Source organism: Myotis myotis, unplaced genomic scaffold (genome assembly GCF_014108235.1).
Source record: "Myotis myotis isolate mMyoMyo1 unplaced genomic scaffold, mMyoMyo1.p scaffold_m19_p_19, whole genome shotgun sequence".
In the NCBI taxonomy this organism is placed as follows: domain Eukaryota; kingdom Metazoa; phylum Chordata; class Mammalia; order Chiroptera; family Vespertilionidae; genus Myotis; species Myotis myotis.
This window is the reverse complement of record NW_023416323.1, coordinates 38,349,778-38,491,869: the sequence shown is the minus strand read 5'-3', so window position 1 is coordinate 38,491,869 and position 142,092 is coordinate 38,349,778. Positions and strand designations below refer to the sequence as shown.

General features: G+C 51.1%; 3 protein-coding genes across 5 annotated transcripts; all 3 read left to right on the top strand.

Moving 5' to 3' along the window:
* Positions 1 to 46,625: 46,625 nt before the first annotated feature.
* Positions 46,626 to 71,212, top strand: MMP2 (matrix metallopeptidase 2). The gene is made up of 13 exons (XM_036346385.1): positions 46,626 to 47,087; positions 50,393 to 50,619; positions 51,816 to 51,964; positions 52,812 to 52,940; positions 53,146 to 53,319; positions 56,348 to 56,521; positions 58,045 to 58,218; positions 60,180 to 60,335; positions 61,330 to 61,465; positions 63,187 to 63,323; positions 64,356 to 64,515; positions 68,747 to 68,856; positions 70,351 to 71,212. The coding sequence occupies exons 1-13, from the start codon at positions 46,944 to 46,946 to the stop codon at positions 70,452 to 70,454; spliced, it is 1,974 nt and encodes a 657-aa protein (XP_036202278.1). The 5' UTR covers positions 46,626 to 46,943; the 3' UTR covers positions 70,455 to 71,212.
* A 2,330-nt stretch (positions 71,213 to 73,542) lies between these two features.
* LPCAT2 (lysophosphatidylcholine acyltransferase 2) lies at positions 73,543 to 125,416 on the top strand. Of its 3 annotated transcripts, XM_036345347.1 has the most exons (14): positions 73,543 to 73,822; positions 78,166 to 78,305; positions 81,216 to 81,433; positions 82,939 to 83,051; positions 84,638 to 84,698; positions 85,612 to 85,670; positions 87,112 to 87,146; positions 90,681 to 90,735; positions 98,074 to 98,156; positions 98,537 to 98,662; positions 100,842 to 100,995; positions 118,033 to 118,131; positions 122,006 to 122,141; positions 124,988 to 125,416. In XM_036345347.1, exons 1-14 carry the CDS (start codon positions 73,652 to 73,654, stop codon positions 125,170 to 125,172), a joined length of 1,635 nt encoding a protein of 544 aa, XP_036201240.1. In that variant the 5' UTR covers positions 73,543 to 73,651; the 3' UTR covers positions 125,173 to 125,416. The 3 variants fall into 3 exon arrangements, with proteins under 3 accessions (XP_036201240.1, XP_036201241.1, XP_036201242.1); XM_036345348.1 differs by lacking the exons at positions 84,638 to 84,698; positions 85,612 to 85,670; XM_036345349.1 differs by lacking the exons at positions 84,638 to 84,698; positions 85,612 to 85,670; positions 87,112 to 87,146; positions 90,681 to 90,735.
* On the top strand, positions 112,047 to 113,098 carry CAPNS2 (calpain small subunit 2). The gene has a single exon (XM_036345350.1). It carries the CDS (start codon positions 112,162 to 112,164, stop codon positions 112,921 to 112,923), a length of 762 nt encoding a protein of 253 aa, XP_036201243.1. The 5' UTR covers positions 112,047 to 112,161; the 3' UTR covers positions 112,924 to 113,098.
* Positions 125,417 to 142,092: the final 16,676 nt, after the last annotated feature.

Sequence of the window (142,092 nt, the reverse complement as noted above, 5' to 3'; positions counted from 1 at the left end):
CATAGCCAGTCTTCTTATGGGGAGAGGCCGGTCTATGGGTATTATTATTTTTTGAGAGCTAGCTATAGTCGAGGAGACAGAGTCATTCAAAAGGGAACGGGCAGCTATTCACCGTTAAAGGGAGGGAGATAAATCATTGTTTTTTAATTCATTATTTATCGCCTGTTCAATTCCAACATCTTTCTGGTGGCGCTCAGACCTTCAGCCACATTTAAAGAGGCATGTAGGGAAAACTTCAGATTCTAGCAAAGGAATATACAGTGAGGAGGGAACCTCCCTCGCACCCTGTCCTGCAGGATCCCATGACAACCACCAGTACCAGCCTCCTGCCTCTTTCTATAGCTACAACAACATGCATATGCAAGCAGATTGCATCATCACCTTTCTAAAAAATAAAAAAACGCAAATGCACACAAATATTTTGCTGTTTTATATAACAACTAGAGGCCTGGCCTGTGGGGATCGGCCCCAAACCAGCTCTCCGACATCCCCCGAGGGGTCCCGGATTGCGAGAGGCTGCAGGCCAGGCCGAGAGACCCCACCAGTAGTGCACAATCGGGGCCAGTGAGGGCCGTGGGAGGGCTCCAGTCCCTATCGGCCGGACCCCGGCAGCAAGCTAACCTACCAGTGGGAGTGTGTGCCCCCTGGTGGTCAGAGCGCATCATAGCGACTGGTCAAAGTGTCAGACACTGAGCATATTAGGCTTTTATTATATAGGATATATTTTAAGCATCATACCTTATCCATACATATAGATCTGCCTCGTTCTTTACAAAGGCTACATAATGTTCCTTTGCATCGATGCACTATGATTTACATGACCAGTTCCCTATCGATAGACATTTAGGTTGTTCGCAGTCCTTTGCTCATCTAAGCATCTCTGTGCCGACCTATTTGTGCAAATATGCAAGTGCATTTGGAAGGAAGATCCTTAGAGGTGGAATTGGCAGATCCAAGACATAAATGTGACTTAACTATTATATTGTTAAATGATCCTGCCAGAAGGTGTGCCAGTTGACACTCCAAATCTAGGGCCCTGATTTCATTCAATCCACTTGACAGGTGAGGAAACTGAGTCCCAGAGAGAGGAAGCGATGAGGTTTTATAAGTAGCACAGCCCAGACTTGAACGGACCCAGAATCTCTGATGCTGTTGGCCACCCCTCCATCGGGCCCCAGCTGTTCTGCTGTCCCCTGCCCAGCCCCTCTTTGTAGGAAACTAAACCAAGGGGCCCTGGGGTTTGGCGTCTCCACCCAGGCCAGCTCTGGGGGAGCAGCTGTTCTGCTAACAAACACTTCCACGGTGACTGGCACAGGCTGTCATCTCGGAGGGCTGGCTCAGCAGCCGAGTCCAAAGAGTAAATGGACCGTGGAAGCTGAATGACCAGCCCAGCCCGTGGTGGTTTTTAAATGATAGATTTTTAAGTAGAGCTAACTATAGAGCAATTAAGAAATGGCTCCCCGTTCTACCCCAACGAACAAAGCAGCTGAACTGGAGCTAAGGCAGCCCGAGCACATGCATGTGAAATGGGGGGTGCCCAGAGGGAGTGGCTTGGGGTCCAACCCAAACTGCGGGGCCCCAGTTTCTCTGGCACAGCCCACACATTCCTGCCTCAGGGCCTTTGCACGTGCTGTTGCCAACTGCCATGTCATTCTTCTCTTGGCTGACGCTTTTTCTTTCTTTAAAGGACAGGCCTCCCTAGACTCCCATTTGCCCAGTTCCTAGCTCACTTTTTATCCTTTCTCATGGCTTTTATGACAACAGGCCTTTTTTTTTTTTCATGTATTTCCATTTGTTTAGTCTGATTCCCCACTAGAGCCCAAAGTCACCATTTCTTCATCTGCACCATTGTTATAATAATCACTCTAGTCTGCCTTTACTCTAAGGAGAATTGAGGAACTGAAGGCCAACCAGGGGCCTCTTTCTCCTTTATTCTTGGAACTTCTCCGTGATGGTCAGTTGTAAGTGTCAACTTGGCTGGGCCATAGTCCCTGGTCATCCGATCAAACTCCAATCTAGATGTTCCTGTGAAGGGACTCTGTAGGTGTGATTAAAGTCCCTAATCAGTTGACTTGAACTAAGAGAACCTATCTTACATCAGCTGGGCGGGCCTGGTCCAGTCAGGTGAAAGGCCTTCAGAGCACAGTGGGGGCTTTCCGGAAGAGAGGAATCCTGCCTACGGACAGCAGCTCCTGTCCATGCCTGAGACGGCCAGCCTGCCCTTGCTGACCTCCTGTCCTACGGAGTTAGGACTTGCCTAGCCAGCCCCGCCATCCTGTAAGCCAACTGACCTCCTTGCAGTAACTTTCTACTGGCTCGGTTTCTTTGCTTGAACCCTGGCTGATACACCTTCTAATAAACTTCTTTGGTGTGTGGGTGGTTTGTTTTTTCTCCTTAATTTAGTCAGTTTCTGTTACTTATTCACTAAGTCACAGGACCCCCACCTCACCTTCGCTCTTGAGGCTGTCCCCAGCACTCTTCCCGTAGAAAATGAGCAGGGAGAAGGTCAGCTGTGACCTCCACCCCCACCAGACATGGGGTCCTTGCTTACCAAGGCCTCCTCCTTCCAGAGTTGGGGGCCCCGCCAGGATTCGATGAATAACTAACTCGTTCTATCAGCAACAGGCTGCGAGGTCAGGCAGGTCTGGGCTCCCGGCTCTGTGCCCTGTGACCGGGCTCAGGATGTGTCAGGGGCCCTGAAATATTCATGAACAAATGCTTCAGTGATTGCAACAGCTGCACAAACAGAGAGGGGCCCACAGGGGAAGCGGGAAGGCCGGGGACCTGGAGCCGTCATGTCATCTTCTCACCTGTTCTCAATCGCTTTACGCACAGGAAGATTTTGGGAAATCCCAAGGAAGTCTGCTAGCCAGACAGTGAGACAGTGCTGGGCTTCAGGCGGGAAGCTGCAGAAACCCAGGGGCCAGGGTATCAGCATCCCCTGGGTGGTGGTGGGGGGGGGGCGTGTGGGGGTGGTGGTAAAATACAGCTCGCTCAGTAGGTCTGGGGTGGGGCCTGGGGCTGGCATTTTAGCAATGGGTGCTGATGCTATAGGTCGGGGGACCTTACTGCTCTACAGAATTAAAGCAACAGCTCAAAAAGAGGAAAGCAGAGACAGTGGATGATGTACCCGCCTAACAAAAGCCAGGGGCGGGGGCCAGAGCAGGGAGAAGCCCCTGCTAGAGACGCTGTGCCTGTGTAGGAAAGGAGCTGGGAAGAAGTACTCAGCCTTCCCTCTCCTCCCGCCTCTGCCTGCCTCCTGGGCTTCCCATTGGCTGAAGCCTGAGGACTGTGAAACTCCCAGAAGATGCCACGCACAGAAGCCCGCTTCCTTCCTGGAGCCCAGAGCAGGGCGAGATGGGCAGAGAGGGATGGGGCAGGACAGCGCCAAAGGCAACACAGGGCTCATAAATGTGCCCTTTCATGGTCGGGGGACGGTTGTCACTGGACATAGTACATCCCAGCTTCCTGGGACAGCGCCAGTTTAGACCCGTTGTACAGTTCAGGGCACTGATGCCAGGGATGGTCACATGGGTGGATTCAACCAGTGAGCACAGGCATACCTAACACACATGTAGACAGGTGCACCTGTGTGGTTTACAAACGGTTCTTTTCTGTGACACAGCAATAAATAACTTGATTGTTTTTAAGCAGCCAAGTCACACCACTCCCGGAAGCTATCAGCTTAGCTGAGACAAGAGCGAAGAGAATCGCTATTTCATGAAGCGCCCGAGGGTGTTCGGCAATACCCCCTAACCCAGGAAACAGGACAGGAAACAGGACAGCAGGGACACCCGGCCCGTGACCACGAAATCCCCCGAGGAGGCTGTGAGGAGCCAGACAGAATAAAACCTCCCCTACCTACTTGCCTTATCTGTTCAGCCAACTCCCCCCACATCTCGCCTGCTCTTTGCGCCCGACACCTAGCAGGATCTTTGAAATTTGTTTTCCCCTTTCAGCCTGCTGTATTCTTAACGTCTGAGTGAAAGAACAAAGGGAGGCGAACACCAGACAAGATGGCTTCATTCCTCCGACGAGCAGTGGTGCAGCCCAGCTCCGGCTCAGCCAACATAAATGTTTTAAAATTCCACCCTTGCACGAAACAAGTGCGGGTGCAGCCATCAAGTCCAAAGCCGGGCCCCCCCTTCTGTCTTTCATTGGGTGACATGAAAGGCCTCCGCATCAATCATTAACAACCTATTAACACCAGCAGCCCAGCGGAGCTTTCCTGGTCTGGTCAACCGCAGGGGAAGGAATTCCTGTGGTCCAGCTGGCCGGCAGGCCGCGTGACCGGCCAGGGCAGGCTGTTTGCAGCTCTGAAAGGGCCTGATGACTCCCCTTTCATCTCTCTCCGGGTAACGGATACCCGGTAAGCCTGCTTTCCTCCTCCCCCACTGCAAACCTATCCACCTGCCTCCACGCTTCTGGCGTGGGGAGATGCTTGCTCCAAACCTGGCGGTATTGATTGTGTGCGACTGGCACACAGGGCTGGGAGGTGTCCACTCGGCATGAGGACCACACACAGCTCAGGCCTGTTTCACCCACGTGCATCGGGGCGGGGAGGGTCTTGAGGGGCCTTGAGAAGGCAGTTGTCTGCCTGGCGTTTCTGAGTCTTGCGTTTGATTGCTTTTGATCGGAAGCAACACCGGTCAACAGGAAGAGCTTTTGCTAGTCAACGTGAACCTGGATTTTAATTTTTTTTTAATTAAAAAAAATTTTTAAATAGATTTTTATTATTGACTAGAGGCCCGGTGCACGAAATTCGTGCACTCGGGGAGGTCCCTCAGCCCAGCCTGCTGCCTCTCGCAGTCCGGGAGCCCTCAGGGGATGTCTGACTGACAACTGACTCCCGGGGAGCAGGCCTAAGCCATCAGTCAGACATCCTTAGCGCTCCTGCCACTGCCGCTGTGCTCGCCAGCCATGAGCCCGGCTTCTGGCTGAGCGGCGCTCCCCCTGTGGGAGTGCACTGACCACCAGGGGGCAGCTCCTGCATTGAGCGTCTGCCCCCGGTGGTCAGTGCATGTCACAGCGACCAGTCTTTCTGCTGTTTGATTTGCATATTAGCCTTTTATTATATAGGATAGTGTTACAGATATCTCCCATTTCCCGCCTTTCACCCCTTCCTCCCAGCCTCTACCCTATTGCCCATGTCCATGGGCTATGCATAGAAGTACATACGTTCTTTGGTTTATCTCTTCTTGTCCCCATAACCCGAGCCTGGTTTTTTAAATAGCTCGGGTGGCATGAACAAGACACATCCGGGAACCTCACAGACCTGGAGAGTCGGACCCTAGTCTTGATGTTGGCACTGATTCACCAGCTGACCTTGAGGAAGTCACGGGTCTACGCTGGCCTGGTTTCTTTGCGTAGAAATGACAGGCTTGACCTTCTAGACCTTTTGATCACAAAGCTCTGTGACAGCTCTGACACTGCCTTACACCTTCAGTGTGTCTATCTCCTTGTCTTGCAAATGGGGACATAAGACCATAAGACTGGCCTTTCCTTCTTCAAAGAGCCGCTGAGCGGGTCAGGGATGGAGAAGCAACTTAAAGGGCACTGGAGGGGTAAGAGATGAAAGCAGAAAGGACTTTAGAGCAAACTGCATGCAGGTGACTGGGTGGATTCCCGGCCAGCATCTCAGGCCCGACAGCACGTAGAGTGGGTCTTTCTCCCTATGCTACTGTGAGCTTCATAAGAGAAGAGATCGCCTTGCATCCACGTGGTACCTAGCTCAGGAGCTGGCATCCAGTAACTATTCACGATGGTGGGCTGAATGAATAGTTAAGCGCAATGGGCAGGAGATGAATGAGCACATTTACATGAAGTCATAAGATAGAGTGTTGACCTGCGGACTCACGGGTCCCAGGTTCGATTCTGGTCAAGGGTACATGACCAGGTTGCGGGCTCGATCCCCAGTAGGGGGCATGTAGAAGGCAGCTATCAGTGATTTTCTCTCATCATTGATGTTTTTCCCTCTCCTTTCCTCTCTGAAAACAATAAAAAATATATATATATTTTAAAGAAATGGGGAAGGAGGATATTATATATACCACCTGCTGATTCCTCTGCCTCATTTTATCTCATCATCCCAGTATCAATTATTTTTTTTCTGCCTTTTTAATTTTTTTGAACTACAAAAATCAATGTTCTCAGACCCAGATGATAACCTGTAAGCCTGCCAACGAGACAGGATTAACGAGCACCAGCATCCCAGTTTGGAAACTACACCTTCTATTTCTACACCCAACCTGTCTTTAGCACAATCTCTATTCCCACCCTCACCCCTTCCTACTCACAGGATAGCTGCCCCTTTAGAAGGAAAGGAGTCTGTCTTCATCCCTGTATTCCTGCGGCAAATAATTATCGAGGGGCCACAATATCTCAGGCATTATACTGGGTCCAGGAGCTCGAAGAATGAATCAGACACGAAAATTAGTCAGGGAAGGCTGGATCACGCTGCAAAAGCAATCTCGGATAAATAAAGCAGTGAGTTGACAGCTCGTTCATGCTGCACGTCCACCACCGGCCAGCAGGGGGCGCTGCTGTTTTGGAGTCTCTCAGAGACCTGGCAGGACAGGTGCCTCTGCGTTGGGCCATAGTGTCAACGAGATGTAGGCAAACATGTGCTTGTTCTTTAAGCTTCCCCAGCTCTCACATGTCATCCCCCACGCCTGACTTAAATGGGGTAAAAGTTCGGATGCGGGAACGCACACTTTGCCGGGTTCCATAACGAAGGCATCCAGTTTGGCCAAAAAAAAAGCTGACCGTCAACACACACCGCCCCCCGGGCCCTGGCTCCTCGTACGTCTCAAAAGGAAATCATCGTGGATTTGGGGCACAACCTTAAATCCAGTGACTGATGTCCTCTGGGGCGGACACAGAGAGACACACAGAGAAGAAGCCACGGGAAGACAGGGCCAGAGATGAGAGTGATGCGGCCACAAGCCGAGGAACGCCTGGTGGCCAGCAGAAGCTGAGAGAGGCAAGGGACGGTCCCCTGGAGCCTTCGGAGGGAGCACGACCCTGCTGACCCCTGGATGCGGACCGCCCAGCCCCCTGAAGAGTGAGAGGATGCATTTCTGGTGTGTTAGCCACACCGCCTGTGATTGTTAGAGCAGCGCTGGGAGGCTCATACAAGGGGGCTCTTGACCAACAGGTATTTCAGCCTTTAACAACTTGAACTGCACAACCACAGCCTATCCGCCCCGATCTGGTGCAGCCTCCTTCTGTCCAAGATGAGAAACTGGAAGCCGGGGTTAGCCATGGGTCTGAGGGGAAGGGACTGAGAACACAGGGGAAGACGTCCCTTCTCTCGGTCCCCTGCTTCTTTCCCCGCCCCCGTGCCCAGCCCCTTGGATCTTTGGGTCTGGCTTCCCCAGCCACCCTGGGCCACCCGGCCTTGTTTGGCTGCAGGAACCTTTGCCAAAACCCATATTTAGTTGTTGAAAGTTCCTTGCCCGGGCGCCTCTGAAGTTAATGATGGAATCTTTGAAAATGACATGAGAAGCCAAACATACGCAGAAGACATGAAACCACCTCGCGCCCATCTGTTGGCGCGCGCTCCACCTCAGAGCTCCCATTTCGCATGTAAAACAGAAGATGTGATTTATAATTCATATCTCACCGGTGCACCCCTGATGGAAGCGAACCGCTTTGATGAAATGCTGGTTTCATGCGAGTGGAACACCCTGCCCAAATCAGAGAGTCTTTAGAACCCTAACTCCTCTGCTGCCACTTTGAAGTAGAAACATTTGTACCTTATGTGCTTTCCTAAAAAGAAGAAGAAAAAGAAATACATGTACTCGCCAACATGCATGTGGTGGAAATATAAAAACATTGATGTGGGAATCGGCAGCGAGATGTAATTACTGCTGTAAGCATTGAAAATATTTATAGACGCGGATCTCATGCTGAAGACCTGGTTCCAGTAACTCTCCAAAGACTGCAAAATTCATACTTTGTTTTTTTGGGGACTAATTTAATTTATTTGCAACCTACAACACATGAAGAACCAGATCAAAGAGCGTCAACTTTCCATCGCCTCAGCTAATGATCTAATAAAGTTGTCCTGAGTAGAGGCTTGTGCATAGATGTGTATGCCTTTGATTGGCTGAAGAGGGGAGAGAGAGCCAGAGAGAGAGAGAGACAGAAAGGGAACGAGAAATAGAAATTTGGAAGACAATTCCTCCCATTCTCATGGGAACGACTAGAAAATATCTGTTATGATACAACGGAAATATCAGACAACCAAGTTAAATCCCTTGATTATTTCCCCCAGTGACAAAATCAGCCAGTTTGTCAACATCATAATCAATACCATTTATTGGCAGGTGTTCATAGAGTCCCCCAGTGCCGGGCACCATTCCAAAGGCTGAGGGTTTTGTGATAAGCAAGACAGATGGCTCCTATCCTTGTAGAACATAGAAGCCAGTGAAGAATCCAAGAACAAACTATCTATGTATATAAAAGCCTACGCAACTGGCTGACTGGCCGGTAGCTATGACACGCACTGACCACCAGGGGACAGACACTCAACGCAGGAGTGGAAACCACAGGCATGGAAACATGGAACAGACTGATGAATCTCAGAGGGAAGGGGGAGGGGTGAGGGCAGGAAGATATTAACCAAAGATCTTATATGTACACTAGAGACCCGGTGCATGGATCCCCGCAGGCCAGGCCAAGGTGGGGTCCCTCGGCCTGGCCTGCAGGATAGGGCCAAAACCGGCTCCCCAACATCCCCCGAGGGGTCCTGGATTGTGAGAGGGTGCTGGCCAGGCCAAGAGACCCCACCAGTACATGAATCATGTACCAGGCCTCTAGTTACATATATAACATGCCTTTATAGCATCTGTAATGAACCATTTACAAGCAGAGAACAATTTAAACATAGAGGGGATAAAGGCTATGCTATTTTTGACTGGGAAGACTTTCCTGGAGAGGTGACATTTGAGCGGTGACCTGAATTGAAGTGAGGGAGACGATCATGCCAAGACCTTGGGGAAGAGCAATTCCAGGCAGGAGACACAGCAAGTGCAAAGGGCCTGAGGTGGGAACAAGCTCATGTGGCTTGAGGAAGAGCAAGAAGGTTGCGGTGGCCCCGAACACATCCGTGTCCTGTGTGCAGAAGAGCAAGGGAGCAGAGTCCCGCTGGCCCACTGGATTCGTAGCACGAGTCAGAAGTCACCTTCTGTTCCCCTAAGCCTCTGAGATCAGGGGATTGTTCGTTACTGCAGCATAACCTAGCCCCGTGGTCGGCAAACTGCGGCTCGCGAGCCACATGCGGCTCTTTGGCCCCTTGGGTGTGGCTCTTCCTAAGCCTTAGGGGTACCCTAATTAAGTTAATAACAATGTACCTACCCATATAGTTTAAGTTTAAAAAATTTGGCTCTCAAAAGAAATTTTAATTGCTGTGCTGTTGATATTTGGCTCTGTGGACTGATGAGTTTGCCGACCACTGACCTAGCCTATCCTGCCCCCCAGAAAAGAAATGAGAAGAAGGCGTGCCTGGGACCTACTGGAAGGAATTCGATGGAAATGACAATTCTCTGAGAGCCCAGCGCTCCGTCTCAGGCTGTTTGCAAGCACAACTCCGCACTCCCAGGGAGTCCTGGCTCCTGTCCCCTCCAAACTCACTCTGATGTGATTCCATGCGACATGAAGAAGAGTGGATCTGTGTTCGGCAAACGTGGCCTCTAATGGCAGCCAAGAGCTTTGAAGAAGAAAAGCCCCCCGTGAGTGCTCAGCATTATCATTCCGTATCAGATGTCAGTCTGCACTTAAACAAAGGCGCGAGTCAACGGCCTTGTCATTGCTTTATGATACGACCATCAGACACTCTCTCAAGGGTCAAGTCCTGACGGGAACATCTAGCTCCTCGGAGGGGCAGAGAGTCCTTGGCATGACCTGGAGGATGAGCCAGGAGCTGAGAGACGAGGTGCTAAGTTGGCAGCGGGCTCTGTGGGCAAGAGCGGCCACATCGAAGCCCATCCTGGCCTCAGTGTAGCAGTCGCTCGGGGAACCCAAAAATACAGAAGTAGGGGCACCGGTGGGAGGGAGCCGGGGCCCCAGCGTCCGTGCGTGGTCAGGTCAGACGGAGACACCCCGTCCTGGACATAAAGAAACGTGATGGATAAGACACTCCCGCCGTGGTCACTGCAGGGGTTGGCAAACGAAGGCTCACAGGCCAACACCAACCCGCCCGCCACGGGTTTTTGTGATCTAAGAGCTTTTAATACTTGGGGCAAACATGGGTATCAGAGACCCTATATGGCCCACAAAGCCTCAAATGTGCAGTAGAACCAATATGGCAAATTAAGACTTCCCTGGGCACCCCTCCCCACCCCCCGACGTGCACACCGGAAGGGTGAGGAAGAGGCATATCTAAGTGGCATCTATTGGGCGCCTTGTAGGTTCCAGGCGTCAGCGAAGCCCTTCCTGGCTATTATCTTATTGAGTCACCGCACAGCCTCCACCGTGGAGATGAGGAGGAAAAGGGGGCCTAGGGATGAAGGGATGTGGCCAAGGCCATATCGTTAGACACGGACCTGGGTGCCTGATGCTCACCCGTTCCAAGCTCCTTGTTTTGTGGATTCGAGACACAAAGCAGCTGAGTCTTGGGGAGGCTGGGAGCAGCCAGGGTTAATGATGCAGACCCTCTCCTACCCCTCCACGGAGGCTGACCCAACTCTGCTGGCCCTCCCCGCCCCCCACACTTCCAAATCCTGGGGGTCCACCAGCCCAGCCCAACCCCGCCCTGTTCCTCTCCCCTCCTGACCTTCCTCTTCACCCACCACTGTGCCTGTGAGTGAGGACGGCTCCAGCTGAAACCAAGGGAAGAGAAAACTGACTCGGTATGATCTGAGTGAGGGAAGCCCAAGGCCCCAGTTTCCCCTCCACGTTATCTGGGAAGCTCTGGGCCAAGTGGGGAGCCGGCGTGGGGCCTTTTGATGGTTGCCTTCCTGCAAGTAAGAAGCAGACGGAGGCCAAGAGGCGCCTCACCTCACAGCAGCGGGTCTCCCATCACGCTGGAAACAAATGCAGGGAGGACACAAGGAAGAAAGAAGGTGAAGAAGGAAGAGAGAGACCACCGCTGTTGAGAGAGCTTTAAGGACAACGAGACCCTTTAAAGGTCACGACGGGACATGGGAAAGAGCTTACAAACACCGGCAAGGCAGCCCTGGGCTGAGCGGCTGGGTCCGCAGGAAGTCAGCCTGAGCCAGGGCCCTCCCCCCACGCAGCTGAGCCCACTCAGGGTGGACATTCCAGGCCTTTCTCTACGCACCTGAGCTGGGCATTCTGAAAGCCGGGACCGGAGGCCGCCGCCCGCCAAGTTTAGACTCCAGCGTACCTGTCACTTTCACCAGCCGGGGCACCAGGTCTGTAAATACCCTTTGAGACCCTTATTTGTATTTATGGTTCAACTTGTGACATGTGCCCGAAGATCCAATTAATCTTAATATCTCTCTCTCTCTCAAACTTTTAATTGCACTGAGGTGGGAGGCTAATGTTTGCTCGCTGAGGGTTGTTTTTTTGTTTTATTTGTCAAAATCATCTTGGGTTTCTGCTGTAGCACCTGTAGTTCTGGAACATTCCAAGGTACCGACTGAAGATCAAAGCTCTCATCTCATTGCAACACCTTCCTGCCTTCACTCACCACATTGGCCACCAAAAATTATTCAGGAACCATGGAAGAAATAGCAGTGTGTGTGTGTGTGTGTGTGTGTGTGTGTGTGTGTATTTTTTTTTTCCCTTCCAGAGAGCTGGGGGTGGGGGTGGGGTTGAAGTAAGATATATTAATGTCTTCTCTTAGTTGAATCCTTTAATGCATGATTTTTCTTTTTAGAAATCTTAATATCCCAACAGCTCTATTGTCATTATTTCATAGGCGGTGGAAGTGAGGCTCAGAGGAGTTCATTGACTTGCCCAAGGATGACGTGTTAGTAAGGGACGGAGGCGGGATTCAGCATGGAGCTGTCTGATCTTAAACCTGAACCCTTTCAGATAGTATCCACTTGTACGCATTTTCGTTGGCCATATGGCCCCCTGCATGTTCCTTGAAAATGAGCTCCTTGAACTTGGCACCTCCCTGGACTTGGACTTGTCAGCATTGTCTGCTCTGCCAGCGAAGTCGGAAAGCGAAGGGCTCCTACTGTTGAAATACATACGTATGAGCGTGTTCTGCCCTCACACTTATCTCCCCATTCTTGACCTCCACCCTCAACTCCCTCTACAATCGATGCTTCCCCTCCAGATCTTCTCCCTGACCACCCTCAGGTCTTCCTCATCCCAATAACGGCACCATAGGACCTCATCACGCAGCGGGAGCGCATCTGACCCCAATAATGACACCATCGCTCCTCTAGTGGATCCAGCCAAATGCTTTGGAGGTGACTGTTTAACAAGTCCAGAAATTGTATCCCAGACCCTGCCCTAAGGGCCCGAGGTGTCTGAGTTCATGAGTGTACGGTGAGCAACTGGAAAGAACGTTTGGGTGAGATGGGCCTCCTGAAACCTATCGTACAGGGAAGGGTCTTCACAGGAGGATGGATGGGTCTCTGAGAAGAGCGAATGCTTCAGGAAGAGCATTCAAACTTGTAGGAGGAAAGAGAGCTTCCAAAGAGACACCTGGGCTGACATCTGGGCATCAGGGCAAAGCAGGGTCTTGGTGGGGGTTCCAGAGCTGAACACTAGCACAGCACTTTCTATGGGTCTGGTGGTGCTTATGTGTTCTAACCACTGTACATTGATTTCGCTCCCGCGTCAGATTTTCAGGTTGAGGACCAGGGTTTGGTTTGGCACTTCTCAGTGTCAGGGACCCTTGTGCCTTCTGTCTCCTTGCTCTGCATCCTTCCAGATGACTGCCGGGGCTCCAGGCTCGATGCACAGTCCCAGCCTGCAGGAACGTGGAAGATGTAAGAAAGTATCTCTGGGGGAAGGCACTCTCCAAAAGTGATATATACCACTAACACAGATGCCCACTAATGGGAACGTGGTCACATGATCATACCTAGCTGCAAGGGAAGCTGGACAGCATATTACTCTAGGCAGCCAGGTAGCTGTTTAAAAGCTAGTGGTCTCTTTTATGCAGAGAGAACTGGAAATACATATTAAGGGAACCTGGCCACACAGATTGAGTAAGCTGACCCAGAATACCCCAGAGAGCCTTGGGACTTGTTTACGTGGTATAATAATTATGTTATCTACCAAATAACAAGTTACTCCAAAAACTTAGCAGCTGAAAACAACAAATGTGTGATCTCACACGGTCTCTGAGAGTCTGGAATCTGAAAACATTTTAGCTGGGGAGTCCTGCATCTCTCACAGGCTGCAGTCGACCTGTCAGTTGGGGCTGCGATCATGTAGAGGGTCAGCCGGGGCTGGAGCATCCACTTCCAGACTTACGCACGTGGTTACTGGCAGGCCTCAGTTCTCCACCAGCTGTCGGTCAGAGGCTTCAGTTCTCTGCCACGTCGGCCTCTCCACAGGCTGCTGACAGCACAGTAGCCTTTCTCTAGAGCAGCGGTTCTCAACCTGTGGGTCGCGACGCCTTTGGAGGTCGAACAACCCTTTCACAGGGGTCGCCTAAGACCATCCTGCGTATCAGATATTTACATGACGATTCATCACAGTAGCAACATGACAGTGATGAAGTAGCAACGAAAAGAATTGTATGGTTGGGCCACACCATGAGGAACTGTATTTAAAGGGCCAGAAGGTTGAGAACCACTGCCCTAGAGCGTGAGATCCAAGAGAGAAGGGCAGAGAGAAGAAGGGAGAAAGAGAGAGAGCCCAAGGTGGAAGCCACAGTTCTTTATTATCCGTCATCAGAAGAGACACACCATCACTTCTGCCACTTTCTTTTGGTCACAGGAACCAGCCCTGGTGCAAAGTGGGAGAGGACCACACAAGAGTGGCCCACCTGGAGGCGGGATCCTTGCAGGCCACCTTGAAGGCTGGCCACCCACCCTAGGTTTGGGGTGATAAACACGAACAGAGCAGAGGTAGGTAAATAGAGTCAGGGGTTAGACACCAGCTAGAGAGAGGGAGATCCTTGAAGCCAGGAAGAGTTCACAGGTTCAGGAAGGTTGGCTGGCCCTAGACAGCAGAAGGTCAAAGGCTAAGGAACACAGTAGAGTGTTCCTTATGGTTGCCGGATCACCGTGAACTTTCCACCAGTTCCGGGAGAGAGGCGGCTTCCCCAGCCTGTAATACCCAGCACACTACCCACAGTGCTCACAGTTCCAGCCTCCCAGATGCAAGGCTAAGACCCCTGAGCAGATACCGGTAAGCACCCCGGTGCAGCATGGACCTGGGGACGTGAACACACACAGGGCCTTGCCAGCTTCCCAGAGGCCACTGCGCCCCTTCTGAAGTCACTGATATGGATAAGCCCGTCATTCTGAGACTGGCCATCTCCACTGGCCCGTTACCTGAACCTGGGGACCCCATACCACGTGGATGGTCCAAGTCATTATAGAGGCAATTAAGTGCTCACCTCCATGGCCAGATGCAGGCCTTTGTGCATGGCTAACCCGGCTCTTTCTGCAGGGGAAAGAAGTCTTTAGCCTTGTTTCCTCCTGAGCCTAGGGGTTACTGGAAGCGGGCTTTGGTAACTCATACACAGAGGCTAATTTGTATGGCCATTGCCCAAAAGTGGGGGGGCGGAGGGATGGGGCAGGGGGGGAGGGACAATGACACACAAAGCACATTGCTGGAGACAGTCAGCCATTGAATTCGATCCTAATATTCTAGTCCACGACCCAGCAATTGCACTAAGGCCTGTTTTTTTAAAAAAAAAAAAAAAACCAGGGGAGGCGGAGGGGTGAGGGGGGGCGCGGGGAGGGGGGAAAAAACCCACACACATTCTTTCAATTTCTAAAGGGAAATTTGACTCGCGCTGTAGAACAAAGGGCGAAGAAATAGAAGTAAAAGAAAATCAAAGCAAAAGTGATTCGGATTCAAGGGGATCAGATGTTTCATTTATTGCAGGTTGGGGACCTCCAATCAGTCAAATGAAAGGAACATTTGTATTAAAATGCCGAGGAGGCCGGGAGGAAGCCTTGATGGGCGCGGGAGAGTTGAGTTACAGCCGCCGCTGAGAGCTAGGAGCCCGCCTCCCAGGCTATCTGTTCCCAATATTGAAGGTGTGCTGTGTGGCCGCGAACCTGAGATGAAAGGTCGTTGTTTGGACGTCTGGGTCTGGAAGCCAGACGCTGAAATTAGCAGCGTCCTCGCAGCGTGTGCTCGGGGGAGCCGGGACGGGGCGAACACGTAGCTGCTTTATTAAAGGGAAAAGGGGTGCGTGGAACACGGTGGGTCCGAGGCCCCCCGTGCAGGCAGGGTGTGGACGGGAATGGTGACAACACCTTCCACCAGATGGGAAGGGAGGGACAGGGAAGGGGCACTAGACGGAGTCAGGGGACCCAGGGGTGGTCGCTGCGGGATGACTGGGACGTGGCTGTCCGGTGCCAGGCGAACGCGGAGAGATGGCCAGTGGAGGCCTGGGTGGATGCGTGAATGTGGCCTTTTCCGTGGGCGGACCCTCCCCTGAGGGCCTGCGTCTTGTAAAACGAGGGGGTTGGATGGCTGAGGATCCCCCCAGGGGGTTGAGTCCCCCGCAGATGGTTTGGGGTGATAAACGTGACGAGAGCATTAAATCACACCCGTGCACAGAGGGAGGATGGCACCGCTTTTGAACTCTCTTTCAAGCGTTCAGGTTCCCTCTAAGAAAAGGGGCAAAGCCAGGCCGTCTTTAACAACCTCCCCCATAAACCTCGCTTCCTCATAACGAGCGGAGAGAGCCCGGCTCCCAGGCCTCCGCGGGCAACGACATCCAGCCACGTTAACAGGGCGCTGTCTTTCCTTTGGACTCACTTTTACAATGGCCTCTGGACGGCCAGGGAGAGTCATTTTTTTCTTTTTTTTTTTTTACAGAACTGATAGTCTAAGGCAGTGGTTCTCAACCTTCCTCATGCCGCGACCCTTTAATACAGCTCCTCATGTTGTGGTGACCCCCAACCATAAAATTATTTTCGTTGCTGCTTCATAACTGTAATGTTGCTACTGTGATGAATCGTCATGTAAATATCTGATATGCGGGATATATTTTCATGGTGACAAATTGAACATAATTAAAGCATCGTGATTAATCACAAAAACAATATGTAATTATATATGTGTTTTCCAATGGTCTTAGGCGACCCCTGTGAAAGGGTCGTTGGGGGTCGCGACCCACAGGTTGAGAACCGCTGGTCTAAGGTTTCGTTGTTGGACAAATGTATGTAAGTAAACATGAGTTAATGTAAAAATAATAATAATAATAATAAAGTTAACGAGGGAGGTTGATAAAGAGGCTCTAGTGCCTTTGGTTTGGGGAAAACTGCCCAAGGTCCCCTCTAGAATCACTGACCACCTGAAGTTCAGGAGTGTGCACCCCTCGTCTGAGTGAGCAGACCGGATGCAGCCTCCAGCGAGGATGCCGCTAGGAGCAGGGGCCCATCCATCCACCCGCTATTTCTGTGCAGACTGACCAAGGGCAGACTACGTGCTCACTACCGTCCCAGGTCCTGGGGGACAGCAGCGGGGAAACAGGCTGAGGGAGCACGGCCCCTCCGATGCTGGGTACCCGATGAAGACATGAGAAGTCGTGGGCGAATAGGAGAATGTTGACTGCGGACCAAGTAGCCATTGCTTCTACAGGAGCCAGCAAACAAAGCAGCTCTTCAAAGTAGCCCCACAAAGCGGCCCCCGCCTGGCTGGTCCGTGGCAACTTATACACACGCACGAACAAAAGAGGCCTCGCGCCGATGGGTGATGCACACGCGTGCCACGTTAACATGAACAGGTTGCATCAGGGTGTGCTTGCGCAGCACGCGCATTGCCACTGCTGAGTTATTGCCTTGGCGCATGCGTAGGGCAAACTGGCCTTGATCAGCCGGCGTACTCTGATTAGGGTTCCCACAAAGACACCCCCCCTAAATAAAAAATAAAATCCCTGCTCTCCTGCGGGTTCTGTTCTAGTCCGAGGCGGGGCAGGGACGGGGTGAGGCACCAGGGTGCACAGCGCAAGGAGGTCCCCCCTGTCAGGGACCTGCAGGACGTGGCTCTGGCTTGAGGGCCGTTCCCCAGCCTGACCCTAACCTGACCCTAACCTGACCCCGCTGTCATCATGATGGCGCCCCGGACTCTGCCTCCACAGGTCCAGGTGTTATTGGCCTGGGGGGGGGGGGGGGGGACAGGGCCAGCGCTTTGCTAGAGTCGTCCAGATGATTGGTTGAGGAGGCATGATGCTGGCATGAGCAGCGTTCTCGAAGCATGTGCTGCTGGGAGGCCCAGGACGGGGTAGAAAGGTAGCTGCTCTATTAAAATGAAAAGGCGTCCGTGTAGCACTGAGGGCCCGCATGACCCAGGCGGGCAGGGTGTGGACGGGAGTGATGACAACACCTCCCACCCGATGGGAAGGGACACTAGACTGAGTGAAGACCCAGTGGTCTTATTTTATTTTATTTTTAAAAATATATTTTATTGATTTTTGACAGAGAGGAAGGGAGAGGGATAGAGAGTTAGAAACATGGATGAGAGAGAAACATCGATCAGCTGCCTCCTGCACACTCCCTACTGGGGATGTGCCCGCAACCAAGGTACATGCCCTTGACCGGAATCGAACCTGGGACCCTTGAGTCCGCAGGCCGATGCTCTATCCACTGAGCCAAACCGGTTAGGGCAGACCAAGTGGTTTTAGACCTTTAAAACCTATAGATGGGCATTTTTCAGTGACGTCTACCTTTTTAGTCAATAAATCAGAAAAGACTTGCTAAATAAATTAATTAGTGAATGAGTAATTCCCCACTCACCACAATGACAAAAACGGCTTCTTTGGTGATTACAAGAGAGCAGTTCTCAGGTGGCGCACCCCGGAATCGGGCTCCCTCCTCTCTGGTTCCGGTGCATCACCCTAGAACCACAGCTGCCAAGTCACCGCAGCTCAGCAGCTCCTGCATTGAGCATCTGCCCCCTGGTGGTCAGTGTGCATCATTGCTACCGGTCGAATGATCTGACGGTTGCTTAGGCTTTTATATATATAGATGTTTTTTTATTAGGTAAAAATGACAGCAGCGGCACAAAACTGCATAGCGACTGTCCTCCCTATAGTGCGAGGCGGACCTTGGGGAAAGGTGGGAGTGTGGAAAATTGGGAATATTGTCCAGTGTTTTTAGATCTCCTGACTAAGCCAAAGAAACAAGAATTCAGAATTCGTTGTGAAGCCTCCTGATTTCCACGGGGACTCTGACATAAATAACCGTGCAGCACAAACACGTGTTTTATGGAACATGAAATGAAGTCTCCCGGGAAAGGCAATGCTGGGAGAGGGTCCCCTGGGACCTGGTCTAAGATCGTTGTGCGATCTGGGACAAGCCCTCAGGTTTCTCTGGGCCATGGATCTAAAGCTGTAAGGAGGATATAAAAAATATGATGTATTTATTCTTCAACTTTTAGTGGCAGTTTCTATATATTAAACACTGTGCCAGATGGCGGATTTAAAGATTAAATCAATATGCTCATCACTGAGGTCGAGGCAGGAACGGCGAACTCTGAGGCCATGGGAAAAGGGCTGCTGTGAAGTAGACTTGGGGACGCGGGAGAAAATGTCACTCGTTCTGCCTGGAGGGGACGTCATGGGAGCCAGACCGGGAAGGCGAGGTGTGAGCCTCCTGGCAGCGAGGGCAAGAGAAGGGGGCTTTTCCTTGATCCCCAAGCGCTGCCCACTCAGCATGACTCTCTTATGAGTTCAAAATGCATGCGTGCAGCCCACCCGTAGGATGGAGAGTGTACAAAAGGATACTAAAAATCCCACAATGCATCGCTCGCTCTCTCTCTCTTGCATAGTCATTACTGATCTACCTGCAAAACCACACCCTGGCTCTTCTCCGAGCTGCTTCCCCTCCTCGTCCTCCTGAAGTGACCAATGTCCAGGAGCCCAGGTTAGGCCTTTGGGTGTCACCTCCAACTCTCCTTCTTCCCCATCCTCCACATTCGAACCGGAGCCAGTTCCCTCAAGTCACGTGGGTGTCCTGGCCCACCACTCGCAGTCACGCGGCCACCAGGCGGTTCAGCCACTGGTCCCCTTGGCGGACTCTTGCTCCTCCTGTCTGTCTTCCCGTAGATCCATCGCAGGTTCCAGAACCCAGATCTGACTGCCGGTAAACCCCAGTGGCTCCCGCTGGCCTCAGGGCACAGCCTAGCAGGGCCTGCGTGGCCCCTGGTTCTGGGCCCCGCCTGCCACTTCTTCTTCACTGTCCTTTGGGCAGAACTCCCTAAAACAGACGCTCACAGGCGCCTCCACGCACCCACCAGACACTTCCCAGAACCGGCCTGCCCTTTGGGACCTGGGTGGCCTCCACAGGCTCTTCTCTCTTCCCCCTGCACCTTTCCTGCCATGTTTAGCTGTAGACCCACAGCCAGGCTCCAGCACGCCCCCCTCTGGAAGCCTTCCCTGGCTACCACCGCCTGCTGTCTCCCAGCTGTCCGCCCCCTGGGGCCCAGCCAGCTAAGGATGTGAGCTAGAGAATTCAGAGCGTTGGGTAAAGCCGGATCCTGCAAGTCTGGGAGGGAAATGCCTTCTGAAAAGTCCTTCCTGCCAAAGCCTCCATCCGCAGAGCCCTTCCTCCACGGAGCCCTGCCCACAGAGAGCAGGAGAAAGCAATTTCTCACGTCGGAAAAAGGCCGAGGGCAGGAGAAATGAAAGGCCACCAGTTGGCAGTAGGTGCCGCGGGAGCTTGAGCAGGAAACCCGGATCACAGGGGAGGTGGGGACCGTTTCTGGGAAGCATCTGGGGCCCAGCCCTCCAGGCTCACACTCCATGCTGAGGGGCGGGGCAGCCAGTGCTCAGGGCCAGCCGGGGGAGGGGGCCTGGGCAAGGTCGCTGGGGGCTGAGGCAGGCAGCCTGGCTGGTTTAAGGCAGAATGGGCTGCCCGGCCTGTGTAGCTCAGAGGCTGAGCATCGACCTATGAACCAGGAGGTCACGGTTGATTCCTGGGTCAGGGCACACGCCGGGATTTCGGGCTCGATCCCCAGTGTGGGGCGTGCAGGAGGCAGCCGGTCAATGACTCGCTCTCATCATGGATGTTTCTATCTCTCTCCCGCTCCCTTCCTCTCTGAAATCAATAAAAATGTGTGTGTTTTTTTAAAAAGAGGCAGAGCAGGCTCACTCATGGCTGTGTCGGTGCCAGTCACCAGGGACAATGACACTCCAACAGGACAGGCCCCTTTCCGCCTTGCACATCCAGACCTCGCCTTGGAAAGCAAAGTCGCAAACTCCACCGCCCAGGCCGGGCAGGTGGCGCGAGAATAACGTCGCCCGGTAGGGACTGGGGCGGTCAGGCGACGGCTGTGATGGGCAGGCACCCTTGGCTCAACTCCAGCTGACTGTCACCAGCTCTGCTGGTTTTCCTAGCGACACCAGATATTGGCATTTTCATGGGAGCCCTTCTGTGTGGTGCAAAAAGAAAAGAAAGCACCAGCATCTAAATTGTGACGCAGCGGCTCAGATTACAACCATTCCTGGGAGCAAATGCATACGGCCTGTGAGTCCGCAGGACCGGCCTGTGAGTCCGCAGGACCGGTTCTTCAGCTGATAACGGAGATTCTCTCTCTAGGTTGAATTTTTTTGTTATTATTGGAACTGCCTTATGACAGCAAATCCACTTCCTTTTTTAAAAAAAAAATTTTTTTTTTATTGATTTCAGAGAGGAAGGGAGAGGGAGAGATAGAAACATCAATGATGAGAATCATGGGTCGCCTGCCTCCTGCACCCCCCCTACTGGGGATTGAGCCCACAACCCAAGCTCGTGCCCTTGACCAGGAATGGAACCCGGGACCCTTCAGTCCGCAGGCCGACGCTCTATCCCAGGGGTCCTCAAACTTTTTAAACAGGGGGCCAGTTCACTGTCCCTCAGACCGTTGGAGGGCCGGACTATAGTTTAAAAAAAAAAACTATGAACAAATTCCTATGCACCCTGCACATATCTTATTTTGAAGTAAAAAAAACAAAACGGGAACAAATACAATATTTGTATTTGCATGTGGCCCGCGGGCCGTGGTTTGAGGACCCCTGCTCTATCCACTGAGCCAAACCGGCCAGGGCTGAATTTTTTCTTAATACCTAGGAATTTGGGCCTGCAGACACCAGGCTTCAGTAGGCAGTAACGTCCAAGAGGATTTCTCTGTGCTTCCCTGTGTGTCTGTATTTTGATGTGAGAGCCATGCCCCGATCATTCTTCTTATTATTATTTATTTTAAGAACAAGACACATCCTTGGCTGCCAGCTAGACTTGTCTCTCCTCCAACGGTTCCCAGTTCAGGAGCCTGAGGCCCTGGGAGGACCAACTGAGTCCCCCCCCCCCCCCCCCCAAGAGCAAGGCAGCCCCTTGCTCCCAGGCTCTCGCCCTCCCCCTTCCCCCCATCTCTGCGCAGGTCTGGCGTATTCACGCAGCGCACACTCCCTGGTCCCTGTGTTTGTGTTTTCCCGGCCCCAAGGAAACAGCCCACCGGGTCGCCAGATGTGCTGCGCTCCGGGGAGCCCGAGGAAGTGGTCTGGCACAAGTGCAATCCGCCCTGCCCGCAGCCTCGCCTTTCCGCCCGCCGGAGATAAGGAGCTGGGGGTGGCGGAAACTGACGCACGGTCACGCGCTCCTGGACAGTCTCCTTGGCATCCTTGCATCTGGGGCTTGGGCCGGCCTCTCCTCCCCCCCTCGAGGCCTCCCCTCCCCTTTCTAGGCACCTGGGGTGTCCCAGGTACCCTCAGCCTACGTGTGAGGGAGAGGCATCCACTTGGGTAGGTCCTGTCCATTTCTCAGGGCCCCCCCTTTCCTGGGGTCCCTGTTGAAAGAAAGCCCCTGAGCCATGCTTTTTTTTTTAATCCTCACCTGAGGATATCTTTTCATTGATTTTAGCAAGAGTGGAAGAGAGAGGGAAAGACAGAGAGAAATATCGATGTGAGAGAGAGACACATCAGTTGGTTGCCTCCTGCACGGGCCCTGGTCAGGGTCCCGCCCGGGAAGGAGCCTGCAACCGAGGTACGTGTCCTTGACCGGAATCGAACCCGGGACCCTTCCATCCACAGGCCGACGCTCTATCCACTGAGCCAAACCGGCCAGGGCCTGCGCCATGCATCTTTGCTTTATGTGTCAGCTCTTGTGTCGCTTGGGGAACCTGCAGAGAGGGCCATGCCTGACGCACAGACTGAGGTTCCCACGGTGGAGTCCCAGCCCCGGGGCGGTGAGGGGCTTCCTGGGACAGGTCCGAGGGCGCCTATTGGGGACCCCATCCTCCAGCTCCTGCTAAGCTGGCCTGAAGCGCCGGGGCTCTCTCTGCCTCTCCTCCTTGTCCCACGGGTCCCATTTATGTCCGTGTCAGCGCAGACCGTGGCCACAAACTCTCTATTTTCACTGTAAATAATACATGTGTGTGTGTGTACGAGAGAGACTGGGAAGGAGACAAGAGGGGAGGAGAGGGAGTATGAAGCACCTACTGTGTGCTCAAACCCTCCCAACCCATCCTGTGAGGTCAGTTTTTTAATCCCCCTCTGCTCCTCCCTTCCTCTCCACCCCTCCCCTTCCCCTCCTGTCCATTCCCTCTTTCCTGCATCAATGCCGTCTTCACTGACTAAGTCTGATAGGTCCAGCGTCACGCGACGTGGGCTGCAGGCCTGGGGTGCGTCTCACCGTGGGGTTTCTCACAGGGGAGGGTGTGCCTGGGTGGGCAGCTGGCTCGGCAGCTCCTGGGCAGGCACAGATGCCGCCAAACATCCTTCTCCTGGCAGACGTGGCCCCAGAACAGAACCCCACTGTGGTCAGGCCGCCTGGAGGATGGGAGCTCCAGCTCTCAGGTCAGAAGAGAGCAGGGCAGCCCTGCTAGCTGTGCCTCCTCAGGCCAATGGAGCAGCCTCTCTGTGCCCATCAAATGGGGCGGTGTGTGTGTCGGGGGTGGGGCGTAACTAGTCCAAGTACTAACACGGCTAGTACTAAGGGCACCGGGTGGTTGGGAGGATGAGCTGAGGAAGCCACCGGTGTCTTGAGACTAACGGGGATCACAGGTGGTTTCAGATGATGCTCAGGCTGGCCGTGAAATGACCTTGACTCCCACGGCAAGGGCATAAACCCTCTTTCCGCTGAACCCTCTTTGGACCCTCCGCGTTGCATCAAGGAAGTCTCTGTTGGATGCCGGTGTGTCTCAAAGGGGATCAGAACAGCCCCCACCTCCCCCCCCCCCCGCCAAGATGTACTACTTTGCCGTGTGGATTATTCCGAGCCAAAGGCGATAGAGACCCCGTGGGCTCGTGGTAAGCTTTACCTCGCCCCTAAAGAATTTAAATGTGGGGCCTTGCCCAAATAAGAGTTATCACCAGAAATAACTTTTTATGACTTATCTGTAGAGCAGGGAAAGCGTCTAATTACTGAGCATCTGCTCTTCTTATCATCCTACGGGTTCCCCTCCTCCCCTCTGAAGCCCCAAGGCCGCTTACCTCATCCCTCACTCAGAATGCCCTGTGTACCTCATTTTTCTTTCTGCCTCCGAACCGCTCTCGGATGTGGGGTTCCTGTACATCCATATGCAATTAAATCTGGTTATTGTTCTCTTGTTCCTCTGTCTCGTGGAGATTTAATGTTTAGACCCTCCTAGAATTGGAATCATACAGCGTTTGTCCCTTTGGGGGGCGGGCTTTCATTTCATGTAGCACACTGTCTTCAAGGTTTGCTGCAGAGTAATCTATATATATAAAAGCCTCATGTGCAAATTGTCCCCTCGGGAGTTTGACCGGGAGACAGGGAGTTCGATCTCTCGCTATGACGTGCGCTAACCACCAGGGGGCGGCATGGAATGAAGGAAGGCCCGGCCAGCAGCCCGCAGCCAGCAGCCAGGGAAGGAAGGCCCCGGCCGGCAGTTGGAAGGCCCCAATCGTCTCTGATCGCCGGCCAGGCCTCGGGACCCTATCCGTGCACGAATTTCGTGCGCCAGGCCTCTAATGTATTTATAGGCATAAAGTGAAAAGAATGGGATTACAAAGAAAACAACTTCTATTAAATGACAGTTATCCACATAATTTTAAGAGTAACTCACAGGCTTTTTTTAACCTTTAAGTAGCAAGATTCATCGGTGGGTCTAAGAGTTATGATTTCAAGATAGTCATGAGACAGATATTTTAAGATATCCAATAGCAACTATAATGTGATATGAACTCTGTGATTTTTATTGATGACAGAGGCACAGAAGTCACATGTATGTAGTACTGATACAGTTGTGGTTTGTTGCCTACATTCGGAATTGAAGGAAATGCTACATTTCAGTGAGAAATTAGTATCAAAAATATGTGTGTATGCCATATATATATATATATCTCCAAACTCACAGACTTTCTGAATTCTTCCCAATGGATTTTTTAAAATATATTTTATTGATTTTTTACTGAGAGAAAGGGAGAGGGATAGAGAGTTAGAAACATGGATGAGAGCAAAACATCGATCAGCTGCCTCCTGCACATCTCCCACTGGGGATGTGCCCACAACCAAGGTACATGCCCTTGACCAGAATTGAACCTGGGACCTTTCAGTCCGCAGGCTGATGCTCTATCCACTGAGCCAAACCAGTCAGGGCCCCATGGATATTTTAGGGACTTCTGCTCCATGGACCCCAAGTTTTTAGTCTCCCGTAGCTTCAGTCTTGGCTCACAGGTGGGGCAAAGGCCAGATTCTCCCAGCTCCCACCTGGGCCCCCAAACTGACCCATTGGCATGGACAGTGGGTAGGTTTCTGGACCCCAAACAACCTCTATTAACCCCCCATCTCCACCCCAGGCACGGTGGTTGTGCGCGAGCCTATGGAAGGGAGTGAACAAAAGGGAAGACAAGTCCATTTTTGCTCTGAGAGCTGCACTCAAAAGAACTTCAACAAGAAAGCCAGACCCCGCTGCTCCATCATAGGCCAAACAAAGCTAAGTTTTTCTTCTGTTATCAGTCAAGGTTTTTTCAACTGGATGGATGGGAATGTTCTCACAGATCTACAAAGCATAGGTGGTCAAACAAAGCCCCAACATATCCTGGGGCAAAAATGTAGCCTGGACGGTGTGTGTCCCCATATAAAATCGATTGCTCCCCTGTGTTCATGTTAACTGTGGGCGTCCCCCGACCCTCGCGTTCGGGGTGTCTTATCAGCTGTCGGTTAATTCAGTCCACGTACGTGTCGTGCTGGAGACGGTGGAAGTTACAGACTACCAGGGGTGGGCAAACTTTTTGACTCGAGGCCCACAGTGGGTTCTTAAACTGGACCGGAGGGCCGGAACAAAAGCATGGATGGAGTGTTTGTGTGAACTAATATAAATTCAAAGTAAACATCATTACATAAAAGGGTACGGTCTTTTTTTTCAATAGTTTTATTCATTTCAAACGGGCAGGATCCGGCCCGCGGGCCATAGTTTGTCCACGGCTGGACTAGACAGATTTCTCCGAAAGAGAATAATTATAACCTTGAATAATATGATGGATTTAGTTTGGAAGATCAGAGTCTAAGGAAAGAAGGAAACTTCTAGGAAAAAGAAAAACAATAGGGTTAAAATTCTGGCATTTCCTTCCAATATCAATACTTGTCACTTTTTTAAAAATATATTTTATTGATTTTTTACAGAGAGGAAAGGAGAGGGATAGAGAGTTAGAAACATGGATGAGAGAGAAACATCGATCAGCTGCCTCCTGCACACTCCCCACTGGTGATATGCCCGCAACCAAGGTACATGCCCTTGACCGGAATCGAACCCGGGACCCTCCAGTCCGCAGGCCGAGGCTCTATCCACTGAGCCAAACCGGTCAGGGCGATATACTTGTCACTTATTAACGACCAGTGGACGATCACAATGCATCAGAGTCTCATTAGTTTCCTTGTCTTTTCTCCAAAATCGCATTGTATTCCACTCCACCCGCCGGATGCCTGTTTCAATTAATTGTTGCGCGGCATTCAAAGGTTGCGCTTCTGTGCCTCCCTGTTTGATTTAAATTCCTTTCTGCAAATAAATAAATAAATAAATATCAAAGCTAATGAGGCTCGGAAGAGTTGAGATGTAAATAGCGTATGCAGATTCTTGCTGGGGTCCCAGCTCAGCGGAAGACCAAAAATAACACTTGGAAGTTTGATTAAGAAATCTCGCGCTCCCCCTTCCTTGGCTCCCTCGAGACCCTCCTCCTGCCGGCAAGCTCCGTTATTTGACGAAAACAGCAGGCCCCGCACCCTCGCAGCCCCAGGAGCCAGTTCCTTTCAGCATCAGCCCAGATGCGCACGAGGACTGTGCTGAGCGGCTGCTTCAGATCCATCTCCAGGTGCCTGGGTCATGTCTGCCTTGGGAGGCGTCCTTCTATGTGTGCGCCTGGGCACATGCTCGCACACTCACCTTGCACACACACACTCTCTCCCAGGCACCCACATGCACACGCAAACGTGCACACACGAACTCCTATGGGCACACACACTCACACATCTATACACTAACCACACGCACACGCACAAAATCATACAGTCTCTCAGTCAGACTCATATATATATATATTAAATCCTCATTCAAGGATCTTTTTTCTTTCTTTTTTTTTTTTTAGAGTTCAATAGGTTTCAGAACTTCTTTTTTTTTTTTTATTGCTTAAAGTATTACAAAGGGTATTACATATGTGTCCATTTTATCCCCCCGCCCTAGACAGTCCCCTAGCCTCCCCTATCCCCCAGTGTCTTATGTCCATTGGTTATGCTTATATGCATGCATACAAGTCCTTTGGTTGATCTCTTACCCCCCTACCTCCTGCCCCCCAACCCTCCCCGGCCTTCCCGCTGCAGTTTGACAATCTGTTTGAGGCAGCTCTGCCTCTGTATCTATTATTGTTCAAAAGTTTATAATGGTCTCTATTAAGGGATCTTTTTTCATTGATTGTTTAGAGAGAATGGAAGAGAGAGGGAAAAGACAGAGAGAAATAGCTACGTGAGAGAGACACATCTCGACTGGTTGCCTCCTGCACTAGCCCCGACCAGGGCCTGGCTGGGGAGGAACATGCCTTTGACCGGAATCGAACCCGGGATCCTTTAGTCCTCAGGCTGAGCTTTGCTCTAACCACTGAGAACACTGGCCAGGGCAGCCTCCCCCATATTCATACACACACTCTCTCACACACACATTCTCTTACAAACTCACCACACACACTTACACGCACACATTCATACATGTGCACGCACACATACACGCACACATTCTCTCACACACCCAGCTTCTCATCTTAAACCTACACCAAGTATATTTGAACTACGTTTCCCAAAAGACATCCGGGGAGACATCTGGGACCCCCCCCCCACCACTATTCGGGCGTATCCTCGGGCTGCGGGGGGAGGGAGGAGGGGTATTAAACTCTGTCTGAAGACTCTAACATTTTGCAATCTGCTGTCACCCAGGAGAGTGTATCCTTTACTGAGAAAGTCCGCTTCATTTCCCAGAAACGTTCATCTGCTATTAATCTGGCGGGAGAGGGTGAGCGCCGTGGTATTTCGGATATTGTTTTCGGGGGGCAGGGAGGGCCGTCCCCCGGCGGCCCCTGAGATTACCCAGGGCCTCTAAGCCGCTCAGGACCGCGTGACAGCACTTCCATGCGCGGGACTTACAATCATGTTTCATTAATTCGACGTGAATGAGGCCTCATTTCTGGCCTTGAGGAGCTTAAGATTTATGTGAAATTAATAACAGAACAGATGTCTTCACAAGTTGGTTCCTCTGGAAAAGCAAAAGAAGAAGAAGAAAAAAAAAAGCAGGAGGCTGATTACTTTGAAAACTTCAATGCTTGAAAATGCAGGCCCGGGGAGCTGGGACTCCGGGGGTGCTGAGCTCTGCCTTGCTATCATCCCCGTCGCAGAACTAAGTGGAATTTAAATGTCAGATTTATATTAAACAGTCCTATTCCCCATTCGGACATGGATAAACAACAGCTTACCACTTTCATTAGTAAGATGTGTTGGACATTTAAGCTAAAGCTTCCGAGATAGAGCCGGCACCTCGCACGCAGGGGACACTGGGGAGGTGTGTGGGCCGTGAGGCAGCCTGGATTTTAGCTCGATTTCTGATAATTTAATCATCGATTCCTCCCAGGAAAAAAACGCATCTGTGCTCAACACAATGCTAAGAAATCAGAAGACCTAGGAACACCAGGGTGTCATCACTTTATAAAGAAGTTGAGCCCTGGCCGGTGTGGCTCAGTGGATAGAGCGTCGGCCTGCAGACTGAAGGGTCCCAGGTTCGAATCCTGGTCAGGGCACATACCCGGGGTGTGGGCTTGATCCCCAGTAGGGGGCGTGCAGGAAGCAACCGATCAATGGTTCTCTCTCATCTTTGATGTTTCTCTCTCTCTCTCTCTCCCTCTTCCTTCCTCTCTGGAAGCAATTAAAAAAAAAGTCATTTTTCTCGGGGGTCGGGAGGGCGGACATCTTGCCTCTTTATTTCATTTTTCCCTCTTGCACGCATGCATGTGTCCTCATAACCTTTCCCCACCTTGGGCCACTTCTGCACCAGGTCACCCAGGCTCCGCCCACACTCACTGGCCAGGTGCAGGGGCTGCCTTCACCTCACGCCTCCGCCCAGAGGTGCCCAGGTTCATGCTAACCATGTGACTCTCACTCAGGGGGCCCTTCCAGGAAATGTTGCACGTTCGCAGGGAACTAACTCCGGGGCCTCATGCGGAGGAGTATGTGGCGGGGCGGCGGGGGGGGGGGGGGGGGGGGGGCCGGGGGGGATGTTTTGTAGGTGGGGGTGGGGGGAGAAATTCCTCATCATTCTCCAAATCCCCTCTTTGAGGAAGCGGCCACTTCTCTCAAGCCCGTAGGGGGACCTCACCCATTCGGGGTGCGTCAGGCTTGGCCTTAGGTTGAGCTGCAGATCTACAGGGCAGCTTCCGTCTGTTCTTTATCAAAAAGCTCAGGATGGTCCCGCTAGACCAGGAATGCCTGCTCTCTCTCTCTCTCTCTCTCTCTCTCTCTCTCTCTCTGCCAATTTCTCTGAGTTCAAGGTTCCCACCTTCTTGGTCTGCTCATGTGTTCTTGCATCTTAGGTTGTGGGCCTGTATATGCCTCCTACACGTGTTCCCTGATTTGAGGACTTTTAGGGTCTGTTTGCATGCATGCATGTGTCCCCATAACCTTTCCCCACCTTGTGAGGGGCCTTTTCAGAATCCCTGGGCCTGCCTCTTCTCCAGCAAACAATTTGGCCATAATTTAACATTTAAGTTTTTTCAGCTCTTTCCAAACTTCTCCTTCCGCGGGGCTGGCTGCCCTTTTGAGAGGCCGGGTCGGGGAGAGAGGCACCCCGGTTTGTTCCGGCCTGTTGCTCAGAGTCGTCCATGTTTAGTTCATCTCATCTGTCTTCCCAGCTTCTGATCAACAGCAGAGCGTGTGTTTTCCTGTAAGGACTGGCCACACGTATTCGACAGATTATCCATCCCTTTTACCATTATGACTTCGTACAAACAGATAATCCGCAAAGAAATACACTCTGGCTTTCTTAAAGGCGAATTTAATTACAAGTTGTCATGTGCGCTGGAGAATCAGCCTTATGAAAAGTCATGTTCTTTAGTCTGAAATGACAGATTATATTTCCAGGGCTTATTGCTGAGGAATTAAAGGACCCAATTTATTCATCATCAATGTATGATTATTGCAGCTGTGCTTAAACACACACACACACACACACACACACACACACACACACCCTCGAAAGGACCGTATATTCCAGCTGGATTTAGTGCGTCTAATCCTTTCAACAAGAATCGCATTTTGCACCCGAAGCTTCCGTTCCATTAATTCGTCTGTGAGGCAGAGACGGGCAACCCATCTTCGTCTTCGGGTCCCCGGATGGCAATCATTTCGAGCACTTTGCCGGCGTGTCTGGTGACCCTCACTCCCATCCTTGCAAAATAACGAGGGCGCTGACATGGCTCAAAGAACACACACACAGCTGCTGAGAAATGGGGATGGAACCGTTTGCTGAGCACCTACTGTGCTCCAGGCACCGTACTAAGGACACACTAGGTGCCACCTCCACGCAGCCTCCCGGGACAACCCCTGAGCCTGGTGTAGCATGAATTTATTTTACAGACGGAGATGCTAGGGCTCAGGGAGATGGTCAGGCAACCTGCCCCGGCCCCGTGCCTTGCCCGTGTGGGACCCACAGGCTCCCTGGAGGACAAGAGTGATGGGCAGCTGCGTGCCCAAGCGAGTGCAGTGGGTGAGAGGCTGTGTGTACAGCCGTCTCGAAGGCAGAGGAAGGGAAGGACGAAGGAGGCTGGGGTGTTGGCCCCACAAGGGGACTTTGGAGCCCCCTGAAGTGCCCCCTGGCTGCCGGCTGTACGGTCTGCATGTCCCCCGGACGTCCCTCTGGGATTCTGGACGGGGCCCCTCTTCCCATGGGGCTGCCCCTAGTGGGGGGAGGGGGCGGGGCCTACCGTGCTGGCCCCCCAGGTGGGAAGGCAAGGACCAGCTGAGTGTGATGAGAGTGGGCACAGGACATGGAGACGTAATGGTGGGGGCGGGGGGGCACACATGGGCCCCAGGAAACTCCAGCCGTTCCTGGGAGTGTGTGGTCTCTGGGCTGTGGCTGGGCCGATTGTCCTGTGGAAAGGGAGGCTGGTCCTATGGGGGGCAGCACCGCTGGGAGGCAGGCAGTGTGCATCCAGAGCTGGGGGGGGGGGGGACGAGGGGGAAGATGGGGGGGGGGCGGGCAGCACTTACAGGAAGGGGGATTGACCAGATTCTTAGAAAAACAATAGCCAGAGCTTGTTGCTGCAGAAGGATTGGGGTCACCAGCTGGCTGGCTGAGCGTGTGACTGGTGGGCAGGGGGTGCTTTGAGGCGGGGGCTAAACCTCGGGCTCCCGGGCCCCCTCCAGGCCCCACAATATGCAGGATGTTCTGATTGTCCTTTTCTCCTTGCGTCTCTAGGATGTTTCTTGGAGTGTGTGGTGGGGTACAGCGTCAGAGGCGTTTATCTCAGCCACTGGAGGCCTCGTGGGGGCGCACGGGACACAGACAAATTCTCTCAAGCTCAAAGCCTCGGGCTCCCGCTCTCTGCCCAGACGCCTGCAGAGGGCAGGGCCCCGCTCACTCAGGGCAGGGCCTTGCAGGGGTCTGGCCTGGGGGCAGAGGAGGCGTGCTGGACAGGGGCTGGTAGGACGAAGATCATCCCTCTGGGCAAAAAGCTCCCCACACACGTTCATGGACTCTCAGCAGGGCCCCCAGGAGAATCCACGGGGGTCCCACGGTCCTCAGGACACAAACCAACTCCTTCGCTGGGCCAACCAGCATGACCCCCCCTCTTCCAGCCCCAACTTCATCTCTATTCCCAAAATACCCCTCCATCCCCCCCACCCCCACTGCAGGCCCCAGGAGAGCAAGGATGTAGTTGATTACTGCCCTGTATTCAGTGCCCAGCACAAGCGGCATAAACACTGACCAGATAAATAAACAAGTGGGGAAAGAGGCCCAGACGGGAGGCGGGCGTGGCCCGGGATGTCCGGAGAGGGGGCCTTGATGTCCTGAGGCTGCAGAAGCCAAAGCCTGCTGGCTCGGGGGCAGGGTGGACTCAGAGCAGACCGCCTGGGCCAACACTCACTCACTGTGCCTCAGTTTCCTCCTGTGTAAAGGGATGATCATCCAAACGGTACATTCTCAGGGGCTTGTTTGTAGGACAGAGGAAGTGATACAGATAAAGTGCCTGGAACAGGTCTGGCCATATCATAACGCATGTCCACCAATGCCCGTTGTTATTGCTCAGGCATCCACGTCTTTAGCGCGGGTTGGCGGAGCCCGCTGCGTGGTCACGGGCCTCAGTCTCCTCACCGCTGTATTGGAAATGAGTGTCTCAGATGTGAAGAGGGTGACGATTTTATTACTGAACAGATGTGGGGAGCAGGTACAATTACATGGACAGAAGTCCCTTTAAGGTCAGGCATCGCAAACTTAAACTCCCCCAGAGTTAAGCATCACCTGGGAATCTTGTCTAAAATCGAGGTTCTGAAAAATACACCCCCACATTCCCCAAATTCGGATTCAGTAGCCCTGAAATGGAGTCCAGGGATGCAAAGAACCTTCCCGGATGACTCTAAGGTTGAAACTGATGGGCTGCGATTGCACATTAATGCCGCTAGATGGAGGCATGAGCCCAGAGAATGGTCTGACCCGGGTGCCTCCGAGCCCCGAGGCTGCTGCGCCGAGAGTGGCCACCAGATGGCGCCGCTTATCCGCCGAGGGAGCCCCTATCCGCAGAGGGCTGGGGACCTGGATAACCCCGCCTTACAGAATCAGGGTGCACACACCCCTTCCTGCTGAGGTGGGGTCTAGCCCCCAGGAGGAGCCCCGAGGCCACGGGAGGCCCAGTTCTATTTCAGAGTGATGGACATCAAACCCCTGTCCCCATCGGAGGCCCATCTGCCAGTGGTCTTGGTACTTGATCCCAGTCAGTGTCCAGTAGGTGCTCAGCAAAGACTTTACAAAATGTGTTTTTATTGATTTTAGAGAGGAAGGGGGGGGGGGGAACAATGATGAGAGAGAATCATTGATCAGCTGCCTCCTGCACGACCCACACTGGGGATTGAGCCTGCAACCCAGGCCCTGTTTGGCTGCAGGGTGCGGGGAGGGAGTGGAAGAGAGTGGTGTTGGGGAGCTGGCTGGCAGAAGACCCCACCATTGAGAAGGTAGCAGGAGAAAGAATCAACTCGGGTTCCAGCACTGCAGTGCTGTGCTGTGTGTCCTTGGTCAAGCTACTTGACTTCTCTGGGCTCACGTTCCCGCACATCCATAGCCTCGTCACAGGTCCGTTGGGAGGACGGGGTAGAGGTGCCAGCCACAACTCCTAGTTCCAAGTGAGCCCCTGGGGGTTGCTGCTTTTCTTTCCTGGGCAAGTCCTTCTCGGTGTGCCTCAGTTTCCCCATTTCTCCAAGGTGGCCATGTCTGTGGGGTGTCTGTGTACAAGGGCTCTGGTGTCCAAGAGCCCCAAGGGCTATCCTGGGGCTAAAGCTGGGGGTGTGACCTTCAGCAAGTCCTCTTCTCTGGGCCTCAGTTTCCTCAACCATAAAACGGGGATGCCAACCACACCACCTGCTTCTGCGGGACACCTGGTGCTCCCCCTCCCTCCCGTCCTCCCTCCAATGGCATCGCCCAGCTCCAGAACCCTGGCTTTTTTTCTTTCTTTAAATATATTTTCATTAATTTCAGAGAGGGAGAGAGAGAAACATCAATGATGGGAGAGAATCATGGATCAGCTGCCTCCTGCACGCCCCACACTGGGGATGGAGCCCACAACCCAGGCATGTGCCCTGACCGGGAATCAAACCGTGATCTCCTGGTTCATAGGTCAACTCTCAACCATTGAGACACACTGAGGTGGGCAGGGGTTGGTGGGGGGGGGGCTTGCTTTGATCTTAGGGAGCCCAACAAAGGATCACAGGCAGGGAAACAAGATCAGGGCATTTATTCCTGGATACCCCCACTCCCCAACCCCCCTGAGGAGGTCTCTCGGGCTGGCTGTTTTGTGTGTAAGACAACTGCTCTGTGAAATTCTCCCTTCTTGGACTTGTATGCATGCATATAAGCATAACCAATGGACATAAGACACTGGGGGGTAGGGGAGGCCAGGGGATTGTCAAGGGCGGGGGGGGAAAAAAAGGAGACATATGTAATACTCTTTGTAATACTTTAATAAAAAAAAAAAAAATTCTCCCTTCTTTCAGGTTCCCACACCTGCCCTCTCCTGCCAACCCTCTGGGTCTGCGATGGTCACAGTCCTGCAGCTTCTGACCCAGGTTCCTGCACCCCTGGCTGGCTCCCCTTGCACCCCACCCACACGCTTTGGAGTTACTCCCTTTGTCATAAGCGCTCCTGGAATTACCCTCATCCAGCTGGGCCATCTGCCCCCTCCTGGGCTCCTGGCCGCTGTGGAGAAGCCAGGGCAGTGGTGGCGAAGGGTCCGCCGAGCATGACAAAGAAGCAGGGTTTATGTGAAGAGCGGGTTGATGTCAGAGAAATCCAAGCAGAGAGCAGCCAGGCCTGCTGAGCCTCTGAGCCTGGAGTGCACAAGCCTGCAGCTGGGGTCCCAGCAAGAAGCCCGAAGGTTGCTGGGACTCCCTGGCCCTGGAGAAGGTCCTGCCTCTGTCCTAGGGCTGTGTGTGCGGGCACCGATATGCCCCTGCGAGTGCCACAGGTGTCCCTGGGGCCAAGGGGCAGAGCCACAGTGTGGAAGGACCGTGACCTCAGGCAGCAGGTCTGACTGGTCCTGGTTTCTCAGCTAAGTCTTTCGCCACAGGAGTCAGGACCCTCCGGTTGCAAGCAACAGAGACTCAAGGCAAACAGGCTTAGGTAAAACAAAAAACAAAAATAAGGTGAAAGGGATTAAGAGACATAAATCTCCAGCTATAAAATTAGTCATGGAGGTAAAGCACAGCGTAGGGAATATAGTCAATAATGCTGTCATAACTGTTACGGTGTCGGATGGATACGAAACTCATTGGGGGAGCACGCTGTAAATTATATAAATGTCTGACTGCTGTTATGGACACCTGAAACGAATATAACATTGTGTGTCACCTGTCATTGAAAAAGGTGAAAAGAAGAAAAACACGAAATTAGGAGGAGGGGGTGTATTGGCTCAAGGAGTCGATAGCCCAGGATTATCTGGCTGCAGGTATGGCTGGATCCAGGAATTCGGCCAACAGGAGCTCAGGTCGCCAGTTCTGCTCTCGTTGGGGTTGCTCCCTCTCAGGAAGCCTCTGTCCTTAAGTTCACCTTTATCCCCTGCATCACACCATCTTCATCTGCAGCTGAGAGTGCAGTCTGCATCCCAGATACCTCCAGCAAAAGGCCTGGAATTCATTGATCAACTAATTAAATTTTTGTTTAATTCATTAATTGATCATTTAGGCCCCAATGTCTTACAAAGAGGTTAAGTTTCAGATGGGTTGTCAACGAAGGAACGCCCAGCCTCAGAAAAAGTCTTATAAGAGTTTATTTGAGCTAAACGAAGGACAATTGCCAGGAAGCAAAACCTCAACGGGTTGAGAAAGTGCTCCAGAGAATGGCAGTTTTTTGTTTGTTTGTTTGTTTGATTGATTGTTTTTATTAAATTGATTGGGGTGACATTGGTCAACATGAATGTATGGGTTTCCTGTGTGGACTTCTATGTTACAAGATCTGTATATTGTACCGTGTGCCCACCACCCAAAGTCAAATCTTCTCCTGTCACCTCATATTAGGACTCCCTTCTGAGAATGGCAGTTTTGCAGCTTATTTAAAATACTAGAGCCCCGGTGCCTGAGATTCATACACAAGGGAAGGGTTCCCTCAGCCCAGCCTGCACCCTCTTCAATCCAGGACCACGGGCTCCTAACCACTCACCTACCTGCCAGCCTGCTTGCCCCCAACTGCCCTCCCCTGCCAACCTGATCATCCCTAACTGTTCTCCCCGGCTGGCCTGATCGTCCCTAACCACCTCTGCCTCGGCCCCTGCCACTGTGGCTTTGTCCGGAAGGATGTCCGGAAGACGTCAGGTCTATCCAGTCTAATTAGCATATTACCCTTTTATGAGTATAGATTTTGTAGACTAGAATCAGAGGAGGGTAGCTGAGCAGGGTTACATGAAATCCAGTGGGGAAGATTAAGGAGGGGCAGGAGGAAGCAGAGCAGGAACACCTCCGGGATGGAATAAAAAGTAAAATGGCGAGACACATACCTTTGTTCATGGTGGGTACCGGAGGGTTACAATGAGCATCTACAGCACATGAGATGGGAACACGGTAACAATGGGTTCTGTGGTCTGTGCTCTGGTCCATGTGCCCTGAGGGGTCTGGAAAAGGATATTGCTCTAACATTTCACAGGTGTGTTATCTTAGATGGAAAAGAACAGTAGACAGACTCACTTAAGATAAAAACTGACCTCTGTCAAGGGAGCTACAGGCCTAGGACATGACTACCCACCCTGACCCACTCTTTTACCCACGTTCGCCGTCGTCATGTTCAGAGCATCCTATGTAGTTACTTGCATTTCTGAGTTTCTAAGGCCTTCCTTGAGCTTGTGAGGTTTAGTACATGACCCCCTTTTTTGTCCACAGTCTCTCCTTTTGGTCATACATCAGCCCAAAGGATGCGTTGATGGCCAACCTTTGGGGTGGGTACTATGGTCCTGTGGTGCTAGGAAGGCTCATTCCTAGGAAGTGTTAGTGTCAGCGTTTGTCTTGCTGAACAATGAACCACTGGGGATGGGACAAGACGGTAACTTTGGAGGAAAGTCAAGGCCAAATTTGTCCCAAAAGGGAAAGGCGGGTCAGTGGGCGCAGTCAGGTCTTATGGGCCTTCGCTAAGAAACAAGAACACTCTGGGTCATTTCTAACCTACACGCTACCATGATCCACGTCCTGTCTGTCTCCTGTTTCTGTATTTTGCACCTAGTACAGCATGTGTAGCTTGAGAGCCCATTATACACCTCTTCGGTTTCCACATCTGACCATGAGACGGGTTCCCAATTCCTGGTATTATTACTATTATTACTAGAGGCCCAATGCACGAAATTCGTGCAAGAGTAGGCCTTCCTTCCCCCGGCTGCTGGCACTGGCTTCACTCTGGCCCCCGGGACCCAGGCTTCCCTTGAAGCCCCGGCTTCGTCCAGAAGGTCATCTGGAAGGATGTCTGGAAGGACATCCGGTCTTATCATATTATGCTTTTATTATTATGGATTATTACTATTACTACTTTAATATGGCCCATCTACTTGCCATTGGAAACGCTCAAGTGTCATTCATTATTTATCTGATTCCTGCTGGTTGTGCAATTGGAAACTGTAACTTTCAGGTTCAATCAGGGCCAAGGCTGTAAGAACACAAGGGTGTAAGTCATAATTACACCATAATCTATAAATTTCCACAGGCCAGACGGACAGTAAGAGTTTCATAAGTACATTTCCTGTGCCTCACGGCTGTTATAGAGGGCCATGTTTCTGTGAATTTCCAGAGGCCAGACAGTAAGAATTTCATAAGTTTATTTCCTGTGCCTCTAGGCTGTTATAGAGGGCCATATTTCTATAGCCACAACAGCTTCTGTCTGAATTAACACAGTTGGTAGTCCTTATGGGTTAGGGGGTAAGTAGGTTTCCATAATTGGGTTCTAGCATTTCTACATAAAATTCCTTTGTCAATATTCCCCCCCCCCCCCCCCCCACTAATTTACAACTTCCCCATCTTCAGTTGGTCTCTTTTGACTCATTCGGAAATAACCAACTCATTAGGACAAACTACGTTCTTTTAAATTCTCTCAAATACACACACACACACATCCCTGTCCTTCCCTCTATAAGAACATTTCTTCTAAATTTCGAAAGAGAAACCATAAAAGGAGTATTATTCATAGTACAACAGTTATCTCACACCCCTTCAGCAATCATTAATGGCTGGGTTATTTAAGAGCAAGTTTTGAGAAAAGCCCAAGGAACTAGAATAACTATGATTATGGCTAGTATTATTAGCAGACAGGCAATCAAACACAGTTTTTTTAAAGTTCAACATCAAGGTGTGGGCATTCGGCCTTCCCGGTGTCTCGGGATAGCTGCCTATCTCTGACGTCAGCAGCTTCTCAATGTTGAGAGGTCTTTGATGTCTCTCTAGGCAGGGGCGAGGGTCAGAGATGGGCAGACGCCCACTTGCAGTTCTGCGCCTTTTTTGACTTTTAGATGAGAAATGGGAATCCTTGCGTCGACACCTCTAAGCACAAGGATTCGTTAGTGATACCTGATAAGGTCCCCTGCAAGGGGGTTGGAGAGTCTTTCATGGATGTCTTTCCCAATGAGCGCCACCTCCCGGTTGTAAGTCGTGGTCTTCGAAGCTACGTCTCCATCTCCCCGGGAGCACACTGTGAAATCAGCCACTCATTCCCCAGCTTCTTCAAGCTGGTGAGTGAGTCCTTGATAATAAGGCAGAATGTCTCCCTGGAGGAAGGCTGGTCCATATGTCCCTTCATCCAGATGCCTAGGGAGACTGGTGACTATTTCATAAGGAGAAAGGCCATATTTACCCAAAGAAGCAGATGGCAGGTTGAGGTGCGTGATAGGGTGAGTGTGGGGCCCAGGGAGATGAAAATCTCCAGAAATTGACCTCGTTGAGTTTGAATTGTGCCGTTCGCACAGTCCACCAAGCCGAAGGACTGGGGCAGTGAACAGAGTGAAACGCCAGAGACAGAAGAGGCCGAATGTTACAAAAGGATTGCAATATTGGCCCCGCGAAGGGAGGCCCGTGGTCACTGTAACTCAGAGGGGATTCCCCAATTGGATTCCCCCCAACAATAATGTTCCTACACGAAGGCTGTTGCCCTCCTGCAGGAAAATGCATCAACCCAGTGAGAAAACAGATAGACCATAACTAACACATATTTTTTTCAAAAATAGATTTTTATTTTATTTCAGAGATGAAGGGAGAGAGAGAGAGGGAGAGAGAAACATCAATGATGAGAGAGAATCATTCATCGGCTGCCTCCTGCACACACATCCAGCCCGCAACCTGGGCATGTGCCCTGACCGGGAATCAAACCGTGACCTCCTGGTTCATAGGTCGACGCTCAACCACTGAGCCACGCCGGCCGGGCACTAATACATACTCGTAGCCGTGAGATGGTGGCATTTGGATAAAATCCAATGGCCATGCCTCAAATGGACTAACGGAAGTGGGGACCCGGGCGGTGATTGCCCAGGTTACATTTGAACAGACAGAACGTCGGCTCTACACTTTACGAGCTACAGGAGAAGCTTCCAGGACCACTGATGGTCCAGTCCATGGAATCATCATCTTTTCAGGACCCCAGTGCGTTCGCTCATGTACATGTTGGAGTAGAGGGAGGGGGCGCTGTAGGTCAGACTGGTTTCCGGTTGGTTCCAATCCGCATCTGCCTGTCTGGGCCCAAGGTTCCCCCTTTTTGTTGCCACATCCTATTCTCTCCCTCTGTAGCTGCCTGTGGGGAATGTGAGAGTCTTTTTTTCTTTATGAGGAAGCAAGGGGCATTCCCAAGTCTGATAATGTGGCTGTTTCTTAACTTCTGCCTGTCTCGCTGTCTGATAATGTGGCTGTATGGCAGTGGTTCTCAACCTTCCTAAGCCGCGACCCTTTAATACAGTTCCTCATGCTGTGGTGACCCCCAATTTCCTTGTTACAAATTGAACATAATGAAAGCATAGTGATTCATCACAAAAACAATATGTAATTCTATATGTGTTTTCCGATGGTCTTAGGCGACCCCTGTGAAAGGGTCATTCAACCCCCAAAGGGGTCGCGACCCACAGGTTGAGAACCGCTGCTGTATAGCATCTAATAATTCTGCAACCTCTTCCCCATTCTTCATGGGCTGCCCTGAGGAAGTGAAGAGGCCTCACTGCCCCCACAACATTTTTTTTTTTAAATCCTCACCCGAGGATATTGTCCCATTGATTTTTAGGGAGAGTGGATGAGAGAGGGAAGGACAGAGAGAAACATCGATGTGAGAGAGACACATCCATTGGCTGCCTCCTGCATGCCCCGACCAGGGCCTGGGGCTGGGGAGGAGCTTACAACCAAGGTAAGTGCCCTTGGGACCGAAGGCCGACACCCTACCTACTGAACCACACCGGCCAGGACAGCCTCCACAACATTCTGAAGTCCTGAGTGACACACACCAGGGACAGGGCGACCATCAGTGCAAACACTGGCTGTCTGATCTCTGGCCGACGGATAAGCTCCCATGGGAGCAGTTCACTCCGTGCTGGGCCGGCCTTAGCTCTTGCAGGCGGTGCAGATAAGAGCTCTTGGTCGAGTCCACCGTCCACCGTGGAAGTTCTTGCAGATGCAGCTCGTACCGGGCCTGTTCCTCTTCCAGGTAAGATCCCTCCACGAACCAAACGGAGTCAGCACTACCGGGAAGACTTTCTGCAACCCAGTCAGCCCCAGGAACAGGGGCCAGGCAGCCACACCCCACCCCGCCTGACTTCAGCCTGCAGACGAGGCAGCCGCGCTGCTGCTGGGCTCACACAGTGGCATCCGGTTCAAGGGACACCGGTGCAGAGGGAGTCCCCTCGCCCCACGCGAGTGTGGAGTGGTGGGAATTCCGCGGGACGCCCCCGAAGGAGGCACGTCAGTCAGGAGCCCTGCAGGGCGTGTGCTGTGTGTGTGCACAGCGCTGCGTGGCAGAGCCGCCGCCAGCAGGGAGGGAGCCTGTGGCTGCGGGGTCTCATGGCTGACTGTCACACCCGGTAGGTCTCTGAGGAGCTCCAGGGGGTTCGGTTTTTGTTTGTGTGTGTGTTTGTTTTTTCTTGATTTCAGAGAGGAAGGGAAAGAGAGAGAGAGAGAGAGAGAGAGAGAGAAACATCAATGATGAGAATCTTTGATCGGCTGCCTCCTGCATGCCCCCTACTGGACATCGAGCCCACAACCTGGACATGTACCCTGACTGGGAATCAAACCATGGGCCTGTGTGGCCCAGTGGTTGAGCGCCAACCTGTGAACCATAGAGGTCACGGGTTCGATTCCAGGTTGGGGCACATGCCTGGGTTGTGGGCTCAATCCCCAGTAGGGAGTGTGCAGGAGGCAGCCGATCCATGATTCTCTCATCATTGATGTTTCTCTCTCCCTTCCTCTCTGAAATCAATATATATATATATATATTTTTTTTTTTTAAAGAAAGAACATGGCCTCCTGGTTCATAGGTGGATGTTCAATCACTGAGCCATACCGGCCAGGGTGGGAATAACTATTTTATTTATAGCTCTGAGTTCCCGTACAAATCTCCACCCTTGATCATTGGGTTTCTTTACTGGGGCGATAGGAGAATTGCAGGGGCTCATGCATAGAATTATGTAAGCCCCCCCCCGCCCCACCTTAATGTCATCTTGAATAATGGGCTTAACTCCAGTACTTCACCAGCTCTTCCAGGATACTGTGAATATGAGGGAGAGGCAGTTTTGCCAGTAGTTAATTTAATAAGTGGCTGCCTTGGTCGTATCAGTATCTGTCCTGGAAAAGAGCCAAAGCTACACTGGGGCATCTTCCAACAGTCAGTCTCAAGACTCATTTCCTCTTACGGAGGCCTCCTTTAAAATGGACTCAGTATCTCATTTAATGAGTTCTAAGCCCGTCTCCCCCTTCTGGGAGAAGAATAGGTGGACATCGTTGGTTTCAAGAGAGCCTCACCTTATCGGGTAGGTGAACTGAGGAGCTCTGAGGAGTAGACATATGAGTTGCCCTTTGACCTTAGCTGGAAGGGAACAGACTGGTTGTACTTAGATTTTGGCAGATTAGATATCCCTCCCATCCGTACACAAGCTTTTACCCCGAGGGAGAGGGCCGCTCGGCTGGGTAGGGGTAAGAACAGATAAAGTTGTTCCAATATCCCCAAGGGCTTTAGTCATGTTTCCTTTGGTGGCCATTTCAATGTCGCCTGAAGTATCATTAAGGAAGTGGGGGGGGGGGGGGTGCTCTCATAGTGGGAGCAGCCCTGTGCTTGCTTCTGTTGCTTTTCTTTTAAGTCCCATTCAGTTTTCTCCAGTCCTTCTTACGGTGACCGGCCTTTTACAACAGGCACACACTCCCCTCTCCCTTGTCTAAGAGAGATCTTGGGGGGGGGGGGGGGTGACTGCTTGATTATTGGAGCTGTAAATTCATGATTTTGCCAACTTTGTCTTTTTCTCCCTTTTGAATAGTTTTAGCTAGAGGATCAGCCTGAATCGCCAGTTCATCCGCATGTTGATCAGAGCTGTAAGCGCTTCATCTAGTGACTACCTGCGGGTGGCGACCATCGGAAAACACATACAGCATATCAGATATTTACATTGCGATTCACAACGGTAGCAGAATTACAGTTATGAAGTAGCAACGAAAATAATTTTATGGTTGGGGGTCACCACAACATGAGGATCTGTATTAAAGGGTCGCGGCATTAGGAAGGTTGAGAACCACTGACAGTCCTTCCCAAAACGCCAAATTTAGTAAGCGAGCATTTGGATGGTCCTTCAAGCGGCCCAGAGATAGACCCCAATATTGATTGAACTTTTTTTGTTTTTAAATCTTTAAAGAAATCAAGTGCTGGTTCATTGGGCTTTTCTATCTCGATTCAATCCATTTTCAGGGGGGCAGGGGGAACCTCAGGTCTGGCTTGGTCAAGCCGGTGGGATAATTCCGTGCATTTTTCTGGTCCGTCTCTGTTCCCAGAGAACCTTATGTGTCCATTCTATTGCTCTCCTCTCAGAGCCCTCCTCTCAGTAGTTGTGCTCATTGGTCCAGGTCAGACCAGCCAGGATCGTCTGTTCTAACAGTTAAATCAGATTCCTGTGCAAACCCGTCGGGCTCCCGGAGGGGTTGAGGGAAATCATCAGATTCCTTCATTCTGTTCTAGTCCAAGGGATACAGCCACTGGCTCCCCTCTGCCTGTGGAGGGCAGCTGCCAGAATTCCTGTTTGTTTTTACCTAGTTTATCCTGGTCTGGTTTTTTATTCTGAGTGTCCCCTGGGTCAGTAGGGGGCTCTGGCGGGGGGGGGGGGGGGGGGGGAGGGTTAGAGAAGGGGGAGAAGGTGGAGAAGGATAAGAGAGTAAATCCAGACAAGGAAGTCCAGGGCACAGCAGGGCAGCTGGAGAAGTGGGGGAAATGGAGTGTTGGCATTGAGCCACTTCAGAAACCTTCCTTGGCTCAGAGACAAGTTTCTTCCTAGCTTTCTGGAGAGAAGACAGTCAGGAGATAAGCATCTCATTCATCCAGTTTGACTTTAGAGTGGGGTCCCCATCTCACCCATTCCCCCATGGTGCATACCCCCCCCGCAAAAAAAAAAATATTAGGTGTCAAAAGAACTCCATTTAGGGAATCTTAAGTTACGGCTTCTAGTGAAATCTTCCCATTCCTAAAGTACAGTAAAAGCTCCCTAGGAATTGTGTATCTGTAGGAGTATGCTGGGGGCTGGGGGCCAGGGCTCCTTGGCCTTGGAGGCCTGACTTCCCGTGGTAATTTCACTTTTCTTTTGAAATCTGCAGAGTCTGAACCAATTTCTAGGGAGACTGTGCAGTGCGTTGAGGTGTGATGCTTATGGATTTAGCTTCAAGGGGCTCTCACCTCCTGAGTCACTCCAACCCTCTGATGGGTCTGTTATAGTGCGAGGACTCAGAATACTAGGTGACCAACCTTTATGTGCGTGTCCCAGGACGAGTCAATTAATTACAGTTGTGTTGACATTCCCTATGGGGCCCTGCTTGTCTTGAGGGATACCCTCAACCCCCTCCACATAGATTCTTGGTCATCTAAGAATGTCAACTGAAGGGAGTACATAGCCCTTATCTTTGGAGCCAAACAAGTTCAGATTTTTGTTTATCCAGCCAAAGGTTTTGTTCAGACTTATAGTATTTACCCGTTGAATAACCAAAATTAAAAACTTGCCACCTGTTCTTTTTCTCCCATCCCTGAGTTATCTCAGCCCTTAACCGTTAGTGCCACCTCGAGGACATTTTTTAAAAGAACAGCTCAAATAAAGTCAGGACCTCCTACCTTAGGAAGGTTGGGAAATCTGAGAAAAACTCATCCAAGTTCACCCAGTGCAAATCGGGGAGCAGGAGGGGCACAATGGGCTCGAGTGGGTACCTAGCACCATGTCCCAGTCCACAGGGGGCTCCTGGGGGGGCTTCTTTGGAAGCCTACCTACTACGCCAAGTAAATGTTGAGGTACAAACATCCAGCCCAGCCCAGCCAGGGCGGGACAGTGGTTGAGCCTCAACCTATGAACCAGGAGGTCACGGTTCGATTCCCAGTCAGGGCACATGCCCGGGTTGGGGGGTCAATCCCCAGTGTGGGGCGTGCAGGAGGCAGCCGATCCATGATTCTCTCTCATCATGGATGTTTCTTTCTCTCTCTCCCTCTCCCTTCCTCTCTGAAATCAATACAAATATCTCAATGGTTCAAGAAAATGCTCCAGAAAACGGCACTTTGCAGCTCATTCTAGATGCCAGAATCAAAGCTAGAGACGGAAGGGGGGTTACAGGAAGTCCGCTGGTGGGAGACTAAGGAGGCAGAGGAAGCCAAGCAGGGAATTTTCTGGGACTGAATAAAAAGTAAAACGGAGAGACACATACTTCTTTACATGGGTGGGTACAGGAGCGTTGACAATGAGCATTCACAGCACATAGAGATGGGAACAAGATAACAATGTGGTCTGTGGCCTGTGCTCTGGTCCTTGTGCCCTGAGGTGGGGGGTCTGAAAACGGATATTACTCGACCATTTCAAAGGTGTGTTATCTTAGATGCAACAGGACAGCAGACAGACTCACTCAAGATAAAAACTGACCTATGTCAAGGGAGTTACAGGCCTAGGATGTGACTACCCACCCTGACCCACTTTTAACCCAATTTAGCGATCATTTTATGTTCAGACCATTCTATGTGGTTTTGGTCTCCGAGTTTATAAGGCCCCTCACACAGGCCTCCCCTGAGCGGTCAGGTTTAGTGCATGGCTCCCTTTCATCCACAGGAGCACGTGATGTAAAATAAGCTAAACTGAGCTGAGCCCAGTCATATGCAAGACGATAGAGAATGGTGGGGACTGTGGCAAACCAAAGTACTTGCTTCATCTGAAGGGAGCAGCGTGATTTAGCTTTGCCTGATTGTTGCCATGTGGACACTGGCACCCGGGGTTGCCAGAGCTTTGGGAATTTCTGCAATGAAACCAGAACGCCCGAATTTTACTTGGAGCTTCCCCGGTTTCAAAATGCTGTTCAGGCTGGATTTAGCCCACAGGCCACGAGTTTGCAGGCCCTGCTTCAGTGAGACAACTTTTTCCATCTTCACTCCCAGCTCCAGCCTCTCCAACTTGGCTGACTCTGCAGAGGCCATGACAGGAGCCAAAAGGGGCCCAGCCAAGAGGCACCCCCCCTCCCCACTGACCTCGGACTCACCCTCCCCAAAAGCCAAGGTTTCAGCCTGGGCCAGGCTGATGGGCCCAGTGCCCTTCTGCCGGGCAACGTCCCTCCCATGGGCCTCCTTTCAGGCTGACTTCTGGCGGGCCAGCAGACCATGCCTGCCAGAGGAGCCTGGACCGACTGTAAACCCACTGAGATCCGAGCTGCAGAGGTGTTTTCGGTTCTTAAGATAAAGACCAGACTCAGGACGATGACACCCCCCCCCCCCCCCCCAGGCCCTCACAAGCAGACCGATGCTGAGCCTTTCAGCCCATAACTTTGCTCCTCAAACTGGTCCCCGCTGATGACCCCCAGGCCTGGCTCATCACTCTGCCCCCTCCCTTTCTCAGAGGCAGGGAACGTCCTCCTGCAGGCATCTTGCTGTCTTTCATCGCTGGACCTTCCCAGATGATGCCCTCGACCAGCGGTCGGCAAACTGCGGCCCCTTGAGTGTGGCTCTTCCACAAAATACCACGTGCGGGCGCGCACGTACAGTGCGATTGAAACTTCATGGCCGCACTCAAGGGGCCAAAAAGCCACATATGGCTCGCGAGCCGCAGTTTGCTGACCACTGGCCTAGACCCGTGGTTCTCAACCTTCCTAATGCCGCGACCCTTTCATACAGCTCCTCATGTTGTGGTGACCCCCAATTTCATTGTTACAAATTGAACATCATGAAAGCATAGTGATTCATCACAAAACAATATGTAATTATAGATGTGTTTTCCGATGGTCTTAGGCGACCCCTTGTGAAAGGGTCGTTCGACCCCCAAAGGGGTCGCGACCCACAGGTTGAGAACCGCTGCCCTAGACTGTGCCTGAGACAGCTGTGCCACCCACCCAGGCCCACCGAGGGAACACTCCTTTGTCCTGTACCTTCAGGCCGCAGCTCAGAAGTCACTTCCCGCAGGAAGTCTCCCTGGCCCATCTGAGCTGTTTCGAGGCCCTGGCCAGGTGTTCCACGGCCAGCTGGATGAAGTTCCCCATCACAGCCTTGCACCCAATTAATTCTCTTTACGGAGAGCTGGGGGGGTGGGGGTGGGGGGACACATTCCCAGGGACATTGATCAGCACTTGTGTGTTCCCAAGTGCATATCTAGCACCTAGCATTATACCTGAGGCCCAGGAAATGCTTAAATATTTGCAGAAGAAAAAAGGAAAAGAGGGAAGGAAGAAGGACCCTTCACTGTATCTGCATCTTTTCCCATTCTGACCATCTCTCTCTATTTCCACCTTAAGCATCGACAGCCTCTCTGATCCTCTGTAATGCAGCCGATCTGTTTCTGACCCTGTCTCCCCATCTCTGACCCTTGTCGCTGGGAGTGCAGTCCGGCCTGCGTCCCTCCAAGAACCGCTGCTCTCTGACCCCAGATCCTGGAGAGTCACACCAGATGTTTCTCCGCAGGGGGTCCCCGGGCTTTGTGCCCAGATTCGGGGGAAGGGGAAGCGAGGTCGCGAGCTGATGGTGCAAGCCGAAGCCTGGAGCAGCGGCAGGCGGCGGGGGAAACAGGCTCCGAGAGAAAAAGAGGAGAAAGACTGAGCGGGGCGAATAGGGCAGCGAGGGGCGGGCCTGCGCGCGCCGCCCCATCCCCCCAACCACCGCTACCTCCTTGCACTGCCAACGCCCTCCCAGCCCAGCCGGCCACATCTGGCGGTTGCCCTCCCTTGTTTCCGCTGCATCCAGACTTCCCCCAGGGGTGGCTGGAGGCTGTACATCTGGGGCTTTAAAAATACAAAGGGACTCCGGGACCGGCGGCACAGGCAGCGGCGCAGACGGAGGCGCAGGGACCGGGCCACGCGCAGCTGAGCCGGGCAGAGCGAGGCCACAGAGGCGAGCTGTCCCCTCGGAGCGCATTGCTGCGCGGCGGGCCAGGCCAGCCAGGCGGCGGCGCGGCCACACACCTCGAACCAGAATCAGCGACCTCCGGGGCGACGCACGGGGCCGGGAGCGCAATGATGGAGACGCCAGTGGCCCGGGGCGCGCTGCGGGCGCTCTGCGTCCTGGGCTGCCTGTTGGGCCCCATCGCCGCCGCGCCATCGCCCATCATCAAGTTCCCGGGTGATGTCGCCCCCAAATCGGACAAAGAGATGGCCGTGGTGAGTGGCTCCGCGGGCCTCCAGGAGCCAAGCTTCAGCAAACTTTGTTAGGCGAGGTTGGGGGGCCTCCCGGCTGCACCTCCTCCTCCCCCGAGGGGCACACAGCGTGGGGGAGGGGCGTCCTGGGCCAGCCGGAGGTGGGGTCTGTTTTGGAAACCGCAGGGGGGCTTTGGTGAGTGGCGAAAGCCTTTGATAAACAACTTGGAAACTTTGCGGACACGGCAGGGGGGCGTGGGACGCGGGGGAGGGCAGGGGGCGCTTGGCCAACTGCAGGAAAGGGCTGCTTTGTAAATAACCGGGACATTGTCTAGTAGCTGAAGGATTTGGCCAAGGGGCGGCTTTGTAAACAACTTTTGGACACATGGGGGAAGGGACCCTTTGGCAAGCATCTTGGTAGGCCTTTGGCAAAAGGCCTAAAGGGGTCCCGGTAGCAAACGGTGGAGGTTTCTTTTAAGCCCTGGGCACTTTGGAAAGGCGCTCCTGTGGCACGCGATTTGGGTAAACTCTTGCACACATTGGGAGCTCTGGGCCAAGCGGGGCTTGGCAAACGTGGGGGACCTTTGGCACACATCTGGAGAGGGGCCTTGGGCAGACCGCTCGAGGACCTTTGGGCAAATATTGGGGGCAGGAGTGACGCCGAGAGCGCATCTTTTTCGCCTGGCCCGGTGGACAAGGTGGCCAGAAGGATCTCCGGTTGGAAAGTCTCCTCGAATTTCTGCAACTTCTGCAAAGGGATGGGGGACAGGAGAGAGGTGGCCCGCGGGGTCGGAGGGAGGGGCGGGCGCTGGAGGCCTGGCGCGTGGGGCGGGGGCGGAGGCGCCCGGCGGGTGGGAAAGCAGCCAGCGAGCCCTCCCTCCTGGCGGGCTCCCAGCGGCGGCTCCCTGGATGTTGTTCTGTGAGCGCCCATGCCTGGCTGGGCACAGTGGAAGGGCAACACCTCTCAACCTGTTGGCGCCTCGAGCTGGGGGACCCCTCAAGATGTTCCTTCTAGCCCATGAGACATCTGAAATCTCACTGCTCCCTCACCCCGCCCCCCAGGAAACCCCCAATTCTCCTTCAGCCTGGTCCCCAGGCTACTCAAGACAGAACTGCTATGCCTGAGGGTCACCCTGGGAACCCCTTCTCAGCATGTAACATCCCTCCCTCCTTTCCAGCATCCAAGCCTCTGTCCCCTTTGGATAAATGGGTTGAGAGAGCTTACATTTTTAGGGACTGATATTCTCTTTTTTTAAAAAATGTATTTTTATTGATTTCAGAGAGGAAGGGAGAGGGAGAGAGAGATGGAAACATCATGCCCTGACTGGTTTGGCTCAGTGGATAGAGCATCAGCCTGCGGACTGAAGGGTCCCAGGTTCGATCCCGGTCAAGGGCATGTACCTTGGTTGTGGACACATCCCCAGTAGGGGGTGTGCAGGAGGCAGCTGATCGATGTTTCTCTCTCATGGATGTTTCTAACTCTCTATCCCTCTCCCATCCTCTCTGTACAAAAAAATCAATAAAATATATTAAAAAAAAAAAAAGAAACATCAATGATAAGAGAGAATCCTTCATCAGCTGCCCCCTGATGCCCAACACGGGATCGAGCCCCCTGGGCATGTCCCCTGACCCGGAATCGAGCCATGACCAGCTGGTTCATAGGTCGATGCTCAACTACTGAGCTACTCCAGCCGGGCATGGGTCTGGAGCCAGTTGGCATCATGATGTGGCTGTTGGTTAGGGGTGAGGTGGGGCTTTGGAACCTTGACAGAGCGACCCAGGTGTCCCCACCTTCCACGAAGCATAAGGGAGTCCATGTTGCCCAGAGGCAAGGCAGTGGGAGGCTTGACAAGCAGGCTCTGCGCTTGGGCTGCCTGGCTTCCCATCCCAGGTGCACGAACCAGTTGGTCTCGTAAGCATGGGCAAGTGACCTCACCTCTCAGTGCCAGCTTCTTCGGCAAACGTAAGAGCGATAACGGTGCCCGTTAAAGCTAATCTAACAGTCTCCGAAGTGCCACATGGTAAGCACTCGGTGTTAGTCATCATTGTTATTGTTATTACTAGAGGCCCAGTGCACGAATTCGTGCACTGATAGGGTCCCTAGGTCTGGCCAGCAATCAGGGCCAATTGGGGCCTTCTGGCTGCCGGCCAGGGACTTCCTTCATTCCGTGCTGCCCCCTGGTGGTCAGCGCACGTGATATTGAGCGACTGAACTCTCAGTCCCTGGTCAAACTCCCAAGGGGACATTTTGCATATTAGCCTTTTATATATATAGATTATATTCGTATTTTCCTTTCCTAACTACTACTCCAAACATGGTGAGGGCCTCTATCCTAAGGTCTCCTGGCTGCTTTCACCTTTCCAACACAGCACCCATCACATTTAATTTTGCATTTATTTCTGTTGCACCCTGGCCAGTGTGCTCAGTGGGTTGAGCATCACCCCATGCACCAAGAGGTCTCCGGTTTGATTTCCGTCTAGGCTCATGCCCGGGTTTGGGACTCGGTCCCCAGTAGGGGGCATGCAGGAGGCAGCCAATCGATGGTTCTCTCTCATAGATGTTTCTGTCTCTCTCTCCCTCCCTCCATAAAAAAATAAAAATAAAAAACATAGTTAGAAACCCCTGTCATGTTCACCAGTTTACCCCAGCACTAGTACAGGGCCTGGAACGTGGCAGGCGTCAAAAAGTACTTGGTGAAGAAATGAATGAGTTGGTTGGTCCCTGACCCTCTGCAGAGGCCTGAGTTGGATCAGAGTCCCTGAAGTCCATTTTGGGAATGACTGATCCAGGGTCTGGAGCCAGGTCTGTCTGCTGCTGCCACCCATGCACATAGCCCTCGAATCTCCATGTAAGAAATATGAGAAAAATAACATAATTCCATCGTTAGGTGGAGTAAAAGAGATGATGGAGGTAAAGAGGGGTAGTGAATTACAGTTCTGAGCGTGGCTCTGGAGCCAGATTGCTCAGGTCCGAATCCAGCTCTGCCATTTGTGAGCTGTGTGATGTTAGGCAAGTGTCTTGACCTCTCTGTGCTTTCGTTTCTTCCTCTGTATGATGGGGACAGCGATAATAACCACATTATAGAACTGCCGTGAGCATTAGGGTTACAGCCTGACGTCATACTCTCTACAGCTATTACGTCACTCAACTAGTTGGTTTGGGCGTCAAAGTTGGTTTGGGAACCCAGCACTCCCCCCAGTGCCCGTGGGCCCCCGGGGGATGTCCTGGCCTGGCCTGCGGGGCTGGGCTGGGGCTGGTGACCGCAGCCTGCGTTGGTCAGGACGATGCCGCCCTCACGGGGCTGCTTACCTCTGGCGCTTTCTCCCAGCAATACCTGAACACCTACTACGGCTGCCCCAAGGACAAGTGCAACCTGATTGGGCTGAAGGACGCGCTGAAGAAGATGCAGAAGTTCTTTGGGCTGCCCGAGACGGGGAACCTCGACAAGCGCACCATCACGACCATGAAGAAGCCGCGCTGTGGCAACCCCGACGTGGCCAACTACAACTTCTTCCCCCGCAAGCCCAAGTGGGAGAAGAACGCGATCACCTACAGGTGCCGAGGCAGGGCTGGGGGGGCTGGGGGGGCGGGCCCTCTGGGCGGTGGGACACAGGGTCTCCTCGGGCCTCGCCCCGCTCCAGGGACCCAGGAGGTGTCTGTCCTGTGAGGACGCAGAGTCTTAAGGCGTTTGCATACAGAGTTCTTAGGAGCTAGAGTCAGACAGACCTGAACTTGACTCTCACACTTAGTAGGCGTGAGGCAGCGGGCGACTTATTTCTCAATGCCCTGCGCCTTGGCTTTCCAATCTGCAAAATGGGGCTAAAACAGGACCTTCCTGGGAAGTTGGTTGGGAACTAAGCTGGGTCCCGATGTAAAGGGATTTCTTTCTTTCTTTCTTTTTTTTTTTTTAATATATTTTATTGATTTTTTCCAGAGAGGAAGGGAGAGAGATAGTTAGAAACATCGATGAGAGAGAAACATCGATCAGCTGCCTCCTGCACATCTTCTACTGAGGATGTGCCCGCAACCAAGGTACATGCCCTTGACCGGAATCGAACCTGGGGCCTTTCAGTCCACAGGCCGACGCTCTATCCACTGAGCCAAACCGGTTTTGGCGTAAAGGGATTTCTGTGTCCGGCCTGTAGCAACAGTGTCATATACCTGCCAGTCACTGTTACTCCTGGTTGGGGTCTCTGGGGCAGGTGGAGAGAATGGGGTATCGGTTGCTAATTGGTTATACGATGGAGTTGTCATCCGTTATCGATTGGGATGACCCTCTGCAGAGGCTGTTTGTCTTTGGCCTCTGTTGGGGCAGAGCTGTGGCAGAGCCGCGCCCCTCTGTTCCGTGCTGCTCGTGCTGGATTCCAGGATGAGAGCTCTGCCCCAGTTCCATGTGCACTGTTTATGCCCCGTGCGTCCCCCAGCGAGAAGGGACGGGTGAGAGTCCTGAGACAAGGCCTGAGGATGTTGGCTGGTCTCGGATGCAAGGCATTCTGGGCGGGCTGTTCTCCAGGGAGCTCTGCTCACCACGCACACACGTATACCTGCATACGTGTGCACACCTGTGCACACTTGTGTATGCAAACGCCTGCACCCCTCCCATGCTTCTGCACACACTCCCACACCCGAGCACACGCGCCACCCTTGCACACATCCGTGCACTCGCACGATTTCACATGCGCTCCTGCACACACGCACACACACTCGCGTGCGTGTGCCTGCTCACTCCTGTGCACTTCTCCCACCGCCAGGATCATTGGCTACACCCCTGACCTTGACTCCGAGACGGTGGATGATGCCTTCGCCCGTGCCTTCCAAGTCTGGAGCAACGTGACCCCCCTCCGGTTTTCTCGTATCCACGACGGAGACGCCGACATCATGATCAACTTCGGCCGCTGGGGTAGGGAGAATTGGGACCAGCAGGGGCTCGGTGTGGAGACGGAGGTGATCCAGACATTGGAGAAGCACCGGGGTGCTGGGAGCAGCTGAGATAGGAGAGGAGGAGGGGTAGACGCCGAGTGGCGTAGCGGGGACCGGGCGCTGGAGAGCCACGTGGATGTGAGGCAGATGGCGTGGCACTGGTCACTGCCTGGAGGCAGCGTCAACTGCAAGCACGGGGTCTTCCCGCACCGTCCCGCACAGCAGCTCCGATACACGGCGGGCTGGTTACATTTCCTTTAGTTTCAATGCAGTAAATCCAGGTGCCGTGTCTCGGTCACACGGGCCACACTTCAGGGGCTCCGTAGCCACAGGGGCCGGTTGGTGATGAACAGCACGAAGCGTGTCCCGTCATCGCAGGGAGTTCTGTTGGGTAGCACGGGTCCGCCCTGAGGAGCTCCAGGCCTGGGAGGAGGTCAGAGAGAATGGAGCGGTGTAGACAGGAGAGTGAGTGGACAAGAACCCGTGGCCACTGGCGCCGTGTGGTAGTGTAGACATAAAGGTAGGCGGTGTGGACATTGTGAGTAGAATGGTGATGCGGGGGCCAGGAAGGGGGGGGAGGTGTGTGGTATGGACCTGGGTGGCCATTAGGCCTGGGGCTTAGAGGTGTGACTATCGGTGATAGACTTGACCATGAAGACCTCAGGATGCTGACCATCAAGTCAGCAACTCTCTGTTGACTTGCTGTGTCCCAGTCTTGGATAACGCCAACAGGATAGGGAAGGGGACAAATGCCCAGTGGGTGGGGTGTGGCTGGGGGTCAGGGCCCAGGGGGGCAGCTAGAAGCTGAGACCCCCCATGTGTTCCAGAGCATGGAGATGGATACCCCTTTGATGGCAAGGACGGGCTCCTGGCTCACGCCTTCGCCCCGGGGCCTGGTGTTGGGGGGGACTCCCACTTTGACGATGATGAGCTGTGGACCCTGGGAGAAGGGCAAGGTAAGAAAGTGGCCGTCCCCATGCCCCAGCCTCCTCTCCAGTCCTCTGCCTGTCTCCCTGTAACCTAGCAATAAGGACCGTACCTCCCCCCACAACCCTGGGCACCTCCATTTACTCTGATGGGAGGGGGAGGGGAGCCCCACAGGATTCTGGTCTCTGGAGAAGGTGCCTAGAGAGGTTCGCCCCACCCTGTGTCGCCCCGCAGTGGTCCGAGTGAAGTACGGCACCGCCGATGGGGAGTACTGTAAGTTCCCCTTCATGTTCAACGGCAAGGAGTACACCAGCTGCACCAACGAGGGCCGCTCAGACGGCTTCCTCTGGTGCTCCACGACCTACAACTTCGACAAGGACAACAAATACGGCTTCTGCCCCCATGAATGTGAGTCCTCTGGCCCCAGGCTCCCTGCTGTCCCCCGGCATCTACGCTGCCCAGGCCTGGCACGGCCAGGCAGCCCTTGCCACCCTACTGTCCCTCTCACCTGTATGATTATTTACTTCATGCTTTCATGAAGTCAGTTCCTTTTTCTGTCTCGCCATAAGCAAGGACATATGCGAAGTCACAGGTGTGATGTGCTGATTGTTTTTTTCTTGCACACCTTAGGAGGACCTTAGAATATTCATGTGCCCAGTGGTTCTCTCTAGAAACCACTCGGTACCCTCCAGGCAGGATTGGGGGCTCCGGGGCACGAGGAGAGAGAGGCTCAGGGATGGATCAGAAGTCTAGCAATGGGGTTCGGGACCGAGACTCAGACACCAAGGCTGGTACCCAACCTGGCTGGGGGACACCGACCCCTGGAATTTCAGCCGTTACTCCTGGTTCTGATGCCAACTTTGCTAGTGTGTGTGTGTGTGTGTGTGTGTCTGTGTCTGGGGACTGTTCCATCTGCCTTTCTTGGTCTTTTGTCTGTTTTTGCTTGTGTCTACATCTCTGTGTCTTGACCCGGTATTTGTGTGTGTGTGTTTGTCAATGCTCAAAACATAACATTTTCAGATATTGTGAAGCCAAATCGAGGGGAACATTCTTAAAGGGGCCAGCACAATCCTTTTAAAAGAATATCCTTGACACACTTTTTAATCAGAAATCTGAGGATGACAGTACGTGTACCTTCGTACTCTGTCAAGTCATCCTATCTGATGAGTCTGGAGATTGAAAGCCAGAAAAGTGGGAGATTAAACCCAAGCGTTTTTGTAAATACTTCTTTCTCCCCCGCCCCGTAGACTCCTTGACCCGCACATGCCTTTGTCTTTTTGGCTGTCACGCGACATGTTTGTGAGTCCATCTGGCTCCATGGCAACGGAATACTGACCCCCAGCCATCTTGACAGAAGGGTTCTGTTTATGCTTTTGGTACCAAAGCCCATGTGATACTTTGTGTATTAAGTCAGAGTTCCAGCCATCAATACATCGGAAACTTTAAACAGAAATCTGTTATGCATGCTGCGTTTCCCAGGAGGGATTCAGGTGCCGTGCCCCCCTCCCATGCATCAACCCTTGTGATGAGAAAAGAATGCCTTGATGCTCGAAGCAAAAACAGCTGTAATTCATAAGTTTGGGTTCTCCCCGGCCTGGGACATTGGCCATTGACTTGGTATCTAGCCAGAGGCAAGTACGCACAGCACGCACGTGTTTGCATCTGGGGGCAGATGTTGTGTTACTCAGCCCCTCCTGACTGCTGAGTCAGTGTCTGTTTCTCTTCATCCTTGTTGGGGTCAGGATCTGAGAGGAGTTTGGGGCTTCCTGGGCGGTAGACACACAGCCGATGGGAAGCCAGCGGCGTGGCCGTTAACTCTGCCTGTCCCCACACGGAGGCCACCAGGGCATCTGGCCTCAGGGTTGCCACTTCTCTTACCCATTGTTGCTGGCGTTGCAAGAGAAGGCCCCCCCCCCTCTCTCTTTAAAAATATATGTTTTTATTGATTTCAGAGAGGAAGGGAGAGGGAGAGAGAGAGAAACATCAATGATGAGAAAGAATCATCCATTGGCTGCCTCCTGCATGCTCCCCACCAGGGATGGAGCCCAAAACCCAGGCATGTGTCCTGACCGGGAATTGAACCGAGACTTGAACCGGGACCTCCTGGTTTATCGGTCAATGCTCAACCACTGAGCCACACTGAGCCGGGCAGGAGAAGGTCTCTTGTTTTGGGAGAAGGAACCAGTGAGGATATGGGGGCCTGAGTCCCACGACTGGGCTCCATTCTGGTCACGGTGGAGTTAACGGGCGGTGAGGTCACCGCTGGCGCTGCTGTGCACAGCTGGTCCTCGTTACGCACTTGTGGTTTTGCTAGCTGGCAATCCCAGGGATGCACCATTGTGTAGCTCTGGGGTGGATGAGGCCATGGGCCACAGGGGAAGAACCCAGGACAGATAAGCCCAGACTCTGAACCCCATTCTCTCCCCCCAATTCTCCAGTCATGGCCCCTGTCTCGGGGAGGTCAGTGTGGATGGAGGTTACCAAAGACACTCCTCTCCCTCCCTCTTCCTCCTCTACTGCCTCCTCCAGGGACCACAGAAAATCGCCTGGGGTGAGAGGAGGTGAAGCCTCGTGTGTGTGTGTGTGTGTGTGTGTGTGTGTGTGTGTGCGCGCGCGCGCACACACGAGAGAGAGAGAGAGAGAGAGAGAGAGAGAGAGAGAGAGGGATTGACGTTCGTGTGTTTTGTGGCTTTCCGTGACACCCCTCACCCAGTTCTTCCGTTTATGTGACCATGAGACCATGAGCACTTCCGGAATCAGCTTTCCCGGGGCCTCGGTTTCCCTATCTATCAAATGGAGAGACTCTGGTGGTCCTGCCGACCATGAATGATGTATTTAGTGATCAGGTGGTATGGACATCGACCAGGCAGGTAGACAGTGACCTTGGGGCTGGAGCAGGGTTCCTGGGGGCTCCCTGCTGTGTGCCACCAGTTCACCATGAGGGTGAGGGTCCATCAGGCCCAGGGGATGGCTGGGGTTGACCAGGAAGCCAGGGGCGGTCCCCAGGAGCTCAGAGAAGCAGCAGCTTACCAACCAGTATCGGTGATTTTTAATTTTTCTTTTTTAATCCTCACCTGGGGATATTTTTCCATTGATTTTCAGAGAGTGGAAGAGAGAGGGAAAGAGAGAGAAACATCGATGTGAGAGAAACACATCAATTGGTTGCCTCCTGCATAGGCTTCCGGGCAGGGCCCGGGCCAGGGAGAAGCCTGCAACGGAGGTGCGTGCCCTTGACTGGAATCGAACCCGGGACCCTTAGGTCTACAGGCCGACGCTCTATCCACTGTGCCAGACCAGCTAGAGCCACTTTTAATATTTTAACAACGCTATCACCTCACTGGTGAACCGGCAGGCTGGTGGCCAGCCAGCTCTGTGCCCACGCAGGTGCCTGGTGGGTGGCCTCTCTCACATTTGCACCCTCTCCCCTCCACCCCAGCCCTGTTCACCATGGGTGGCAACGGTGATGGAAAGGCCTGCAAGTTCCCGTTCAGCTTCCAGGGCACCACTTACAACAGCTGCACCACCGAGGGCCGCAGCGACGGCTACCGCTGGTGCAGCACCACGGAGGACTACGACCGCGACAAGAAATACGGCTTCTGCCCCGAGACCGGTGGGTGCCCCCCTCTCCCCGCCTCTCCCCGTCTTCCCTAGAACTCACAGGAGCCCCGCCTCCTTTGCCCAGGACGGGGCTCTGCCAGAATACTTAGCAGCACAGACGTGGGGACCAATCGCCACTCCAGCCCGATTGGTGCTGCCTGGTGTCGGGCCCTCCAGGGACCCCCTCTGCATGGCCCACACTCCCTCAGCCTCCCTGACCAGTCCTCCTCTTTCTTCTTAAAAAACCTTATTGTTGAAAGTATGACCTAGGTCCCCGTTTCCCCCCATTAACCTCTTCCAGCCTCTCCCTCCCCCCCAGGCCCTCCCCACCCCATTGTCTGTGTCCACGGGTGATGCATCTCGCAGACACGTTCACTGGTTGCTCTCGTCCCCCCCGCCCGCCCCCGCCTTCCCTCTGAGGCTCCGCAGTCGGTCCCGTGCGTGTCTGTCCCTGGGTCTCTTTTTGATCATCCGTTTATTTAGTTCATTAGATTCCTCCTGTGAGTGAGATCACGGGGTGTGTACCTTTCTCCGAGGGCGTATTTCGCTCAGCATAATGCTCTCCAGGTCCTTTTCTGTCCCTCCATTGGGTTTTTTTTAAAAATATATATTTTACTGATTTTTTTACAGAGAGGAAGGGAGAGGGATAGAGAGTTAGAAACATTCATGAGAGAGACATCCATCAGCTGCCTCCTGCACACCCCCCACTGGGGATGTGCCGGCAACCAAGGTACATGCCCTTGACCGGACTCGAACCTGGGACCCTGAGCCAAACTGGTCAGGGCCTCCATTGGATCTTCAAGTCTCTCTTCCCCGCCTTTCTTGTCAGCACAAACTCTCGTCTGCCCTCTTCCTCCTCCTCGCCTCCCTCCCTCCCTTCGTCCAGTGGGTATGTGTGAGCACCTCCTGTCTGCAGGGAGCGGCACGCTTCCCCAGGGCCCTGTGCGGCGGGGCTGCGGGTCCAGCGAAGGGCGTTGCTCCTTTATCCCTGCCCAGCCCCTTCGCCTCTGGTCCCTCGGTCCCCGTCCATGGAGCCCGACCAAAGCTCTGGATTTGAAGCCTGAACCCTGCCTGGCAGTATCTGCTCAGGCAATTTAAAAAAAAATGTATTTTTATTGATTTCAGAGAGGAAGGGAGAGGGGGAGAGAGAGAAACATCAATGATTAGAGAGAATCATTGATTGGCTGCCTCCTGCACGCCCCCCACTGGGGATCAAGCCCGCAACCGGGGCATGTGCCCTTGACCGGAATCGAACCTGGGACCCTTCAGTCTGCAGGCCGACGCTCTATCCACGGAGCCACACCAGCCAGGGCTCAGGGAGTATTTCTTCAGCTCCCTGCATTCCGGTTTCCCCATCGGTGAAATGGGGTGGCGCGGTTCCGACCGCACAGGGTTGTCGGGTGGGTGGGTGAGCCGTGCATCCATCACTTGCTCGGCGAAGGCTCGGGGTGTGTGAATGTCCACGTCACGTCGCTGTCCCTGGTGGCGGAGGGCTCAGGCTGCTCACGGCCCTGACCGGCGTCCCTGACCCCACAGCCATGTCCACTATCGGCGGGAACGGCAACGGCGCCCCCTGCGTCTTCCCCTTCACCTTTCTGGGCAAGAAGTATGAGCGCTGCACCAGCGACGGCCGCAGCGACGGGAAGGCCTGGTGCTCCACCACCGCCAGCTTCGACGACGACCGCACCTGGGGCTTCTGTCCCGACCAAGGTACAGGCCCGGCCGGCCGTGGGGCCCGGACGCCCACACCCCACATCTGGGCGGGAAGCCGTCCCGAGTGCCCACCCACCTCAGGCACAGACAGAGCCCTGCACTCACCAGCGTAGAGACACCACCCTGCTCAGGTCCTGCCCATCCACGGTGGGGACAGGACCTGCTCTTGGTGGACGTGTGTCCCTGCTTAGACCACGCCCATCCAGGCAGAGGCATGGCTGCTGATGGAAGACCCCCATCCTCTTCAGTACCTGCTGCCCCCAAGACTGCCCACCATGTCCCCGTGCTGGGCTCGGTACTCCCCTTCCTACCAGGCATCCCCACTCCAGCAGACAGCTGCCTCCCAGGAGGGGGTGGGCGGGAGGAGAGGGGAGACCAAGAGGAGCTCATCTTTGCCCCCACCCCGCCTCCACGCAGCAGGGGAGAGCCGCAGAGCCCTCCGTGCCCCCCCACGCCCCCCGAGGCACCATCCTTCACCACGTTGTGCATGGGGGTGCAGAGACACAGCCGGCCCAAGCAGCTCTCTGCCCCTCCCAGACGCCCGGGCTGGGGTGAGGGCGTGACCAGGAGGTAGGCCGTGACCCTCCTGTGTGGTCAGTGCAGTGAGCAGGGTGCTGTGCCCACTTATATCTGTAGGGCTCAGGGTCACTGGACTCACTGATGGGTCAGGATGGCCAGGTGAGAAGGCTCGTCCTGGGCCGGCCAGAAATAGGTGCATCTCTCTGTTACTTTTCCACCTTTTGACTCACAACGACATGGAACTTGGAGAAGGCCAACTGACAGAGATGGCCAGAGGAGTTTGTCTTAGTCCCCCCGGGGCCAGGCTAGGACATACCCGATTTTACCTGTTCTGCTTCAGCTTCTCCCTAACGGTGGGATTCGCCATCTGCCAGATTCAGCCTGGCATGATGCACCCGGGCTCTCTGTTAGTTTCCCGTGTGCACCCCAAATGGGGTGGCTTCAAACGACAGACATGCGCTCTCTGGTACTCCTGGAGGCTGGAAGGCTAAAATCGGGGTGTCCGCCGGGCCCCGTTTCCTCAGGGAATCCCTCCACTCCTGCCTCTGTCATTCCGTGGCCATTCCCCTCCGTTTTGTCTCTGTATCTCTTCTGATAAGGACGCCAGTCCTATTGCATTAAGGGATCACCCTATCCCTGTATGACTTAACATTTTAAATATATATATATATTTTTTGATGTCAGAGAGGAAGGGAGAGGGAGAGAGAGGTAGAAACATCAATGATGGAAGAGAATCATGGAGTGGCTGCCTCCTGTACGCCCCACACTGAGGATGAAGCCCGAAACCCGGGCATGTGCCCTGACCAGGAATCGAACCGCGACCTCCTGGTTCATAGGTTGACGCTCAACCACTGAGCCACCCGGCCGGGCTTTCCGTTTTAATTGACCTGCAGAGACCTTGTTTCCAGGTCAGGTCACCTTCACGGGTCCTCTGGGTTAGGGCTGGAACCCACCTTCTGGAGGGACACACTTCATCTCACAGGTTTGCCCTTGGTCTGCGGCTGAGCCTGGGCAGCCCCTGGACGCGGGAACGGCGTTTCCTGCTGTCCCTGGGGCAGGAGTGGGGGACCCTCGGGCCAGCCTGTCCCCACCCTCCTACCTGTTTGGAGACCGCAGAGCCACTTTTTCCGTGGTCTCTATACAGAAACACAAGACGCCAGGAGGCACCATGTTTAACCCGTGGGACTTTACGTAGCGGATTCGCAGATGCCTCGTTTTTTCCCTTGTAGCACACGGGCAGCCTGCCCTGCGTGAGAGGAGTAGGCCTAGTCTATTCACCCCAGAATTCTCAGGAGCAGGAAACATCAATCTGTGCCCCTTCCAGGACCCTCTCCCCACCACAGGATGGCCTCCAATGTCTTCATCTCTGAAGCCAAGGCCTGACTCCTCTCTCGTCTCCCCGTTCTTCTCCTCTCCCCTCCCCTCCCTGCGGCCCTCAGGGTACAGCCTGTTCCTGGTGGCAGCTCACGAGTTCGGCCACGCGATGGGGCTGGAGCACTCCCAGGACCCCGGAGCCCTGATGGCCCCCATCTACACCTACACCAAGAACTTCCGCCTGTCCCACGACGACATCAAGGGCATCCAAGAGCTCTACGGTGAGCCTTGGCTCGGGGCTTTGGGGCGGGGGTCTGGGAGGCCGTGCAGCCCGGGATGGAGGGGCTGGGGGTGCACTGGGAAAGTCCCAGTTCTCCCAGATGGCAGGAGACAAGGGCTGGAGGCACCGATGTTGACTGGTCTGGAGGGGCCATCCCTCCAAGGGGACCGGGGACAGCTCCTTTCCTTTCCAAATCTCATCACTGCTCACGCCCCTCTTGGCTCTCCATCTTTTAGGAGTAAACTGAGACAGGTCACCTTCCTGGCCCCAGGGTCCCCAGGTTGCAGCCACCAAGTGAGGCTTAGGATCCAGGAGACTTAGCTAAACGCAGGGTAGCATTTCCCAGTGTTGCCATGGCCTTAATGATACAGGGATGCAGGTTTCTAGTTTTCCTGATGACTCTTTTATTTGCATGTATAATCGGAGCGATACAACTAGGACCTGAGACCAGGGCTTTCTTCATGACTAGTGCTTGCCACGGGGCTAGAGTCTAAAAAGTAAAGTCCATGTTTTGGAAAAAGTAGGTGCATAATGGTACTGGTGCTGTGTGGACCACGTCGGAAAGAGTGAAAGTGGTGCTTGAGCCGCGAGGCTGGGGGAGCAAGCAGTGGACTCGAACCCGCGATGGAGGGGGAGGCGCCGGGCTGTATGCTGCCTCTGCCCCTCATGTCTCTGGACTCAGTTTCCTCATCTGTGAAGTGGGAGTGATAATGATGCCTGCCCCCCAGGGATGAAGTGGGGTCTGACTCGGGGGGCGTCAGTGAGAAGCTATAAAGTGCAAAGGGCCACCCACCCCCCTCTCCCCACGTCCAGGCATCCTCCACCCCCCTCTCCCCACATCCAGGCATCGTCTCCCTCTCCTACCCGGCTCACACTAAGGCCAGAATAGTGTTTCTTCGGATCCCTAACAGGTTGGGTGGGAGACTTGGGGGCTCAGCCTGGTGCGGGGAACCCCTGGGACTGGGGAGAGTCTGAGGTCAGGTGTCCTCTCCCAGGGCCCAATCCTGACACTGACACCGGCCCCGGCCCCGCCCCCACGCTGGGACCCGTCACTCCCGAGATCTGCACACAAGACATCGTCTTTGACGGCATCGCTCAGATCCGCGGGGAGATCTTCTTCTTCAAGGACCGGTGAGTGTGTGTGTGTGGGGGGGCTTCTTGTCCTCCTCCCGGGCCCCGTTTGCTTGGACCCCCAGCCCTCGCACAGGGACCCCACGAGACACTTCCTAGAAGGGCCCTAGTTGAGCTGCATGTCGGGTGACCTCTGGAGCTCAGTGGCTCACCCCCACAGTCTGTGGGTCTACGAGGCGTGTTGGCTTCGGGCTGCAGTGTGGGTGGGCATGCGCTGCTGTCACTCATCCTCCTGGGATTTGTGGCCACAGATGGCAGATGGCAAAGCAGAGGAGGCCAAGTCAGGCCGCACAAGCACCGTTAACGCCTCACGTCACGTCTGAGGGTATCCCATTGGCTGAAGCGAGTCACAGGGCCAAGCCCAAGGCCTACCCTCAGGGGCGGCCCCGCACAGTCACATGGCAACAGACACGCTCTGTATTTCTAACAGAGGGATGAGGAAACATCGGAAAGAATCATGCAGGCTGTCACAGGCCTTCTCCCAGAATGGCTTTGACCTCCAATGGCCAAGCTGTCCATGTACAGGGAGCAAGGAACCACAGGGTAGAGAAAGGAGGTGTCCTATGTGCTATGAAGGCTCCCACTCAATTGACCAAGGGCTGAGACCCATCCAGCGGCCCTAGCCCTCCTGGATAATGGCAGATGGTATTAGAGCTGCATTAAAGGACCTATCCATCATCCATCCATGCAAAGGCACATATACCCATCCATCCATTCATCTATCTACCCATTCACCCAATGTCCACCCATTATCTACGCATCTATCATCCGTGATCAGTTCCTCCTCCTCCTCCATTCACCCATCCGTCTATCCATCCATCCATCCATCCATAGAGATACTAGTTGACAGTGGGCTCAGGGGCCAGACGGCCTGGGTTAGCATTCCAGACCTACTACTTACTGGTGGCCCAATCATAGGCCAGTTAATGATGTATCTTTATCTCAGTTTCCTCATTTATAAGATGGGACATATCTTCCCACCTGTCTCACAGGGCTGTTGTAAGGGTTTGGTGAGCTCCGTGCTTAGAACACCACCTGGCACAGTGTCCGTGTGTCCCATTGTGCTAGCTGGTATCGTCAACAAATAATCACTTGGCATCGATGGTGCCAAGTACTTGGTTAGGCTTTAGGAGCTGGGGGTGGGGGATGGGATGCTGGGGGTAGAGAGGTTCCTTAATGCCTAGATGCGTGTTCTCAGAGAGGTCCCTGGGCCTTCTACCCTAAGCCCTCTAAGGTGTGTGTGTGAAAAGTATGGGTGCCTACTCCCACCCCCAGGCCCTCGGCCTGTAATCTCTGGGAGTGGGCCCCAGGAACCTGCATTTGAGCAGATCCCCCCTGATGACTCTGATGCACGTTCAAGTTGAGCATCGTGAGTCTGGTTTGGGAAACTGAGGCAGAGAACACCGACAGCAGCACAGGGCAGAATGAAAGACGTGGTTGCCGAAGCGTTAATGAGTAAAATGCTTCGTGGACACATTCAGATGGAGGAGGCTTTGGGAGGAGGCAGCCCTCCGGAGACATGGAGTCAGATGGACAGGGATGGGCTGACCGGTTGGGAGGGTGCGTGAGACGAGGGGAACTGCAAGGGCAAAGCCCCCAGAGATGCGCGAGTTCCTGGCTGCTTCAGGGAGGAACGGAGAGCCTGGTGGGGCTGGACGGCGGTCCGGTCTGTACGTTTTGGGGAAGGGCCGCCTCCGCTCCACTGTCCCCCTCCCCCTCAGGTTCATTTGGCGAACGGTGTCGCTGGGCGAGAAGCCCACGGGGCCCCTGCTGGTAGCCACATTCTGGCCTGAGCTTCCGGACAAGATCGATGCTGTGTACGAGGCGCCCCAGGAGGAGAAGGCGGTGTTCTTTGCAGGTGTGTGGGAAGGATGCTGCCGGGCCCTCGGCTCCTGGGGCCCTGCCTCCGGGTTCCCGGGCACCTGCGGGTGCTCCCTCCGCGTTAGGGACCCACTCTTCCAACCACCACATCCGAAAGCGTGGGCTTCGTCCGGGCGGCCGGCTCAGACACCAGCATCAGAGAGCATGGCCCGCGGAGCGAGCTTGTCATTACCCTGAGTTCTTTCTCTCTCCTTCTGATTCCTTTTCCAGAAGGAACATGGCAGTTTCGTGCCGGTGGCTCTAATGCCAGCTACAGCCTCTAGCAGACAACAGCTTTAGTGGGAATTTTTAAAAAAACACACCACAATTTGCTTCTATTTTTAAACTTTAAAATGAACGTATTTCTGAAGATTGCAAAATGAATTCCTTGAAAGTAAATAATTGTACAAGGAGTCTCTACAGGTGGTCAAAACCATCGAGAGAGGGTCGCGTGACTAATGTTTGGGGAGCCCTGCTTTTATCCAGCGTGGATTTGAGCACCTGCCATGGGCTGGGGATCCAGCCCCTGCCCTCACAGAGCTCACAGACCAGCTGCTACGGGGCTGCAGTCAGTGCTGGGAGGCGGGAGGGAGGACTGGCAGGTCGGAGCTGGGGCACAGGGGCGGCTTCTTGGAGGAGCCACAAAGGCTCAGCCAACACTGTGGGTACCTGTTCCGCCAGCCGCCTCCCAGGCTCTACCCTAGGGATCGTGGGCTGTGGCCAGGGCGGTACTGGTCCCCAGGGCTCCTGTGCACAGATTAGAAAAAGGTGCCCCCACGTGGCAGGCGTGGCACCCACAGTACATGGCTGGTGAGTGGAGTGAGGGCTGGACTCCTCCCCTCCTTGGCCAGGCACCTTCTCTAACCCACTGTAACCCCGTCCACGTGGGCCCTGGTCGGGCCTCTGACTCCAGGCGTGTCCCTGCTGACTGTGGCCCCAGCGGGGTGCCCAGCAGACAGATGAGGGGAGGAACGGGCTGGCCGGGGCATCTCAGCACCTGCCCCTGACACGCTGTTTGCTTCCACCCCAGGGGATGAGTACTGGGTCTATTCAGCCAGCACCCTGGAACCCGGGTACCCCAAGCCGCTGACCAGCCTGGGGCTTCCCCCCAGTGTGAAACGAGTGGATGCTGCCTTTAACTGGAGCAAGAACAAGAAGACATACATCTTTGCTGGGAAGAAGTTCTGGAGGTAAGGAGGGCGGCAGAGCCGGCTGCGTGGCCACAGACACGGCGGCTTCGCGCCTCCTGCGTCACGTTTGGAGGCCGGTGGGCCCTGGATGTCCCTTCTCTGGTCTCTAACCTGCCAGGATGGCAGCCCCTTGGAGAAGTCATCAAGGGATGACGTAGGCGCATGATGACTGCAATTCTGGTTAGAACCGCCTTCCCCTTCTCAGAATTCTTGATGGGCCCACATCTGGCCTGGAGCTTCACAATTTGGGTTGATTCACTGAAGGAAGGGTAATGAAAAGAAAGACGATAGCGTCTCCTACAGACACTATGCCAAGGGCTTTAGGAGATGGGTGTGATTAGCATTCCCACTTCATAGATGAGGACACTTGGGATCAGAGAGGTTCAGTATGTAGCTTAACGTCACACAGCCAGGTAGTGGCCGTGTGGGATTTGGACCCTGGAATTCTGGCTCCCCGAGAACATGCTGTTTTTCGCTATTCTACACTGTGCCCCACAAATAGTTGGGGGTCTTAAGAAATGGGGTGGTAGAGGCAGGGATGGGAGAGGACAGACAAAATAGGATGAAGACAGAGATGGGTGCACCAGCTTCCCCCAGGAGCCAGCATTCGAATCAGGGGCCAGCTTGCCAACAGGTAGCTCTCTGCTCCAGGTTATCTAAAGGGAAGGGTTCAGTTCTGAGCGGTCAGGGTCAAGGTTAAGGGGCAGCGGCCCCATAGCTAGGAATGGTCAGCGAGAAGCAGCCTCGGGGTGATCGAATGTTGTCCTAGTTCCCAGGGAAGGAAATTGTGGTTCAAGGTGTGTTGTTGGCCACAGAGCCAGGATCGTAACTGCCTTTCCTGTCCCCTCACCCTGGGGCCCTCCATGACACCCTAAGGGTCATTTGGTCGAGGAAGGGGTGGTCGGGTGCCTTCACCCACTCACCTTCCTCTGTGGCTCCTCTGTGGCTACCGCTGCCTCCGGCCCTGGGTCTGTCGTCCCTGACACAATCCTGCTTTCTTCCCAAAGGCCCTCTCTTCTCCCACTTTCCCGCCCACCACCCCGCCCTTGGCGGCCCAGGCATTCAGAAGGGTGGAATTCCAGACATGCTGTTAAGATACTTAGCAGCCTAAGCTGATTGATATCTCAAGCCTCCAGAAAGAACGCAGCCAGCCAGGAAACCCAGGGCGGGCTCCCGCCCACCGGCCCTGGAGCCCTCCCAGGCACACGTGTGCTGCCCCGGGTCCGGATCTCCTGACCTTAGCATGTGGGCAGTGACAGGCACAGGTTCACAGACGTGAGTCTTAAACCCTAGTGTCTTTAAATCGTGGCGTCTTAATTTTTATTGATTTCAGAGAGGAAGGGAGAGGGAGAGAGAGAAACATCAATGATGAGAGAGAATCATTGATTGGCTGCCTCCTGCACACCCTACACCGGGGATCGAGCCCACAACCTGGCATGTGCCCTGACTGGGAATTGAACCGTGACCTCCTGATTTATAGGTTGACGCCCAACCACTGAGCCATGCCAGCCAGGCTGGACAGACATAGTCTACGCACTCTGGGTATGTCCACATATAGGAACAGATGCATCCACATATGAACATGAGTGCGCACACTCGTGTATGCATGCATGTGTGCACACACACCACACACATACACACAGGCCATGACGGTGCTTTGCTGGGGTTTCTAGCCAAGTTACTGCCTCCCAGTCCTTTTCCGCAGCAAGCTCACCTTCCGGAATCCAGGTTCTTAAAAGTGGCAGAGCTGTAGGTTCCCTCCGAGGCTCTGGGCACCGATTCCAGAAGGGCCAGGTCTCACTCCCATGAGCTAGAGATGCTGGTCCTGGTGCCGAGTGTGCAGGGACCCCAGACCTCCCCCCCCACCCCCCTTGCTCTTGCTGGAGAACGAGAGAGGGCCTCAGAACGACAGAGGACGAGTAGCTGCCTCCAGCCTGGCCATCCCCTCCTTCATGCCAGGGAGTGCTCAGCCCCTGTTTCTGGAAGCTTCCACGAAGCCCTCAAATATCTATTCAACATCTCCTGTGTGCCAGGCACTGAGCGAGGGGCTGGAAGACGGTGGTCAAGACTTAGTCACCCTGGCGTTTGGGGCCTCCGGGACAGCAAGAGACATAAACACACTTGGGTAAAACAACGGCGGTCCTCATGCCGGGCCCCGTGCTTCGTGCCGGGCCTGAGGCTGCGCATGCCATCTCTGTTTCTCATTGGAGGCAGGTATGCGTATTAGGCCCATTTCCCAGGTGTGGAGACTGAGTCCTGTGTGCCTCAAGGATACACCCGTGGAACCTGTGTCCCTGACGGCCATGTCTCCAGCTGCCGCGGGGGCTTACAGAGTCACAGGGAAACCTTTCAAAGCAGCGCACAGGCGGGCGGGGACACTGGAGAGGAGACTCTGGGGACAGAGAGAAGGCGGAGAGATGGGGGCCCCTTCGGAGCACATCCTCCCGCCATGGTGCCGTGCTCTTCCCAGGGGAAAGGAACGTGGAAGCAAATGGGTTGCTTCTCTGAGCCTCAGTTTCCTCATCTAGAAAATGGGGTTGATGCCTGCCCGCCCTAACGTCCGTGGGTGGAGCGAGAAAGCAGCGAGGGCACGTTCAAGGACACCCAGCCCTGAGCCACCCTCACTTTAGAGGATGTAGGCCAAGGGCTCCGTGGAGGTGAGGAGGTGGCGTGCTGGGATTCTGAGTGGGACACTGGTACAGGGACCCCAGGTCAGGAGGAAGCGTGCTGGGTCTTGTAAGAAGTCATATGATGGGGCTGGGATGAAGGCAGGCTTTTCTGGCAGCTCTCGGGGTGCTGGGCGAGAGGAAGACCCCTGGAGAAGGGCGCTCAGAGGGGAAGCCGTGGCTGGCGTCTGGGCTAGAGGTGGTCGGGCCGGCTGTGGGGACAAAGCGTCAGCTATGCCCCATTGTAAGGGACGCGTGGCTGTCGCCAGGATGGCCCTCAGACACAGAGCTGGCCAGGAAGTTAGCACCATGAAGGCCAGACGCTGTCTTGTGTGCTGTGCTATCCACAGGCACGGAGTGGGAGCGCATGAGATACTGATGGAATGATGACTAGGTTGGGTATCAGTGGAGAAGGGGAGGAATCCATAGGACCCCAGCACTTAAAAGGTTCTTCTGAAATGACAAAGACGGGTATTGCTAACCAGGACGTGGAAAATGCCAACCACATACTCCAAGTCTTTACCCGGATTAAAGGCCGGGCAGGGAGAGCTGTGCGCCCTGTGACTAACCTGCAGGGTCACCTCACTGTCCCAGGCGAGATCAGCCCCCAGGACATGCGCTGTGATCTCCACGGACAGGTGAAAAGGCAGCGATGTGTCCCAGCCAGAGAGGGCGATGGGCACGCCACGTCCAGCCCCTATCATATGTTGCCGTGGGGATCAAAGTTTGTAAAGGAGCTAATATGTCCCAAATAAGCTGCCAGATGCGGGGATAGGCTCTGGGCATGTGTTATTTCCTTTGGTGTACACAGTAATCGAGACATTAGAGCAGCGGTTCTCAACCTGTGGGTCGCGACCCCTTTGGGGGTCCAACGGCCCTTTCACAGGGGTCGCCTAAGACCATCGGAAAACACATATATAATTACATATTGTTTTTGTGATGAATCACTGTGCTTTCATTATGTTCGATGTGTAACAATGAAAATACATCCTGCATATCAGATATTTACATGACGATCCATAACAGTAGCAACATTACAGTTATGAAGTAGCAACGAAAATAATTTTATGGCTGGGGGTCACTACAACATGAGGAACTGTATTAAAGGGTCGCGGCATTAGGAAGGTTGAGAACCACTGCATTAGAGGAAATAGAACCCCATCTTACAGCTGGTAAAAGCGAGGCTCAGAGAGGCCTGGGCTGGACTTCGCCTCAGAAGCTGGGCACCCTTTCTAAGCCTCTGGTCTGTGAACTGGGTATCCGGGAATCCTTGTGTCGTAGGATGGTCATAAGGATGGACTGAGGAGGGAAATGAAAGGTTGTTAACACCCTGCTTGCACGTGAGCGGTAATCACCAGGTGGTTTTTATTGGACTGTGAAGGTCACGTCATGAGGGAGCTGGAGAGCTGGGGTTCAGACCTCTGACAAGCTGGCAGCCTCCCAGAAAGGCAAGGTCTGGTTGCCCGAGCCCACCCAGGAGCCATCAGCCGGGCCCTCCATCCAGGTCCAGGGAGGGGTAGCCGCTAGGGCAGCCCCACTGGCTCACCATGTCCCGACCCTTGCAGATACAACGAGGTGAAGAAGAAAATGGATCCCGACTTCCCCAAGCTCATCGAAGACGCCTGGAACGCCATCTACGATGACCTGGATGCCGCGGTGGACCTGCAGGCTGGTGGTGAGCTGCCCCGGCCTCTGTCTGCTTTCTAGCCCCCCCTCCCCCAGCCCCCCGCTCCCACCAGGGCCCCTGTCCTACAAGCACACACTCCCTCATTGTGCAGGGAGGCCGGTGGGGCCGGGGAAAACAAACCGGGCCCTTCAGCCAGGGCTGGGAAGGCATCCAGACCCCTGACCTCTGCTCACGCAGCAGGCTCCAGGCAGTAAGACCCAGAGAGTCCTCTCACAGCTGCAGGGCCTGGAGCCAGGGAAGGGGGTGGGGGAGGGCGGGGGGGCGGGAGGCCTGTGGGGGGCCTGGAACATGGGCTCGGTGCCCTGCATTCATTCTGGGGCTTGATCCAGGCCCTTTTGGGTTCCACCGGAGGCCTCATCACCGCCTCCCGTCAGCAGAAGGATGGCTCCGTTTGAGACAGGACCAGCTTGGTCATGGCCTCTTGCTGGTGTGGCAAAGGTCCCCGTTCAACTCACTGTGCCCCGGGTCCCTTGCTGGACAGAACAGCCAGTGTCATCGAGGGGTAGAATTTGGAGTTTGAAAGCCATATCCTTGAGGAGGCTTCTGGGAGTCTCTAGGGCCCTGGAAGGGATCCAGAGTGGCTTTTTAGAGAGCATTTTAATTAAATTCCACGAAGATTTTTGTGTTTTTTTTTTTTGAGTCCCTATCATATGCTGGCTAAGCACACGGCCCTGACCTCTAGTGGCTAAAGGTCTACCTGTCCAACGAAAAGCAGTGTGCGATCAGGTGTTGGGTTAAGGATGCTCTTCAGGAATAAACAACCAATGAGCACCTACTGTGTGCCAGGGTTTTAAAGGAAGTAAACGCGGTGATGTATGTCAGGAGTCACAGATTCCAAAGCCCAGAGGGGCCAGGCCGGTAGCACAAATGAGAGCAGCAGGCAAGGCAGATAGTAGGGAGTGGTGGGGTCTGTGGCAAACCAGAGAGCACACAGCTCACTGACGGGGGATGCACAGTTGCTTCTCTGCTTCTGATCATGGCTGCCCTGCAAGGACGGGGCCCGATGTGGCTGGATATTCCAGTTCTTTTCAAAGGAAGCAGAAAAAGTCTATGTTTTCTTGTGACACGTACAGATGTTTACACGGTAGCAACCTATGCAGAATTCAAAATAAAACAAAACAACCACCAAAAAAACACCTTGTGTGCGCCAAATAAAACCCATCTGTGGGCCCTTGGGAGGGGCAGCCTCCTGGTTTGTTGCCTCCGATTTAGGGATGGTGCTCAGAGGGGTACTAAGTACATTAGTAGTAGCTCATATTGTCTAATTTCAGCTTCACCACAGGCCCTAAGAGGTATCTCTATTCCCATCTTGAAGACGACTCCGAGAGCTTACTCCCACAGCCATGTCCCTTTCCCAGCCTCGGAGGGTCCCCTCCGGGTTAAAAGCTTCTTCCTTAGGGCACGCGGGCTTTCAAAGTTCCCAGGAACCTTCCAGGGCCAGAAGGCCTGGGTGCTCACAGCCTCTCCTCTCTCTCGTCCCAGGTTACAGCTACTTCTTCAAGGGCTCTTATTACCAGATGTTGGAGAACCACAGTCTGAGGAACGTGAAGCTCGGAAGCATCAAGACCGACTGGCTGGGCTGCTGAGCTGGTCGCAGCGCCCACCGGCCCGGCGTCTCCATCACGCTCTGCATGCCGGGCCCCGCGCGCCAGGGAAGGACCCGGACGGGCCTGGCAGCCTTCAGCTCTGTGGTTAAGCAGCAGTCTCACCGCCACCTGGTCATAGAAGATTCCAGAGAGTGACTGTGCCCTGTGCCCCAGGAAAGGGGCGCTTTATCCCTCCATAGCCCACCAGCCTTCCAGGCCACTCCCAAGAGAGGCTTTGATCTCCTCAACGCAGCCCTGCCCTGGGCTGCCCTGGTGCTGCCACACCCTGGTGCTGTCCTCCCTCCACAACCTTCTGTGGCTTCCAGCCAACAGGGACTGTCTCAAGAGGGCACTGGTGGCCCAACAGCCCGGCCTGGCCTGGCCTGGGGGAGAGGCGTGGCCAGGAGGCCACCCAGACACCTGGCTTCCCACTGCTGGCTGCCTTAGAGCCTTCTCTGTATGCACTTTGTCCTTTTCTTTCCATCGTTTTTTGTTTTGTTTTGTTTTTACTTTTCCACTTTGAAATCGCATTTCCTGACAGAAGGACTCGGGCCGTCTGAAGTCACTGGGTGTAGCGTCTCCACCCGCCTTGCGATGGTGCCCTGGTTCACTCCATTAGTCCGAGCCTGTCCCCTCACTTCCTCCACCGGATGGAGGAAAACCAAGCCACACTCCCTGCTCCGCCCTCCCCTCCCCGCCCTTCAACAATTCCCCATGGGAAATGTCAACAGTACGAATAAAGACACTAATTGAGTGGCCGTGTTTGCCTCCGTGTGTACAGCCCCCGCCGGAGGAGGAGGCCTGCCAAGTCTCAACCTCTGCTCCCTGAAGGGCACAGGTGACCTCTGAGAGGTCGCCAGGTGTGTGCTGGGGTCCCTCTGTCCCAGGGGGAGGGGCTTGAAGCAGCAGTGAGTGAGGCTGGGGGTGTAATTGCAGCCTCTTTGAATCGCAGTTTCTTCATGAACAATAATCCCAATGCTAACACGGATGACCAACATCCCCGCCATGAATAGGGGTACTATGTGCCAGGCACGGTACATGCTTCATCTCATGGAACCTTTACAACAACCTAGAGAGAGCATGGCCAGTTTTGATTGATGCGGAAACTGAGGCCCAGAGAAAAGTGATTTGCCCAGGATCCCATAGCTATTAGGTAACAACCCAAGTCGAGGCCAAAGATGACCCAGAGGAGGAGTAATAGCCCTCAGCCCAGAGCCTAGAGCAGCAGCATTACCCTCTCCGCTTTCCCAAAAGCCACCCTAAGTACACAGCCAGGGGAGAAATGCCGCACAGCTTCTCTTAATGGGTCAGCTCCTGGGGGCTCCTACAGGGAGGGGCGTGATGGCACTGGGGCTCTTGTCCTGATGTGTAGCTCTTCAAGCCTCATGGGAACTGTGAGGTGATTCTGAATTTTCTGAGGAGACAAGCCTGCAGAGAGGCAACATCTGCCCAGGGTCCCAGCGCCACTTAGTTGAAGTTCACATGACTCAAGGTCTGGGCCACTTTCCTAGTTCCCTGGCCCGGTGCTCCTTGTGGGTGGTTCTGCCATAGGTGTCCAGACACATAGGGACCCTTGGGACCCGTGAGCCCCCATAACGTCCCTAGAGAGGATGACTCTTCAGTTGGGCAGTGTGCTGAGACTTGGGGTCAGCCCTTTGGGAGCTTCATGGGGGGCTTCCTGCACCATAATGATCCAGGAGGGCTGCCTGGAGGAGGCCTGGGGACAAAACTCAATGAAACCACTACCCCAGCAATACACTCTTCTCAGCCCCTGTTCTCGGGATGGGCTCATTGTGCCTCCCAGGGCCACTGGGTGCAGGGCCCAGGGAGAGGTGGCTTGTGGTTTTGTCTTCAGTGAAACTGACATGACCACAGAGGTGGCCTTTGTGGTCTTGGGCAGGGGGCACGCTGGGCCACCTTCTGATTCCTTCACCTCAGCCCACATGTATCGAATGCCCGTGATGCGGAGATCTCTGGGCTCAGCATGCGCTTGGGGCCCAATCCCTTACTTGACCTACTGCCTGATTCCTCTTAGGCCAAAGCTGTGGGCTGATTTCAACCCTATGGGGTAGAACTTTATCTTTTTCCATCCCTAGATGAGAATGGAAGCTCAGAGAGGTTAAGCGAGTAGCTGAAGGCCACAGGTCCCTCTATCCGGGAGGGGTGGAAAGATTCTGGGATCCCCAGGGGGTAGGGAAGCAGGAGCAGCTGCCCAGGGTGCGGACGCAGGCTCTCCTCATGCCTACTGCCAGCTGTGAGCTGTGGATCAGCAAGGATAAGTCATCCACCTTCTTCATCTGACTCTCAGCCACTCAGGGCTTGACCATCTGGTCTCAGGTTCTGGTAAACCTTCTCTCCTTCTCCCCACGACCGCCCATTTCGGTCCAGACAGGCCCTTGAACTTCCTCAGGGTGAAATGGAGCCACAGGCCAAGTCATTTCCCTTTTGGGGACCAGGTTCCTCATTTAGTGTGGCAGGCCATAGTTTTGTGTTTGTTTGTTTATTTCCTTCCTCTAATAACAGGCTCTCACTATTCCCCGCCATCAGTCCCTGTTTTTGGCGGAACAGACTCCATTCCTGGTATCAACTTCTATGAGTCAAGACCCTCTGTTCTAACTGGGGAACATCCAGTGCCGACAGGTTTAAACAAAAGCAAAACGCACAGCAGAAATCCAACCCATAAAACCCACCCTGGATGTAGTGACGCGCTTTAATGAAGCAGCCCAGGCTCACCCCTCCAATGGCTGGAGGCAGGGTCTGTTGATCAAGTCCTGTTGATCCCCACTTACAGAGAGGGGGCAGCAGGGTCATGGAGACAGGGATTTGGCCAACATCACTGAGCCGGTAAAAGCGACGGGAGGTCCAGGTCTGCCCGACCCTAAAGCAGAGGACTCCCCTGTCTCCCAGGGGTGCGCTGTTCTTAAGGGGACGCATACATTCCCAAGGGGCAGAGCTGTATCCCCAGGAGGACTACCCCCAGCCCTGTACCTAAGCGGGTGGGGCGGGGCCAGCGAGGGGGCGGGGCCAGGGCCCCGGGGGCGGGGCGACAGCGGGCGCGTTAGGTAACCCGCGCCTGCGCAGCTCCGGCCGCCGGGAGCCTGCGGCTGGGACTCCAGTGCGGCTCGGTCCACCTTGCCCGGCTCCTGCGCTCCGCTCCGCGCGCGTCTCTTCCGTGGGATCCGAGGCCCCGCTCCGCCATGAACCGGTGCGCCGAGGCGGCGGCCGTGGCGGCCACGGTGCCGGGCGCGGGCGTGGGGAGCGCGGGGCTGCGGCCGCAGATGGTGCCCCGCCAGGCGTCCTTCTTCCCACCGCCCGTGCGCAACCCCTTCGTGCAGCAGACGCGCCTGGGCGCGGGGAGGCGCATCCAGGTGAGTGTGTGCGTCAGAGGGGAGGCAGCGGGCGAGGGGCGAGCTCCGAGAGAAGGTGCATCAGGGGAGGGGCGTGGGTCAGAGAGAGGAGGCTAAGCCAGGTGAGGGGCTTGGGTCAGGGAGGAGGTGCATCAGGGGAGGGGCGTGGGTCAGAGAGAGGAGGCTAAGCCAGGTGAGGGGCTTGGGTCAGGGAGGACGTGCATCAGGGGAGGGGCGTGGGTCAATGGAGAGAGGAGGCAGGCCAGGTGAGAGGCGAGGATCTGAGAGATGAGATGATCCGAGGGTGCCATAGGTGTGACAGGGGAGGCATCTGAGGGGGGCGTGAGTCTGGGAAGCAAAGGCTCTGAGGGAGAAAGAGCTGTAGATCCGAGAGGAGAGGCTTGTGCAGGGGCCATGAGTCTGCAAGGGACGGAGAGGTGGGTCGGAGGATGGAGGGACCTGGAGGATGGGCTGAGGGTGGGAGGGGGCGCGTGGGAAGGGAAGGTGCAGAGCGCATGTGGGTCTGAGTCGGAGGTCCTAGCCAGGAGGAGGCAGAGCAGGCCAGTGGCCGGGGACGCATTCATTCCATGCGGAGAAGGGGGAGTGGATCCGTGAGAACTTCCATTGGAGTGTGAGGATGTAGCTGGGCGCCAGCCTACACAGGAGCGTGGGTTTGGGGAATTTTGTTTGTTTAGGGAAGGAGAGGAGTGAGTCTGGGATGGAAAGGGTGAGTGAGAACGCAGAGAGCCCAGGTCTGGGGTTGGAACAATAAGTGAGACGGAGAAGACGCAGCCGCAGAGGCATCAAGGGTAGGAAATGGGAATCCGGGAAAAGGGATGATGAGGGTCAGCTTGGGGTGTTCCTTTTTGGCCCGGAATCCGGCTTCACCCAAACACTTCTCCCAGATTCGAGGATGAGAGGGAGCCTGGACGCTCCTCCACTGTTGACAGTGGCCACATGCAAAAAGGAAGTGTCCTTTCCTGTCCTTTTTCTGGTAAAGCACTGCCTTTCCCATGAACAGTAACTTCGGACTTCCTCTTTGGTGAAGTTAGTGATCAAGGAACAAGATAGACTGCGCAAGCTTCATTGGTCCTGTGCGGTCTGTATGGGGGTCGGGGGAGATGTTTTCTTGTCCGCGTCACAGGTTTCTTTCCTTTGGATTGGAAATAGTGTGATAGATGCACGAAGACCATCGTCTTGGGCAGTGCAGGCAGGCTGAGTGCCGGGCTGAGCAGCACGGGTGGTGGTGAGAGTGGTGACAGATGGGTGTCTGGTTGAAGAAGGGAGTGAGAGAGGAAGGGGAAAACCATGTGGTAACAGCTCTTTGTCAAGACATGAGACGTTTGAAACTTGGATCTTCATGTCTGTCCGTGGGTAGAGGTTCCCATTGTGTCTTAAAAATGTAGAGACACTTCTGAGGGCAGTGACTGCCATTCAAGATGAATTGTAGTCACATCCGTCCTACTTGAATGAAAGTGTGTCCATCTATTTGGCTTCATATATTTTTTTTAAAATATATTTTATTGATTTTTTTACAGAGAGGAAGGGAGAGAGATAGAGAGTCAGAAACATCGATGAGAGAGGAACATCGATCAGCTGCCTCCTGCACATTTCCCAGTGGGGATGTGCCCGCAACCCAGGTACATGCCCTTGACCGGAATCGAACCTGGGACCTTTCAGTTCGCAGGCCGACGCTCTATCCACTGAGCCAAACCGGTTTCGGCTGGCTTCATATTCTTGAAAGAGGGTCAGAGTGGCAGACTGTAAGTGTTTGTATTGCACCCGCAGGAAATTGTTGTTTTTTAATAGCGTGGCCTGTTTCGGTTGAGGGAGCACTTCCCAGTAACTACAAGAGCCGAGGTACAATGGACAGGTCACTGGTCTCAGTCAGAGAACATCTCAGGCCCTGCCCCCTGTTGGTTGTATGTCTCCAGCCAAGTCACTTAACTGCTCTGAACGGCACTTTCCTCATCTATTAAATTGGAATAAAGTACATCAAAAGAGGAATAACATTAAGTGAAGCAATGTGTGAAACAGTCGGGTATTGTTCCTTGATCTTAATATTGATAACGATGTTATTGGTTGTCTACATTTTTTTTTTATATATTTTTTTTTATTGAGTTTTTTTACAGAGAGGAAAGGAGAGAGACAGAGAGTCAGAAACATCGATGAGAGAGAAACATCGACCAGCTGCCTCCTGCACACTCCCCACTGGGGATGTGCCTGCAACCAAGGTACATGCCCTTGACCGGAATCGAACCTGGGACCCTTCAGTCTGCAGGCCGACGCTCTATCCACTGAGCCAAACCGGTTTCGGCGGTTGTCTACATTTTTAACGTAGTACTTAAAAGTTGCTATTTGTGTGGAAAGGAATGGAATATAGTCTGGGTATTTATTTTAAAAACTAAAAATCCACGTAGACCAGAGATGCAAAATAAGTTTCAACGGCTTGAATGGTCTGGGTGAAGGTAGACGTAATTGAAAAACAGGGTTGGCTATATTATCCGGTTTAAAAGGTGGATATACTTTCTCACTTAAGTATGACTTGATATGACTAATTCAGACTAAATTTAGTTTGAATTCAAATTTAATCTTGAGTGATGATCAGTGTCTTGCTCAAGGACTGTTATCGCTTTTGCATCTCGTGTCAGGGGTTAGCTTGCCCTTCCACCCCCACTTCTCTTTTTTGACTAAGGTTCTGCTACTGACTGGCGTGGGAGAAGAGTAGCCTGGCTTTCATTTCCTCAGCAGAGTATGGGATGGACATGAGTGTTTAGCGGTAATTGTGGGGTCATTTAACATATAAAAATATTTGTTTAAATGCCTACTATGTGCCAGGCACAATACAATTCTCTGGAGACACAGCAGTGAAAAGAGAAATAAGGACCCTGCCTATCTGAAGCTTATATTTCACAGAAAAAAATTAAACAAGTACAAAAACATATAATATCATGTTTTTGTAAGCGCAGAGAAGAGGATAAGCCTGATAGAGTGTTGAAAGAATGTCTTTCTACAGAGATGACATATTACCAAATAGAAATGTGATGGAGAATCTTAATTTTTCAGAATTACTCAAAATTGCTCTACTATTATTTGTTGCAAACATGGAAGAGGCATAGAAAAAAAAAAGGTTGCTCACGATTTGACAACTTAATTAAAATCCAGGTTACCCGCTCATTTTGAATGTTAGTGAATCTTCTAGGAATATCCTGTAACCTCATCACAACTTTTCCTTCAGCATCTATGCTATGGTCCTTTCTTCCATTCAGGATTATTTCTTGGCCATTGGCCAGGCTGTCTTTATTCGAGCTGCCTTGGAGCCAAACCACTGCCGTCTTTTCTCATCAGAATCACAATCCTCATTAAAAGGTACCATGAAGAAATTGAAAGGGCAAATCATGGGATGGGAGAACATATTTTCAATACATATGTCGATCAACAAAAGACTCTTAGGAAGAATATATAAAGAACTCCCACAAATGGATATGAAAAAGACTAACGACCCAGTAAAAATGGGCCAAAGACTCGAACAGGCACTTCAAATAAGAAGTTAAAGCGATGACCAACCAACACCTGAAAAACTTGCTCCGTCTATCAAGGAAGTGTGAGTTAAAACCTCAGTGAGCTAGCATTTTCCACCCACCAGCATAGCTGCAAAGACTGTCAACACCAAGGATTGGTGAGGATGTGAGGCAACAGGATCTTTCATACTTGTTATTAGACATGCAAAATGGTACAACCTCTTTGGAAACCAGTTTGGCAGTTTCTTACACAGTGAAGCATGCTCTGACCCAGCAGTCTCACTCCCAGTGATACGAACATATATGTTCACACAGGGACGTGAACATCCATCTTCATAGTCAAAAACTTACAATAAGGCCAGCTGTCCATGAACAGATGAGTGGATAAGTGAGCTGTGATCTATCCACACAGTGGAATCATACCTGCAATGAAAAAGTCTGCCCTCCTTACACATATGGCAGCATGGTGGAATCTCAAAAATACCAAGTGAATGAAGCCAGACAGAAAAGCCCATCTTGTGTGATACCATTTAGGTAAAAATCTAGGACAGGCAAGACTATAGTGAAAGAAAGTCTCAGTGTTTACCAAGGGCTGGGGAGAGTGTATTGACTGGAATGTTCTCTATCTTGATCGTGGTGGTGTTTGCATAGCAACATACATTTGAAAAACGCATCATCTACACACTTGAACTAGGTGCATTTTATTTTATGTAAATGGTGTCTTAATAAAGTCGATGTTTTAAAGACACTAGCAACACCAGATGTTGGCCGGTATGTACAGTGGCTGAAAGGGCCATTTTAAAAAAGATACAGCCTCTTATTTTAATCAACTTTGCCTTTCAGACTTTCTTTCTTGGAATTGTCCTGCTTCCGGTTCGTGCCTTACTGCTTGGCTTAGTTTTATTACTGGCGTGGCCATTTGCTGCGATTTCAACAGTATGCTGTCCTGATAAGCCGACCCATCCAATAACTGGTTGGAGGAGGTAAGAAATAGTTACATCGGAATATGAAGTAAATCGCCATTCAGACATTCAGTTAGTGATCAGTAGCTTTATCTAACTGCTACCTACTCAGTTTTCATTACTTATTTTTGTTTCTCAGATGAGACTGTTCTTAATTGATCATATGCAGGAATTATTGCCCAAGAACAGATCACCTTTTGTTGAAGTTGTTGCTTCCTAATATTAAAACATTTTGTTTTCTGAATTATTGCCAAAGAGGGATAGATCCCTGGTTCTCAAAGACCCGGTTAGTGTACCTGACACCATTGCAGTGGAAAAATACCCGGCTTCTTTTGTTGTTGTTCTTCCTGAGTTTTCACATTTGCTTTTGTCCCTCTATAATAACTACATACTTCAGTAAGTGATATAATTAAGTGGATAAATTATAGTATATTAACTCATTACTTTAGTGATGATGATGATTATTATTTTAAACCTCACCCAAGGATATTTTCCCATTGATTTTTAGAGAGAGTGGGAGAGGGAAAGACAGAAATAGCAATGTGAGAGAAACACATCGATGGGTTGCCTCCTGCACCAGCCCTGACCAGGGCCCAGGCCGGGGAGGAGCCTGCATCTGAGGTATGTGCCCTTGACCGGAATTGAACCCAGGACCCTTTGGTCCTCAGGCCAATGTTCTATCCACTGAGCCAAACCAGCTAGGGCTTTAGTGATTATTGTTAGCAACAATTTCATTATTAATCAGTGTAGCCAAGTTTTATTAAACATTAGCGTTGAGGCCACTGGCACTGCTTTTCAAGCAGTATGTAATTAGCCTCGTGCTAGAGAATAGACTAATGATTACTTGGAGTTACTGGTAAAAGTCCATTTCCATGGGGCAGAACCCACTTGTTGCCATACGTACGTGTGTTCTGAAAGCAAAGGCCCTTCACGTGGACTCCTGGGATTTCATAGAAACCTATAGGTGGGTTTTAGGGCACTGTTAAACTTTCTGAAATTGTGCACATTTTTTTTTTGTGCGCAAAGGTCTGTTCCTTTTATCTCAACCTCAAATGAGACTATGTCCTCCCAAAATTTTGAGAAACACTGTTTTAGGAGCCTTTGAGGAAATATGCAGTTTGCTATTCAATTCATGTTCGAGTGAACAATGTCAACATGAAACACATGGAAGCTGGTGTGAACTAGAACTAAACCCACGGCCCGCAATGCCCCGGGGAGAAATTGTACCACCTCAATCCTTGCAAATCAGACTCCCTTGTTTTATAACTCAAGGTTGTCTGTCACTGAAAACATACTGTAAGTGACATTTTTCATCACCCACTATTCCTTTCACTTATTTCCTTGGTTGCTATTATTAGTGGCTTATAGAAACCTCTAACAGTCTAAAGCAGCGGTTCTCAACCTGTGGGTCGCGACCCCTTTGGCGGTCAAACGACCCTTTCACAGGGGTCGCCTAAGACCATCCTGCATATCAGATATTTACGTGACGATTCATCACAGTAGCAACATGACAGTGATGAAGTAGCCACGACAATAATGTTATGGTTGGGTCACACCATGAGGAACTGTATGTAAAGGGCCAGAAGGTTGAGAACCACTGGTCTAAAGGGTCAGAAAACAGATAAAATAAAGGTTGGAAAAGGAAGTCCTATTTTCTTCAAAGAAGCCTCCTCTCAAACAGGTAACATTGGAGTTATCACGCAACACTAGACTTTTAGCCATTAAAAAAACAACAATACTTTAGCTAGAAGTCTTTCGTGACTTTGAATATGGGGTACTTCGGAATGTAGCTGTCAGAAGCCCCATCACTATGAATCGGAAATAGGACTAGTGGGAACTCCATGAAAGAGGGAGCTTTTTATCTCTATACCAATAGCGATCTTAACTCTCCACGAAAGGGCAAGAAGGAGAGAGGCGGCCATTCCTCTGGGTCCCCTGGAAAAGTACTTTGGCTTTCTGTGTCTCCTTCTCCTTGCTGTGAAGTCAAAGTCAGACCAACCCCCTCAGCAGCTAGTTGCTTCATCGTTCCTCACTGTCATCGTACAAGATTGTTGAGAGAATTAGACAGGGAGCCCATCTGCTAAAACTCCCATCAGTTGTCTTATGGGAGGATATACGTAGTATTGTATTTTCATGAAAAGCTATAGGTGTTTCCATTTCTAGGGGCATATGTTTTGGTTTCGCTACTCATTGGCGTCTATCGAGGACAGGGGCTGGACCTTACTTGTGTGTCCAGCACAGTTCCTGGCACAATGTGATGAGTTAATTATTCATCTTGAATAACCGAGCCTTTGGAAAACGTTAGCAATTAGATTTCCAGAATTGTCTAAGTGAATGACAGTGAGATGGTGAATTTTCTTAAGAGTCTTGATGATGCCTTAGAAGCCTGACTCCTTCAAAAGTATTCCTAAAATAACGCCGAGGACAGTTTCAGCATGAGAATTCTAAAAGGGCTCGGGGAGATGGCGGCATCTTTGTTACTCACATGTAGAGTCCCAAGGTGGTTACCTGGAAGGGCAATACTGATTTGAACTTCCCAGAGGGATGTGTGTGTGTTGAAAACTCACTCTGTTCACTTTAGAGTCACAGAAGAATAGAGCCGATTACTAGCCGTATGTCCTTGGGGGGGGGGGGGAAATTACTTCTCTGCGCCTCAGTTTTCTGAAAAATGGGGATGATGATAATAATAATAAGTAACACCTGTTATATAAAATCGGGCCGAGGATTAAAGGAATTCATATAGGCAGAGGATTCCGAAAGGTTCCTGGCAGAAAGCGTTCCATGGAAGTGTTCGTTATTCTTCTTAGCTTGTATTTTAAAACGAAGTGTTCTGATGCGTTTGGGGTTCCATCTTGTGTTTTAGAGTAATGCCCAGCGTTAGTTGCAGGAAGCAAAGCTAATTTTGTCTTTTCCATGTGTGTGTTTTCAAAGGAAAATTACTCACCCAGTTTTGAAGTTTCTGGGCCGGGCCTTGTTCTTCTCGATGGGGTTTTCAGTTACTGTGAAGGGGAAGATCGCAAGTCCCGTGGAAGCCCCGATTTTTGTCGTGGCCCCCCACTCCACCTTCTTCGATGGGATCGCCTGTGTCGCCGCGGGGCTGCCTTCCATGGTTTCTCGCAACGAGAATGTGCAGGTGCCTCTGATTGGCAGTAAGTACCTGTAAGGTAACATGGATAAAAGAGTTTCACGTTCGTGCCTTGTGAAACTCACATTTAGCTTACTGGTGGGTTTTTAAGACACTTTAAAATAATGAAATATCTCAAACATATGTCCTTCCTTTTAATGAGGTATGATATCTTAAGAATGACTTTATGAAAAAAGATTAAACTTCCCTCTATATGAACCCTTGTAATTCTTTTAAAATCTTACTTTTAGCACTGTACCATCATCTCTCTCTGTTCTTTTTTTAAAAATATATTTTATTAATTTTTTACAGAGAGGAAGGGAGAGGGATTGAGAGCTAGAAACATCGATGAGAGAGAAACATCGATCAGCTGCCTCCTGCACACCCCTCACTGGGGATGTGCCCGCAACCAAGTACATGCCCTTGATCGGAATCGAACCCCTGGACTCTTGAGTCTGAAGGCCGACGCTCTATCCACTGAGCCAAACCGGCTAGGGCTCTTTCTGTTCTTATATATAAAAGGCCAGTTTTTCAAATACCAAACATGCTTGATTTTTTTTTGAGAGAGAATTTAACCACAGAATTTGTGGAAGCGCCCGATGCATGCTACTTCATGAATTTCTCTTCAGACATTAGGCTGATGAACACACTACATTTTTTTTGTCCTAACTCTGCTTTTTTCATTTCCCCCAAACCTCCATGAGGGACCCATGTGTAAATCTCTGAAAATTATGATGTGGAACAGTAAGTGCTTCCTGCTGTAAAAAATAATGAAGCAAGTGAAATGTTTTTCCCACCCGATGCTTGCGTCCCTCCCTAGGGGAATGGTCTCCAAGTAACTGCTCCCTGTGGTCCCAAGGTCATTGCAAGCATCAGACGACGAGAGCGCGAGTGTGAAAGTTGCCCGATATGGACTTGGTACCTGCGGGAATACTAGTCATTCATTTGGCTGTGAACAATCTCTTTTTCAGTGTAACTCCCTGCTTTGTGTAACAGGCGTTTTCCTGAAAAGTCGCATAGCAATGGATTTTTGGTAAATTGAGATTGACTTTGCATGTGCTAGGAAGGTAGGCATTTAAAAGATTGTTGTGTTGAAAATTTTAGTAAAATGAATAATAATTGCTTTGGACTCCTGTGTACTTTGAATTCACATAACCAGTTTCCGGGACGTCCCTAAAATAAAACCAGACAATCTTGACATTTCAAAAGTTTAATGTCAATTGAGGAAGAAGACCTGCAGGGAACAAATTGCATTTACTGTTTATCATTTTCCTGCTGCTGATGTCTGTGAAGTCAAATGAAATATTTTTAGCTAGAAATTTCCACCTCTCCTTTTAAAACCGGAAGCTGAGTTCTAATAAACTTTGAATTAGAGGGTGTGTGTTTTTTTTTTTTTTTAAGTTGTTCTCTTTTATTTGCTTTCATTTTAATTTCCATACAGTTTGTTTAATGATTTACCCAGTGTTATCATGTTGCTAGCGTTAGCCAAAAAAAAAAAAAGCTTGGTTGTAAATTTTCTTTGTTTTAAAGGACTGTTACGGGCTCTGCAGCCAGTGTTGGTATCCCGCGTAGACCCGGATTCCCGAAAAAACACAATAAATGAAATCATAAGGCGAGCAACCTCAGGAGGGGAATGGCCCCAGGTAAAACACAGGCGATGTTGATGTGAATACATTGAGAATTGAATCTGAGAAGTCCCCTTCCCCAAGAGATACTCAGGGAATTAAATGTATCATTTTTTTTTTTTTATTCTCCGAACTCTTTGAACCAGTTTTTACTTTGTGTTATAAAAAGTAGACTCCCTACCTCTGAATTTATTTTCCTTTGTAAAGACAGGATGCTAATGCTCTGTTCTACTCAACAGTATGGAGGGCTTATACTGAAAAAGTAGTTAAGATCTTGACTCTTATCTGAAGTATATTTGGATAGAGCTTTTCAGTTCAGGGGGGCATGTCAGAATCACCTGTAGCAGCTTTTCACACTTGACCATCTCATCACCCCCTTCCACTGGAATGAGTGCCTTTTGAAGGTGAGGGAGGGGCAGCACTGATGGGAGAAAGAAAGCCCCATGGGTGATGCTGGTAAGTATTTCTCTACCTTAGCCCAGGTGAAAGCAGGTGATCGCTAGCAGAACTAATGGCCCCGCAGTGATCTGGCCATCCCTGACGATGTGTAGATGTTAGAGTACCCAGAAGAGCATGGTCCACTGAGAGGCTGTAGAAACCAAGGCATGTGAGGAATCTATATATATAAAAGCCTAAGCAACCATTATGACCAAACAACCAACCAGTCAACCCGTCACTATGACACGCACTGACCACCAGGGGGCAGATGCTCAATGCAGGAGCTGCCCCCTGGTGGTCAGTGCTCTCCCACAGCCAACCTCCCGTGGCAGGCCAACCTCCCGGGGTCCCTCCACCCTGGCCGGCTGGCCCTGATTGCCCCGATAGGGACTAGGCAAGACGGCCCCGATCGACCCTGATCACCGGCCAGGCGGAGGGACCCCACCAGTGCACGAATTCGTGCACCGGGCTTCTAGTGGTTTAATAAAAGTGAATGGGGAGAAGTGGCATTTGGAATAAGGCTCCCATTTTTCCTCTTTAGACCCCAAAACAGATCTAGGACTGGTAGGTGAAAGCTAACACGTAGGTAGATTTCCACTCATTTTGCTCAACTCAAGGAACCTTTTGAGCTCGGCGTGTCAGCATTTTGAAAAACCCTAACTTAACTCTGGTGCTGTGTCACACATAGAAATTTTTTGATATTTGCAACCATAGTAAAACAAAGATTTATATTTTTGATATTTATTTTATATATTTAAATGCCATTTAATAAAGAAAAATCAACCAAAAAAATGAGTTTGCGTGTCACCTCTGACACGCGTGTCATAGGTTCGCCATCACTGGCCTACATGTTGCCCTTGACCGTGACTTAGGTCTGCATCATCTTCCCAATCTGTTTGGATCCTAAGTATCACCACGAAACATTTGCTAAGTGTATATTCTAGTCAAAGCTTTAATCTACAGTATTTTTCTAATTTCTTACTGGTCAGACTACATACCAAATGCCTGTCATCTGACTCTGGCTTTCATTAGAATCAAGGGTTAGCCTTTGATTTCGTCTCTGTTTTATAAGAATTGGAAGCTATCTGTGAAGTATGTGAGAAAGTGAATGATGAGCTAATCAATTAATTAGACTGAAATATTAAATCTATTCCTTTTCTTCCAAGATACTAGTTTTCCCAGAAGGTACTTGTACTAATCGCTCCTGTTTGATTACTTTTAAACCAGGTGAGATCAATTAAATTATGTATTGTGACAAAGTCGTATGGACGATTTCTCGAATGATTTGATAGTGGTGCACAACCTAACGCATTGGTTTGCTCTGAGCGTTGCTTCTTTTCTGGCAAAAAGATCTTAATGTTACGAAGCCACAGAATGCACTTCTTTACTTTCTCTTTTGGTATCATAACCCCCTCTTCCTGGGAGAGAGAGAGAGAGAGAGAAAGAGAGAGAGACAGTGTGTGTGTGAGTGTGTGTGTGTGTGTGTGTGTGTGTGTGTGTGTGTCTCTACGCGCCCGCGCGCTCAATCTACTGGTGGATTTTCGTTTTTTCTCCAAGGACTTGGTCACAGGCACCCAGGGTCCTGTGTCATCAAGTGGAAACCTATTTCGATGATCATTATCATGCCTTCTAAGGCTCGTTTAATTTTTTTAATATTATCAAGCCACGAGTTTCATAGTAATGTGTAATTTTGCAGCACTTGGCAATACTTTAATACTTTCCTGTATTGGCCGCCAGAATGCTCACAGCCCAAGTTAAAACCCCCTGTTGTCCACTGTGGTAGTTCTGGCTTCAAGCATTTGGTTTCGTTTCGATTTTCTTACTTCCTCTCTGCCTTGATTTTTGCCATGACTTCAAAAAAGAAAGTCCCTGTCGAGTAATAGGTATTTGGAAAATGAAAGCAGATGGGGATGTAAGTGAATATTTCAAGTGACGGACCCAACATTCTGCTTACATAACTCTGCATTTTCAAAATCTCGCCTTTTGGTAAACATGAGGGATTTACCGGCATTTAGCAAATAGTTTCTTATGTGTGCTCTGAGGGCAGTTTCCGTGTGTCATTTCTTAGTACATTTTTTTCTCTGTTGTAAAACCTGTACCCACACAAAGCCTTGGTAATAAGATTTCATCCTGGTCGTAGGCGCCTTCATCCCGGCGGTGCCCGTGCAGCCAATCCTCCTCCGATACCCCAACAAGCTGGTAAGCACCCTGTCTCCCTCTGGGGAGACTCTCAGGCATCCCACCAGCACAGCTGCCCCAGGCCCCTTCCGGTCATTCGAACGAAGGTCTGGAGAGATGAGTGGCGGGAGCAGAGGGCGAGTCTCGTTGCCCTTGGCTTTGAAGCATTGCCCAGACAGACCTGTGTTTGCTGATGCCAGGACCGCATTCTGGTTTTGCTACGACGAAGCCACATGCGGACGCCCCCTCGGCTTCTGCTCTGCTGTCACTGTGATGTACGGTGCGCCCTCGGGTTCAGGGTCTCCTTAGAGAACCCGCATCCATTTGTGCTTTTCGTGAAGCCGCGAAGGAAACTTCCCCGGAGTCACTGGCCGTGGCTGGTGGGCGAGGATTGAAGAGGCAGGGTAAGGGTGGGGTAGGCTTGGCGTTTAATGACGGGCTCAGGACTTACTGTCTGTGTGACCCCTGGCAAGGAGCTTCAATCCGAAAATATTTTAAAAGGACCTAAAGTCCGCCAGAAAGTCCCCATTTGGCTCAGGAAATGGTCACTTCTGCTCCCGGCGGGCACCTGGTTGTCTTCTGGGCATGGATTGTGCCTCCGTTCCCCTAAGCCCAGGTTTTCAGACGATGTTTGGGGGCTGAGAGGACCTTCATTTACCAGGGAATTTCCATAAAAAGGCAAGATGTAGTCGCTAATGGCCTGTTAGTGAAGATGAGGAGTTCTCGATCAAGTCAACTTTCTATTCAGTGGTTTCGCCACCACGGATGTCTGTAGTTAAAATGACAATCTATCAGACTTTTACTCATTGTATTTCTGACTATGGGTTTGCATTTTTTCATTTATTCAAGTTCCTTCACTTTGCATTACTTTATTTATTTAAAAAAATATATTTTTATTTCAGAGAGGAAGGGAGAGGGAAAGAGAGATAGAAACATCAATGATGACAAAGAATCATTAATCGGCTGCCTCCTGCGCGCCCCCTACTGGGGATTGAGCCCGCAACCCGGGCATGTGCCCTTGACCGGAATCGAACCTGGGACCCTGTAGTCCACAGGCTGATGCTCTATCCACTGAGCCAAACTGGCTACTTTTCTCCCAAATTATTCGCTCTCTCTCTTTAGAAAAACTGAGGTGTTTTGGGTTTTGTAAGCAAATTCATTATCTAGAGATTTTCATATTCAGAGGAAAATAGCTAAGCACACGTGGTAGACTTTTTTAAAAGTCAGAGCAACTGAGTTCCATAAAAAGGTGGTTACGTCAAGGAGACGGATCTTGGCTATGTAGATATATGATCCAAGGATGCATGGTTCAGTCCACTGTTGTTTAACAATAACAGCATGCTGGTTCTGTTTTCCCACATAATGCTTCTCATTTAGAGAGAGCATGCTTACCCGCACTGAAATAAGGTTTCTGTTTCATTTGGTATTCTCCGCACTAACAGCTTAAATACTCTTGTTGTAGGATACTGTGACGTGGACGTGGCAAGGATATACATTGTAAGTGGCTCATCTCTGTTACTTATATACATTTCATTCTGGTGAGGAAAAGAAAGATTTTTTTTTTTTTAGAAAAAGACTTGCTTTTGTGAAAGTAAAGATTTCTAATCAGATCCTTAAGTTTTGTAGCTGACACGTCTCCATAGAGAGCACCCCTCTCCTGCCCATTGACCCCGTGGCCCCATGTACAGAATTCCTGCCTTGTCATGTTCTAATGGGTCTTCAGGGATTAACCACCGCCTCTTGGCAACATCCCAGCGACCTAGTTTTAATTCTCTGTAGCTTTAATTCTGTGGTTTCCTTTTCATTGCCGACTCAGCACTACCTCACGTCTTTCTTGTTATTTTACTATATATATTTGGGCTTAAGCAGTCCGGAGTAATGCAGTCCTATGGCCTAAAGCCGTGGTCGGCAAACTGCGGCTCGCGAGCCACATGCGGCTCTTTGGCCCCTTGAGTGTGGCTCTTCCTAAGCCTGAGGAGTACCCTAATTAAGTTAATAACAACGTACCTACCTATATAGTTTAAGTTTAAAAAATTTGGCTCTCAGAAGAAATTTCAGTCGTTGTACTGTTGATATTTGGCTCTGTTGACTAGTGAGTTTGCCGACCACTGGCCTAAAGTGTGAGCTGAGAAAAGAGCTAACCAAGCTTGCAGTTCCGTTCTGGATGGGAAAAGCGTAGGGCTCAGCAGTTTCTGAAAACCCTTCAGAGAGGAGAGGAATGCACTTTCACTCTTAACCAAGCCGGAGTGAAATGGGCCTTTAAATAGGACGGAACCTGTAGAGCAGGGGTCCTCAAACTTTTTTAACGGGGGGCCAGTTCACTGTCCCTCAGACGGTTGGAGGGCCGGACTATAGTTTTAAAAAAAAAACTATGAACAAATTCCTATGCACACTGCACATACCTTATTTTGAAGTAAAAAACCAAAACGGGAACAAATACAATATTTGTATTTGCATGTGGCCCGCGGGCCGTAGTTTGAGGACCCCTGCTGTAGAGCCTCCGTCCGCGGCCTGTTTATGTTTTGGTGGGAAACCTGTCAAACCCCTGGATTGGAGGGCTTTGCCAGGGGTTTTCCGGTCATGCCTTTGATACCCTTATGCACAGAATTCAAGGACCATTGTTGGTGGACAGGTGACAACCACGTGGAAATATTGAAAAGGAAATCATTTGCTTTCAAAGTATACTATGGGCTCCCCACTTTGACTAACCTTTTTAGACAATCCCAACAAATTCTGAAAGTCAGATATTGCTACACTTTCTCTCTCCAATTTGTGCGTGTGAATTGCTTTGAAATAATAAATTTAAGTCAGAAATTGTAACGGATGAACCAGTTGCACCTGTTACTGCTGATCAACATGTCAGACGGGTATGATCCTCTTACACTGCAGTCCTTGAAGCAAGGTCAACTGCACCCAAAATAAAGAGCAGAAATCGCAAAGGGCATCTAGACATCATGTTACCACTCACCTTCAGGAAATCGGTGCACTCATTTGGCTAGAATAAAACTTTCATGGCGCTACTGGTTGTGAGTAACTGGTGTTCAGCTTTTTGACGGGGGAAACTTAGGAGAAACAATTAGTACGAGAGCATTTTAGAGAAAGAGGTGCCTAAAAATTGGCTGGAGAGTGTATCTCTATATCCTAACATGGGCCATCCTTGGAGCCTTCCAGGTTGAGTTCCTTAAGGAGCTGGTGAGTTTGGGTTCACTGTTCAGTCAATATGATTTTTTTTTTGTCCAGGTAGATGTGAAGGTCAAACAAGAGAAAGCTTTTCTGGAAGGGGGGACGGGGCTAGAAAATAGAAGATTTTTAGTTCATCGAGCCTTCTAACCTGGGAAGTGTATGGTAAAGGGGAAATGGAAATAGGAGAGAGAATTTGGAAAAGAAAGAGGAAAAATCAGATGGTCAGAATGAAAGATGTCTTAGGACTTAGCAACCCACACAGAGCCTGCAAAAGGCACCCCTCTGTTGTGTCCACACGCCCCATTGCACTCACTTGTGGGAACGCTCATGCCCACCTCTGTCCTCTGGCCCGGCTCCTGGTGGATTCAGCTCTGTGTCTGTTCCTGCTAAGTCAGCTTTCTCCATCGCCCTTGCTCCACGCGCTACTCAGGACGCGGGTTCTAAGAAATTCTACCCCCAAGCAGATACCCAGGAGAGGACTCATGAATTTGGGGAATAAACTGAGAGAAAGAGCAGCCACGGAAAAGCGGATCTGTGTCCGCCCAAGACGTGTTGTTTGCTTTGTGTGTAATGAGAATCGTAGGTGTGGTTCTATTTATTTATTTTTTTTTACAGCATTTAGAATTATCTCTTCAAATCACTGACTTCCAAAGCTCAGTTAAACAATTAAAGAATAATTACGGCAGACAATATGGGTCGACTTTGTTTGCTTGTGGTTGACAGTGAAATATTTTCTTCGCCCTGTAGATGGAAGATCTGAGAAGTGATACTTAGGTTAACTATTTACAATTAATTATGAAATTGGTCGATCTATTTTTCTAAATTCTCTCTTTAAATTCCTTGTTTAAATGCCTCAAATTTTTGTCTTAAGTCTCTTCAAGTAATTTTTTACAATTAAATCATATGTTAGCTGCTTTAACAGTAACACAAAAAGGTTGGTTGGTTGGTTGTTTTCACAACACGTAATCTGATCCACTCGGCCAGATTAAAATCCCATAGAACTCTTGTCTGGAGAGTCTGTATGTATACTAGAAAGCTTCAAGTTGGAACAACTATTTCAAAAATTATTTTTCGAGGGTTGATTGTAACCACCTCATGGAAGCCTTTGTCTAGCTTTACCATGAAATTTGAGACTTTTCAGAAAATTCCCCCACAGTGAAAACATTTATTAGTAACTGAGACAATTATGATTCAGTTTCTGCTTTTAAGAAAGGCCGACTGATTTTGTTTTTTAAGTATCAGAAAAGAGTTTAATAATGTTCTACTCCGGAGTGACCCTATAAACACATTTATGAATCTTAAAAATCTTGGCCTTGGGTAGTTTCTCTAGGGACATAGGCTTTTGAATCCGAGTTGTCAAGGAGATTTCAAAGTTGGGGTTCAGTCTGCTGAGCTGCAGCTCTGACTCACAAATACATACATGGTATTTCATGTAGTGATTGAACTTGTGCTTTTTCAATATTTTTATTGATTTCAGAGAGGAAGGGAGAGGGAGAGAGAAACATCAGTGATGAGAGAGAATCATTGATCGGCTGCCTCCTGCACACCCCCTACTGGGGATCGTGCCTGCAACCTGGGCATGTGCCCTGACCAAGAATCAAACTGTGACCTTCTGGTTCATAGGTAGATACTCAACCACTGAGCCACACCAGCCGGGCAGTGATTGAACTTTTGAATGCCAAGAATAATCTGAGTGTAAGGAGTGTTACATCTGCCATGGGGCATTTATAAGCCCAAAATATGTATGATGTTTGGCCTGGCTGCTCTGTGTGTGGAAGGGGGTTGTTGGGTAATATTAGACAATCCTTGTCTCACCATGTAAAGGGAACTTCTCTTTTTCCTCTTCAGCTTTCAGCTGTGTGTGCTCACCTTCTGCCAGCCCTACACAAGGGTGGAAGTTGAGGTAAGTCATTCAAAACGTGGCTGTGGAACTTGAGATTTGGCCTTTCCTTTTATTTTGAACTAGAGGCCCGGTGCACGAAATTTGTGCACAGGTAGGGTCCCCAGGCCTGGCTGGCAATCAGGGCCAATCTATGGGGCGATCTAGGGGCAGCTCCTGCATGGAGCATCTGCCCCCTGTGGTCAGTGCACGTCATAGCGACCGGTTGTTCCACCGTTTGGTCTATTTGCATATTAGGCTTTTATATAGGATTCCTTGTCTGCAGAGAACGGATACGCAAAGGCCGGAAGTTAAACCCACCATCTTTCAAATGAGCCCTGTGTACAAATTGTGTATCTAAACCCAGGCGATCAGGTGTAGCCCTTAGCATTGGATCAGGAAACACCTCTAACTTCTGGGAACCTCCAAGGTGTAACCAGCCTGGCTGTCCAGATGCGCACCCCCCATTTCTACGTCTGTATTCCTTTCAACGCCGACCTCTGCCAAGTTGAATGCTAACCCTTCATGTCCCAACCTCAGGAGCTACAGAGGCCGAGAGCCCCACAGCTCCTTGAGGAGTAGTGGGCTCTGGGAGCCTGAGAGGTGCTGCATGGGTCATGGGAGAGGCACGCGGTCCGGAGCCCAGGGAGAGCCTGAGGCAATTGTATCTGGGAGGCGGCCCGTATCATCATTCATAGGACAGTCTTTGGGTTGGAGTTGCGGTGGCAGACGGGAGTGGGGGAGTAATGAGATCATTCTGAAAATCTGACCACATTTTTTAGATTCCAGGTTGTTCCCAGAAGTATTCTTAGTGATGTGGGATGGACCCCTGAATTCAGAATCTACTTGGGTTTACGGATGCTTTCAGGTAGCCTGTGAAGAGAGAGGGTCAGATATATACTACATATCTATACTAGACCTCCAGCAGGCCTAGCAACAGACGTGGAAATGCATGTAGGACTGCACTTTTTTATAGAGCCCATGTGTCAGTGGTCAAATTGTGTTACGACAGAGGTATGCACATTTCTCATTCTACTGCCCTGACCACGGTTACACATTTCCTTTCTGTCTCATGTCTGGCTTTCTCTCTCTTCTTTTCTCTCTTTCTTTCTTTCTTTCTGCTCCTTCCTTTCCTCGCTCCTGTCCCCTTATCTCTCTCCCTCCCTCCTCTCTTCCTGTCCATCCCTCCTCTCTCTTCCTCTCTCTCTTTGAGTTACAATATTTGCATTCTCCAGCCGGTTCTCGGACCTGTTTGACCTGTTTGGACAGTATTTTCTAACAACAACAAAAAAAGAATATATTCTTTGTCCAACAACTTCACAAGTAAAAACGGCTTTCGACCATTAGAAATACCTGAGTCAGCAGGGATTTGGTGTACGAGGATTGTGGTACAAGGCACAGGCACAAAGACGGGGGACCTACGGATTTCCGATTTAGAATTCTCGTTTTAGTTATATGTATTTTAGATCTGCGATGCCTTTCACCCAGGGCACCCCTAACAGCTATATGACTGGGTATTTTTATTCCCCAACGTTTAGCTGTAACTGAGCACCCCCACACCCTGGCTCAGGGCTCTCAGGGCCGGGCCCGGTCTCGGAGGTGCCAGCTGGTGCCGCCCCACACGTAGCTTCGTTAGAAGTCTCGGCTCACTTAGCTGGGCCGGTTCCAGTTGTCTTGTCTGTTCAGAGGCACGCTCCTCTCTTTCCCGTTCCTTTAAGATGGATGGGGATCCTACGTATTATTTTGCACAGGCGTTTTTAGAGCTTCTTAACTACCAATCAGGTAAACCTAATTCAGGATGTATCTATCCCTCACGAAGAGGACATTCGCCGAGCCCGTGTGGCTCAGTGGTTGAGCATCAACCCAGGAGCCAAGAGGTCACCGGATTTCATTTCAGTGCCGTCAGGAGCCACCAGAATGTGGCCGAGCAAATTACTTAAACCTCTCCCGGCTGTGTGCTCCCCGGTAAAAATGGGCGTAACAGGTATTTTATAGGGTCGTTAGGACTTCATAAGGGTTACTTATGCGCTGGCACATGGCTGGGGTTCGGGGAGCATGCACCTTTATTTCCCGGAGCACGTAGATTGCTCCGTTCTTTCTAAAAGGAAGCGGCAGGTGCTGTTCACAAGCGCCTTCCTCGTGTTGCATTTTCTCTTGGAAACGTGGAGAGAAGAATCGCGGAGGAACCAGCACCGCCCATTTGTGCGGACGGATTCCCTGAGGTTGTTCTCTGCTCCTCGGAAAAGGACACGTTTGTGTGAAATCCTCATCCATCCATCTCTCTCCTCTCGTCTCGGCTAGTAATCATCAACTTGGGAGGGAGGAATGTGCCGGGTGTGGCCAGGAAGCAGTGAGTGAACCGGTTCTGTGAGGACCGAGTGTTCATAGAAGGCCTGGCTGCGGGTGGCAGGTGGGGGCCGTGAATTACAGGCCGAGCAGTTGGACGACATCTGGTGCAGCCTAAGGCCCAGGCGGAGGTGGGAGGCCCCGGGACCAAAGGCGCGACGAGAGGTGTTGGTGTGGGAAATACGTCCCGCCAGCCTCCTTCCCTGGGACAGGCGGTGCCTTCAGCAGGGTGGCCTCGGAGGGAAGGGAGCCCAGGTGAATGGAAAGGGAATTCACGTTCCCAGGGCTGTCATAGGGATGGAGGGACTCCCCTCTCCCGCCCGGGTGCCCTAACTGGGTCTGTGAAATAACCTGGCATCAGGTAGGTTACCAGGGGGAAAGGTGTGCACATTTATTCATTCTTTAATATGTGCACAAGGCGTCACAGGGAATAAAAAACGGAACACCTGAGGACAGCGGTGGGATTTTTGAGAGCTCATCTTCCATCTTCATAGACGAAGGGGAGGGAGGAGGCAGGCCACGCAGGGGAGAGCAGATGGCTTTTAGGAAAGGCAGATGGGCCCTCGAAGCATAGATGAAAGATGGGAGAGTGTGTGATGGAGTCAGCCCGGGGGTGACGCCGACCTCTAGTCTCCCCTCCTCTGAGGGGGGCCAGGCTCCCTGTCCGATGAATCTTTGCAGGAGGGGATTTGTGACAGTTGACTTCTTATTGGGGGATCTGTCTTTCGGGGGCGGGGGGTGGGGGGCAGTGCAGAGGAAGCCTCGCTCCTATCTGTGCTGCTTTTCCAGTGGCCTGAGCTGCAGAGAATCAACTCGCCCAAGTGGCATATGTTGGGGTGGCCTTCACGGTCGTCCCTCTGAAGTGGAAAGTGAAATGCCTTCATGGCGAAACGCGGACTTGCAACCCGAGAAGCAGAGCCTGTGTTGAAACAGTGAGATGTGAGGGCAGCAGATCAGAGCGGGCCTGGCCGGGAAGGGGCTGCCAGCAGCAGGGACATGCCGTCCAAGCTACGCAACCCGATCCTCGCCCATCACGTGGACACGAAGGAAATAGACTCGGGCCTGGGACAGCATGCTTGGGCCCACCTCCAACCACAAAGGGAGAGCTTCAGCAAAAGGAAAACGGACCGGGAATGCTTTTCCTACTTTGAGGCAGGATGGCCACCTCGGGAACATAGCAGAGTTTTCAAGCACCTGTGAGGACCCCGTGGAAGTTGACGTGGATTTGTCGTAGCCTCAACCCATAAGGTTTTTCTGGTTTTTAAAAATATGTTTTTATTGATTTCAGAGGGAAAGAGGGAGAGAGGGAGAGAAACATCAATGATGAGAGAGCATCATGGGTTGGCTGCCTCCTGCACGCACCCTACTTGGGATGGAGCCCGCAACCCAGGCATGTGCCCCGATGGGGAATCGAACCGTGACCTCCTGGTTCACGGGTTGACCCTCAACCACGGAGCCACACCTGCCGGGCATAAGGGTTTTCTTTAGCCTCCCTCAGGGGTTTCTACAGGAGTGAGAGGGTGGGATCAGGAGACAGGTGACCACGGATGTGTGACTGGCACCGTGGGTGTGGCAGTGAGAGAGCCTCGGTGAGAGAGAGGCCAGGTGGACATGTCTGATTTCCCAAGACCGGGGCCGCCAGGCAGACAGAGGCTGCAGGAGGGGCAGATAAAGAGGGACGAGCTGGTCCTGAGAGTGACTGGGAGGCGCTCACGCTCCAGGCAGGACCCGGTTAAGGAAGAAGTAAACACTCCTAGGCCACGAGGGAAAACTCTGGCCGGAGAGCTTGTCCGAGGAGGAGATAGATGCGAGTCACAGGTTCACGTCCACGGCTGAAATAGAGCTGAGAATCTCTGTGGCCAGGTGAAGAGGCTGTGAAGTCCAGATGGCAGATGGGCCATCAGCGTGGCTACGGGGAGGTGACGAGAGAAGGTGAAGGTGAAGGGAAGACTTGGGGTCAGGAAGCCACGGGGGTATTTAGACGTGTCTCGGGACAGTGATGGATCATAGCCTTTTGGGTGCATCTTCCTTCCCAAGGAGAGGGTGTGTTCACGCGGTGAGCCGCGTGCAAAATGGAAGTGTGAGCTAGAGGGCAAGGTCTAGGCCGAGGAGAGGCGACTTTTAATTAGAATTTCCATTGAATTGCTTCTCAGGGGGCCTGCGGCCCATGAGGGTCACATCTAGACTTTTCATTACTTTTTGCTCTCCGTGGATAAGTTTTCTCCTCAAGCACAGAAGGCCACATCCGTATGAGAGTTACTAGAACTCATCTTATGGAAAATACTATCTGCAATCAAAGACCCAAAGCCACAGCTCATTGTATTGTGTTTGGTTAACAATGAAGCTGCCATTTATGTTTCCTGGGTTTCAGTATATGCTACAAACCAAGTGTATTCTATGTCAATGATCCTTTGACTTAAAAGAAACAACACAAAACCAAGAACCATAGGGCAATATAAAACTTGAAATTATTATACTGTTTTGTTAGAGGTTTTATGAACATTGATTTTGAAGCACTGTTTTCTCCCTTGGATTGCATTCTAAGCAAATAGTAGGGATTTTTACCGGAGCAGGCTGAAGGGAATTTTTAGAAATACTTGTTTGCAGACTTTGGTGCTCTGGATATATAAGTGATGTGGGGACCTCTGGTGGCTTAGTTTATTTTTCCATCTTAAAGGAATAACTGGATACGAAACAGGAAGCTAGACACAGGAGTCCAGTCGGGAAGGATGTTGGAGATCTCGTAGTCAAACCTTTCACTTCACAGGAGATGAGGTTAATAGAATGAATGAGCGAAGTGAAATGACATGTAGCAGGTTATCCTGTCATTCCTATCCACTTTAGCTGAGAAATTTCCCTTGCACCCAAGCTGTCCTCTGCACCCCACCCCCCCTGTTCATGGTCTCACCGCCTCTTGCAGGTTGATGCCTGGGGTTCCCCCTGCTCTTAGCTTCTTCCTCTTTGGCATATCCGTTCCCTTCCACCGGAGGCACTGCTCAGACACTCGGACCTGCTCATGCCACTCTCTTGCTCAAACTCCTTCTCCGAGTCCCCATTGCCCCCAGGCTTCTTGTCATGACACTCAAGATGTGAAAACACGCCTGCGTGAGTCCAGAAGAGGTGCTCGTTACACAGACCTTTCTTTTTATTCCCAACGGTGGCCCTGCCACATGCGTGTGGCTTTAGCTCTATTGTTTAACCTCTTCTAGCCACATCCTTCTATCCAGTGGAAATGGTGGAACGTGCCTCAAGGAATTGTTAAGAGAGTTCATGGTCTAAAGACTCCAAAAGAAAGTTCTCAGCGCATAGTAGGTGCTTAATGGAGGGGCTTAGCTCATTGTCATACATTTCTACCCCAGGACAGGGAGAGCTCCGGGAGGGCAGGGACCTCACTGCCACGTCTTCAGGGCGTCGTGTGCAGCCTGGCACGCGGTAGAGGCCTAAGTGATATTTACTGAATGGAAGTGAGCTGTGAAACCTTGGGCCGGTCATTTGATCTTTGTGGGTCCCAGTTCCTTATGACTGAAATTGGGAGGCTCAGTGACATGAAATAATGCATGAAAAGCACCTAGCACGGTCCCTGGCTCATAGGTATAATTCTGTTGGTGAACTCATGCTTATGCTTTAAAAGCCGAGGTCCACCACCAATCAGCTCTCCGTGAAGCCCGTTTGAAGGCTTTCCCCTGCCCACTCCTGGCCAAATTCCTCATTTCCGATCGCTCACCCTCCTTTAGGAAAGATGGTTTCATGGGGAAAACAAGGGTCTTAGAATCGGACCGACCTTGGCCTGAGTCCTGGCCATGCGACCTGTTTTACTTTCAATAAGTTAGTGAAGCTTTTCAGCACCGTCTGAAATTGGGGGTCAGGGTCGTGATCCTGAGCATGCGCTGTGTCGGCCTAGCCTATAAAAATTTCTGTTTTCTGTAGAACTCGAATAGGGTCCTGTTGATCTTGCCTGATGTGTCGTAGGTGCTCAAAATATATGTTGTGAGGTAAGTACGGCACCAAAACCTTGCTGACGTTAGAACACGATTCATAAAAACAAGGACAGTACCAGTGAGGCATTACAGAATGTCAGGGATAGAAAAAGGTACATTTAAATGGCCATAAAGCAAAACAGGGTGTTAAGGAAATGCTAGAAAGCCAATAGTAAGGATTTTAAAAAAGCAGATGAAATGACAAAACGTGAAGTTCCATCCATTGATGAAAATATGGCCCTTAGAGGAATGGATGGAGAAGATAAACCATAAAATCATCATCATCATAACCTTCTCACGCAAAGGGGAGGGACTGGTAGAAATTGCGGGTCTGAGAAGACCTTAGTAGCTATAGCTCTCCATCTCCCAGAATTCCAGACACAGGCTCATTTCATCCTCACCACGGCCAGGGAAGTAGGCGATCAGAGCCTGCCTTATAGAATCGAGGGGACCGTTCAGAAAAGGTAAAGGAGGTGCTGGTTAATACACAGGGAGACCCAGAGCTCCTGATCCAAGCTCTGGGTTCCTGCCACCACGTCATGTTACTGACGCGCTCGAAAGGCAGGGTTCATAGGATGATAGGTAATTTATACATTAACTAGAGGCCCGGTGCACGAAATTCGTGCACAGGTAGAATCTCTAGGCCTGACTGGCGATCAGGGCCGATCTGTGGGGTGACCGGTGGGGTGACTGGGGGGCCCCTGCTGGCACCCACCTTGGCCCGCCTGGTGCTGCCTGCTCCCGGCTTCGTCCCCTGCTACCGTCGCTGGTTGCCTCCCTCTGCAGGGCAACCTGCAGGGCGATCGGGGGGGTCCCTACTGGCACCCGCCTTGGCTGGCCTAGGGCCTGCAGGCTGGGGGAAGTTCCTGCGTTGAGCATCTGCCCCCGATGGTCAGTGCACATCATAGTGACCAGTTGTTCTGCCGGTCATTCCACCGTTGGGTCAATTTGCATATTAGGCTTTTATTATATAGGATGTCATTGCCATTTGATGTCGGAGCCCTGCCAGTTGTTATAAAAAGGTGTGTTTATCTTTCAGTTTATGCCTGTTCAAGCACCAAGTGACGAAGAAAAAAGAGATCCTGTCCTATTTGCTGGTAGAGTCCGGAATTTGATGGCAGAGTGAGTCTCTATGTGTGATTATAATCAGTAGTTAGTTTGAACAGAATTGGTAAATGACATTTAACATAGTTTTAAGGATTTGGGTGTTTTCTTCCTAACATCCTCATCCCCCAATTTATTTTGGTAAGTCAAATCATGTGCTTTCCACAAAATAACCACTTTCCATGCAGACGTAAGATTACCGACCTCGACCTTGGGGCCATAGTAAATCTGAACAAGTAGAGAAACTTGCCTCTTTGGCAGTAAAAAGCCAAAGCTACTGTTTAAAACGTGGGGGTTACTTTCCCATTCAGTGCTGTTGGTTGACCCATTCAGGCCTAATGGAAAGTCGTTACCTGTTTGAAAACACTGCCTGCCCCTCTGCCTTTGAACGCTTTCAGAGCTCTGGAAATCCCCGTGACCGATCACACCTATGAAGACTGCAGGCTGATGATCTCGGCCGGGCAGCTCACCCTGCCTATGGAAGCCGGGCTGGTGGAATTTACCAAGATCAGCCGGAAATTGAAGTAAGCCTATTTTAAAATGACTACGTCTTCATAACAGTGTCCAAAAGAGATCTGAGTTCCTGTGTGTTTATTTTCTCTGGTTTTATGAATGCTTGGCTCTGGTGTTTGTCTTTTTTTGTTTTTACTATGTTTTATTGGTTTGAGAGAGAGAGAGAGAGGGAGAGAAACATCGATCAGCTGCCTCCTGCATGCCCCCCACTCTGGATCGAGACTGCAACCTGGGTATGTGCCCTGACCGGGAGTCGAACTGGAGGGCTTTTGGTGCACGGGGCAACACTTAACCAACCAACCAGCCAGGACTCAGCTCTGGTGTTTATTAGGGAAGCCAACCTTATGCATTTATCTCCCCTTTAGTTATATATAAAATATTTTTTATTGGTTTCAGAAAGAGGAAGGCAGAGGGAGAAAGAGATAGAAACATCAATGATGAGAGAGAATCATGGATCGGCTGCCTCCTGCATGCCCCACACTGGGGATGGAGCCCACAACCTGGCATTTTCCCTGAATGGGAATCAAACCATGACCTTTTGGTTCATAGGTCGGTGTTCATCCACTGAACCATGCCAGCTGGGCTCCCCTTTAGTTCGTCCAGTTTTCTTTTTCTTAAGAACAGTTATCTCAAAACTATATGTGCTGGTCACAGGAGACCAGGCGATAGTGTGGCTGTGGACAGCTCTGCCTCCCACCTCAGAAAGGGCTGACCGGTTGAGTGTTTAGTCCATCCTGTTACCTTTGTGCCAAAGAGGACAGCATAAGTAGATGATACAGGCCTGGAGTGGCCAGAATTTCTCTTTCACAATAAGAATTGACCCATAGAGTAGCAATTCTGACCACCACTAAAATGTTTAAATACCCCCAAGATCTATCTTTTTCTTCTGGGTACGTCATTTTTTCTAAAAAGGTAAAAACACCGCTTCCTGCTTTTATGATCCAGTTTGAACCATTTAGAAACATTCCTTTTGGATGATGTGGTATGAAAGGTGTAGCCCTCCTGCCCCCCGTCTTCTGGTATTCAGTTCATTCCGCTTTTAGCCCCATTGGGGACTCACAGAATGTATGGATGTCATGGAGCTTGGCACGTCCGTGAAAGGGAGCTGCAGAGCCCATTACTGTATTGAAAATACAGTATCTTCAGTATTTAAGAAATCATATTTTGATAACTGATAGAGCAAATACTATCTATGTTTTTTAGCTAACCAAATGTTTTGATGTTACGTTCACAATTTGATAAATTTAGATAGTCACTGAAATCGGGTACAGACGAAGTATGTGTTCAGTCAACTGTTTATCAGATAAAGAAAGGATGTGATGGATCCAATATATGAGAGACTAAACTTTGGGTGGTGAGAATACAACACTATATATATATATATATGATATAGTATAGAAATGTACACTTGAACCTTATATAACCTTATTAACCAAGGTCACCCAAATACATTTAATAAAAGAAGAAAGGACATGATGTAAGTTACAGTATATTTTCCAGTGTCTATCACCCTAGTTATTAGTTTTCATAACTAGGTTTGGAGGAAGTGGGTCTGGTCTAATGAATCTCCGTAGCCCAACATTTTGTGAAATGTGATTTTTTTTCAGCCAGGAAGCTCCTTGAAAGAAAAAGCTGTATTTTTTAACCACTCAGGCAATTCTGTTGACTTACCGAGTAATGTTTAGATTTAAGTGTGATTTCTTATTTTCGTCTCATGAGTCGTGTATTATTCTGCCGCATTGCTCTTCTCGGTTACTTTCCTTCCCCTTAGATATTTGGGGGAAATTACAGTCACACTAACATCCTTTAAAAGAATTAGAAGCCTGGACACATGTTCAGTTTGTACTTTTAAACACACATTTTATTCTGTGCCAGTTTAACACTTACAGTGTTTTCCCTAACAAGTGACTCGCCACTGTTCATAAAAATCTCCTTTGGGTTGGGAATTGCTGATACCATGTTTATTTTATTTCATTTTATTGTGGATTATCTCACTAGCTTCTTTTTTATTTTAACTTAAATTCTTTATTGTTTAAAGTATTACATACGTCTCCTTTTGCCCCCATTGACCTCTCCCCGGTTGTGTCCCCCCACCCCCCACCCCCCGCCTACACATGCCCTCACCCCCTTACTGTCCATGTCCATGGGCTGTGCTGACATGCATCCATGTATTTCTCATTCTCCCTCTAGACTGGATTGGGATGGCATCCGCAAGCACTTGGATGAATATGCGGCTATTGCGAGCTCCTCCAAAGGGGGAAGAATTGGAATCGAAGAGTTTGCGGAGTATTTGAAGCTGCCTGTTTCTGACGTGCTGAGACAGCTGTTCGCACTCTTTGACAGGGTATGTTGAAACGCAGTCTCTGACAGGCAGACGTGCCATGCTCCCGGAGAGCATGCATCAATAGCTCAGGCAAGAAAAACTTGTTAGGTCAGGGTTAGACCCAGCAGGGCTGAGCCCGAGGTTTAATTGCGTGGTTTTGTTTTCTAAATCCTAATAATAACAATGCATGTGCCTGTGTTTTGTAACAGGGATGGTAGTGTCTGTATTTGAAACACCAGGCCAGGTATAAATACCATGATCCTATCATCATGTTTGTCATATAGAATTGGGAAGGGTTATGTAACTGGCAAGAATTTTAAAATCTCTTATCAAAACTCATACATCGATGACCTGGTGGTGCTATTGTATTCTGAAGGTTTCTGGATTCCCCCCCCCACCCCCCCGCAAATATGTGAAAATCAAATTGATTTTATTTTCTAAAATAACATTTTATAACAAAGGGTTCAATGAATGCTTGGCCATTTGCTATAATATTGGGGACACGGTGTTCTGCTTATGAATATGTAAGTACGTGAAGTTAGACACCTGAATAGTCAAAAAGTTTCCTTAGAAAAGTGTATCAAGTCCTCTATTTTTTAATTTGTTTTTAGTACGAAAAAATTCACCCTTTGGGTTAAGGTTGTATGAGTTCTAACAAATGCATAGAGGCATGTCATACCAGCACGTTCAAGATACACAACAGTTAACAAAAATATTACCTTGTAGCTGTTCTTTTGTAGCCAAGCCCTGTCCTGACCTTTAACCCCTGACAACAGAATCTACCCTTTGGAGCCTGGCTTCTCTCACTTAGCCTGATGCGTTTGAGATTCAGCCAGGTTGTTGTATGTATCAGCAATCTGTTTCCTTTCATTGCTGAATAGTATTCCATTGCGTGGACTATGGTTGTATGGACTACGGACGTACCAGGCTTGGTTTACCCATTTCTCAGCGGAGGAATATTTGGTTTGTTTCTAAATTGGGGCAGTTGCGAATACCACTGCTCTAAGCATTCAGGCATACGTTTTTGTGCAAATGTAGGTTTTCCTTTCATTTGGGTAAATACTAAGGACTCTGATCTCTTTATTTTCTCTTGTCTGAGAAGGACTTCATTTGGCATTCATCCCTGAAGAGTATTTTTTGTTGCGTAAAGAATGCTGAGCTGATAGTTCTTTTCTTTCACCGACTCATTAGCGATGCCCATGATTTCACTGCCTAACTGGTTGTTCATCACGTTTTGGCTTTCCTCCCCAAGCCTCCTGCTGTGGCGTTTTGCCCAGAGGTAGTTTGCCTTCTGCATTCTGATCAGAGTTTCTAGTTTTAATCAGAAGGCAAGATAGACTTAACCAGGCTCATTCCGTCTTGTCTGGCACCAGAAGTCCCAGTTCTCTAGTAACCACTGGGGAAAAAGGTATTTTGCAAAGAAATTATAGCTGGGTGGCAGAAACCAGGACAGGGCTTTTAGTCTTTTTTCCCAGGCCCCCTAAGCTTCCTAATGACTGTCCTCTGTGATGTCATAGACGAACTGTTCTTTAATATCGTGAGGTCAGGCTACCTCCTTCTATAGGCCGTGCCAGGGCCTCTCTTCTGGGCTTGCTTGCATCACACAAGTAATCTTTTCTTGTCCATGAAATGTCCAGTCTTCATTACAATTTATAATAGAACTACTCCACCACGGCTCTACGGTATGATCAAGATTTAGGGGGAAGGACCAGGCAGTGTGGCTCCGTGGTTGAGCGTCGACCTATAAACCAGGAGGTCATGGTTCCATTCCCAGTCAGGGCACGTGCCCGGGTTGTGGGCTCGATCCCCCAGCATGGGGCGTGCACGAGGCAGCCGATCCATGATTCTCTCTCATGGATGTTTCTATCTCTCTTTCCCTACCCCTTTCTCTCTGAAATCAAGGAAAATATGTTTGTTAAAAAAAAAAAAAGATTTAGGGGAAAGGAGAAGAAAACAATTGGCTCTCCCTGTGCAGGCTGGGAAAACAGGAACTCTGCACTCACACTATGACTGGTCCTGAGAGGTTTATATAGAATGGCTCTAGAAACCACGCACATACTTTTAAGTAACGTTTCTATAAATAGGACAGGAAGGAAGATGGCAGGGACGTACCAATCAGGACAGGAGGTGGGGGAGTGGGAAGTGACATGAAACGGGAACCGAAAGGGAAGTGTAGGCTTTGTGCTCACCAGGATTTCTCATCAAAAGTAAAAATCATGTCTATGGAGGTTGCCCTCGCTTTCGGGTGTCATACTGTCATCACTGGCGGTGACGGGGTTGCTGGGATGGCAGTTCTGTCTTTGGATGACGGATGACACCTGCCACCAGCCCCACTGTTGCTGTAGCACTGCCACGTATGGGCAGATTTGGGAGAGGGAAGGGAGGGTGAGCTGAGGATTAAAGTAATCCTAGTTGGCGAGGTTGACTCCCTCTGACCTTGAGGATCCAGACGGCCCTGGGAGTTAGGAGACGGTGAGCCAGTGTGGTCGATCACATTTCTGTGTCAATTGGCTCCCATATCAGTTATAACTGTGACTTTTTTCTTCACTTCTTTGCATGGTGTGACTTAACTTTAGATACAGACCTGGTCTGTACAGCACTTGTCCTTTGATGTCCAATGCACTGGAAGGTAGAGAAAATAAGCCGGGGAATGACTAGCTAATGCATCTGGCCGTCTTTTCTTTCCTCCTTTCTTTCCCTTTTCCCCTCCGTCTCTGTCTGTCCGTCTCCCCCTTTTTGTTCGTGACATGCCTGCACCTCGGAGCCTGTGCAGAGTCGCTCTGTGTTGAGAAGCTGAGCCGTGTCATTGCCGCCCCGCCCTGTCCCCACATCCACTGCCACGCCAGGCTTGTTTTCTCAGTCTCTGCCAGCGATTTCGCTGGGGACCGTTCGATGGGAACGACAAGGAAGTCCAGTGGCTTCATAGTTTGTTTCTCTCCCGGTGGCTTATCTTGCTAAACTCAGTGCTTAATGAGGGGTGGGGCGAGGGGGAGGAAGGGCGGGAAAGAGAAAGGGTGGGGTGTTCCTGTCGCTCTCCTGATAGCCGTACTGTGTGCAGCGGCCCCTCCCTTGTTCTTTCCCACTTTATCCTCCATTTCCCCTTATTTTCCTCCCTTAATTAATCTTTTTTTTAAAAAAAAAATTATTTTTTTAATCCTCACCCAAAGAGTGAGAATATTTTTTCCATTGATTTTCAGAGAGTGTGGAAAGGATGGGGAGTGGGGGAGAGAGAGAAACATCCATGTGTTAAGAGACATGTCAACCGGTTGCCTCTCCACTCACACCCCAGCTAGAGGTGAAGGGTTGAACCTTCAATCAAGGTACGTGCCCTTGACGAGGAATCGAACCCGAGACCCTTTGGTCCACAGGCGGATGCTCTTAACTGCTGAGCCAAACCGGCCCAAGGCTCCTCTCTTAATCTTTTCCCAAGTCTCATGTAGTGTGGTTGGTGTTTTGGGGACAGAGGACAGACCTGAATATCCCTCCATATCCCCTTACGTTCTTGGCTAGCCTACAAAAACATCACACTAGCCTTTGTCTCCATTTGTCCTAAAATATATGCTGTGTGTTGAGCTCCTTTGGACATCCTGCCCTGTTCTTCGAGACGCTCAGGTATTTGATGGCAGGGGGCATCCCAGAGAAAGATGGCGTTCATGACCCCAGGCACGGCCTCGTCACGGCTTTGGGCTGCTCCCCTTTGGAGGGTCCCATGTCTTTGAGAAAAGACCCTTTTCATCCGTAGGTTTAGTTTAGCTTCTTTATCTTCATAAATGTATCCTGAACTCCCTGGGTCCTAAGATAATGTGGAATCCGTCAAATGTCCAGGGGATTCGAGCTGAGGGCCGAAACAATTGTTTAACGCCGTGTCTTCTCAGCACTTCTTGTATTCATATCTCAGTGTATAGGAGTCATTTTTACGGCGATAACAGTGTCCTGCGACGCCCATCACAGCGTCATCGCTCACTTTGTCCTCCTCTGTCACAGTTACTGAGGAAGTGGTGTGGTACCTGCAGACAGGGTCGCGTTTACAGTCTCAGGTGTTTCCGTAGGCAGCGCATCTCTCTTGCTAGCTGGACACTCTGCCTCTGACCTCTTGCAAGTAGCCTTACCCGCAAGCTTAAACCTGCCCCGTCCTGTCTCCTCTACGCTACACCTCATGGTGCACCCTGCTCAGTGTCCCAGCCGATGCTCATCACCATTGCAGTGTGTAACTTCCCTGGTGACAAAGCTGTATTTCGGGGGCTGACAACTTTTTCTGGAAAAGAACCAGATAGTAAATACTTTTTTTTAAAAAAGAATTTTTTTAAGAATATATTTTATTGATTTTTTACAGAGAGGAAGGGAGAGGGATAGAGAGTTAGAAATATCGATGAGAGAGAAACATCAATCAGCTGCCTCCTGCACACTCCCCACTGGGGACGTGCCCGCAACCAAGGTACATGCCCTTGATCGGAATCGAACCCGGAACCCTTGAGTCCGCAGGCTGATGCTCTATCCACTGAGCCAAACTGGTCAGGGCAATACTTTTTTTTAAAAAAATATTTTTATTGATTTCAGAGAGGAAGGGAAAGAGAGAGAGAAACATTCATGATGAGAGAGAACCACTGATCATCTGCCTCCTGCACAGCCCCCCTACTGGGGATGGAGCCTGCAACCCCAGCATGTGCCCTGACCGGGAATCGAACCTGGGACCCTTCAGTCTGCAGGCTGATGCTCTATCCACTGAGCCAAGCCAGCGAGGGCAGTAAATACTTTTTGACGTTGTAGGGTATAGGGTCCCAAACTTTCAGAACAACTTGCACAGTTGACTAGGCATTCAGCTTGCCACTCAGACCGATTTCTCTGTTCATTTCCAACCATGTGAGCCATGTCAGTGCCCGTCCCGACTCGGCATGAGCAGCATAGCTGCATATCACACAGCCCTGCCTTCCCTGGCAGGAACGGACAAGCAAGGATGCTTGTTATCCACTGGCACCCATGACTTCACACTTGAACTAGGACCAAGAACAGGGCAGACGGGAAGAGCTCGGGGTAAAGAAAGGCATTCATTCCACATCATGGGAAGCCGTGATCCAAGATCTACAGGCGTTTACAGTGGCCACACATGCTGGATTGTCCGAGTGCTGCCGGGCACTCACCCTCTTCCTGCTTCATATGTAAACGGAGTACATGGTCGTGCCAGAGAAGCAAGTGCCAGGCCGAAGGCAGAAAAGGGAAAAAGCATGACAGTTTTCGAATTTTGTGCAGCGTGGGAAAAGGAGCCGCCTACATGTATTCGGCTGTGATCTGTGTGAGCAGATGGTACCGGGGGAAAGCGCGTGCGCTCCTGCCATTCTGTAGCTTAGGAATCAGAAAAGATGGACCATATTCCACGAGTTAGAGCTGCGGGAAGATAGCAAACAAGAGGCAGACAGATTGTCAAGAATAAGGGTTCAGAGCGAACCCCTTCCAATCAGATGGGGAGTATCCTACACCGTAAGAATGGTTATCATAAGCCCTGACTGCAGCGAGCCTCCAACCCAGTCTGTACACCTTAACCCGCAAGCTTTGTTTTCACCAGCTTAACAGGGGCCGGCAAACCACAGCTGATGGAGCGAATACAGTCTGACTCCTGCTTTGTCAATAAAGTTTTATTGGGACACCACCATCCCCATTCACCCATGCATTCCCTATGTGAATTGTTGCAATGGCACAGGTGAATTGTTGCAACCAACAGTGGCGTCCTCTAGCCTTTGCATTTCCAGTTCAGGTTTGATAGGACTATCGTATTCCCTAGCTCATGGGAAAAGAACTCACCTACATGCCAGCCTCAGTCCATCGGGGTTTGATCTATGGAATCTGCTCTATAGCGTATACGATCTAATGCACAGAGGAAGGCTGTGACGTTCTGAGTGGGATAGATGACCTTTTCAGTTCATTCGTACGAGTTGTCCTGAAAGTTTGGTAGTCCTATTGTCTGGCCATTTCCCTCTTCAATTCTCAGGTCAGCTTAGCTCCCACATGGAGTCCATCCTAGTACTTTCTCTCACTGGGTGTTGTGACCGGAGAGATGATCCACATGAGACTTATCTGCTTTGTCTTTGGCTCCTTTGTGCAAGGACACGCAGGAGGTGCGTGAAGGGAACGGAAAGGAGACTGCAGCACTAAAGCTTCGCTTTGTAAGGGGAGCAAGTGGGCAATCATTGGCCTCCTCCGGGAGCCCGGGGAGGTGGAGGTCGGGGCTCCGTAAAGAGCACACATCAGACCAATTTAATTTCCTCCTGTGACTGAGGCTAAGATGGTAAAGAAAAAGGAATAGGGATTATCTCAATGGATCTAGACAGGGGTGGGCAAACTTTTTGACTCCAGGGCCACAATGGGTCCTTAAACTGGACCGGAGGGCCGGAACAAAAGCATGGATGGAGTGTTTGTGTGAACTAATATAAATTCAAAGTAAACATCATTACATAAAAGGGTACGGTCTTTTTTTTTTTTAGTTTTATTTAGTTTGCCCACGGCTGATCTAGAAAGACTTTGGGGTTCATCCAACATGACAGTCTCATCCGTAAACTAGGAAGGTCTGGTCCTGACCGTGTTGAGTTAGGTGAGAACCCCACCTGCAAGAAAGGCTCCCTCTCAGAGGGGGAGTCCCGTGCCCTGTGCTGTCCCAGACCCGGCTCACTGCCCCACCTTGGAATTCCGTGCGGAGGTGCAAATACTTGGTAGGTTGCAATCAGAAATACTTTTGAAAACCAGATAATATGTCAAAGAGGGGGTAAGGGTAAGTACTCATGTCTTTAAAGGTTGTGGAGCCAGCCCAGTCAGCGTGGCTCAGGGGTTGAGCATCGATGTATGAACCAAGAGGTCACAATTCTATTCCCATTTGGGGCATATGCCTGGGTTGCTGGCTAAATCCCCAGTAGGATGCGTGCAGGAGGCAGCCGATTGACAATTCTCTCTCGTCATTGATGTTTCGGTCTCTCCCTCTCCCTTCCTCTCTGAAATAAATAAAAATATATTAAAAAATAATAAATGTTATGGAGGCAGACCCACGATAAAGAAAGGTTGAATTAAATGAATATATAGCATAGAAAGACTTGGGAACCAGAAGGAACTGACTGCCAGGTGAGAATGCTGCTGCTGACACGATGTCGTGGCACATGAAAGTCTAGCTTCTAGGATTTTAGAGCTAAAGGGCCTTTGGTGTCAGATGGCCCATCTTCCTCATTTTGCAGGAGGCGGCCAGCCCTAGGCAGGAAGTTGCAGACTCAAGGCTGCCCAGCTAGGTCACGGCAGGTCCAGGACGAGAACTCCAGGTTCATTCTTCTTCCTACTACACACTGTCCTGTTGACTTTTTGAAAAATAACTTTCTTGAGGCACATTTTACATATCATATAATTTACCCAATTTAAACATACATTTCAATCGTTATTTTTGGTAAATTTACCAAGTTGTGCAACCATCACCATAAGACAGTTTTAGAATATTGCCATCACCCCAATATGATTCTTTTGTGCCTTTAACTTGTAATTCCTGTCACCTACCTACTCCCCCCACCAAAAAAAAAAAGTTGTTGTTCTGTGTTATTCTAGACCCGCTCTAGAATGGAGACCTCCTCTAGAATGGGGACCTTCCCCTTCTGTGTTATTCTAGACCCGCTCTAGAATGGGGACCTTCCCCTTCTGTGTTATTCTAGACCCGCTCTAGAATGGGGACCTCCTCTAGAATGGGGACCTTCCCCTTCTGTGTTATTCTAGACCCGCTCTAGAATGGGGACCTCCTCTAGAATGGGGACCTTCCCCTTCTGTGTTATTCTAGACCCGCTCTAGAATGGGGGCCTCCTCCTTCTGTGTTATTCTAGACCCGCTCTAGAATGGAGACCTTCCCCTCCTGTGTTATTCTAGACCCGCTCTAGAATGGGGACCTTCCCCTTCTGTGTTATTCTAGACCCGCTCTAGAATGGGGACCTTCCCCTCCTGTGTTATTCTAGACCCGCTCTAGAATGGGGACCTTCCCCTTCTGTGTTATTCTAGACCCGCTCTAGAATGGGGACCTTCCCCTTCTGTGTTATTCTAGACCCGCTCTAGAATGGGGACCTTCCCCTTCTGTGTTATTCTAGACCCGCTCTATTATGGGGACCTTCCCCTTCTGTGTTATTCTAGTCCTGCTCTAGAATGGGGACCTTCCCCTTCTGTGTTATTCTAGACCCGCTCTAGAATGGGGACCTTTCCCTTCTGTGTTATTCTAGACCCGCTCTAGAATGGGGACCTTCTCCTCCTGTGTTGTTCTAGACCCGCTCTAGAATGGGGACCTTCCCCTTCTGTGTTATTCTAGACCCGCTCTAGAATGGGGACCTTCCCCTTCTGTGTTATTCTAGGCCTCCTCTAGAATGGGGACCTTCCCCTTCTGTGTTATTCCAGACCCGCTCTAGAATGGGGACCTTCCCCTTCTGTGTTATTCTAGGCCTGCTCTAGAATGGGGACCTTCCCCTTCTGTGTTATTCTAGGCCTGCTCTAGAATGGGGACGTGTCTCTGTCGATTTGCCTTTTCTAGACATTTCACATTAATGGAATCCTACACTATATGGTCTCGTGTCTGGCTGCTTTGACTTAGCATGTTTTTAAGGCTCATCCATGTCAAGGAAGCAATTCATTCCTTCGTGCCGCCAAATAGGGCTCCACTCTACAGATAGATCACGTTCTGCTTATCCGCTCACCAGCTGGGGGCAGTTAGGTTGTTTCCACTTTGGGATGATTCTGAATCATGTTGCTGTTGGCACTCACGTGTCACTGTTTACTTTTTTACCTTCAATAGCTCTTCCCCCGCAAATTGAGGTTGTTTCTCCAGATGTAGGCAGTAGGGGTGCCCAGACAGCGACCAGAGTTGCTATTCGTGTTCGAATAAACAGCCTCAGGGCATTAAAGAGTCCAGGAAGGAGAAGGCTCGTTGCTCTACTAACAGCATTCACCCTGGGATGGCTTTTGAGAAACCGTTAGCCAAATGCCCTCCATCTTCACAGGAAACAAACGAGAGGAACTGGGTTGAAACCGGGTGGAAACACTTCAGACGGGCACAGGAGGCGCATTTTATGTGGCAGTGAGCGCCATCAAGCTAATTTCCAGCACTACAAAGACAAAGCCATCCGGTTCCCTCGGAGGGAAGCGTATACGAATGGGTTTAAATCTGTCTGAGGCCAAATAATCCCTTGGGGTCCCCCAAAAGGAAGACATTCCCTTTATGGTGCTGCTGCTTTGTGGTTAAGGAAGACATTTGGCCTTTATCGTACCCATGAGACCAGTTATTGGAGTCATTATGCCATAAAGCTTGTGTCGGAAAATGTGACACAAACCACTGGGTGTGGCAGAGGGAGGCATCGCTTTCATGTCCTCAAGAGAGCATGTTCCTTAGCCACCAGTCGCTCCCTGATAATCCTGTATAATAGACGGCCAGGGACCATAAGCGGAACGACCATGGGGTGGCGAGTGGTGGGCGGGGTGGCGAGCAGCCAGCAACAAGTGGTGGTGGGCGGGGTGGTGTGGCTTGAGTGACAGGTGGCGGCAAGCGGCGGCAAGCTACGCACAATTTCGTGCGCTGGGCCTCTAGTATAGGAATAGCCATCAGTCAATACTAGGGGCATACAGTTAACAATTCATTTTCTAGCTAGTCTTTTTTTTTTTTTTTTACTTCATATTTGAGCTGTCAGTGGTCCCCACAGTAACCTATGCGATGGGCTGACACATGGCATTCGACCCCCTTCCCAGTCCAATTCTTACTCTCCCGTCCCTCCCTTCCCATGTCTGTTTGGAGAACGCTGACTCAAGCGATGGGGAGGCCTGCATACTCTCCTCTTCTGCAGGTCAATGCTGCCTTTCCTCAGCGGAACTCACTGCTTGCCTTTTGGTACCCATAATGGTTTCTCTCTCCATCTCCCTTCCCCCTTTCTAAAATCAATGAAAGCAAATATATTTTTTTAAAAAACTTAAAGGACAAAATATCAAAAAGGACATGTTGCCTGATTCCATGGATTGCAGGTAGAAAAAGGAATATATGGTGTTAGATGTCAGGATAGTGGTTCCCCTTCAGGGAAGAGAGTATCTTAGGAAAGAGGCACGAAGAGGCTTTGGGGGTGCTGCTGACATTCTGTTCTTGACATGGGGGTGTGCCGTCTGAAGTGTTGAGCTATACCTTAGTGGTTTGTACATTTTTCTGTGTGAGTGTCACATTTCAAAAGAGATTCCAAATATATAGCTCATGATCTCTGGCTACAGAATCAGAACCTCGGCATTTTTTAAATTATTATTTTTATTATTTTAAAAAATACATATTTTTGATTGATTTCAGCGAGGAAGAAAGAGAGTTGAGAGAAACGTCAATGATGAGAGGGAATCATTGATCAGACGCCTCTTGCATGCTCCCTACTGGGGACCGTGTCCATAACCTGGGCATGTGCCCTGAACAGGAATCGAACCCTGATCTCCTGGTTCATAAGTCGATGCTCAACCACTGAGCCATGCTAGCCAGGCAGAATCTCTGCATTTTAAAAAGCCCCCTTCCACATTTTTCTTAAGAACACTGGATTTTGGAAATCTGTGCCAAAGGAAGGGGATCAGGTGCATAGACTCCCATTGCCAGTCATTCTCCCGTTCCATTCTGTTCGTAAATGTCCCTTAGAAAAGAATGGCTCGCTTTCCTTGAGTCACGGACCTCTGTCAGGAAAGTGCGTGCTGGGAGAGCACCGAGATCGCTGGCACACGGATCATTTACAGACGTTATTGCTTCGAATGTGCCCTACGCACAAGCACTGACGAGTATTTCTTAGACACACTAGAGGCCCGATGCACGAAATTCATGCAAGAGTGGGCCTTCCTTCCCCCGGCTGCCGGCACCGGCTTCCCTCTGGCACCCGGGACCCGGGCTTTCCTCGCAGCCCCGGCCTCGTCTGGAAGGACGTCCGGTCTAATTAGCACATTATGCTCTTATTATTATAGATGAGGAATATTTATCAGAAGAGCTCCCTAAAAATGGCAGGTGCTAGGACCTAGTGGAATTCAGGCAACTTCAGTGGGAGGTGAGCCATGGCATGTGGGCTGCATGTGGGCCGTGGGGCGTGGTGCCGCGGAGGCAGGGAGAGAAAAGCCAGTTCTTCCGCCCGGGAGCTCGGCAGGCTCCATTCCGGCTCTCTTCATCCCTCTCGTTCAGCGGGAAGCATGTTTCTCGCCAAGGCGTTTTTGGAAGGGGCAGATCGGGGCCTCGGGGAAGCCCTGGGAGGCCTTCTTGGAGGAGGAGGTCAGAGACGAGGAGGAGGAGGAGGAGGAGGACGGGGCAATGTTGGCGGGATCGTTGGCGGACTTGTGAATCTCATCAGCGAGGCTGCAGCAGCTCAGTACACCCCAGAGCCCCCGCCCACCCAGGAGCATTTCACCAACGTGGAGGCCCACGAGAGCGAGGAGGTCAGGCGGTTTCGGCAACAGTTTGCGCAGCTGGCGGGCCCGGACATGGAGGTGGGGGCCACCGACCTCATGCACATCCTCAACAAAGTCCTCTCCAAGCACAAGGACCTGAAGACCGACGGCTTCAGCCTGGACACCTGCCGCAGCATCGTGTCCGTCATGGACAACGACACCAACGGGAAGCTGGGCTTCGAGGAGTTCAAGTACCTGTGGACCAACCTGAAGAAGTGGCAGTGTGTGTACAGGCAGTTCGACCAGGCCCGCGCCGGGGCCCTGAGCAGCTCCCAGCTGCGGGCCGCGCTGCAGGCCGCCGGCTTCCAGCTCAACGACCAGCTGCACCACATGATCGTCCGGCGCTACGCCGATGACGAGGACGGCAGCATGGACTTCAACGGCTTCATCAGCTGCCTGGTCCGCCTGGATGCCATGTTCCGGGCCTTCAAGTCCCTGGATAGGGATGCGGACGGCCGGATCCAGGTGTCCATCCAGGAGTGGCTGCAGCTGACCATGTATTCCTGAGGCAGGCAGGCCCCCCCACCCCCAGAGGACAGGACTGCCTGCTGAAAGCACCCCCCTACCCGCCCCCCCCCCCCCCCAGTGCTGTCTTCGCGCCTGCGGACGCCCCGGCCCCCAGCTGTCATCTCCTGGACTCGCGCTGCTTTTTGCTGCTTAATTAAAACAGATTTGCCACGAGCAGGCTTGTGAGTGGTTTGTGTGTCGGCTTTGGGAGATACTGGATCTGTACGGACTCACAGATGTGATGGGGGTACAGGGTGGGGTTGTAAGGCAATGGGTTTAGATCGGTTCTTGCTCATAGAGTGAATGCATTCCAAGGAGCAAGAGGTTTGTTGTTGGTGAGAATTAACTTTTGAAAAACATTTGGAATCAATCAAAAAAAGCCGTTGGGAACTACTTTTTTTTTTTTTTTTCTGCTCTAAAAAGGTGAGGAGGGAAGTTCAAAATCTGTTTCCTCTTAGTGTTACATCTGGCATTTCCATGGTGTAAATAAATTGGAAGATGCTTTCCCTGAAACCTGTTTAGCTACAGAAACGGGTTCAGGACTGGGGAATGAGGCCGTTTTATAGAAGGGTAGTAGTCTTTTTTTCATGGTGGAGCAACTGTCTCAAGTTCCAGAATTCTTTCGCGGTGGAAAAAGCATGTAGCAATTTGGTTGGGTTTCCTTACATCTGTAAAGTGGGTCTGGGGCGGGGGGGAGGGCGGACCCGCAGCCAGAATGTCTCTGGCGGCCGTAAGGACCAGCATGATCCCTCTGGCGTGGACTTCATACGAGATCAGGCGTGCCCGGCTCCCAGCCAGCGCTTGTCACGTCTTGCCCTGCCCTGGAACAAGGAATATTATTGTTGTTGTTCCTCTCTGGAAACCAGGCAAGGAAAAAAAAGCAAGCAACAAAAGAAAGAAAAAAAAAGAAAGGAAAACTTACATAAACCGTAATCAGTTCTATGATACATAGAGCCATAGAGAGATGTATATGTTTCTGTAAATCTATATATCCATGCCGCGGCTCCCTCCGTGCAGGGTCCCAGGCCTGGCTGAAATGGGCACTCACGGGGCAGCTCCTGAGGAAGGCTGGTCCCCGAGTCCCCCTCCAGTGGGTTCACTAAGAACCTGTAGCGGTGGGGCTCGGAGACGAGTATCTTCCCAGCTTCCTCGTGATTCTGACGAGCAGCCAGAGCCGCTGGCCACAGCTCCGAAGGAAGCTGCCACACGCAGTAGTTGGCAAATGTCTCAGCCGAAACCAGGGCCCAGCAGGGGGGTCGGCGTTGCCCGTGTCCGGAGAAGGAAGATGGGCATCCGAGACAGGGACACCCCCGCCGTGCCTTCCTCGGGGGTGGCCCCTGGCTGGGCCTTGTCATCCCGAGTCAGGCGGTGAGGGCGGCGTGGGCAGAGTCCAGAGTCCGCGCGTGGAGACTCAGCCTCGGTTCACCCGCCCGCTCTGCAGTGGGTCCCCCGCCTGCGTCTCCGGTTCTCAGGGCATCTCCTCCCTCTCCCCTCCTTCGGAGGACCCCCCGAGTTGGAAGGTGAATTCTTCCTCCCCCCCACCCCCGGACTCCCTTAGAGGAAAGTGGTAACCGTGGAAATGACGTGACTGGCCCGTGACCAGCCCTCAGCATCATCTCCGTCACGTAACATGTATGAAACCACACGCGTGTGATTCCGCCCCGGGCCGAGCACACGGGTCCCTTCCACATTCCTCGGGGACTGGCAAGTTCAGCCTGGCCCGCTGTGCCGCTCGGACCGGGTGCGGCTGGGCAGGCGTGAGGCCGTGCCGGCAGCCATGGTGAGGTCAGGGTCACTATCTCGGTGAGCTTGCGGAGGCGTCAGCACGGGGGCAGGACCACGGCCTTGTCGGGGCTCAGAACATGAAGCTGTCATGGAACCTTTCCGCACGATGGCTGTGGAGAGGGCAGTGTGGCCGCGCGGTCCCCCCCACCCACCCCCCTCAGTTCGTGTTAAATGTTTTCTAGAAGTTAAGACAAGGATCTCCCACTGCGGGCGGTAGGAAGCCTTTCTCTTGTTTCTCCTGTGAGTCCCTTCCCGCAGGCACGGGCAGAGCGTGAAGCTACCTACGTGTTCCTCCTTTCTGCTGTCTTCAGAGAATAGGAAAGTTTGTATATTTATACAAACGCATTTTATACGAACGAAGGTTTAAAAGTTGTACAAACAACCTCCGTCTCTAGTGTGGATGCTGGAACATTCCGTCCAAACTCTGGATTTGTCCGAGTAACCAGATCTTTGGCAGAGAACGAGCAGTTCAGTGTCTTAGTGGTGCCCTGGCCGGTGTGGCTCTGTTGGTTGGGCATTGTCCCCGGCACCAGAAGGTCAGGGCGCATGCCCAGGTTGTGCGCTCAATCCCCAGGAGGGGGCGTGCGGTGGGTGTTTCTCTCCCTTCCTCTCTCTCTAAAATCAACAAAAAAAGTTCAAAAAAAATATATAGATTTCTTAGTTTTCATCCAATAGTTGATGTTTTAAAGCAGCCGTGGGCAAACTACGGCCCGTGGGCCGGATCCGGCCCGTTTGAAATGAATAAAACTAAAAAAAAAAAGACCGTACCCTTTTATGTAATGATGTTTACTTTGAATTTATATTAGTTCACACAAACACTCCATCCATGCTTTTGTTCCGGCCCTCCGGTCCAGTTTAAGAACCCATTGTGGCCCTCGAGTCAAAAAGTTTGCACACCCCTGTTTTAAAGGCACGTTTTCAATGTAAGAGGGAGTATTTACCTGATATATATATATATATATATATATATATATATATATACACACACTTTTTTTTAAATTTTGCCATTTCTACGTGGGAGCATACCTATAGCCTAAGATGAAGGCCTTTGATTCCTGTAACTCCATCCATCATTTTAAAATTTTTAATATCAAGCAGTGCAATCAATACAGTAAGGTGGAAACACCATTCATGGATTCAAAAAAAAAAAAATACGTGAAATTGCACCTCTACATTTTTAAATTTCAAAATACCCCAGATGATTTTGAAAAACACCTTCATCTCCATTTAATCCACTGAATTCTACGACTCGTGGCAGGAAAAGCACTGTGTGCTCCGTACCCAACATAGTCAATATTCATACATTATTTTAAAGGGCACTTTCAAAATATTTTGTGAGTAATAGTGCATGTACTTGTAAACGTTGATTTTCTATAGCAGCCTCGGTGGATTGCACAACTCGTCCATAGCGGGGTCTTAGAAATATGGTTGGGTGTACCTGTTGATCTTGGAATGCTCTTAGAATTACTTATTTCCAAAGTTTACCTGTAGTGCTAAGTGGATAAAACAGCGATTCTCAACCTGTGGGTCGCGACCCCTTTGGCGGTCGAACGACCCTTTCACAGGGGTCGCCTAAGACCATCCTGCATATCAGATATTTACATGACGATTCATAATAGTAGCAACATGACAGTGATGAAGTAGCAACGACAATAATTTTATGGTTGGGTCACAGCATGAGGAACTGTATTTAAAGGGCCAGAAGGTTGACAACCACTGGAAAACAATTTGACTCCTAGAAAATTGGTCCTACAATCAGTACCTGAGTAGACATGCACTCCTAAGGGATATTCGGGTAAACAGGACACCTCCTCCCTCACCCTCCTGGGGAACTGAGCACGGACTGACGTTGCATACTGATACCCCTGTGTGCCTGTAGCGTATCTTCACGACGCAAGCCTTTCTCTGTTGGCTGCTGCAGGGCCGGTTCTGTTCTATGTAAGCTCACACTCTCACTGATGTCAAACATTGGTTAATCCATCAAGTCCCGCCCTAGCCGTGTTGCTACTAGTTCATTGTTTATCTGGGAACTCATCCCTGGACGTTTCTGCTGCCAAAATGACTCTAACACCTGGGATGGTAGTCATAGTGCGTTTAAGGTTCTCTTACTTCCTCCCTCCCCCTCCTTCCCTCTCTCCCATCTCATTTTTCCTTTTTCCTCCCCTTCCTTCCCTTCCTCCCTTCCTCCCTCCCTCCCTCCCTCCCTTCCTTCCTAGTTCTCTCTCCCATCTCCGCCTCCCTCCCTCTCTGCCTTGCCCCTCTCTCCCCTCTCTCTTCCTTCCCTTCCCTTCCCTTCCCTTCCCTTCCCTTCCCTTCCCTTCCTCCTTCCCTTCCTCCTTCCCTTCCCTCTGCCCATTTCGTCCTTGCACAGTTCCTGTCTAGGCGAGGCCTTGATGTGCGGGGAAAGGCTGCCTTCATTCAGCCCGGGTGAGCATGGCCGACCCCTTCTCCAGCGTGGCCCTCATGAAACAACACCTCGTGGGGTGTGTAGACCCTAGTGTCAGGTTAGGTGTCATGTCCGGAGGCTTAGCCGCCGCATCTCCTGGGGCCTGGTACCCTGAGGGGCCACGGAGGGAGCTCAGGTTCACCCCCTGGCTGCTGGCTTATTGCAGATCCGGGCTGGAAAGAGGAAAGAATGTCGCTGTGATTGTTGCCTCGATTTGCCCTTTCCTCCCCCTTCCATTGCCTGCAGGTGGCGGGTTGCTCAGTGACCCAGCGTGGCAGGGCCTCCCTCCCTGGTGGAGGGTGTGCTTCAGCCCCCAGTGGGATGGAAGTCCTGGGTCCTGCCTCCAGAGGGGCTTCGGCCAGGCTGAGCTCAAGAACCACGCTGGGCCCCGCCGGCGTGGCTCAGTGGTTGAGTGTCGACCTGTGAACCAGGAGGTCACAGTTCAATTCCCATCAGGACACATGCCCAGGTTGCAGGCTTGATTCCCAGTGTGGGGCGAGCAGGAGACCGCCGATCAATGATTCTCTCTCCTCCTTGATGTTTCTATCTCTCTCCCCCGCTCCCTTCCTCTCTGAAATCAATAAAAATATATGTTTGTTAAAAAAGAACCACGCTGGGTGCCGTGGAGCCCCTTTAGGGGAGCCTTGGTGATAACGTGTTTGTATTTGCTGCTAAACGGACATACCGTCTTCTTCCTCGTGAACGAGGAATGGGGGGGCCCCCTGCTTGCTGTTCTGCCTCCGCACAAACTCTTTTCCCAGTCGGCTCAGCTCACGATGGTGTTGAGCTGCCGGCAGACCCGACCTTCACCTTTCGGGCTGTGCAGAGCAGCAGGGCGGCGGGTGGCCCTGCTCACCGATGTCTCCGTCCCTTTGCAGAACCACGACGGCAGCATCGACTTCCGGGAGTACGTGATCGGCCTGGCTGTGCTGTGCAACCCCGCCAACACGGAGGAGATCATCCAGGTAGCCTTCAAGGTACTGTCAGCCCCACTGAGCGCACTCACACTGCCCCACAAATAGGGGTTGACTCTAAGTGCATGATTTGAAAGTCGGCGCATCTGTTACGCGGTGTATAGATCTGCAGTGACAGGGCTAATGCGATTAAGACCGTTGCTGCTGAGAAGAGAGGAAACTCACGCACCCGCTGAAGCACAAAGGTCTCTGTCGGCGGCCCAGGTCTCGGCGTCGGAGCCGAAGAGCAGGCGGTTTCACAAATTAGCTTAAAAAATTATCTCTTTTCTGCCTCCCTCTTGCCAAGCCCCGACGTGAGGTTCATACATAATCACCTGCCGCTAGTCACCCTGCTTCCTCCCTCGGGAAGTTCGGATCTGTCCTTGCCTCTCGCTCTGTGTATCCGAGGTCGTGCTAAAGGTGTTTTTCCTGAGGGGGTTGGTTTTGTTGGGGTGGTCCCAGATGAACCCATCCAAGATGTCCCAGGGTCCCCCTGCCTGTAGTATCACATGTATTCTCACAGCAGTGTTGGGGGACAGACGAATAAGACCATGTCCCCAGTCCCCATGGGTTTCAATTATGGGGACCCCGGCTTCATCCATCGCTTCCATGTGCAAAAAAGAGATGGGAGAGCCCTGGCCGGTGTGGCTCAGTTGGTTGGAGTGTCCTCCGGGCCCAGGTTGTGGGTTTGAGGCCCAGTCGGGGTGGGTACAGGAGGCTCCTCATCAATGTTTCTCTGGTTGGTGTTTCTCTCTCTCCCTCTCCCTTCTTCTCTAAACTCAATAAAAAATATTAAAAAATTTAAAAACAGGGAGAGATGGAAGAATACACTCCCAACATGTGTTTTCGGTTCTTCTGAGTTGAAAGGGGCTCCATCTAGTTGGTGTTTAAATGGGAAGGGGGGCGCTCCCTTCACAATCCTAATCGTGAACGGTCTGCTCTCAAGTAAAACACAAACTCCCTCTCCTGTCTGTCTCGCCCAGCTGTGGCTGCCGACCTCACCATTCGGCCGCGTGGTGGTCCCCATGCTTCTGTCCACGGTGACAGCTGAGGGGCCTTCTCAATCCCTGTCTTCCCCTCTCATTCCTTCCTGGTTGTCTCTGAGATGATGATTCCCCCGGGACCCCAACCAGACCCCCCTCTCTTATCTAGAAAGACTTCCTGCCCGAGTCCTCTCTCGCCTCTGAGAGACCCCCAGGGAGAGCCTCAGAAATGTCCGGGTCTCCCATCCGGGGCCGAGGAGTGCACAGGTCCAGGTTTCCTCTTTATGTCTGATCGGTGTGAACCGTTAACTGGGAGGCCTGCGAGGGACCGACGTGGTGGGTGCTGGGCAGATGGTCAGCAGGAGGCAAGGCCAGAACTCCTTCCAAGGGGAACGCTGTTGGCTTTTACAGACTTATTCATCATGAAACCTAAAATTATACCCGTGGCTCACTTATTCCGGTCCAGATATTTCTGGTTCTGTTTTGGGAACGTCTGCGTAATTACAAGTGTAGTCGGCCAGATGTGCACTTGGGGTTCACCAATGAAAGACCCTGATAGAAAATGTGGCCCTCGTCACAGTAATTACTGTTTATAGAGAAGTCTTGAGATTTTTGTCTGGCTCAGACCTTGGTTTGGGGGGCAGGGTGAGGAAAGGGGGACCTAAAACTATAATTAGCTTTTTTTATTTTTCAGTAAGGCAAGGGTCATGCTTTGTATTGGTTATTTTTTAACCTTCTCGGATGTGTTTGAAAATATTATGGCAGTATATATATGTATATATATACACACATATATATACATATATACACACACACACAATAAAAGCATAATATGCTAATTAGACTGGACAGCCAAATGACCTTCCAGACGACCTTCCAACTGAAGCTGGGGCTGTGAGGGCCGAGGCAGCCACTGAGGCTGCAAGGGCCAAGCCCCTTGCACGAATTTTGTGCATCAGGCCTCTAGTATATATATATGTTTATGTATATGTATGATCCATTCACATTCTTTTATGTGGGCAGCACTTCACAGGTGACGTCCCATCTTTGATCTCATGTCACCATGAAGGTGTAGGTGACCTGTAGGTGTAGCGTATTGGCCGGAGCGCTTCAGCTGTGGCAGTGGGCACGGACTGTGGCTGAGGGAGCCGTCGTGACGGCCCGTCTGCTCCAGGAACGTCCCTGCACTCCTCCCCCGGGCACTTCAGTGAGCACGAGCCACTCCAGGAGCCACTCCAGCTCTGTCCGTCACTCCCGTTCCAGGGAGGGTCCGCACGGCCTTGGGCCATGTCTTGGGAAAGGCAGGATGTTCTGGTTAATTAAGTGTTCCAGTCTTCTGTGCAACCTGGAGCTATCACACCCCCAGAGGAAACTTGGGTGTTAAACTTCCGACAAGAGCCTGGGATCTAGGGTAGCATGACAACTGACAGATGGAGAGGAAGTCAAAGTCCCCAGGATGGACCCATGAAGGGGACTCGTATGGAAGTGAGAGCCACCGAAGACCAAGTGTGGCAGCCACTTGGCCTGTTCGGCGAGTGGGTGAGGACTGTTTAGGATGGTCAGCCTTTGATGAAAGCTTAGGGCTTGCAGGAGGGCAGCTGGTCTGAATCCTGGCAATTACTATTTGAGGACTCGGGCCCTAAAGGGCCCTGAGGCTACAGTTTGGGCAAACAAATGCTCACTCACTTTTCACTTTCCAACTGTCTTGGCTGCCAGGAGGGGCTCAGAGGTAGAAACTGAACTGGAAGTCAGTGCTTTCTCAGCAGGGGCAGCAAATTACAACTGGGAATTACGCGGACAATTACAACACTACTCTATATTTGCTTGCAGTTCACCTCATGATTATCACACCTTGCCTCATGTCTAGCTGTCATGTTTTTTCTTGTTCTTGATCTTGCATTTGGTCAGAAGTGGATACCTTACCAACAGCAACGCTAGGTATTATCTGCCTGGATGTGGATCCCAGCTCTGCCACGTAGGAGTGGTGTGATCTTGGGAAAGTTACCCGGGGCCTCAGCTCTCTGGTCTGTAAGATGGGCCTCATAATGGCACCACCCATACCCAAGACTCTTGTAAGGGTTAAATGAGTTAATACATATAAAGGGATTTGAATACTTTTGAGTGGTGCCTGCACAGAGTCAGTACTTATATCATTAATTTTTTTTTAATGCCCAGGAGAGGATTTTGAATATGGAATACTAGTTATCCATCCGTGTTTCTGTTCTGCTACTTGACTTAAAAAAAATCCTTCCATTCTTTCATACTGACCTCTAATCGATATGCAAGCCCTGTTTTTGCTTCCTTATAATTCCTTCCCTTCCTGTGTCCTTCCTGCTTTTCCACCCCAGACTCTTAACTGGTTTTCCTGATTCTAGTTTTATTAACCTTCTCCTCCCTCCACCCCCTCCCTCCCCCCCCCGGATCCCACCTCCACACTCTGCCTCAAAGAGCTCTGTCAGTTCACATGTGACCACACCACATTCCCAGCCACATGCTCCTACGGGTCAGGTGAGCCATTACATTTCCACCGTGGGCTGATTCCTGCTTGTCCTTCAGTCTCCTGACTTGAGCCCCAGGCAGTTCCCCGCCAGTCCTTGTATATTCCGGGAATGTCTCTTGAGATTCTAAGACCCAACTCACATGTCACCTCCTCTGTCCAGCCTTTCCTGACCTCTCCAGAGAGGTGTCTCCCTTCTCTCCTCCACGGAACTCCCATGTCCTTCTGTCCTTCGCACTGTGGCGGCCCCTAGTTTAATTCCGTCTCTTCCCCCCACTCACCTAGACGTGTGGCGAGGGCCACAGACACCCTGCTTTCTTCAGGAACGTATCCCTGGCCCGGGCACGAGTAATGTTTGCATCGTGCAAGAGTTTATTTCCTGAGATTATTCCTCCCTTTTCTGTTCTGTTTCCTGCAGCTCTTTGACCTTGATGAGGACGGCTACATCTCAGAGGAAGAGTTTTCCACCATTCTGCAGGCTTCCCTCGGGGTGCCCGACCTCGACGGTTCTGGTCTCTTCAAGGAGATAGCCCAGGGCGATTCTGTGTCCTATGGTGAGTAGGCAGTTGGCACCTGACTCAGTTTATCCGGACTATGGAGTGACTCTCAAGACAAGAGTGTTGTTGCCTTCCACTAATTATATTGACAGTAGAGATGATGATGATGATAGTACTAGCAGCTGTAGTGTAGTGGTAGTAGTAGCTAATTAATGAGGACTTACCAATGCTACGTAGTCTTCCATTGTATACAGATTAACTCATTCTTTACAGCAAGCCTATTTCATCCGTACCTTTTATTATTATTTTACTGAGGTGCAAAGAATTTAAGTAACTTATGTACGGTCATCCAGCTAGAGAATGTCAGAGCCAGGGCTCCACAACCAAGACCGCCGGGCTGTAGGACCCACCCCATTGACCCCCACACCCAAGCGCCTCTCCCATTGCTCAGATCTGCTGCCCTCCCTCCTGGAGGGCTTGTCCCGTCTGCTGTCAGCGTGGCCACACAGTGCGAGCAAGTTAACCCAGCTGGATGGGAACCACTGCAAAGAGATGTGGGCTGAGGTGCCAACCATAATGGTCGTAGCTAAACCACCTGGCGATGGCTACTGTTAGCGGCTTCCGTAAGCTTTCGCATTCGCTGCCTCATGTCCTGCTGCTGGCACCCCCGTGAGGGAGGGACGATGGGGAGGAAGGCCTTCTGGCCAAATGGCAGGTTGGTCCATCCGTGACCGGCCTTTCTCCCAATGGCTCAAGACCACACATCAGAACAAGTCCCACCGGCAGAAGGACGGTGCCTCCGTTTCCACCGGTTTCACAGTGCGGTCATCGAGAAACACCCCACAGCAGAGAGACCACCTTAGCGTTGATGTGGCCGGTGGGCTGGCTCACAGACGTCAGACGTCAGGCCAGCGTGGGCTCCCCAGGCTTCTCCCTGAGGCTGGCAGAGGACGCCTCTTCAATGAGTGCCAAGAGTTTCGGCTTCACTTTTATGGGGTGGGGAAGTGAGGTCACAAATTTCTCTTACTCCTGTTTTAATTACTGTCATTTTGGCTGCCCTTTATTCTATTTTAGGTAATTAAGTGCCTAGCACACTTACTCTAGTGAGTTCATTTAAGGAAAAAAAAAAAGGAGAGGGAGGGAGGGAGGGAGGGAAGGAGGAAATGGGGAAGTATATACTGAGATAAAACTTATGAGTCAGAAACCCCATGCATACTCCTCCTCTGACCATTTTTCTTTCATACGTAAGACTCTATTCCTCTGAACTACCAAATTTGGAAAAACTATTTGCAATCGCTATTTCAGTGGAAGCTAATACTAAAGGTTCTTTGTCGGTAGTCATCATTTTGCCTGTTGGTTTTAATAATTTTACAGGAAAACCTGCATTGTTTGGGGGAGTTCAGCTTTTTCCTTTTCAGAATATCTCCCTTTTCCCAACAGTATAGCAGTCCACTTTTTTTTTTTTTCAGGAATATCTAGGATATTTAGGTATAACTTTATAAAGGAATTGGTATTAAATGTATCATAAATGTGACCTTTACAACGGTTTCACTGTTGATCATTTAAACGGTTTGCATTCTTGGTTTTCCATTAGCCACATTAATGCCCAATTTCAAAGTTAGCTCACAGCACTTCTTCTCGGAGCGAGTTTCTCTTTAATGCCACGGACATCCCCAAAGAGGACAGAGACCTTGATCTTTTGAACAGAGCCTGAGTCTTAAAATCAAAGTTCACTTATCTTAGAAGTCACCTAAGTCCTCCGTGTCTCCGTCATTGACACAGACCGACACAGAGGAACCTGTGTTCGGGGTGTTCAGAGGAACAATGCATAGCTTGCCTGATCTGGAATATAAAATACAGTGGGGCCTTGACTTACGAGTTTAATTCGTTCCCGTGACGGAGCTCGTAACTCAAATTATTCGTATGTCAAATCAGTTGTGAACGAGTGAGACGTGATGCTGGGCTGCTGATGTGGCGTTCACTGTGACGTTCACTGCGCCAACTAGCGGTGGGGTATCTGAAGCTGGCTCGTAACCCGAATTTTAGCTCGCAACTCAAAGCAAAAAATCGGCCAAGAGACGGCTCGTATCTCGAAAAACTCATTAGTCGGGACACCCATAAGTCAAGGCCCCACTGTAGTCTGTGACTGCAAACACCGTTGCGGTTGCAAAGAATGAGTCGGGCTCAGTCTGGCGACTTCCTCATCACCAAGACGGGTTTCATTGTCAAACGTGCTTGGGTCGTCCCATGTGCTGTGAAGCAGGCTCCTGGTTATCATAGGATTAAAAATTAAATCAATGGATAGAAATAGGACATTGGGTTAAAATCCCTTGTTTATAGACCCACCTAGCAAGCTGATTCAAAGACCAGGTTCCCTTTGCTAAACAAGCTCCATAAACTCTCCTCCATTTCTGTTTGGCCTGCATTTGGGAATTCATATAACACACTCAGACAAATGGTGCTCATTTGTATCTGGCTTGTGTCATTCAGCACAGAGGCTTTAAGTTGCATCTGCATCCTGGCACCATGGCTGTCCCTTCATTTTCATCGCCTTACAGCATCATGTTCCACGAATACGGCAACATGTACTTAGCCATTGCTGCTGTTGACAAACACGTGCACTCTGTCCATGTTGCCACGGAATTCTCCTCCATGTCTCCCGGGACACACGAGGCATCAATTTCTCTAGGTTCTCTACACCACGCTGGGGGTAGAATTAATGGGCCCCAGGACATGCGTATCTTTCAACTTCCCTAGGTCATGGAAACGCTGTCTTCCAAAGCCATTGTCCGCATTTATGAGGGTTGAGTCATAGGAGTTGCAAGTAATTATCTTATTAAAGTCATATGTCAAAAGAATCTTCGCCTCCATTGAACTGGATTTGGTTTCCTCCCTTCTTCTAGAGGAATTTAAGAGCTTTGCCCTGAAGCACCCGGAATATGCGAGGATCTTTACGACGTACTTGGAACTGCAGGCCGGCCACGTGTTCTCCTTACCCGAGGAGCGCCCCGCGGCGCCCGCCACGGCCAGTAATAAAGTCAGTCCCGAGAGCCGCGAGGAGAGCCCCTCAGACAAGAAAGATGACTGAGAGCGGGCATCCCAGGAAGGAGGATGGAGCGGCCTTTCCCTGAGATCGGGGCGGCGTGGATCAGTCGTATTGTATAAATATGATTTGTGGAGTCATGGCGATGTATAAACGGGAAAACTTTGCCCTGGCTGGGTGGCTCCGTTGGTCGACCATCCTCCCAGGCACCAAAAGGTTTCAGGGCACATACCTAGGTTGTGGGTTCCATCCTGGGTTGGGGCATGTGCAGGGGTGGGCAACTGATCTATGTTTCTCTCTCACATCAATATTCCTCTCTCTCTCTCCCTTTCTATCTCTCAGATCACTAAAAACCTATCCTCGGGTGAGGAATAAATTTTTAAAAATTTTTAAATGGAAAGGTTTTTTATAAAAATGATAGATTTTATTAGGATGCTTCCATTCACCCGTGTAGGTCGAGGAATATCTTTTTGCCTGTCATATTGTCCTGTACTGATTGGTTTACTGGTGATACGTGTGTTTTTGCAGATTCTCCCGTTGAGTTTGCACATCCAAATGAATGAAGTGCGCTGCCTTCCTGGAGTGTATCCACACAGTAAAGAGTTTTCTAAGGAAAAATAAGTACTATTTTGTCATCTCTAGTCCCTTTCTACTCTGGAAATAAGCATGAAGAGTCTGCCCCCTCTCCCCCGGCCCATTTCCATTTTCTTGGATCAGTGACTATGGTTGGATTAGAAAGGAGAACTCTCTTAATTAGATGAGACTCTTCAAATCCCTGTTCTCTGTCGCCTGCACCCCTAAACCACCTGCGGAGGGAAATCAGACCCTTTTGCACGACCTCCTGATGTAGAACTTTGTTTTCACAGGCAGCAGCCATGGCCACAGGCTAAGTGGGAATTGCCTGATTGAAGGGAACATCGATTGCCTAATGGGAAAATGAATTGTGTGCCACGGAGTTTAGTTTAATTTGAGCCGGACAGCGTAGAATGCAGCTCTTGCCCAGTAAATGAATCCGATTTCCTCTACTGATATGATACTAGAATTCATAATGTTACCATCCAGGTGGGGGTTTTATTTTGTTAGATGCCCACTCGAGTTTTCGAACTTGTCAGGAATCTCCAGTCCAGGGAAACACACAAGGTCCTAAGGCATCCCCGAAAGCTAGGGACTCCAAAAACCCAGCAACCCCACATGCAGCCCCCAGGCAGGCGTCTGACAGCGACGCGTATCCTTTTGGTTAACCAACGATTTGCCTCTCGTGCCATTTTTGTTGGTTGTCATGCATGTACACATGTTGTCAGTATGGCTTATGTTGGAAATTTTGAAGAAAGAAGCGATTTTTTAAATATGATGCATAAAAATGGTTCAGATTCTGAATTTAGTCTTTGCATTTAAACGCTTTGTTTTGCTTATGTTTCTGAATATCAGGGTGAGTCACCCCCGAGCCAGTGTGTGAGGAAGGCCATTTTTGAAGTTGAAAGTCTCATGGGAGAGGTGTTGGCATTTATATGTAATCAAGAGTCATGACTTTAAACATAAGTTCTACATCTTAAGCACTTAAGTGTTCTAATTTAATTGTGTATATGTGTATTTGAATAATTGCTTACTAGAAACTTTGTCGGAGTATATATATATATATATATATATATATATATAAATATATGTAATTGTTTGCTTTTTATGTATCTTAAAGCTACTTAGACAAAAAGCACTGAATGAACTGGAAACAATTGCTTAATTAGGAAAGTCTAGGTTTCCAATAGTGTTTGTCATCCGCAATTGAATGTATGTAATACTCAGGTACCGTGACTGTTTTTTTTAATCAGAGAAAAGCCACATATTAATTCTACGGGTCATGGAAAAGCATCATTGGAAATTAAAAGCTTTCTATGAGGCTCTTGGAAGTGAGCCCATTGTCTGCCTGTTTTAAAATAATATTGTATGCCCTTTAATTCCACTTCTGCCAATGTAATATTCCTATTTTATTATGAACAAACAGAACTGCTACCTAAAATCATGGCCATTAAAAAATTCTGGTTTTGCTCTTTTGTCTCAAACGTAATAGGCCTTTTTAATATTGTGGTTTGAACTTGCTTGCTTGCATATTTAGGAATATGATTAATCCTTTTTGTTTGCATTGAAGCTTTATGAAATGTCAGACATGATTTTACTCTAATGAAAAACTCCCATTTTAGCCAAGGGTGCAATCGCTCGTGTTCATAAAGAAGTTGACTTTGGACTGGTGGAGGGTGAAGGGGGGGTGTGCAGGAACCCAAGCCATGATCCTCGGTCTATTCAGACTTGGCCTCTACTTTTATGCCGCCTTAACCAAAACTTCCTTTAAAGAGGCCTTGCTCCGTGTGGGATGTATAGTAAGGAATTGCGTTTCATGAAATCACTTACGTGCACTGAAGTCTTATGGAATAGTTTGAGAAAAACAGGGTCCTCTCCGAAATAAATAGTAGATCCCGAGGCCTAGAAGCCAGATTTCAATCAGGAGAGTCCCACTGAGGGACGATGGCACCCTACATACGTCAGGACCACGTTCTTGTGTGCACAGTGCGTTTCATTCTCTACCACTGCTGTCAGGGTTCCGGCGGCCAAGCGTGAGAGCTGGCACCATGGGTATGTCAAAGAGAGCGCCTCAAAATTAAGGGGGGGGGCGGGGGAAGCGGGAAATGCTACTTTAGGCCTTCACCCTGGCATCAGAATATTCTCCTTTAAAGGACAACAGAGTAACGGGAAGTGGTTATATGACGAGTGCTCTGCAGATGTGGACTTCAGTTCTGTGTGAGACGTTCAGTCACTGGGTGTCTTTGTTAGCCGGTCGGTCACCGACTCATTAGTTGTTGGACTGTTTTTGTTTCAGCACGTGCTCCACGATCCAGAATCCTGGACAGGGTTAGCTTTGTTTTAGTATTGGGTGTGTAGGTGAGGGTTCCATATTAGCAGCTGTGCTCAAAGGAAGGTCATATTGTGTCTGCTAATGGTGTCCAGATTTTATTCTTGTCTACAATGACAGTGTCTGAAGAATATTATTTAGTGTCTAAAGAATGTTTTACTTGGCAGCTATGACAGTTGCTACCACCTCTGGTAAAACACACACACGGTAAATCATGTGGGTCTTTTGTAGAGAATATAAACATATTTATGATAGCAGCGGAGCTAATGCAAATGCCAATATACATTAAAAGAAAAAATTAAAATAAAATAGACTGCCTCTGTTTAGAAGATGGTGGTCTGCTCTCTGCATGAGGCAGAGCAGTGCAGACACATGACTCCCAGACACGGGAACTGTCCCCTTTCCATTGTCATAGATGCAGACAAGACCTCAACCATCTCCATCTCCTCCCCCACTAAGCTCCCTCTGCCCCATCTTTCTCTTCCTCCAATGACTTCAGCCCTTCAGCCTCAGCGTCTTTGTCCTGATGTTCCCTCTGGAATATTCTTTCCCAAAGATTTTCACCTGCCTCTCTCTTCTTCATTCAGACTTAAAATAAAAGCTACATTGAGATGTGATTCACACACCGTATAATTCAGTGCCTTTAAATATATATATATATATATATATATATATATATATATATATTGCATATTCAGAGAATTGTGCAACCATCTAATCTAATTTTTAAATGTTCGACTTCATTCCGATTTTAAATCTAATAGGACTCCCCCATCACCTAATGTCAAAAGCCCAGTCAGTCCCTGCAGACATTCTCAATCCTATGGCCTTTTCTTGCGATTGCTTTTACACGCGTGTGAAATGGTTTGTTTATGTCTGCATTGTCTGTCCTTCCTAGCACTTAGATGCTCCGGGCACATAGTAAACGCTCAGTACTTGATGAATGGATGAATGAGGGCAATGCTATCTTTCCCTGACCGCGTCTGCCTTGCGTTGTATTAGAATAGAGATAGTCTTTACAACAAATAGAAAACCCCGGATTATGTAGAAACCCATGCAGAAACTAAGGCTCAGGAAGGTTTCCTCACTGCTCAGGGTTACGTAACTGTGAGTCCCAGGGCTGGGATGCAAGCCCAAGGCCAGCTGGCTCTAACTGTGGGGACTTCTGATTCGGCCAAGGTAACTTGAACCCGTAAGTAACTGAAGAATTACATGGCCGGCGGCTTCAGGTTCCAGAAGCATGGAAACTGGCGCATCTGAGAGCCCTCTGGCCACAAAACCCCAAGCATGCCAAACAGAATATCACGAACATATTCGAAAAGATGGCTGAGTGTGAAGGATACAAAGGGAAACCCGTAAAAGCCAAGAAATGAAAAGGGAGCCGAAAAAACCAGAACTGTGAGAAGGCGTGTAAGACTCATGTCATGGCCCAGCCGAATGGTGGATGGTGGTGCGTGACCCACGTGTGCTCGGAAAGAATGTGTATTCTGCAGGGGCTGGGTGTAATGTTCTATAAATATCGGTTAGACCTCGTTTGTTGATAGTCCCGCATCCTTCTTTATCCTCGCTGATTGCTGTGTTTACTTGTTCTATTAATTATTGAGAGAGGTTGAAACGTCCAACTATAATTGTGACTTGGTCCACTGCCAGTTTGTCTGAAGTTCTGCCCGAGGTCGTAATTATTTTTTATTGTTATGTCATCTTGATGAACTGGCCCTTGTATCGTGATGAATATTCCTTTTTAATTCCAGCAATGCTCTTCATCCTGTTGTTACCATTGCCGCTCGAATCACACCAACTTTCTTATGACTAGTCATTTTTCTCTTAACCTATCTGTGTCTTAGTATTTAATACGCATCTCTTAAGGATTTCGTGGTCCATTTGTGTCTTGCATTTTTATATTGTCTGACAATTTCCATCTTTTTTATTTTTAAGCATGTTTTCATTGATTTTAGAGAGAGAGGAAGGGAGAGGGTGGGAGAGAGAAACATCGATGTGAGATAGAAGCATCTATTGGTTGCCTCCTGCACACTCCCCAGCAGGAATTGAACCCACAACCCGGGCTTGTGCCCTGACCAGGAATTGAACCGGTGACCTTTCATTGCATGGGATGATGCCCAAACAACTGAGCCGCACCAGGCAGGGCCAATTTCCATCTTTTAGTTGGAACGTTTAGTTTACTTCCATTTACTGTAATTATCGGTATGATTGGGCTTGAATCCACCGTCTGGCGTTTTGCTTTCCATTTCTTTCATCTGATCTTTGACCTATTCTCCTCCTTTCCTGACTTATTTTGGATTAAACAATTTTTAACTGTTTTATCATTTTATATTTTCTTTTGGCTTACTAGCTAGCCACACTTATTTACATACTGTGAGTGGTTGCTCCAGAGTTTACAACACGCATCTTTCATTTAATATAACAGGAACCTTCCAACAAGATGCTCCCATATGACCCTCTCTCTTCATGTGTGCTGCTGTCATATTCCTTCTACGGGTTTTTAACTCCATGGATAGTATCATTTTTATTCTCAACAGTCAAGTGAAAATGTGTGGGAAAGGGTCTATCCGCATGTGTACTGTTTCTGTCACTCTTTATTACTTTGTGCAATTCCAGCATTTTTTCCTGTTGAATGTCTTTGAACCATTCTTGTGCAAGTCTGACAATGAACTCTCAGCTTTCTTTTCTCCAAACGTGTCTTTACTTTTGCCCTCGTTTTATAGGACTATTTCCTGAATACAGAATTCTAGGTTGACTTTCTGCTTTCAGTACTTTTATTGTCTATGACGAGAAGTTAGAAGTAATTCTCTTAGAGTATAGTTCTCTTGTATATAATGCATTTTTATCATCCAGCGACTTGTAACATTGTGTTTTTTTTTTATTACTAGTGCTGGAAAGTTCTATTCTGATTGCCCTCGGCATGACTCTTTGCTAATGTTTATCCTTTTGGGGTTTATTGAGCTTCTTTGATCTGTAGGTTTAGACTTTTCATCAAATCAGGAAGCTTTTCAGCCATTACCCCTTTAAATAATGGTCCTGCCCCTCACCTTTCTCTCCTCGGAGACCAGCCCCCCGAGTCTCCGCTGGCTTTTTTTCAGTCCTCCTTCTCGGTGCGCTTCGGTCTGATCATTTCCGTCTCCCTCCCTTCCCGTTCCCTGATCGTTCCTTCTGCCGTATCTAATCCGCTTTCTAACTTCCACTTCAGCGACCGCGTCTTTTGCTTCTAGAATTTTCACTTCGTTCTTTTCATAGTTTCTGTTTGGCTCATGTGAGATCCCTATGTGTTCCCTCGGTGTGTTCATAGACTTCTTAACGTTCTGAAACGTACTTATAATAGTAGCGTTAAAGTCTTCGTTTCCTGTGTCGCCATCTCTGTCGTTCCTGGGCTGTTTGGTTTTTGTACTGGCTGACTCTTCCCCTAGCAATGGGACGTGCTTTCCTCCTCCTTCACGTGTCTTTATGCAAATTATCTCATATACAAATCTCGGTTAATTACTTACACAGATGATTTTGTATTATGTATGGGACAGTATAGGTGCCATTTTACCTAGTACCTACATTTGTCTTTTTTACCATCTGTATAGAACATTCTTAAAATTTATAAAACATTCTTAAACTGACAGATTATAAACATGGAGAAAAGATGGGTGGTTGTCAGAGGTTAGGGGGGACGTGAGAATGGATGAGAGGTGGGAGTGGCTAAGGAGAGCCAAATGAGCAATCCTGTGGTGATGAAACGCTCTGTAGCTGACGGCATCGGTGTTATTGTCTGGTTGGGATATTGTTGTACAATGGTTTTGCAACCTCTAGGAAACCTCCAGAAAGTTAAGAGAAAGACAATGTTCATAATTTAAATGTGGCACAACTATAGATGGAGAAAGAAGTTAAAAATCACAGAAGACTATGAAATACATTCTATAGATATATTTGAAAGTTTAGATCAAATGAATATTTTTAAGAAAAAGCTAATCTAAGAGGAAAGAAATCCTGGATATCTCTATAATCATTATAAAAATTTAATTAGTTTAAAATCAACCCCCCTAAGTAACTCCTAGGTGGAGTTACAGGCCAATTTTAAACATTCAAGAAATAGATCATCTCAATATTATACATACTTAACAGAGAAAAATATCTTGATACCAAAATTAAATAAGGGCAATAGGAGAATGATCAGTAATACTCTGCTTCATTTGTAAATATAGATTCAATTATCTAATCCACCAATCCTTTAAAAAAAATTCATGACCAAGTGGATTTATTCCAGGAATGCAAGGATGGTTTAATATTGGAAAGTATTTTGTGTCATTAAATTCATATTGTTTTGGTTTCCTGTTGCAACAAATTACCACAAACTTAATGGCTTAAACCATTCAAATGTGGTATTTTATTCCAGAAGTCACTGGGTCTTACTGGGCTAAAATCAAGGTATCAGCAAGGCTGCATTTGCTCCTCCTAGAGCAGTGGTTCTCAACCTTCCTAATGCCGCGACCCTTTCATACAGTTCCTCATGTTGTGGTGACCCCCACTTTCATTGTTACAAATTGCACATAATGAAAGCATAGTGATTCATCACAAAAACAATATGTAATTATATATGTGTTTTCCGATGGTCTTAGGCGACTCCTGTGAAAGGGTCGTTCGACCCCCAGGTTGAGAACCGCTGACCTAGAGGCTTCGGGGAGAATCTGTTTTCTTGCCTTTTGCAGCCTCTGGAGGCCGTCAACATTCTTTGGCTCATGACCGCTTATCTCCACCAGAGAGACTGGCTCCTTGAGCCGCATCAAAGCTAGCAAAGACAGGATTTCTTTCACATCCCATCCTTCTGACCTTTTCTGCCTCCCTTTTCCACTTTAAAGAGTGCACGGGGTAGTCCCGGACAATCTTTTTATTCTCAAGTCAGTTATTTAACAACTTTAGTTCTACCTGCAACCTTAATTCCCCTTCGCCACGGAAGGCAGCATTGGTCCCTGTGTTCGCTGCTAGGTCATGGAGTAGCTGCGGGTTTAGTTGTATAAGAAACTGCAAAACGTTTTCCCCAGAGCCTCTGGGCCAGTTTACATTCCCATCCGCAATGGGTGCAAACGCCGATGGCTCCACCGCACAGGGACTTTGCAGAGAGCCGACGAGACGAGAGATGGGAGAGGGCCCGGGACACACCTGAGGGTAGAAGTGATAATACGACCTGGAACAGAGACCCCTTTGCTGGGCTCCCTCACGTGGCCGCCCGTGAGCCCCATCAGAGGCCCACGCTTCCTCAGCCATTGTCTGTGCGTTTATGGATTTGTTCCTGTGGAGGTTACTCTGGCCCCAGTGCAGGGGCGGCAATGACGCATGGCTCCCCGGGGTGGGGCCCGCACAGAGGGGGCGGTTGAATGTTCTGGGGATGGAAGGGAAAGCCTTGTTTATCCCTGGAGGGCTTGATAGCCAGGCGTGGGGCCAGGGCTTCTGTGCACGTTCGGGTGGGGGGTGGGGTGCAGGGCGGACTTCTGCACATGGCAGAGGGCTGCCGAGCTGGGATGAATCCAGAGGGCACCCAGCCTGGAGCTCAAGCCTTCCCCAGCCTGCCCTCCGTGTTTGCCTCAGCTCACCTTCTTCCAAGGAGGCCCACAATGCAGGGAGGAGAACGCCAGGGTCAGGACACGCAGGTCGTAGTCCCTGTGTTCATCCACTGGCTTGTTGTCACATCTGTCACCCTCCCTGGGACTCTGTCCCCTCATCTGTAAAATGGGGATATTACTTCATCTCCACCTGTCACTGAGATTGTCTGAGTCAGTTCAGACCAAACTTGTGTGTGTGTGAGAGAGAGAGAGAGAGACACTAGCCCTTCACAGGCTGCCCTCCTATATAAAGGGTGTCCCAAAATTCACGCAAGATTTGAATTTTGCGTGAGCATTAACAACAACAACAAAAAAATAAAAGCCTAATTTGACTTGGTTTATTGAATCAGATTCTAATATCTGTTTCCCTTTGATTTTAATCCCTTCAATTTGATAAGCATGACCAAGTACCAGTGATGGCCCAGGAGCAGGGACAATGGAGACCAATGAAGACCATGGCTTTGTGTATGTGCCAGCAACACCGTGGAGGCCATTTACCCGATGTGCTATTCCATACATAACCCTAGACTGTGTACTTTACGAATCAATAAAAAATTTACAATTTTTAGTTATAAACCTGTGTTTTCTATCAAGATTACTTCTTGCGTGAATTTTGGGACACCCTTTATTATGTCCATCTATAGAGACACCATTGGAACTTGACATCATGGCCACTCAATGCAACTCCGACTCTTATAAGCAGCGCATAACCTTAAGAGGGCGCAGCACGCCTTTCTGCTTTCTGCCCCCCACCCCCCCTGCCTTCCTGCAACCTGAGAACACAAGGAAGCCAGTGCACCTAGAGGCAGCCCCCACCCCATCGGGAGCAGGGGCTGCTGGACAAATGTCCCGCCTCCATCGCTCAGGGGCAGTGCCGGGAGGCATCCTGTACAAGGATTCTCCCAGAGGCACCGGCGGAACTGAGCACAACCCTGATGACACCCCCCACGTTGGCCTCTCCTCCTTCCCGGGGTCACTCGCCCTGGTCCCTCACTCCTACTTCCTGGGGTCAGCTCCCCAATAAAACCACCTGAGTTCAAATCCCCACAGAAACTGCGGCTGGCCCCCAGGTGGCACAGGCCACACATGGGTGACATGGCTCCCTCCTCTGGTAGCACAAGGAACCGCTCAGAGCTTTGAGTTTTGTCTCCAGTCCCTGGCTCAGGTCTCCCTTGTAAAAGTGGGTACACCCGGCCGTTGCCCAGCACTCGCAGGATTGGGTCGGGTGCCTGGGAGCGGCTCTGTTTCCTGGGTCACTCAGGACCCCAACATGTGGAGGCCCCAGATCCTGGGCCAGGTCCCTGAGACAACCTGCCATGTGCCGGCCACCTGGGCCAGGCTTTTCAAGAATCGGGGTGTGCTGAGCCGGGCCAGCCCCAGTGCGGCTTCACAATCCCCGAACACCAGGCCCGCCCGTGCCACCCCCCATACCCCTGCCCGAGGGATGTCGCCCTGAAATCTCCTTCCGCTCCATCCAGCCCATCTCCCTTCCGGTCACTGGCTCTCTGGCTGGCATGCGGATGATATTAAAGGACATCGCGATTGTGAACACACACTGAAACTTTCCAGGCCTTTAGGGCAGCGGTTCTCAACCTGTGGGTCGCGACCCCTTTGGCGGTCGAACGACCCTTTCACAGGGGTCGCCTAAGACCATGCTGCATATCAGATATTTACATGGTGATTCATAACAGTAGCAACATTACAGCTAGGAAGTAGCAACGAAAATAATTTTATGGTTGGGTCACAACATGAGGAACTGTATTTAAAGGGCCAGAAGGTTGAGAACCACCGCTTTAGGGCAACGATAGCGATGCCTTTACCGGGTCATGCTTTCTTCCCTTTGGCCCCTGCAGACCTGGGGTCACTGAGCAGACACGGAAGCTCCGCTGAGTGCTTCCCAGGTGGGAAAACCACAAAAGCAAACCCACCTGTGGCGGATGCTGAGGGTGCCCAGGGGCGAGGAGGCCTGCAGGGCGTCCTGCCCTCAGAGGAAGGGCCACCGTCAGAGCTGGTGGCAGCTGCCTGTTTCTTTGGCGGACAAGGGGGTGGGGTCGGGGCAGGAGCGAGGGGTGGGGGGCAGGGGGACGAGGCTGCCTCCAGCAGAGCGCATGGCATGTGCCCAGGGCCCGAGGGCCAGAGCAGCACTCACACATTCAGGGGGGCCAGGGATGGCTGCGAAGGGGTGTATGTGGGAAGCCCCAGGTGCTCATATAGAGGCAAAGAGACGACGCTTTCCCAGCCCTCACCGCCACCCTGGGGGCCATCAAGGAGGCAGATGTGCCCAGGGCAGGGGTCCCCAACTCCCCAACGTCACTGAGGTCTGCAGGGAGGTGAGTGAGCAACGCCAATGAGGAGTGAGTTTAGGGTCCAGGGGAGAGCTCCGCCCCCTCCAAACCTCAAAGGGGCCAGACGGAGCCCCCGGAGGCTCTGGGAAAAGCCCAAGACTCCGATTTTTACGTGCGGTGCCCTGGTTGGTGAAGCAGTGGGTGGGTCCAGGAAAACGGGGGCCTGGCATTACCCCACAGGGCGCTGGTTGGCGGCTCCCTGGAGCAGGCCGCTCCTTCCAGCAGCCACGCTGACATCGGGCTGTGTCTGCGAGGCCACCACGGCCTCAGTGACTGGGGTTAGGCCTATCCCCAGTGAGGGAGCAGGCAGGGCTCTTGGGGGGGAGGGAGGGAGGGGAGCCGGGCCAATGTTTGCTTTCCACCAGGATGCGATGGACACAAACCGGATGGAGGAAACCTGAGCGAGTCCCCGCTGAGCACGGGAGAGAAATGCCTCTTAAGCAATTAGCGTCGATTCCCTGGCAGCTGCTGAATCTCAAAGGCAACTCCGGGAGTTTTGCTTTGGAGTCGGCCTCTTAAGACACACATAAAGGCATCGGGGTTGGCTGCTGGGCCAGAGGCGAGAGAGGGTCCAGCGTGGGTGGGGTGGTGGGGGTGGGAGAGGGTCCTGTTGTTATTCCTGGCCTCACATATGTCAGGGTTGATGCGTAGACGGAGCAAATCAACTTCTTCTGTGTGGACACCCGGGCTAAACCCAGGGCCAGCAGGTGGAAGGCAGAGGGAGGCCGCCTGACCTACAGGAAAGAGGGTTCCCGCCCCTCAGGGGGGCCTGAGCGTGCAGCCGGCTGCCTTTGGAAGGAGTAAGCGCTCCGTCCGGGGAGGCAGTCAAGCACATGCTGAATGGCCCCTGTTTGGGGGTGCGAGGGCGGAGAGAAGGGCCGCTGGGGGTGAACTCGGGCGTCTCCTCGGCCCTAGAAATTCTGCGATTGGCCTCGTTAGCCACAGCTCATGACGCTCCATTGCCCTGCTTGACTGGGGGTCTTGTGTTTGTGGGCGGCTGTTCATTAGGAAACATGCAGGCGCTTCAGAATTCCCTTTACACTCGGAATGGGACTCGGAGCTCTCGGTACAGGAACTGTGAGGAGAGTGGGAGGGAGCCCAGGACCCTGGTCCTTCAGCGGGGAGGGCAGCAGGGAGCCCTTAAGGGGGGGGGGGGCTGCCCAGGAGGGTTCAAGTTCACTGAGAAACGGGAAGGGGAAGGGGCAGATAGGCGTGAATAAGAAATCAAAGGGCTGAGTCACTGAGCTAATGTCAAAGTCCGAAGGTAAGAGGAAAGGAGAAAAACACACACGCCACCAGGCAATTGGAGAGTAATGAAGGCTTAGCAGACACCCCAGGTGACCGAAACAACAGGAGGAGCCGGGGAAATGTAATTAGGCGCTGATATGTGAGTCCTCTGAGGAGCCAGACCATCCTGCCCCTGGCCGTCCCCTCGCGTTTCATCGCTGCCTGGTCAGTGGCCGCCCCAAGTCCAGGACACAATTCGACAGGCCGAGGGCTCACCACTTGCTCAAAGCGGTTGGTCCCCTTAAGACCCAGGTCCAGTGCCAATAAGCCCACCACTCACCACTCCCTCTGAGTAAGGACAGAGTCTCAGAACAGGAGTGAACCCAGGGAATCAGTCTGCCCATTACACAGAAGGGAAAGCTGAGGCCCCAACAGGGGATCCTGTGCTGCGTGCAACAGGGAAGACTTTGGGGGGGGGGGGGCGGGGGCGGTGCGAGAGTCCATTCATTTTCTCTCCTGAGCTAGTAAGTCAGAGCTCTGGCTTTGGCTTTAAATACAGCTTCCCTGGGCCTTGACACAGGTGTCTCTTTAACCCTGTAATTGGCTTTTGAGGGATAGAGATTTCTCCTGGCCCACCTACCCAGAGTCACCTTTTTTGTTGGCAGGGGGAGGCTTGGGGATGTCCCTAAGAACATTCAAAATCTGTGTTCCGTCCTGTGCACAGACCCATGCAGAGAGCAGGCCCGTTGGTGGGTGGTTCTGGGGCCGGCAGCCTTTGAGGGTGACCCCCTTGGCCTGCCTTAGAGAGACAGAGAGAGAGCCCTCCCCCCCCCCCCCCGAAATGGTGGCCCAGCAGGGCTGGGTAAGTCGGGCAGTTTTCTGAGCCAGGGTGGTCCTATCTGTAAAGAGCTGGAGAGAGCAGGTCCATTTGCTCTTTACATATTTCTTTTCTTTTTTTTTTAATATATTTTATTGATTTTTTACAGAGAGGAAGGGAGAGGGATAGAGCGTTAGAAATATCGATGAGAGAGAAACATCTATCAGCTGCCTCCTGCACACTCCCCACTGGGTACATGCCCTTGACCGGAATCGAACCTGGGACCCTTGAGCCCGCAGGCCGACGCCCTATCCACTGAGCCAAACCGGTCAGGGCACGTATTTCTTTATATTGTTCAGAATCAGAAAGTGGCCCCCGGCTGCTTGGCACGGCCATGGCTTACTCAGCCCCACGCTGGGCGCCACAGGTTCCGTGCCAGCTCAGCCAGGTTCGGTGAGCCTGAGAGGAGGCGGTAAAGGATGGAGAAAAGACAGGCAAGAGGAGAAAGCTGGGTCTGGGTGGGACGCTGTCCTCCCTGACGGAGAGCTAGAGGCAGAACCGCGGCCTGCAAGCTGTGTCTGTATTTTATAGCAGATTCCACGAGGCAAAGTAAGGGCGTGGTTACAACGTTCTCTCGGGTTTCCAATCTACTCAATGACATGCACCCAGCCAAGCTTTGTTTACTCCACCTCCCGCAGCCCACATCACTCAGCCACCTGCAGCCACAGGTTCGGACCACAGGGTCAAGCTTACAACCACAGCCATTGGCTGTCATTGTGCTGGGGGGGCCTTGCCCTCCAAGCTGGGACTTGCACGTGGCTTTGCCCTCTCATTAGTCCCAGGCTTGAACCTGTCCAAAGGCTGTAGCCCAGTGGTTCTCAACCTTGGCTGCCCGTTAGAATCACCTGGGAATCTCTTTTAAAATCCTGATTTCTGGGCCTCCTCCTCCGGAAATTCTGTTTCTTTGTGACTAATGTTGTGGCCCCTCCCCACAACAAAGAAACAGAATTTCCGGGGGAGGAGGCCCAGAAATCAGGATTTTAAAAGAGATTCCCAGGTGATTCTAACGGGCAGCCAAGGTTGAGAACCATTGCTGTCAACGCTCTCCACAGGGCACAGCCAGGCTTTGCTGTCCTGCCAATCCTGCCCTAACCCTTCTCCCTCCCAACCCCTTGCCCCTCATGGCTCCTGGTGACTAGACCCTCCTGGCCAGGTCCCCCTCCACCCCTGCCCCCACTCTGCACTCAGCCGGGCAAACCCTCCAGATGCCGCTGTGGTCACGCTGCCCGCCGTTTAAAGCCCTCTGAGGCCGGCTCACTTCGGGGAGAGGCAGTACCATCCTCCTCCCTGTGGCCCGAAGGTGCGGGAAAATCAGGCCACGGCCCAGCCCTTCACTGTCTCCCCCACAAACATCGCTCCCTCTGCCCGAGTCACCCCTCCCTGCCCCCCACACACAGGGCTGAGATGTCCACCCCCCACCCCAGGCCTCAGAGGGACTTCATCTGTCTTGTTTACCGCTATAGTCCTGGCTCATAGGACTCTTCTGACACATAATAGTTGCTCAGGAAATACTGGAAGGAAGGAAGGAAGGAAGGAAGGAAGGAAGGAAGGAAGGAAGGAAGGAAGGAAGGAAGGAAGGAAGGGGGGAGGGAGGGAGGGAAGGAGGGAAGGAAGGAAGGAAGGAAGGAAGGAAGGAAGGAAGGAAGGAAAGGATAGGATGGAGGGACAAAGTCTCTTGTATCTACATAGTCTAGCTGGGTTTTAGCCTAAAGAGGGTAACAGTGAAAACAAACGGGTGAACCACGGGCGTTAAGGCATCAGAAGCAGCGATATTCGGGGGCACATGGGGAGGGTGCCACCTTTCACACAGCCAGCTCTGGCCATAGGGTAGAAAGACAGGAGGCGGGGGAGGGAGGGGCTCTGGGGGCAGCCCCGGCCACCTGATGAGCAGCACCAGGACTAGCCTCGTCCCCAGATAATCCAGAAGCAATCCGAGAGCCTGTGAACTGCGGACACTGAGGCCGAGGAGGGGAGAGAATTGCTCTCCTCCGGCCCCTGAGTTCCCTGCAGCACACGCGCTCACGAACCAGCCTGAACTGTGCGCTGATACAGGGGGGCACGGGAGGGGTGGCGGCTGGTTCCAGGGGGTGGGATCGTGTTGGCGGACAGCCTGCTGGGGGGGAGGGGGGGGGCTGAGGGGAGCGACCCAGGCTCCGGGAATGGGTAGGGCCTGGTGAGATGGTGGGTGGCCGGGGGTCCCTGCTAAACCCCAGGCTCCCTGGCGCCCAGACGAGCTCCATTTCCTGCAAACGTTCAAGCGGCCTCGGAGCCGGGGTGGGGGCGGGGGGGGGGGCCCGCTCGCCGGGGAGAAGCAGCTCCCTGGGGCTCTGACTTCTAACTCGGTTTGCAGATAGCGAGCCTTTTCCGTCCGGCTCCTCACCCCGGCCCTCTCTGCCTGGGACAATCACATTATTTCATTTAGACGAGTGAAGTTACCTGAGATCAATTAGACTTATTTTTTTTTCCTCTGTGTAATTTCCAAAGCTTAATATCTCCATTCAGGCCCAGCCCGGGGGCCAGCTTGTCTAGCAGAGTCCTAAACGATTTCAGCCCTTAATTCAATTGTACTTTTACCACAGCCCGGGCAGCGAGCATAATTCTTTTATCCCTAAGATGTCTCATTAGCAATAATCTAATCGCACATATTAAAATGTAGGTCACCGAGGTGGGCTGCGGGAGGCGGGGGGGGTGGGGGGGAGACGGCTCGTCATAGCTTTGAAGGCTGGACAGCTGTCTGGGGCCCCCATCAGCAGCACGCCCCCCCCCCCCCCCAGGCCCGGGCTCCCTCCTGAAACAATCAACTCCCGGAAAACAGTTTACTTTCCGCAGTTCCCAGCGCAGGACTTACCCTGGCCAGGAAGTGGAGTTGACATGTTGCTGTGAGGAGGGGTGGAGGGGCCCCCCTGTCTTGCCAACGGGACCAGGTGGAAAAGGTCTCAGGCATTTGGGGCCGGCGCCCTGGTCCCCGTTGGGCCAGGAACGTGCAGAGCGACCCTCGGAAGGGGGTGGGGGTGGGGGGGGCGGTTCGGCTCTTACTCTCTCAGGCCTCAGCGGTCACACCTGAGACGGGGTGGGCGTGGCCCGAGACCCACTGTTTCCTAAACTCTGCTCGTCTTAGTACAACTCGACGTTTCCTTCAAACCCACCGGCTCTTCTTAATGGGATACATTTGTTTTAAAAAGGAAGTGCAAGGATCAACATGGAAGGCTGTCAAGGACATTTGCTGGAGAGACCCAGGCAGGCTGACCCCACGTGTGTGTATACACTTCACATGTGCACAGAAACGATACTTTCTATTGTTTATTCGGGCAAAACCCGTCTTGACCCCATTGAGGTCAAGACAGTGGCTTCCTTTGGGGAGGAAGAAGGAGGTGTTGGCCAGGACGGGGCGCCTGGGGGACTTCTGGGGTGCTGGTCATGTTTTCATGGCCTTGGCACCGATTATAGGGGTGCACTGACTAGGTTAAAAAAACGCACTCCTGATGAGTGCACGTCTGTGTGTGTGTGTGTGTTAGCCCTCATAGGCACACACACTATGATCGTCTCTATTTTCACATAAGCCTGAAATATTTCATAGTTTTCAAATCATGAAGTTCAAAGTAATAAATCATGAAAAAGCCTGTATGTCACTCCCATAAATAAAAACCCAGAGCGCCTGCCATACAGAGACGGGAAGTGCACACATAAACGCAATGAGGAGAAAAGGCTGTTATTCGAATGGACGTGGGGCGTGGGCTGGAGACTCTGCCCCCAAACCCCGCTTCCCGCTGTTGAAACAGGGATCAGGGAATGAGAGAGAGGCACTCCAGGCACGTTCGACCAGACTGAGCCTGCCTCCTTCCAGAACCAGGGTTAAAAGGACATGGAGATGGGGTTGCACTTTCTCCCCATATGACTGACTCAAGCAGGGCTCGCCTGGCCCTACATGACCAGCCATCTCATCGACCTGCTATGCTGCTCCACCTCAGGAAAAGGGGGCGAGGTCCCTCTAGGCCAGCGGTTCTCAACCTGTGGGTC

Coding starts and splice junctions, on each gene's coding strand:
- MMP2 (XM_036346385.1), top strand. CDS start 46,944: ATGATGGAGACGCCAGTGGCCCGGGGCGCGCTGCGGGCGCTCTGCGTC. Junction 58,219..60,179: donor GGGCTTCTGTCCCGACCAAG/GTACAGGCCCGG, acceptor TGCGGCCCTCAG/GGTACAGCCTGTTCCTGGTG. Junction 64,516..68,746: donor GCTGGGAAGAAGTTCTGGAG/GTAAGGAGGGCG, acceptor CGACCCTTGCAG/ATACAACGAGGTGAAGAAGA.
- LPCAT2 (XM_036345347.1), top strand. CDS start 73,652: ATGAACCGGTGCGCCGAGGCGGCGGCCGTGGCGGCCACGGTGCCGGGC. Junction 81,434..82,938: donor GCAGGTGCCTCTGATTGGCA/GTAAGTACCTGT, acceptor TTTGTTTTAAAG/GACTGTTACGGGCTCTGCAG. Junction 85,671..87,111: donor TCCGATACCCCAACAAGCTG/GTAAGCACCCTG, acceptor CTCTTGTTGTAG/GATACTGTGACGTGGACGTG.
- CAPNS2 (XM_036345350.1), top strand. CDS start 112,162: ATGTTTCTCGCCAAGGCGTTTTTGGAAGGGGCAGATCGGGGCCTCGGG.